General features: G+C 48.2%; 1 protein-coding gene across 1 annotated transcript; it reads left to right on the forward strand.

The window, feature by feature from the left end:
- The first annotated feature begins 25,486 nt into the window (after positions 1–25,486).
- On the forward strand, positions 25,487–87,565 carry TBC1D24 (TBC1 domain family member 24). Its single transcript, XM_065412024.1, has 8 exons — positions 25,487–25,538; positions 50,270–51,304; positions 56,172–56,213; positions 76,747–76,905; positions 81,339–81,402; positions 83,895–83,990; positions 84,493–84,727; positions 87,411–87,565. The coding sequence occupies exons 2-8, from the start codon at positions 50,346–50,348 to the stop codon at positions 87,563–87,565; spliced, it is 1,710 nt and encodes a 569-aa protein (XP_065268096.1). The 5' UTR covers positions 25,487–25,538; positions 50,270–50,345.
- Positions 87,566–144,179: the final 56,614 nt, after the last annotated feature.

Raw genomic sequence — 144,179 nt, forward strand, 5'->3', positions numbered from 1 at the left:
TATGTTCTTGTAGGATTGAATGTACGTTTGCCAGGAACATGACTAACGTACATGTTAGGAACTTCAGAGAACTGTTTTGGACAATACGTGTGAAGTGGGTTTCCTAGGAGGTATTAGGGAGGCCATTTGAAGTTACGCCTTGGGAAGAAAAATCCATTGTCTACTCATTCCGTGCTCCTGGAAACTCCAGATCAAAGATCCCTAAAGCATAGTCTAAACTTCTCATGAGTGCTTGAGTTCTGACTCTGAGCTGAGGCTGTTATGAACTTATCAAAGAGACCCCTTTGTAGGGTTTGAAGGACTAATCACCTGTCAGAGTCCATGTTGGAGTTGGGGTGATCTATGATACACTTATTAGCATCTATGTAGGTTCTTTTATTGGTTTTACTGTTTTCTCTGTAATGCTTTTACCCGAAGAATAAATAAGCTTGCACAGAAAGATCTGTGTGGTAGGTTAACTGTAGGCAGTTACACTGTTATTAGTCTCTGAAGAGAAAGCAAGCAGGCCACTTGTGCAGTCTGACTTTGCTGGTGAGTTAACAGTATAATGTGGGAGTTGTGCAGCCTGAAAATACCCTGGTCAGAAAGAAGAGATACGCATGTCTCCTCCACCCAAGAGAGGCAATGGTTAGGGAGCCGGAAGCCAAGTTTGGGTGCCCTGCTGAAGCACTAAGGAACCACTATGGGGAAATACAGGTGCTGCTGCCCTGAACTGTGACACCCTCCACAAGCAAATGTAACATTCTAGATCTCAGTGGAGGCCACTCAGCAAGCAGCCTTGCTCTGGCCCCTGGCAGCCGGACTAGGTGATCTAAGAGGTTATCATGAATAAAGCAGCAATCATGGCCAAGATACTTTACAGACAAGATTCCCTCTCTGAAGAGTTGACGATTGACGGACACCGTACAAAGAGGACAGGGAGTGGGATTTATGGACCTCTTGGAAGAAATGTGGGAAAAGGCTGAAGGCCAGCAGGCCTGGTCCAGAAGGGCTCTTCTCCCTTTCTGTGAGCATATCTCTGGCCTGGGCAATGCAGCCTCATTTATCCACAGATCTCTTCCTTGGAACAGTCAGCACTAATGTGTGTGTTCTTCCTTGCATGCATCGAATCTCTGTCCACTGAACCAGTCTGGAGTCAAGCCCATCTGCTGTGAGGCTACAAAGATTTGCTCACCCCTTCCCTCCCCAACGTACATGCCAGCCAAATCCAAAATAATGTACAAGAGGGTGTAGGTTACATTTCTGTAAGAAGTCTGAGAGATGTAGGGAGGCTAAGCTGGCGTAGTGCCTCAGTTCCCAAACTGGGGATCTGCAGAGAGAGAGCTGTTTATATGGTGCTGTCTCTCCTCCTTGTTTCCAGGATGATGCTTCTGCAGGTCTCCATGCTCTTCAAGGATGAGCCAGTCTAGAGACCTCCTTTAGGGGCCACTTCTACATAAGAGGAGGAGGGAGAAGACACAGGAGCCACAACCTCAGGGACCAGCGTCACCAATGAGGCTGGAGCTACCATGCACCAGCAGGAACAGAATGTCCAAGGATACAGCGGAGAGTAGAATCAGGCCAGCAGTATGTTCAGGGAGCAGGGGGAGAAAAGGACTGGTTGGCTGGGGAGATGAGACAACAGAGAAATTGGTGTCAGGGAGCAGTAGGAGAGAGGGGAACAGAACAGATGGGAGCAGGGAGATGACATTAAGAGCAAAAGTAGACAGTGGCTCTGAGTCTCTGTTGCTGTGCTCTTTGTGCTGTCAGTGACATAGGGTGACCAGATAGCAAGTGTAAAAAATCAGGACAGGGGGTGGGGGGTAATAGGTGCCTATATAAGAAAAAGCCCCCAAAATCGGGACAGTCCCTATAAAATCAGGACATCTGGTCACCCTACAGTGACACCAGTATAAACTGGGTGCTAAGTGCTATCAAATCCAATTAACAGTGTTTTCCCCTCCCTTTGCACTTGTGTAAATGACTGCATAAGGTGCAAGGCAATAACGAATTAGGCTCAAAGTGATTAACATTTAACACAGCAAAGACAGTTAGTTACAAAGACCTGTTGCCATGCAGGCAATTGCTGGAATTGTCAGCATGTGTGATGCAAATGGAAAGGGAGGTGGCCTGTGCAATCACCAGTGGGAGGGGAGGTGTCCAGGAGGCAATCTTTTTCCATCATGCAGACCACATTGTCAGAGAATTTTGGGAACCCACAGATGTATACACCAAGGGAGCCACCATCCTCGACCCATCCTTCAGTGCAGCCCACCCCTACCTACTGCCACCTCTAGGCCATACAGAGGTGCGATGAGAGGCTGCTGAGATTGCCATTCCAATGGGGTTTCAGAACTTTGCTGCATGAGCGGAGACAAAGCTCTCAGGGTCTGCAGCATTTTCTAAGGGTGGAACAACTGCTTTCCTCTCCTAAGCCCTTCTCCCTCCCCACCACCCTGCGGGACTGTAAGTGGGCCATAAATGTTTTCAACATGGCACTTTACCAAGCATACGCCATAAATTACAGTCCCGTGCCGATAATAAGCCAGGTAATAAGGCCACTTTTTTGTCCCGCCAACTGCACAAAGGTGGCAATGGGGCGGGGGAGGGATGCCTATTAGCACTGAGCTGGGTTTTACATGCCATGGAAACTGTTTGTTCAGCTGGAAACAAGAACTATCCTTAGCCCAAGAAAGCACGTTAATGAAAACAGAGTGTGTGGAGGAGGAGGTGGGTCTGGCACAGAGCAGCAATTCACTCCCAAGCACAGATGTGAGAGGCAGGGAGGGGACTGGAGCCCAGGTCAGGGCCCCCATGGAGCCTACATTTGACCGGTTGCTGTTTCACACCCTTTGGAAACAGTAATTGGTTTGTGCTAGGTGAGAACACAGCCAGTTCAGAGAGCAGCTCAGTGCCATGGAGGTTGATGCTGTGGGACTCCAGTGCTAGGTCCTGCCAATCAGTGTGGCCTGACCATTGTATTTGGAAAGCTGCAAGTACTGTTCATTTGGGACCCATCTGGGAACTTTACCCTGGATTGTTCTAGTTCTTTGATAAATTCAGAACATTTTAACTCTTCAGAAAGCAAGAGACTGAGACCACAGGGTGCAGACTGGCATTGCACTAGCTTACTCTTGCATCTCAGTTGTAATCTATGGTGACTCCTGGCTGGTCTGTTTCTGGTCCATCATGAATGCACCTCCAGCCTGACTTGCAATCCACCCTGCTGGTCATTACTGTGATGCCATACAGCCTTGCCAGTGAAACTGAGCTTTTAACACAGGAAAAACACTCACTGATATTTCCAAAGAGGTTGGCTTTGTCTGGCAACATCAGCTTATCCTTAAACACCTGGTCATGTTCACAGATCTGAAAGGTTTGGGTTGATGGCAAGGCATACAGGGTTTTAGAGGGGACTGGGATGCTTTTAAAGAGTATCAACAGCATAAATCAAGTGGTATTTATTTATTCTGATGTAGAGAATGTGACCATCATATGGTTTCTGGATGCATGTACAGTACTCCTGTCCCTTGGAATAAACCTAACTACCTCAAAATCACCCAGTCAGGCAAAAGCTTGAGAAAACAGACAGGATTTACAGGAGACCGTGAAGGTCAGAAAACTGCCATTCCACCGTGGGAGGCAAATTCCAAAGTGTGAGCTCCCACCCCTACCCAAGAACACTTTCCTTCCGCATCCCTGATATTCTAATCTAAGGGCTGTTAACAAGAGTGCCCAAAAGGCCTCAGCTGATCAGACAGAACCTAATGGAATAGTGGACTCTCAAGCTGACAGGACCCAATCACATGGGCCTCTCCAAATCAATATCAACACCTGGAATTGCACCCGGAAGCAAAGTGGATAGTTGGTGTAATATGCGAGCATCACCAAACTAATGGGCAGCTACATTCCATGCCAGCTGCACTTCTCAGTGGTCTGTAAGATTAGGCTCATTGTAGGGTGCTGTGACCCAGGAACCTCTTAATGCCAACTGGCAAAGGGCACAGATGTGGTACATAGGGGTTACAGGGATGCCCAGGGTCTGATGTATACATAACAGTTCACCAAAGAGTGACATGTAAAGTCTCTAATGAAAGGCTGTATCACCCTAATAATTATGAAATGTATAGACAGAAACTGTATAAGGAGATACGCATCTATACTGAAAATCACATTCATAAGATATGCAACTTGGGAGTTGATCTCCTGGAAAGGTGAAAAGCAGGATTTTCCATGCTATGTTTATCCACCTATCTGTTGACATGTACACTGATTGGCTGGGTTCACAATGGGCACCCATTTACAGTCTGAGCCAAATGCTGATGAAGGATTGTGAAATCTCTGAAGAGAGGAAATGTACAGGAAGAAGTGAATCAATGGGATGGGGGAGCCCCATTTACCACTGAAAACAATGAACCTTTGGGCTATAACTGTAGGCAGAGAGACTAGGCTGTATCATTCAGGGAGGAGGCAAGCTTCATGAGAGGAAGATCAAAGTCTAACCTGGCTGAAATATGCTGGAAGGACATTGGGTGAGGAAAACTTCTTTAGACTGAGGCCATGTCTACGCTACAAAATTATGTCAACGTAACTTATGTTGGCATACAGTCACCGCAGTTATTAAATTGCTTGTGTGTGTGTGTGCACACTTGCTCCTTGTGTCGGCGATGCATGTCCTCACCAAGAGCACTTGTACCGATTGTATTGTCAGTGTGGGGCATTGTGGGATGGCTCCTGAAAGCCACTAGCAGTCAATGTCTACACTGAAACTGTGTTGACCTCATCAACTTGTGACTCTACGCCGGTCAAGGAGGTGGTGTTACTAAATTGGCGGAGAGAGGGACGTACGTCGGCAGGAGCCAAGTTTAAGAGAAGACACTTCCCCAGCTAGGTCAACATAAGTGAATACTGTAGACCTAGAGGTTACCTCGTTAATTACATTAGTTTCTAGAGTGCATGTTATATTTTTTTAGTATGTAATCATTTGTTTCCACCTCTCTCACTGGCTTTTATTTGAATCTCTGTTCTTTCTTAAATACATTTCATTTTGTTTTATAATTGAACTCAAGTGCTGTGTTTGATACAGGAGCAGTGGTTTAAGGTGAAACTGATACACTGCACCTTGGGAAACAGAGGTTCTGGATGTGACACTGCACCCCGTATTCTTCATAGTGATGTTATTATGATATGATTATGCCATAATTAAAATGCATTTTGTACAAGATAGGTCATGTGACATGTTATTGGAAAAGTTATGATTTGCTGAATATGATTATCCTATTTGTATGCATGTATCATTTTTGTACTTGAAGTTATAAATATTGACTATGGATCTGTATTTCAAAAGGGCTTACTCTGTAAAACACCCACAGCCAGCCTTTCAGGTACAACAATGAAGAAGCCAGACGGTGCTAATGGCTCATCAACAAAGACAATGGGCTGTGGAATAGCTTAACCTTTCTGCCTTTTGTTGACAAAACAGTGAATGCATTCACACTGCGATACAACTTTGTCTGCAAAAATGCCCGGTTTTGGCAACAAAATACAATCACCCCGATGAGAGACATAAGTCATTTTCCTCTAAATTTTTGTCAACAAAGTGCCAGTGTAGACACCACACTTGATTTCATCGCTTTAATTGGCCTCCTGAGGTGTCCCACAATGCCCATTGTGACCGGTCTGGTCAGCGGTTTGAACTCCGCTGCCCTGCAGCCAGGTAAACAACTATCCGCCCCCCCTTAGAAGCCCCAGGAATTTGTGAAATTCCATTTCCTGCTGGCTCGGCATGGAGAGGTCTCATCGCATCTTCCCAGGTGACCATGGTGGGTTATCGCAGCCAACGCTCTCCCTCTTGCACCACTGCACAGCTCTTGGATCTGTGCAGTATGTGGGGAGAGGAGGCTGTACAGTCCCAGCTGTGCTTGAGTCATAAGAATTGGGATACTGTAGTGGGGCAGCTGCCCCACTCCTGGAGAACAGGGGAAAGGTAGCCAAGCTCAATGAGGGCCCAGCTGGCCCTGATAAGAGGGCTGGGGGCCAGAAGCTAGAGGAGTCTCACTCTAGCCCTGGAGTAGGAAGGGCTAGCTGCCTGGGAGTAAGGTACCTGAAGCGGAGCAGTGCTGGGGAAGGGTAAAGGGAGCTGGGGAGCTCCAGCCTGGTAAACCCCCAGGCTGCAAGCCTTGATGAAGGCCTACAGAGGTACTGGGGCTGCAGAGGTGCAGCCTGGGAATAGGCAGAGGCAGTTGGTCCTAACCCCTTGCTAGTGATGAGTGGCCATTACAGACTGCTGTCTGCCCCAGTGAGCGGGGGCTAGAGGACGACTGGCAGTAGCCACTGAGGCAAAATGGGTTTAGAGGGTAGGGGGTTCCCCTGGGAGGGGAGACCCAGAGCGTGGGGGTACTGCTGGGGCAGAACCCCGAGGTAAAGGGCACTGGGGTCCGGGAGGGATATGGGGGCCTAAGGCAGGCGAGACACCGGCCAGCAGAGGGTGCTCAAAAGCTGGTGAAGAGCTAATTCCCAAGATGACCAGCAGGAGGCGCCGCACTAGTGAGTCATCGCTTCGCTACAGATACCTATGGGCACATTTCTCGAGGCTTGTGCGAAAAGGGCTATGATTGGGACATGCTTCTGGGCAGAGCAAAGATAAAGGAGCTGAGGCAGGTGTACCATAAGGCGAGGGAGGCAAACCATCGCTCTGATGCTGCACCTAAGACCTGCCGGTTCTATAAGGAGCTGGATGCTTTCCTCAGTGGCGACCCCACCTCCACCACCAAGAGCCCTGTGGATACTTCGGTGGGCCTGGAGGCGATGGAAAGAGGACCTAACCCAAAGAACAAAGTCATTGATGGCGAGGTGGAGTTAGATGATGATGTGCAGCTCCCAGCGGGGTCGCCCGGCGGGGCAGGCAGCCAGGAACTGTTCTCCACTCCAGAGGTGTCTAGCCAGTCTCAGCAGTTGCTCTCCAGTGAGCAAGAAGCAGGAGAGGAGACTCCTGGTAAGTGGCTGTGCTTTGTATAGTGCGGAGGTGGGTTCAGGGTATAGAAATGTGGAAGGCTGGCTGTGTTTCTGTGAGCTGGACATTTCTCTGTGTAGCTAATCGGTATGGCGGAACAGGATGTTGATGCACACCGAGATCTCACAGGAATCATCCAGAGAGATCTCCAGGAAAGTTTCCTGGAGGTACTCGGTAATCTTCTGCCGAATGTTCCATGGCAGAGCAGCTTTGTTCCTTCCCCCATTGCAGGAAACTTTCCCGTGCCATTCGGCAATCACTTGAGCAGGGACCAAAGCGACACACAGGCGAGCAGCATAGGGAGCAAGGCGGAACCCAAAAGCATGGAGTAGATATACCCTCGTTTCCCTGCTTACCTTTACCAGTGAGATATCTGCTACAATGACCCCTGCCTGTGGAAAAATGTGGGAGAATTTTAGAATTTTTCCCCTAGTTGGCTGCACCACAACCCTTGCAGAGTGCGTACTCTTTTCCCCATGTGGAGTGCCCCTTCCCCCACCAACACTCACCATGCTTTGAGTGTTCACAGAGATGTGTGCTTGCCAAGGGTCAGTGAGAAAGTGATTGCTGTGTTGCAAAAGGTGTATTTAACTGAAATGTTTCAACATTGTGCGTGAATTTAACAATCCTGCTTCTGTGCATTGTCCCTTGTGCTTCGGCAGATGTGGCCTTCAGGAACACTCCACACACACCGGCCGAGCGACTCCACCAGATAAGAAAGCGCCCAAGATGCAGCAAAGACAACATGTTCTGAGAGGTACTGCATGGCTCCAATGCAGAGATAAGGGAACATAAGGAGTGCTGGGAAGCCAAAAGGCAGGACAGAAAAGGGAATCATAAGTTTTTTAAGGATGCTACTGAGTGGATGATTAAAGTAATAGAGGAGCAAATGCAAATGCTGAAGTCCTTGAAAATGCTGCATACTGAGCAGATCCATGTCTGCCCCTCTCCTGCAGCACAGTCAGAACTCTTTTCCATGCCCCCCGAAACTCTGCCTGCACAGTCCTTTCCACTTTCCGGGACTTCTTGGTTTCCCCTTCACTCCACCCCCTCGGACAACTTTCACGATAGCTGGACCTATACACAGCTCTGAAAGTCTGCCCTTCCCTGGTTCCTCCTTTCTCACCAAGCATGTGCATGTGGGCTGTTTCTTGTACAATAAAAGCAAAGTTTTTGAATGGTAACTCATCTTTATTTGTTTTCTACAAATTGAGATAGCAGACACTACCACTAAATACGCAGGCAGTTTATTCATGTGCTTGCTGGAATGTAAGGCCCCAATTGTCACCATTACTTCATAGAAAAATTATATGTAATGTAACATTGCACCACCAATCACAGATATATTCATTACTGGTTCTCTTTTTCAAAGTGTTGCCTCAAAGCCCCCGATTCGAATTGCCCTTTCACCCTTAACTTCACAGAGATTATGCAATGTACAACATGCGGCTATGACCATGGGAATATTATCCTCATTAAGGCTAACCTACCATAAAGGCATTGTCAGCGCGCCTTTAATCTGCCAAAGGCACATTCAACTGTCATCCAGCACCTACTCAGCCTGTTGTTGAACCGCTCCTTACTGCTGTCCAGGTTTCCCATATAAAGGTTTCATGAGCCATAGCTGTAAGGGGTATGCCGGGTCTCCCAGGATCACTATGGTCATTTCAACATCCCCCACTTTAATCTTCTGGTTTGGAAAGGAAGTCCCGGACCACCCCGTGTTGATGTCAGTGAAACGCCCACAGTGATCCACAAGCACCTGAAACACCATGGAGAAGTACCCCTTCCTATTGATGTACTCTGTCTCAAGGTGGTCTGCTGCCAAAATTGGAATATGTGTGCCATCTGTCGCCCCTCCATAGTTAGGGAAACCCATATCTGCAAAGCCATTCACTATTTCATGCACATTTCCCAGAGTTACAGTCCTTCGTAGCTGGATGCAATTAATTGCCCTACACACTTGCATTAATGCAGTCCCAACGGTCGACTTCCCAACTCCAAATTGATTCACGACCGACCGGTAGCAGTCTGGAGTCACCAGCTTCCACACTGTGATTGCAACATGCTTCTCTACCAATAGGGCAGCTCTCATTCTGGTGTCCTTGCACCTCAGTGCTGGGATGAGCTCCGCACACAATTCCAGGAAGGTGGCTTTCCACATCCAAAAATTCTGTAGCCACTGCTCATCATCCCACACCTGCATGACGAAACAATCCCACCATTCAATGCTTGTTTCCCAAGCCCAAAAGTGATGGTCCACCCTATGCAGCTGTTCTGCGAATGCCAAAAGCAATCTAAAGTTGCTCTTATCCATATCACGCAACATGTCAGGTGACTGGGAGTCCTCTTCAGTTAGGAACTTCATGATTAACTGTACTGCCATCTGCGATGTCAGGACAGTTAATAGGAGAGCAGTGTGGGATCCATCCTTTCTCACAAAGATGCCACGAAGCACAGCAAAAAAGGGACGTTGAAAAATACCACAAAAGAAAGCAGAAAGCCCATGGAGTGCTGGGACAGAAAGCAATGCATCATGGGACATTGAGCCCAGTCCCAACATGCGCTGCGATCCACTCTGCCTTCCCGCAACACTTAGTGACAGAAGGTGTTGAGCTGGACTGTTGGATAGGTACCCATAGTACGTTGCGCACACAGTTGACGATAGTACCCCAACTGTGGACACACTCTGCCAACAGAGGGAACGAGTGTGAACGTGACATTCCGATTTTCATTATGCCAATTTTTGAGTGCTGACATCACCTTTGTTGACAAAACTTTGTGGTTAAGATAAGGCCCAAGTAATGGCTGCTATGACTTTGCAAGGGCATGTGACCAGGCCACATGACTCTGGACTCCATTTTGGGGTGCTGGTGTTTTTCCGCAATCTGGTCTGGGAACTGAGGTTGGAACAAAGGGTTCCCTCCATATGCTAGAGCTATATAAGGCAGGGAGTGACATCATCATTGGTTATTCTTCACTCCCCCACAATGGAACACCTAAGAGAAGCTCCAAAAGAAAAGGACTTGGAAAGGGGGTGCAGATCCTAAGCTGCAATGCAAATGCAGCTTGTCCCTTAAGACTCTGCAAGCCTGCTTGTATCATCACCCACAGGGAGAATTTACTAATTCATAGTCTATCTTTCTAGTATCTTATGCTTAGTTTGCATTTTTGTTTATTACTAGGTAATCTGCTTTGATCTGTTTGCTATCACTTATAAACACTTAAAATCTATCTTTTTGTAATTAATAAACTTATTTTATGTTTTAATCTAAACCAGTTAGTTTTGAGTGAAGTACATGGCAATCTTGGCTCAAGGGGTAGGAGCTGTTGCATTTCCTCTCCACATTGAGGGGGAGGCAAACTGGATAATAAATTCATACTGGTTGGGGTTTGGACTAGAGCAGGACGGTATCGTTCTGAGGTCCTAGGCTGGGAAGCTAGTGGTTATTTTGGCTGTAGCCTCACTATTGTTGGTTCATGCAGCGACTGGTCAGAACCTGCATGTAACTGCAGCTGGGTGTGTCCCTACCTGTGTGAATGCTAGTGCAAGTGTAGGACCAGGAGCGGGTCTGCAGCTTCTCACAGCAGCACAGTGTGAGAGGGAACCCAGGCTGGTGGGTCGGAGGGCTCAGTGATACCCCAGTTCCAGGGGGGCACCCATCTCACTGGGATTTCTGTGGTTATCCAGTGATCAGGGGCTGGATACCACATGGGGACACTTTGAAGAGACTCAGGCGCTGGTGTGCATCTGTTCTCAACCTGCAAGGCAAAGATTGAGCTGGCGTAGCCCTGAGGAGAGGGAGTGGCCACAAGTAGCATCACACGTGCACGGTGGTCATCCAAGCTAGAGGTCACTAAACAGTAATGCTCATAGTGAGTACCCATGTGTATGCCAGGAGGAGCAGGTGACACAAAGGGTCTTGGCGTGCGGACTGAACTAGCACCGAATCCCCAGAGGAAAGGCAGATAGCATCACACCTAGGGAGGAAGAAGATAGCAAGAAGTAAATAAAGTGAATAGGATGGGAAACACAAGCAATACAATCCTAGCCTGAGTATACTGCAATATGGCCGACTGACCTAGAACAGCAGCTCCCAAACTGTGGTCCATGGAGCACTTGCTGGTTATCCATGAAGAGCTACCTGGCTGGCTGGCTGCATGACGATGACCCCTCCTTGTGTCTAGCTGCTAAACTGTATTAAAAGAAGTGAAAAATACACACCTGCTTTCTTAATTTTGCATGGAAGTCCTTGCTGAAATTGCCACATGGATGTTATCCAATCACCGAGGAGAAGAGAGGTGCTGTGCTATCATGGATTAGAGTGAAGGCAGCCCACAAGATAAGTTCTCTATTAAGATGTGGTGCACACTATGAAAAAGTATGTGTCCAGTTATCCACATGGTAGTTCTTGTTTTTACCCACAGGGGGTCACACTTCCTCAGATTTTTCTGCCTTCCAGTTAAAGGAGAGTTCTGTGCATGCAGCACTGCTTGTTTCAGAGCCTGCAGGCCCTATAGACAATGCTTTCTGTAACACTACAGCAGGGATCGGCAACCTTTGGCACACGGCTCACCAGGGTAAGCACCCTGGCGGGCCGGGCCAGTTTGTTTACCTGCTGCGTCCACAGGTTTGGCCAATCGCGGCTCCCACTGGCCGCGGTTCGCCGCTCCAGGCCAACGGGGGCGGTGGGAAGCGGCGCGGTCCGAGGGATGTGCTGGCCCACCGCCCCTATTGGCCTGGAGCGGCGAACCGCAGCCAGTGGGAGCCATGATCGGCCAAACCTGCGGACGCAGCAGGTAAACAAACCGGCCTGGCCCGCCAGGGGTCCTTACCCTGACGAGACGCGTGCCAAAGGTTGCCGATCCCTGAGCTACAGAGACTGGCTAATTGTCTTTAGCTTTGTACAAACTGCTGCTCTCCCAGGTGCTCAGTCGCAAACTGGGGCACACTCCAATCTGTACAGAGCACTGCAGCAAATACACCTCTACCTCGATATAACACTGTCCTCGGGAGCCAAAAAATCTTACTGCGTTATAGGTGAAACCACGTTATATTGAACTTGCTTTGATCCACCGGCATGCGCAGCCCCCCCCCCCCCCCGGAGCATTGCTTTACCGCGTTATATCAGAATTCGTGTTATATCGGGTCGCGTTATATCAGGGTAGAGGTGTATGTCCAAACCGCCCAGCCTGGAAGATCTTTGCTGGTGCTTCACCCACTCCTGTATCCATTCCAAACATCCCATGCTCAGCTTCAAAACCCATATACCACTGTGTTGCCAACTCTCTCTATATCCCAACTCACTCCATCTACTCTGCCATTTCTCATTTCCACTCACTCTTTCCACCCCCAACAACTCCCTATTCACCTCTGCCAGGGACTGATTTCATTGCAGCCACCATCTGGACCAAATTTTTACATGTGCCATGCGACCTTTCTAGTGCTCATGAGAGCTGCCTGACTTAAATCCTTTATTTATCCATAGAAAAGGCAGTGGCACTGCAAACATCCCCCATTGTGCCCTGGGGCCAACATATGTTACTCCTGACCTGGGCTTAGAGGACAGTTGAATCTCCATGGTCCACTCATCCCTTGGCTTCTACAAAGCTGCTAACAAGGGACCCAATTATGGTGGCAATTTTTTGTGATTCAGATACTTATCCACTAGGAACTAGTCTTAGGTCCTCAACTTCATTTCCCATTGGTCACCAAACCACTGTTAGATGTTATCTGCTTTTAGCCATTACTGCCAAACTATGTTCTGGCCTAGACCTGAGCTCTACCTGGTGAGCTAGTGGTGAAAGGTTCCATGGCTCCTGGAGCATCTAGTTCCCTCATCTTGAATAGTAACATATTCTCCAGATCTTTTAAAAGCACAGTCAAAACCCACCTCTTCTATGCTGCCTTCACTCAGCAACCTGTCAGCTATTTCCCTGCAACAGCATTTGCCAACCTCTCCTAGCCCTAGAATACTGTTCTGACCTACCATCTCACCCCACTGCTCCAATGTCTGTGCTGGTTCCCCACTGGTAATAATCCGTGTCCTGATTTGCTGAGACTTCCTTGAGATTGGCCTTAGCTGCCTAAAGAACTGTGTCCCTACCAGGGTGGATAAAAATCAATGATTTTTTAAAAAATCAGTTTTTTTTTTGATAAAATGCTTTTTGAGGAAAAAAACTATCTAAAGATAGTTTTAATTAAGATACATTATAGTTCAAAGATATCTCATCATGGAATAGGGATTATAAATTCTAATTCTATAGTATGAGACAATATAGTCATGTAATTTTTAAGAAAAGTTTTGTAAATGAGTTCCAATAGTTCATGGATTGGGGATCCTATTTTTTTTAGTGCCAGGGGCTTCTGTATAGATTATTTAGGTTAATCTTTCTATCTACCCAATGGGACTCTGCTAAGTCTAGAAGATACCATCAGAGATGCTTAGTTTTGCAGTTCTCAAACTGTGGATTTATGTGTCCAGAGATAACATGCTTGTTAACAGCAAAAATGTTTTTAAATAAATAAATAAATATAGAGAGGTGAGAAATAACAGACCTCAACTCTATTGTCCCTTTGCAAATTTGTGTACAGAGTCAGTCCCTTACCTTTCTCTAAAAGTGCAAAGTTTCAAAAGGTTCAATGAATAGAAGATTTTTGGGGGGCAGGATAGATCTGGACAAGGAGAAGTCTGGAGGTAAATGTGAGAAGGGAGGGACAAGCAGTAGCAACAAAAGTGAAACTGTTTGAGCAGCATATTCCAGAAGTCTTGAGGTCTTTCTGAGTGTAGCCTTCATTGATTTGAGATCTACCATACCATTCTCTCACTAGAAGGGAAAACCTATAATGGCAGCAGGCCATAAAAGAGACCCAGTTTGGGTCTCATCTATCTGTGAGTTGTGAAGAATATGTATTAAGGTTATAACAACCAACAAAATGCACTTTTATGTAGAAATCCATGATTAAATCAAGTCTTCCTGACTAGTGATTTAAATCCGTAGGGAGGGACTCAAGAGAGTTAGTGTTGTCATTCCTGTTCCTGAGAGGTATTCAGGTACCTCCATGTCAAGAATTCAGGGAGATACCTAAGGTTCTTCTCTGGCTCCCATCGCCATAGTATCCAAGCACCTCGCAGTCTTTAATGTATTTATCCACAAAACATCCTTGTGAGGAAGGGCAATGCTATTATCTCCACTGTATGGATGGTGAACAAAGAAGCTAAGTGACTTGTCCAAGGACACACAGGACTTCTGTGGCAGAGCAGGGTGTTGAACCCAGGTCCCAAGCTAGCCACTGACCACTGAACCATTCTTCCTCTCAGGTAGACAGAGAACATTTTTGTAGCACTTCCAATGCAACATTCTACAAGTTGTCTGTATACAGAACTCCCACTGAAGTCAATGGGAGCTCCATGTCCTGAGGGCTTCCAGGCAAGCAGGTGTACCAGTTGCATGCACCTTTAAAGAGCCAGATCATCTCCATTCCTAGGTGGCAAAAAAAAGCATAATGAGAAAATGACGACTCCCTGGCAAAATGTTAATTAGGGCTCTGACTCCACTAGAAATTGCACCACAGTTCATGCCTTATCTCAAAGTCTGGTCCCTCTTTCCTTGCCATGTTCAATGCTGTTGGTCCCCCGAGAAAAGAGCCACAGCAGGTTCAACACTTAGTGTCTCTGTGCCTCAGTTCCCCATGTGTACAATGGGGATAATAGCACTGCCCTTCCTCACCAAAATTCTTTTAGTTGGTGGTTTATAACATGCTGCAGACTCTAGCAATTTAGCAGGGAACTACCCAGTTGAGATTGTCAGTGATTTCACCAACCTCTCAATGCTCTATTGTGACATTGAGAAAGAACTTGAAGCCTATACTGCAAAAGCATCGTCCATTATGAGGTGCCTAATCAAGAATATCTTTCGCAGACGCAAAACCCGGTAAGTAGAGAGAGAAAGTTGAGAATATATATAGAATGCTTCAGCAGGCAGAATTCTGACCTAGGAGACTGAAACATGGCCTCTCACTGTCAAGCACTGTACATAACTTCACTCCGACCTCTGTCTTTGACCTCATATCTCCCTGTTTCCTCTCCCTTTCCTGCTACACTTTTCCTAATCCTCTTTGCTTGCTACTCCCTTCATTTTTCCTCATTCTGGGGCAGGGAATGCATCTCTTTCCATGTGTGTAAGTGCTCTGTATGACACTCAAGAAATAAATATATAATTATAGTAAATTATATTTCTTGTATCACCAGCGTTGGAAAAGGGTCAGCAAATGCTTTGATCACTTAATGATTTTTCATTATAGCTTCTGGAAATGCCTCTATCACACGCTTAAATGACAGTCATTTGTAACTTCCCACAGCAGTACTCAGTGAGTCTCAAGCAACCTCAGAAGCATCCACACATTAACAGGTTTATTTTTTAATTTCAGTCACAGAGAGGATCTCCAGCACTCTTTCCAAAAGGAAATGGAGTGGGATTATGACATCATCTTCCAACTGTCAGAGACAGGATAGCTGAGATGGACCATTGTGGCAGTGTTTGTAAACGTCCACGCATGGCTAAACCCATTCATTTCTGGGTGTTGAGGTTCCTGTAACTTCTATCTTGTTTCACTTTACTGTCCAGTTGCATTTGGGTGGATATCACAAATACTAGGAACTCCCAAAACCCCACCCATTCCATGTAGCATTCAACTGCAACAGCACCCCCCTGCTCTGTGTATTTTTTATTATGTTCTCTTCCACTGTTTCTTGTCTGCAGTTAGATTGCAACCCTTTTAGGGCAGGGCTCTGTTATCTGTTTGGCAGGGACTTACCGACATCACAAAATTGTACACATATATGGTGCTGTATAAAAGATTAATAATAGAGCTTTATTAGTCACTGATTCTTTAGTGTGCTCGTTACTTATCCAATTGTGAACAGAAAGCTTTGTTGTCAAATAAAATAAAACAAAATAAACATTATGAAAGTTCTTCCTGGCTTCCTTGGTTTCCGTCCTGGCCACTTCAAGCTTTGCTAAAAGACACTGACTTTGTTACTGAGTAGCAAGCTATCCAGATCTTAAAGTGTACCCACAGTGATAATTATATTCTGTACTTATATAGTGCTTTTCATCTGAGGATATCATAATTAAGGCTGCATGTCTGTCACGGAGGTCATGGATTCCATGACTTTCCATGACCTCTGAAGCGGCCGGTGTGGCAGGTTCCAGGGCTGACTGAGTAGACCAAGCAGCCCCTGGGCCAGCCACACCGGCTGGGGCAGTTCGGTTGTGGGAGGGGGCTCAGGGCTAGAGCAAGGATTTGGGGTGCAGGGTGGTGCTTACCTCAGGGGACATAGGCACTGACTTCCCCGCTTTCCCCTGGGTGCTCGACACCCCCTCTGCCCCCGGCCCTGCCCCCACTCCACCCCTTCCATGCAGCCCCGCCCCACCCTACCTCTTCCCACCCCTGCCCCGCCCCCATTCAAACCCCTTCCCCAAATCCCAGCCCCGGCCCTGCCTCTTCCCCGCCTCCTCCCCTGAGCGCGCCACATTCCTGCTCTTGTCCCTCCCTCCCAGCACGCTGCCAAACAGCTGTTTGGTGGTGGCCAGGGGGAAGCACTGGGAGGTAGGCGGAAGAGCAGGGACACGGCGCACTCGGGGGGGGAGAGGAGGAGGTGGGACGGGGGTGTGAGGGGAGCTTGGCTGCCAGTGGGTGCAGAGCACCCACTAATTTTTCCCCATGGGTGCTCCAGCCCTGGAGCATCCATGGAATCAGCACCTATGTCAGAGGGGGTTCCCCTGAAGAAGCCAGCATGTCCCTGCAGTTCCTAGGCAGAGAGGCCAGGGGCTCCGCGTGCCACCCCTGCAGCTCCCATTGGCTGCGGTTCCCAGTCAATGGGAGCTGCGGCGCTGGAGCTTGTGGCGGGGGGTAGCGCGCAGAGCCCCCCTGGCCTTCCCTCCCTCTAGGAGCTGCAGGGACACGTGGAGCTGGGTAGGGAGACTTCCAGCCCCGCCAACCTTTCCCCCTTCCGCAGCGCCAGTGGGGATCCCGGGCTGCACGCCGCCACCTGGTCCCCCGTCCCACCACCAGCAGGGGTCCTTGGTCACACACCACTGCTCACCCCACCCAGCACTACTGGGGGTCCCCGGCTGCACGCTGCTGCCCGCCTCCCCGCCAGAGCATCCGTGCCCCCCCCAACCCAAGTTTTAGTTAGGGGTATAAAATACAAGTCATGGAAAGGTCATGGGTTGTGAATTTTTGTTAACTGTCTGTGACCTGTCCATGACTTTTACTAAAAATACCCATGACTAAAACATAGCCTTAATCATAATGCCTAGCTGTAGTCTTATTGGAAACCCAGGAGGTGGGCAGGCTGCTAAATCTTCCGCCGCGCCCCCGGACGGAGCCCAGCAGGAGGCGTCAGCCATGGCAGCAGATGGAGGCAATCCTGCCCCCCTTGTCGAGGCCCCCTCTGAGGGGGCCTCTGTGGAAGTTCCCATGGCCTCTATGCCACCTGTGCCCGGCACCGATACTGGGGCAATTGTTGCCTCTGTGACTGGTAGGGAGGACTCTCGGGCCGCGGGGACTGAATTCACCTCAATATTTGACGAGATCGAGGCCCTGGGTCTGACCCCTGTCACCCAGGGGGAGGATGACCCCCCACCAGCGGGCCTCGATCTGGGTGGTGGCTTAGCCCCTCCTCCTCCCTGCCTCTCATCCCATGCTGTAGCCCCTGCTCTTGTCCTTGGGGCGCCCCTTGCCCTACCTATCAGCCCGGCCGTGGATACCACCCCATGTGAGGCTGCTGAGCCCCTCGGGGCGACGGCCAATGTGGCTGGGCCCTGAGCCTGTGAGCGCACCCTCTCCCACCTGGACGGAGCGGTTAGCCTCCCCTCCAGAGGGAGGCCCCCCTGACGACTCCATCATGCTGGATGCCGTGGCTGCGGGCGACACACTTGCAGTGACGCCTGTGCCCAGCATCGGCAAAGGTCCCCCTCCTGCCCTGAGTCCTGGTCGAGAGGAGCCGCACCCCAGCAGCTCAGCAGCTGGGGACCCTGGATCTTTCTCTGTCCCCGTTCCCATTCCAATCCCTGTCCCTGATCCTGTTCCTGTCCCCTCTCCTGCCCCTGCCGCAGTCCCAGTTCCCAAACCCGCTCCAGTCCCTGCCCCTGATCCCGTTCCCGCCCCTCCTCCTGACCCTGTTCCTGCCCCCAAAGCATTGCCTGTCCCTCTCCCCTCCACCTCCCATTCTATTGCAGCCTCCGAGGTTGTCTCGTTCCCGCTACCCACAGACAACCCTCAGGGGGCGGTTTTCGTGTCTCCCCTTCCCGACGTTATGGGGGCTGCACTATTCCCTCCGCCGCCCCCTTCCTTGCCGGGGATGGAGACGGGCTGCCCAGCGCAGCAGACCTGGGGCTCGGCCCCTTGTTTGTCCGTCTCCGCAAGGATCTCTCGGGGGCCCCACCGGAGGACAGCAGTGGATTGGCTGCTGCGTCCCCCTCTGCCCTGAGGGATGAGCTGCGCCGTTTCCTGAAGGACACCCGTGGCTCAAAGGGCAAGATGCAGCTCGCCCTCCAGCGCTGGGGGGACTTCCATCACGTCCTCCGGGCCATGAGGGCCCTTTTGGGGGAGGAGAAAGGGATCGGGAGGCAGGACATCGCGGCCTACCGGCGAGCCCGCAACTTCCACAACTCCTCATGACCTTTGGGATTGAACATGGTTTGTTGCAGGGCCCGCTAGAGGCTGTCGATCACCCTGCCCATGAGGATCCGCCCCAGCCCTCCTTATGAAAGCCGTCATCTTTGCCACGTTAAACACCCGGGGTAGGGTGGGTCTCTGCATGAGCCAGGTGCTCTCCTTCCTTCGGGAGGGGGGGTACTCTGTGATTTTCCTGCAGGAAACCCATACAGCTCCAGCTGTCGAGGCTAGCTGGCGGCTGGAGTGGGGGGACGGGGTATATTTTAGCCACCTCAGCCAGCGCCTGCTCGGTCGGGGTGGCCACCCTGTTCTCCCCCGAGCTACGGCCCACGGTGCTGGGGGTCGCTGAGGTCGTGCCGGGCCACCTGCTGCATGTCCAGGCCTGTGTGGAGGGGCTGACATTAAACCTGGTCAACGTCTACGCCCTGAACACGGGCCTGGAACGAGTGCATTTCTATCGGCAGGCGTCGGCCTTCCTCGGCACCTTGGATCCTCGCGAGTGCCTGGTCGTGGGCGGGGACATCAACACCACCCTCGAGGACCGGGACCGCTCAGGAGTCGAGAAATCCCAGGCGACCGTGGGCATCCTCAGGGAGATCGTGGACCATCACTCCCTGGTGGACGTCTGGCGCGACCACCACCCGGACGACGATACCACCTTCCCCTATGTCCGGGTGGAGGACCATCGGTCGCGCCGTTCCCGGTTGGACCGAATTTATTTGTCACGTTTCCATCTGGCGCGGGCCCACGCCTCCGGTATCCGGCCGGCCCCATTCACGGATCACCATTTGGTGACCGTGACGGCCTCTCTCAGTTCAGAGAGGCCGGGGCCGGCTTATTGGCATTTTAATAACAGCTTGCTGGAGGACGTGGGCTTCGTGGCGTCCTTCCGGGAATTCTGGCTGGCCTGGCGGGGGCAGCGGTGCGCCTTTCCCTCGGCACGGCAGTGGTGGGATGTGGGGAAGGTCCGCGCGCGGCTCTTCTGCCGAGATTACACCCGGGGTGCCAGCCGGCGGAGGGATGCGGTGATAGGGCAGTTGGAGCGGGAGGTCTTAGAGCTAGAGGCGCGTCTGGCCTCCGGCCCCGAGGATCCACCCCTCTGCGCAGCGTACCAGGAGACGTGGGAGGAGCTCCGGGCCCTGGAAGACCATCAGGCCCGGGCGCCTTCGTTCGATCCCACATCCGTCTCCTTCGGGAGATGGATCGTGGCTCCCGCTTCTTCTACGCCCTGGAGAAAAAGAGGGGGGCCAAAAAGCACGTCACCTGCCTCCTGGCGGAGGACGGCACCCCCCTCATGGATCCAGAGGAGATGCGTGGAAGGGCCAGGGCCTTCTACACTGGTCTTTTCTCCCCGGATCCGACCGACGCCGAAGCCCGCAAGGTGCTCTGGACCGACCTCCCGACGGTCAGCGCGGGCGACCGAGACAAGCTGGAGCTGCCTCTCTCTCTGGCCAAGTTCTCGGAAGCCCTCCATCTCATGCCCACCAACAAATCTTTGGTCATGGACGGGCTGACTGTGGAGTTTTACCGCGTGTTCTGGGACGTCCTCGGCCCAGACCTCGTCACCGTCTGGGCCGAGTCCTTGAAAAGCGAGGCCCTCCCTCTCTCGTGCAGGCGAGCTGTACTCGCCCTGTTGCCGAAGAAGGGGGACCTCCGCGACTTACGGAACTGGCGTCCCGTCTCGCTCCTCAGCACAGACTACAAGGTCATAGCAAAGGCCATCTTGCTGCGGCTGGGGTCCGTGCTGGCGGACGTGGTCCATCCCGACCAGACCTACACCGTCCCGGGCCGGACCATCTTTAATAATCTGTACTTGGTCTGGGACCTATTAGAGCTGGGGCGTAGGGATGGTCTGTCGTTCGCCCTCCTGTCCCTGGACCAGGAGAAGGCGTTCGACAGGGTGGACCATGGGTATCTCCTGGGCACTCTGCGGGCGTTCGGCTTCGGGCCCCAGTTTGTGGGTTTTCTCCAGGTGCTGTACGCTGAGGCGGAGTGTCTGGTCAGGCTCAACTGGACCCTGACCGAGCCGGTCAGCTTCGGGCGGGGAGTACGGCAGGGGTGCCCCCTCTCGGGCCAGCTGTACGCTCTGGCGATCGAGCCCTTCCTCTGCCTCCTCCGTCGGAGGATGGCGGGGTTGGTGCTTCGGGAGCCGGAACTGCAGCTGGTCCTGCTCCTCGTGGTCCAGGACCCGGGCGACCTGGTGCGGGTGGAGGCCTGCCAGGCCGTTTATTCGGCGGCCTCCTCCGCCCGGGTCAACTGGGTCAAGAGCTCTGGCCTGGTGGTTGGGGACGGGTGGCAGGCGAGCTCCCTCCTACCCACGCTCCAAGCCATCCAGTGGAGCACGGGTCCGCTGCTCTATCTTGGCATTTATCTTTCCGCCACGCATCCTTCTCCACCGGAGAACTGGCAGGATTTAGAGGTCAGGGTGGGTGAGCAGCTGCGGAGATGGACAGGACTGCTCCGGTATCTCTCCCTGCGAGGGAGGGCGCTGGTGCTGAACCAGCTCGTCCTGTCCATGCTCTGGCACTGGCTCAACACCCTCAGCCCGGCCCCGGGGATCCTGGCCAGGCTCCAGAGGACAGCCCTGAAGTTTTTCTGGCCAGGACTGCACTGGGTCTCTGCGGGGGTTCTGAGTCTTCCCCTGGAGGAGGGAGGACAGGGCCTGGTTTGCCTTCGTAGCCAGGTCCATGTCTTCCGCCTCCAGGCCCTGCAGAGACTCCTTTATGGTGCAGGTAGTCCGGCGTGCAGCACGTTGGTGCACGCCTTCCTCCGCCACCTCCAAGAGCTCCGATATGACCAGCAGCTCTTTTTTCTCCACCCGAGGGGTCTTCCGCGAGACCGCTCAGAGCTGCCGGTCTTCTACCAGGACCTCCTCCAGACCTGGAAGCTCTTTTCAGCGACCAGGTCCTTTGTGGCCACCGAGGGGGTGGACCTCCTCGCGGACCCCCTGGTACACAACCCTGATCTACGTGTGCAGGTGGTGGAGTTTCCCTCGGTGCGCCAGAGGTTGGTCCTGGCAGAAACCACTAGGGTCGGAGACCTCCTGGACTACGATGGGGGGACTGGGTGGATCCCCATGTGCTCGGTCGGCGCATGGGGCTCTCCAGCTTTCCGACCCCCCTGCGCGTACTGCAGGAGGTGGAGCCCACCTTGTCATCCGTCTCTCTCGTCTTCCTGCAGCGGGCCCTGCAAGAGGGCGCTCCCCGCCCACCCCTAACCCCGGGCCCTCCAGACATTTTTATTCAACCCCTGTTCCGCGAGCCCCCCTGGCCTCCCCGTTCCCACACCCCGAGCCGGTTGCACACCCTGCAGCCGGTCTGGTTCCAAACCGCACCTAGAGACCAACTGTACACGCTCGTGCTCCACACACTGCATTTCCTCATCCTCATGTCCTGCCCCGACACCAAATGGCGGGACTATCTTCCACCTAAAGAGGGTGAGGAGCCCCGGTGGGCCAGCCTTTATTCCACCTTGATCCCACGGCCCGCCAGGGACATCAGTTGGCGGCTCCTTCACGGAGCCATGAGCACGGGCGTGTACCTGGCGCGGTTCACACCCGTACCCGAGGCCTGCCCCTTTTGCAGCGTGAGGGAGAACCTGGCACATCCCTATCTTGAATGCACCAGGTTGCAGCCCCTATTCTGGCTCCTCCAGAACCTCTTGTTGAGGTTCTGGCTGCACTTTTCCCCGCATCTGTTCCTTTTTGCACACCCCATCCGTGGCCCCACGAAGTCGTGAGACCTCCTCATCAACCTCCTCCTGGCCCTGGCCAAACTCTCCATCTACACTACCAGGAGGAGGATGCTGGATGAGGGGGTGCTCTGCGACTGTGGGGCCTATTTCCGTTCCTCCCTAGTTTCACGCATCCGGGCAGAGTTCTACTGGCCAGCGTCCACTGGCTCCCTCAACACCTTTGAGGAGCGCAAGGAGCAGTGGGCGCTGTCCGGGGTTCTCTGCTCGGTGTCCCCATCCGGTACCCTCATTTTGAACTTATGACCTTCACCTCAGTCCCTGTTTTTCTCATTTGTTGTCCCCCGTACTCATTTGGTCCCTGGGTCCAGTGGTCCCTCACGCTAGTTTGGGGCGGGACAGGTAACAAATACTGAAGGGCTAGGGCAGGGCAGGCAAACCAACAGAAAGGGAAACCCCTAGAGGGTCAAAGGAGGAGGCGGGCAGGGCAGGCTGCAGGGGGGAGGGGCAAACACAGGGGGGCCAGGGGGCACAGCAAGGAGGGGGCCCCACCAGCCAAACGCAGCTGGGGGGGATAGGGTAAGTCCAAGGTGGGGAGGTACGTGCGCCCACGTGCGCTTGTGTAGCTCAGTCCTTGCTGCTCACTGCTGCAAACAGTCCCAGGTGGTGAAAGGTAGGGAACAAACAGCCCCGTTGAGGGGCAAAGAGCAGGTCCAGCTGGTACGTGGGGTGGTGGAGGGGGTGGCAGTGGGGGTGGTGGTAGGGGGGGAGCAGATGGGTTAGGGGGAGGGCTCCGCGCCTCTCCCCCGTGCTCCCCTCAACAGCAATAGGAGTCACCACCACCCCAGGAGCAGAGATGGTAAAAGTCACTCCGTTTGTAAACAAACCCCCTCCACAATGTCCCTTAGTAGGAATCCTCTCTTCTTTCTCCTCAACAGCAGCGAGCAGCAGTCAACCGGCCAGGCAGGAGGGACCCCTAGGTGGTGGTGGGGCCCGTGCTTCTCCCTCCAGAGGCAGGGGGGCAGGCCGGCAAGGCCCCCCCCCCACTCAGCAACAGCAATGGTAGTCCAGGGAGGGAGATTCCAGGAAGCAGAAGCAGCCCAGGAAGGGAGGGAGAGCTCCAGCTAGCAGGACAGCAGCAGCCCAGGAAAGGAGGGAGAGCTCCAGCCAGCAAGGCAGCCCAAGCTAGGCTGATTGGGGAAGCAGCCAGGTGTGGCCAGCTCAATTAGGGCCCAGCTGGCCCTGATAAGAGGGCTGTGAGCCAAGAGCTGAGGAGTCTCTCTCTCCAGCCTTGGACGGAGAAGGACTTGGCTGCCTGGGAACTCAGGAAACAGGGAATGGAGCATGGCTGGGGAAAGGCAAGAGGAGCTGGGGAGCAGGGCCGGCTTTAGCAGGTGCGGGGCCCCATGCCAGGACACGAATTGTCTCATGCCCCGCCCTGCCCCATTGGATCCCTCCCCAAATCCCCGCCCTGGCCCCGCCCTCAGCCCTGCCCCCTCACTGCCCCATTGGATCCCTCCCCAAATCCCCGCGTCTTCCCCAAGCACGCTGCATTCCTCCTCCTCACCCCTCCCTCCCAGGCTTGCACTGATGAGCTGTATGGCGGCGCAAGCGCTGGAGGGAAGGGGGAGAAGCAGGACGCAGCCTTTTTTTTTTTTTTTCACTCCGCCGGCAGCCCCGGACGTTGTGGGGCCCTCTTAGGCACGGGGCCCCATTCCGGGGAATCGGCTTAAATCCCCAGGCTGTGGGCCTTGCTAAAAGGCCAAAACAGGTGCTGGGGTTGCAGAGGCTGCAGCCTGGGATTAGGCAGAGGCAGTTGGTCCGACCCCCTTGACAATGATGAGTAGTCTTTTACAGAGTGCAGTTTACCCCAGTGAGAGGGGGCTAGATGATGACTGGCAGTAGCCACTGAGGCAAGGCAGGTTTAGAGGGTTGGGGGTTCCCTTGGGAGGGGAGACCCAGAGCAAGGGGGTACTGCTGGGGCAAAACCCTGAGGTAAAGGGCACCGGGAGGGACACGGGGCCAGTGGCAGGTGAGACACCAGCCTGCAGAGGGGGCTCCATATGCTGGAAAAGAGCTAATTCCCAGATGACCAACAGGAGGCGCTGCGCCAGTGGTTCTTTGACCAAATTTACTACACTAGCTCCCATATAGCTCTTTTCGTCAGCTCTCAAAGCACTTCACAACCTTTATTTTATTTATGCTCACGACATCCCTGTGAAGTAAGGCACTGCTATTATCTCTATTTATAAGATCAGGAAATGAGGCCCAGAAAGGCTAATTGACTTACCCATTGTCATGTAAGAAGTCTGTGGCAGAGCAAGTGCTAGGCTACTGCCCTAACCACTGGACCTTGGTAAATAGCACAATCTCCATTTTACAGATGGGGAAACTGGGGCACAGAGTTATCAGATGATTTACCAGAACTCACATAGCGAATCAGTGGCCCAGCCATGAACAAAACCAGAAATTTCTGATTTCCAGCCTGTGCCCTGGCCACTTTGCACAGTATCCAGTGAGCTCCTTACAGCCCCACTCCAAGATGCGGCCTCTTCTGTGTCCTTAACGGTAAGGAGCATGGATGGAGCCAGCAGCTGAGACAAGTGGCCCATCAAGCCAGAACTCTGCCTCTTGCCGCATGCAAAACCTAATGCCTCAGAGGAAGCCAAGCACCCCCACAACGCACTGGGTCTGTGCTGCCCCCTGGCGCCAACCTCTCGCTTCGCAGTGAAGCACGTTTTGTCCAGCTCCACGCGTGACATTTCTCCCGCCCCAGGGCCCTTGGAGCTGGGAGGGCAGCACTAGCCCAACCCCTGAGGCTGAGGGCCCTAGGTGAGCGTGGGTGGTCGGTGTGGGCGGGGTCAGGGGGCCCCTGTCTGTGTATAATACTAGGCTCACACTGGCTCCTCCCTGCCAAACGGCAGGGAGCGAAGCTCCCGCTGCTATTGCGCATAGACAAAATATTCCTAGCGGTGGCCTGTCCAAGGCGGAGGCAAAGCAGTCCATCTCCTTGCGCATGCGCCTACCCCATCGTCTCGCGGTTGGAAGGCGATCGTGTCTGGCTCCTGCGCCTTGGCTCTGAGTGGGAGTTTGCGTGTGCGCCTGCGCCGGCCTGTCAGGCTCGGGGAGCGGCTGATACCCGATCGGGCGGCGGAGACGGCGCCGGGCCGGGTAAGGGAGCGTGGCGGGGCTCAGCCTCCAGAAAGAGTTAGGGAGCGGGCCTGGGGGGCGGCTAGCCACGCCCGGCCCAGGCTGCGGGGGTGCCATGGAGGGCTGTGAATGTGATGGGGGTGGGGGAAGAGTGGGGTGTAGCATTGGGGGCTATGGGGCAGTATGGAGGACTATGATGGGGATGGGGGAACAGTGGGGTGCACCGTTGGCGACTATGGGGCAGTATGGAGGACTATGATGGGGATGGGGGAACAGTGGGGCACAGCACTGGGGGCTATGGGGTACCATGGGGGCTGTGATGGGGTGGGGGAGCAATGGGGTGCACTGTTGGGGACTATGGGGGTGGGGGAGCAGTGGAGCAGGTGATGGGGTGGAGTTGGAGCATAGGGGAGCAGTGGGGTGCACCTTGGGGTTGATGGTGTGGGGTGTAGTATTAAGGAGTAGGAGAGATGTGACATGGGTGTGATGGGGTTGGGGGTGCTGTATGGGGTAGGGGTGCACACTTGGGGGAGCAGTGAAGTTCATTATGGGAGTTGGAGTACAGCTTGGGGTGTGTGAGCAGACTGGGGGTACATCTAAGTGCACAGGGGTTGGAGTGTAGCAGTGGGGTTCAGTGGGTCTAGAGGTGCTGCTTGGGATGGCCGTGTGTCTAGTGACATAGTATACAGGGGTCACAGGAAGATGGGGAATGGTATTCTGAAAAGTGGGATGCACTCAGCTATTGCAGAGAGTGGAAGGGGACTGAAGAAAGGCCTTTAATCTCAGATAGTGGGAGGAGGGGCTGGAGGTTTTAGTTGGGCAAGGGGTGGGGAAACTTTGAGTAGCTGGGGAAGATGGGGAAGGTTGGGGAGCCTCTGTGGTATCTGGAAAATGTAGGCTCAGGCATTGCTGGCTGCTGCCTCTATCAATTGGCATGGATGTTGACACCATAAGCAATTTGAATTGTTAGTGGTTACTGAGTTGTTTTGGAAACACAAGTGACAAGCATGGATTTAAATTTGAAATACCGATCTGTTTGTTTTTTTTATTCACGTAATGTGGGGTTTAATGCAGCAGACTGTTTGCTGATAGATTAAAATTTCCATTATCCTGTAGATTATGGGAACTGCTTGTGTAAACAACATTGAAGTGTGCTTGTTATTTTTTAACATATTTGTTTTAAATCCAGTGAAAACTCCACATTGATTCTGCAACAGTGCACGCAAAGTGGGAATAAAAATAATCCCAGGCTCCAAAAATTAACCTGAAAACCTCTAACTTCAGATGGTAGGTTTGAAGTTTATGGGTTTGATTCCTACCTCCTCAGTTATAACAAAGTGTCTTCAAAACACCATGTGAGTTTATATTTAATAGAGGCTGATGCAAATCATGAGTTACCAATTAAGTATTGGCGGTGATATTTCAGGACTGTTTTACTGATAAACATTTTGCACAATATCTGGTTGTGTGTAAGGGTTAGTTGCTCCTTTTCTGCCACCAAAAGGCTAGCTGTGGTCGTCTCCCAGACGCACAGCATATTTCAATAACACACAGATAGCAAAACTTCATAACTTCAAATACAATGGTAACATATAATTCAATAGGATAGTAACGTTCAACAGATCATGACCTCTCAAATGGTACCTGCACAAAGCATATCATAATCATATCACAGTGGTGAATATGGCGTTGCAGGGTGCTATTTGAGGTACAGAGTGTCACACTGGTTCACAACCAAAGGCAGAAAACTAACAAACTAAAAAAAAATAAAAAATCACAAGCTTTAGGAAATGTTAAAGTTTCCCAAATACCGAACATTTGAAGTAAATAACTTGCAGAAATTAGTGCCCTGAAGGAAGACAAAGAGCAGTTTATTCTCCATATGCAACCCTGTGCTATGACTGCAAGGCAGGGATCCTTTCATTCCTTTCGGCAGGTGAAATCCTAAATTTCCAAAGTCAGGCCTAGCGGGATTTTCATTCACCGAGATCTTACTTTACTGGTAAGTTCCATTATAATGTCCTGATCCATTTGCCCAACAGTTTCCCACCTTCTTGGTGGTGGTACATTCACAGTTTGAATAAGGAATTGCTAGTCTACAGTCATGCAATATTTTTGGACTTGCCTGAACTGATCATATGACCACACTAATATAAAAATGGATGTGGCTGATTGTGTTATATTAATGATGGACTTGCTTGGATCATGTGTATTGATCAAAGCATGTGCTGGTGATGTCCAGCCGTGGAGTTAACTAATGTTTTGAATTACTTGCTCAGACACATGAGGGCTATCTGCAGGTTTCATGCTCTTGGACTTTGCAATTCCTTGTTTGTTGTTCTTCTGGCTCTCTGCTGCTTAAACCAATAGGCATAATTGCTGAGTTGTCCCAGGGTAGTTAGAAAGATAGCTGAGCTCTAGAAACATGCTGGAAAATGCTCATCACCATTCAGAACTACTATCCTAGGAAGAAGAGATTTCGTAGACTAAAACAATAGTGTGGTGGATCATCCTGTTACTGGGTTTCCTAGAAAACACACAAACTGAAGAAAGATTTAACTCATCGGCTGTAGATATCTGCTCTGATAGTCTCTTGCCTCATCAGTTCCCACTAAAGCAGGTCTTTGTGGTGTTTCTGAAGAAGGGTTTCTTTGTTTCTCAACCCATCAGACTTTAGATTGGACATAGCTGAATATGGGTACAGCAGGGTTGTCGTTAGTGCTAGCTTTCTATACACTGCACGGGGTGCCAGGAGTGGTACATCAAGCTACAGCAGATTTGCTGATCTGAAGCCACATAGCAGAGTCTAGTACACATTTCTTCTGGTTTCAGGAACTGGTAGCACAAAATCTAAAAAGAGAAATATTACAAACTTCAGAGCCAGTTTTCTAGAGTATCTGTCACCTATGAAAAAAATTCTTCTCTATGCAATCTCAAGTGTGGAAGAAAGATGTCCTCACATTGCCTGTAAGCTTTATATGTAATGTTATGGGTTCTACAAAGTTGCTGTCAATAGTAAGGCCAAAATTCTGAATAGGAAAGAAGAGTCCAGGGATGGTCTATAATAAGAGGACATCAGCTAAAGCTGCATTATTTAGATACCACAAATTGCACCATATAAGTATTGCACCGTGATACGTATGATGAACGTGCTCATATGAATAACAAGATGAGCTACTTATTTCAATGTAAGCGATAGGAAGAGCAAGTCCATAACTACAATACTGTATTTATGGGAATTTCACATTTTCTCATTCATGCTTTCATATACTTCAAGTGCAATTATTCTGGGTAGCAATTATTCTTTATAGGTGATTGAAGCCAGGAGGTGCAGGTATTTGGTATAAACCACACCTTTTAAAACTGTATATTTAGTGTTTAACAGTGCCAGTTACACAGTCTTTGAACCAGGTCCCCCATCCACTTATTTGGTACTTCAAACTAGAGACAACATTAGTGGTGAGTTCTCCATGCTACTCAGCAGGGACAAATTTTAGGGGTAAGAAGGTAAGTCAGTCCAATTTTGGTTCAACCCATAGTCTAATAATTTGTGCTGAAAACACTGTTTTCAATCACGAGAGCCATCTGAATATAAGATCACACTGGAGACAAGGCACAGACAGTTTACTTGTAGGTAAATAGTTGAAGTCAACCCCATACTGCCCGCATGGAGTTAACCTTGACTTAAGCAGGCAAGGTCAAAAACTATAGTTCCTCGTCTCCACTAGGTAGCAATCTTGATGTAAAAACTGCACTTTTTTTTTTTTTTTTTTTTTTTGTATTGAGACGTACCCCAGTTTTTCTGAGGGGGCTGCCAACAAAGGTATCATTTGTGGTGAAGGATTTCTGTGTTGAACATTTTGCACTTATGTTTTTCTAAAAGGATTTGCAGCCTTTTTGCTCACACTGTTTTTGAATGTTCCTACTCTCCAGCTTCACCAGTGGGGCAGAACTTTGGAAAGACTAGAGAAGAAAACACTAAAATATGGCAGTTTGTTGCCTGAAAGGTGTTTGTGTGCAATTGTTTGGCAAGCTACTTGAAATTACAATGAAAGGAGGAACAATATATGTGGCTCTTTGCCAGTGCCTGGCTGTCCTCCAAAGTGAAGAGATTATCCTTTGTCGCTTTTTTGGTGACACTTGCTATTGGTAATTAGCTTTTTCAGAAAAGGGATTATTCATTAATTATATGTTATAGATGTCCTCGATAAGGATGCCCTTGTGAGCAACCCAGCAAAGAATCTCATGTTAGGTTTTGTTACTTTGGGGGGTGGGAGGGTGTAACGAAGCGGCCTTTGGCGGGACACTACTGAGAGTATCAATTCAGAACAAATTGCTTAGAGCAGGGCAGTCGCAGCCCAAGGCTGGGGGTCCTTTACTTTAAGGCACACCAAACCAGCCAAACAGAGAGGACTTTGGTTTTACCCCACTGGCTAACCAGAAGTTATACAAGCAATTCCCTCAGATACTCCAGTTCCCTTGTATCACTACCAGCATCACTCTGAATGGGGATGAATGGTTATGAAAATCAATACCCCAGTAAAAGAAAAAAGGTTCTCCCGATCCCAAAGGACCAAGCCCTAGACCCAGGTCAATATTCAAGTCAGATCTTACCCACAAATCACGCTGCTTCCAACCCTTTAGAATCTAACATCTAAAGGTTTATTCATAAAAAGAAAGAAATATAGATGAGAGTTAAAATTGGTTAAATGGCATTAATTACATACAGTAATCGCAAAGTTCTTGGTTCAGGCTTGTAGCGGTGATGGAATAAACTGCTGGCTTAAGTCAAGTCTCTGGAGTACATCCATAGCTTGGATGGGTCATTCAGTCCATTGTTCAAAGCTTCAGTTTGTAGCAAAGTTCCTCCAGAGGTAAGAAGCAGGATTGAAGACAAAATGGAGAAGATGCAGCTGCCTTTTATAGTCTCTTGCCATGTGGCCTGTGCTTCCTTTGTTTCAAACACAAGCTGCCCAGCACATGGCATGAAAGCCTTAGAGTTCTGTCCATAGGCATGTCCCTTAGGGTGACCAGATTAGTAGTATAAAATATCGGGACGGGGGCGGAGCAAAAAAAAGGGGGGGGCGGAGCAAAAAAAGAAAAGAGTTTTAAAGGGGCCTGGGGCATTAGCAGGCCCCGGCCCCGCGCTGCCCTCCCAGCGGAGTCTCCCGCCCCCCGGCCCGCCACGGGCATATGCGGGGCGCGGTGGGTCCAGGCGGGGGCAGCGCGGAGCGGGCAGGAGCCGGGTGGGCGGCAGGGGCCAAATCCCCGCTGCTGCCAGGGAGCCCCGCGCCTCTCCCTCCCGCTCGCGACTGTGGCTCCTTCCCAGCGGGACGCGCCTCCCGCTGCCCCGGCCACATGGGGCGCGCGTCCCCTGCGCCTAGTCTCCCTCCCGCCGGGAAGGAGCAGCTGGACGCGCGCCGCATGTGCGCGGGGCAGGCCGGGGGGCGCGTCCCGCCGGGAAGGAGCCGCAGCCGCGAGCGGGAGGGAGAGGCGCGGGGCTCCCTGGCAGCAGCAGGGATTCGGCCCACGCCCCCGCGCCGCCCACCTGGCCCCTGCCAGCTCCGCGCTGCCCCTGACCGGACCCACCGCGCTGCCCCGCGGGCTGCAGGGCTGGAGCAGCCTCCAGGCTGCGCTCCCGGCCCCGGGTGCAGCAGCCCGGGCAGAAGACCTCTGGCGCGGCGAGGGGGGTTCACAGCTGAGCCCCCTGTCTCCCTCCCTTGCCAGCCCCCCTTTGCCCGCCCGGTGCCCGGGTGCCGGAGCTGACTCACCAGCTCCAGGATCCAGGCACCGCCGCCACCCCCTCCCTCCAGGCTTGCGCCGCCATGCTGCAAGCCTGGGAGGGAGGAGGAATGCTGCGTGGTTGGGGAAGAGGCGGGGCCAGGGCGGGGATTTGGGAAGGGAGCCAATGGGGGAAGGAGGGGGCGGAGCCGGGGCGGGGGGGGGGGCGCGAGCGCCAGAGCGGAGGGCTAAATTTCTTTTTTGTCCAGTGTCCCAACCAAACATTGGTCAGGACGCGGGACAAAGAAGCAAATATCGGGACAATCCTGATAAAATCGGGACGTCTGGTCACCCTAATGTCCCTGCATGCCTTGCTGAGTCATAAGGTGTATCTACTGTCTCTCAATGGGTCAGTTGTATAGCTGATGGTCCTTAATGGGCCATCAAGCAGGCTAGGCAGTGCTGATGCCAAACTATCTGGGGTGTCACCCAGAAGCATAGGACAAGTTTGAAATATGGATAGTATAGAGCCAATACTTTAAATACAAAAATGAAACATGCATCATAGCATTATCATAACCAGCAAATCATAACCTTTTCACAGACACCTTACTTGACCTCCTTTGTACGCGATTTGGTGCCACTACAGGACCTTGGTTGCAACAATGATCTATATGGTCACGGTTCGAGTCAATAACATCAGAGAGGGTGAGAGAGGCGGAAATAGACCTGGTTTTATAAAGAGTTTATATACTGTAATGACAACTTTAATTTTTTAAGTGTGTGCACTCATATATTGCTTTTCCCAAAGAAATCTTGTGGACATTTAGGGCCAAATAAAGAGAACAATTAGGTAGTCTAAATTGACATAGGTATACACTGGTACAACATTATTATTAATGTGGGCACAATGCTAATGCACACAGTGGTGTCTCTAGACATTGTCTACAGGCACACACAACTGAGTCACTTTATCATTTCTTTTCAGATGCCTCTGATTTACCTTAATTGTTTAGTGTTATGATCTCTCCTGGGTTTTAGTAGTGTATTCCCATTATCTATTAATCTTCCCCACTTCCTAAAAATTCTCTACAAGCTTCGACTGATGCTATCAGCTACTGTTGTCTCTATGGTGGTCATAATGAAACTGCTGTTGTCTCTATGCTGGTCATAATCTAAATTTGCAGATAATAGTAAAACATGGTGGCATGAACATCAGTGAGAACAGAAAATAATAGAAAGAGAGAGGAGTTAGATAAAGGACAGGACATGAGATGAGATTCAGCCTAGACAAATGCAAGCAATATATCTTAGGGGAGACTAATCCAAAGTGCAGACAATTTAATAGGAAAGCTTTTCCATTACTAATTTTAAACACAAGACCTAAGGATGATAGTGGAGAGGAAATTGAAGATGAGCTTGCTATACGATACAGCTGTAAAATGGTTCATTTTCATTTCAGGGTGAATATGCCATTGCATCATATAGCCTTGAGCAGACAGTTAAGCTCTACTGCATCTAGAATACAATATTGCTTTCTGGGCATTTGAATATCAGAAAGATGCAGACAAACTAGAGGTGTTTGGGAAAGAACTAAAATTATTTTAAAGATTGAAGATACTGACTGTGGTAAGGAAACATTAAAGCCTGAATAGGTATTGCTTAGCTAATGGAGACATATCTGTCTGGGAACTTGAATATTAACACCAAGGAGGGAAAAGGCAGTTGAGCACGACATAAGGGAGTAAATGTGCAAAATTAAGGAAGGGGAAATTTGGGCTATGGACTAGAAAAAACTTACTGACCTCTATTTTTGGCAGCCTACCAAGGAAAGTTGTGAAAGCCTCATTTCTCTGAGTAGCCTGGAGATTCTCCTTTGTCAAAGGGGGGATGGACTAGATGATTTGAGTATTTTCCACCTTTGATTTTATGCTTAAATATTATTAAATATCACTAAAGAAGTTTTAAAGCATTGACTGTAGGGAATGCTGGTATTCTCTAAATCTCAGTACTTTAACTTAATGGGAGAACTGAAAAGATTGTTGTAATTCACTGATCCCTCTTGGTTTAGTAGACAGTGATTCTATGAATGGAATATTTTCATCTGCTGCTTTTTTATTCATTTCTTGGAGCAGAAAGTTTAGCTTTCCTACTCCCAATGGCTTTCTGAAATTGGAAATAGTCACATAGAAGACAGTATTCTCTACATCTGCAGACAAAAATTGGAAATGCCACCGCAACAAAGTTGGCCTCTAGGTGACTGACCAGCAACTTCCACCAGTTCAGTGGTTCAACTTTGGCATCGAACATGCACATTTGGAATGGTTTAGCTACAGGTGTGAAGTTCATTAACTGTGCTAACCATCCTCAGCAATTAGTAGATGCTGATATTGTAGCAGCATCCATCTATCTCATTAGTAATAGGACTCCTGGCAAGAATAACTCTTGTTTACTGGCAAAATTACAGCTTGAGTCCTCTCCTCTCTGACTGCAGAAGTTATTTTTTGCTTTTTCCTTCCTTTAAAAAAAAAAAAGTTGTTGGTATAAAATGGCTGCCTCATTCTACCTCCGCGGTGGCCACATCTCAGTGTTTGGTGGGTGAACTTTGTGTATTGTTTAGAAAGTGCTTCGCAATCCTTTGTAATGAAGAACAATGCTTGAAAAGCTTGCCCAACACCTGTTAGACAAAGACTAAACCTGCTACCCAGGGTGCAAAATAACTGAGCTGCTCGAACAATCCTATACACATGCAGGTCTTCAGGAGAGTTGGAAACTGCAACCCTTGATATCACAGTACAGACCCCACCTGAGCTAAAGGAGTAACTCTATTGGCAGATAGCAATAGTAGGCTGTCATCCAGTGTGGCCTACTCATTAGAAAGAGATGCTCCAAGTGCTGCAAATGTGTTACAGCTCCATATCCCACAGCTGCTGTAACCTAAAAGAATAAAACAATTGTCTACTGTTTTGTGTTCACTGCATTAAATTATAACAGTATCAGTCAAATTCATATTATTTTTTAGCGTAACCTACACATAGAACGATTTTGCAGACATTTTTGACACTTAAAATCCCGCTTCTCTTCAACCTCAAGTCCTTGTATTATGGTCACTATCCTGACCAAGAAGCTCCTCAGTGGTGCTACTTGTTTGGCAACCTTTCCAATAGTTAGCAACAGAGAACATTTATTTGAGGCCACCTTTGTTGCACTGTCATTCCCAGGAAATGAGGCCAAACCTGGGACTGCAGTAGCAGTCCCCTGTGTAGCAGACCAGAGCACTTTCACTGAGTTATTGTGCCTGTGAATATAGGGGTGTTTTTCAGGTACAAAAATAAAACTCTGGATAGAACATACCTGCCAGACTGGATCAGACCCATGATCCATCTATCTCAGTGTCCCATCTCTACGAGTGGCTAGCACCAGATTCTTCAGAGAAATGTGTAGGAACCCTGCAGTAGGCACATATGGGGTATTTCCTCTCCCCCTCCCCCCCACGCACACACATTAGGTCTCTAACAGTTAGAGGTTGACTTAAGCTCTGAAGTCCTTCCACAAAATTTTTATCATTATTAATTATAACTCCAGTTATTCTTGATACTTATATAAACATCCAGTCCCTTTTTGAATCTTTTAAAATTCTTGGCCTCAACCATTTCATGTGGCAGAGTTCCACCATTTAATTACACACTGTCATTAGTTTTGAATTTCACTCCTTTTTCAATTTCATTTACTGTCCCTTGCTTTTGTGTTAAGACACAGAGCGAACAGAACAGAAAGGTCCCAATCCACCTTTTCTACACAATTCATTATTTGACATACTTCTTTCATGTCCCTTCTTATTTTTCTTCTTTCTAAAGTAACAACAATCCCAATCCCTGTGAAGAAAGACTGAAAAGGAGTTTTTCCAGGCTCTTGATCATTCTTATTGCCCTTCTCTGGACCCCTTATAGTTCTACTATATCCTATTTGAGATGGGGTGACCAGTACTGCACACAGTATTCGGATGAGGCCGCACCACTGATTTACATAATGGTATTATAATATTCTCAGTATTGTTTACTGTCTCATTCTTTATGTAACCTAACATTGTTTGCTTTTTTGATTGCAACTGCACCTTGAGTGGAGGTCTCTATTCAGCTATCTGCTGTGACTCCCAAGTCCATTTCTTGAGTTGATATAGTTAATTTAGAACCCTATAAGGTATATGAATAGCTTTAATTTTCTCTGCCAGTGTGCATTACTTTACATTTGTTGTAAATGTAATTGCTTGCATCAGAAATTATGTGCAGATTCTGGTTTTAAGAATCATGAACATTTGGAATCCTTTGTGTTTGGTTATTAGCAACGTGTTCTATATACAGTTTGACAGTATATTTAGCTTATCTGTGCTTCATCAATTTGAGAGATTCTGGAAATCACCCTACACTTTCCAAGAAAGAAATCTAGTTTCTTTTAAGAAATCTCTAGTGCCAGTTCTCTCTCTGGACCACTGGAGACTTAACTCCTGCTGTTCGTGAGCATTTGATGGTAATTAAATGCATTATAGATGGTTCACATTAAGATGCCATTAATGCGGCCTTAATAATTGAAGCATAGGGTCCTAATGCCTGTTTTCTGTCACTATCCTTCATGTGTAGCCATGCATGTTGTCCCAAGGTTAAGACTCATGAACCAGCTCATCCTACTGAGCACTCTTATCCAGCTGTAAAAGTGAGACATGGAGTGTAGCAATTTTAGTTCATGGTAGATCTCCAGATCTTATAGAACTTTGTCCCCAAGGTATAAGGGAAGCTAGAGCAGAAAGCAATCACCCAGCTCTCTGTGGCACTGAATAAATTAGTATTAGGGCATTACTCAGATCTACGCTCAGGAAGCTGGTTCAAAATCCCAATGTAAGCAATGAGAGAGCTGGTGCTGCTGTACACAAAGCCTGGGGCAGTTCGTAGGGAGATCAAATTGCATTTAACCTCATTAAGGCAATCCATTGAACTCCATGCACTGCTCTTGAAAGAAAGCATTCTAATAAATCTCTTAGATTAACTGGACTAACTGCATCCTAGTATGTAGAAACTGATTCCAGTGTTAGCATGGTATGTTCAGTTTTCCCTGTGGTACAAATATCTGCATACTCAGGGAAACTAGCTAAAGTTGTTTGCTAAAGAAAATCCTCTTCTGATTAGGATATGTTGATTTCTATTGTCCCTGTATTGTTTCCAAATTAATATAGTAGGAGTATTATTCATTAAGTCAGCTGCTACGAATGTAGGGGTATAACGGGTTCATGCCATGCCCTGTTGGATTCGGCCCCTTGGCCCCGCTCCTTAAAGACTCAGGGACGCTCCAAGCTGGTGCAACGCCCGTACTCTCTATTTTATGTCCGTTCCCACCACCAGTTTCCCACTATTTACAGGCTATTTACATGGCTTGGCCTCACACAGGCCTGACCAGCAAGACTAGTAGGCTCTTTCCTCCCCCTGAGCCTGCCCTTTCCCTCCTGGTCTTCATCCCCCTTCCACTTCCTCCCAGCCTTTTTGCTCCTGCTAATGAGGCTTGCAAGTGGAGGCAGTTTCCAGGCAAGCACTGGCTATTTACCCAGCCCCAATCCATTCCCTCTGATTATGTACCAGGGTGGCAGGAGCTGATTAGGGGCTTTCCTAGCAGTGCCCTGCCACACGGGGGTAGAGAAGAAGCTGGAGAAGAGATTGAACACATTGAGGGAGTAAGAGCACAAGTGTGTATTAGCTGACCTTCATTTCTTCTACAGTATTTTTGTACCAATAGGAAACTGCTGCATTCCCTTTTAAGTCACGGACCCCTTGGTGTATAAAACATCAGCATCTCAGTTATGGCTCAGTGCTCTTGGAGAATGTGAAGTTATGTCTCCTCAAAGTTGTGGGGAGGTTTTTTGTTTTGTTTTTAATTGGGAGGGGGGGAATTAATAGCCAATCACTTTTGAAGCAGTAGATGTGATAATCTGTACGTGTAAACTCTACTCAAATATGAGTGTACCAGGGACGCAAAGGAGACAGAGGTTAGTAATGCTGCAGCAAGCGATAAGGAAACAACTAAATGTGAAACCAGCGAGAGTGTGGGAATGGCTCTGCATTGCAGCATCAGGAGGTTAGCTAATGGTCTTTATGTGGAGGGGAAAATAGACAATCTGTTTTCTGTTAACATGTTGTATAACATATTGTTAAAAATATATGCTGCAATTTAGTTTGATGTCTGTTTTAGCAATAACTGAGGAGTACAAATCAGGGTAACTATATGCGAGATGTTTGGGGAAAGGAGGTAATTGTCAGTTAAGCCAGTGAAATTTCTGCTAATTTATATGAATAATTTTGATTTCAGAACCATGGTACATTGTTATGTCACAAGTGTGCAAAATGTAGGTGAGGTGTCAGCTTTGGCAAACTTCGTTACTTTAACACCAATCAGTTAATAGGGAATTGACAAGATCTTTAAACATAATAAGAACAAAGCTATCCAAGTGACTCTGAGCATATCAGGCTTATTAAGGAGGCAGTATCAGGTCAACATAGGATGATTTAATTTTTAAACAATAAAAACATTGGAGATCAATTTTTTAAATGATTTTTTTTAAAATTCACTGAAAGCAGGTGTGTTTTCTAGATTTTTAAACGCTCTCCTGCAGTGATGTAACTCAGATATTTCAATTGTTGCCAGTTCCAAAGTGTCAAAGTAAAACTGACATGAAATAACCTATAAGTAAAAATTACACTGACTAGACCAGGGGTCGGCAACCTTTCAGAAGTGGTGTGCCAAGTCTTCATTTATTCACTCTAATTTAAGGTTTCGCGTGCCAGTAATACATTTTAACGTTTTTAGAAGGTTTCTTTCTATAAGTCTATAATATATAACTAAACTGTTGTATGTAAAGTAAATAAGGTTTTTAAAATGTTTAAGAAGCTTCATTTAAAATGAAATTAAAATGCAGAGCCCCCTGGACCGGTGGCCAGGACCCGGGCAGTGTGAGTACCACTGAAAATCAGCTCGCGTGCCGCCTTTGGCACGCATGCCGCAGGTTGCCTACCCCTGTACTAGACTATGTTCAGTATCTGGACTGATGATGATGCAAACAATTAGTGCTTAAAATTTGTAGATTTAATAATCTAAAATATTAAAAGATGTTCTTACCTTTTATTTATTACCAACAAATATTTTTAATCTGGCAGATTCTCCTTAAAGAGACAGATTGATTTAACTCAAGATTACTCAAATCAATATTTTGCTACTTAACTTTTCTTAGGATGGGGAAAAAAATTGTATTAAAGTGAATGTTTAAAATTAAATATACACAAGTTAAGAGGGAAGGTACTGTACATCTGGGGTCAGGCTTGGGTTATGAGGGATTACAGATGTCAGTTGCAAGGGTGAAGAGATACATACATATCACATAACCGGCAATAATTATCACAGGTAGAAGTCAAATAATTCTTGAGTCCTATTCAAGTGGTGAGAGAGTTTGATTAATTACTGTACATTTTATTCAGATTCTTCATATGTTACAATTTGATGAAATAGGTTAATGTTATATTCATATAGATGGCAATTTGCTGAATTGGGGCCAAGACACAAAGCGTTTTACAGAGACTGTAAGCTACAGGAATCATATTGAAATGCAGCCATTTGCAGGGTAGAATGTGACAACCATTAAGCTGTAATAATATTACACAACACCTCTTCAAGGAAAAGAGAAGAATAACTTCTGTAGTTGAACATCTGAGGGGCGGTCTAAGAAGGCAGAATATGATCACCCACATTAGAATTTGGCCAGGATACCTGGGTTAAAATCTCCTCTTCTCTTTTAATAAATTCTGCTGAAAAGGGTAGTGCTGCTATGCCATAGGTATCTGCTAATCATTCATCAATCTCCTGGTGCATTTCAGTTGACATCTAACTGCCAAATGGGCATAGAAAGCTGAGCCTCTTCAGTTGCTGGCCCAACCGTTTTAATTTTTGATGCAGAGTTTCAGTGGAAAAATCTTATTTTTGTCTGCAGTAACCTCTTCTGCTGGTGTAGAGAGAACATTCTTTTCAATTCAGTTTTAAGAAAGATAGTGGAAGGAAAGTAGACCAAATGACAAACAAATAAGAGGAAGCAGATAAAGATAATTCTATTAATGGAATAGAAAATGTGGCAGAACTAATTAATTACAAAGTTCTGTCCAGTTCTCCCCTAGTCAGTTGACTGAAAACATGGCAATTTGAAGGCTATCCACATTCAGTGCATGGTTTTAGGATATACGATTTCTTCATTCGGTCTTATTTATACTGTTTAATAGTAGAAGCTAACCCTAGAAAAGCCTCTAGTCCATGCCATTGCAAGTGCAGATAATCCTGACAGAGTAGTTGACAGAGCTTCCATCACTTCCCTTGGACTATTTTATACTGTAATAGATCTCACTCAGGAACTTCTTCTGAGAGTCAGCAAAAAATGTCCTTTTCTTAATTTCATTCTGTTCTCCTACTTATACCCCTTTGATGCATGCTAAATAATTCTATCCCTTCTTGACATTCACAGTCTCTAAACACAATTGGGACAATTGTCTCCCCTTACACAAGCTGTGTGTGATGTTATTGACATAAACTGTGACCATATAGATCATTGTTGCAACCAGGCTCCTATGGTTGCGTCAGTTCTTATGCAGAGGAGGCCAAGTGGGGTGTCTATGGGAAGGTTGTAGTTTGCTGGTTATGATTATGCTGTCTGTATGTGTGTATCATTCTTGTATTCGAAGATATGAATATTGGCTATGTACTTGTTTGATTCTAAGTAGCCACAGTGAAGCATTTGGTCAGCTTCTTGAGGAAAGGACTATTCTCAGTAAGTGCCCAATCAAGAAACACTTAACTGACAATGGACTTTGGGAGATGCCAATCCACATCTGAGCTTTCCTGGGAACGTTCGAACTAACATGTAAACAATGGCATCAGCCTGCAAAAAGCTGAATCATTCATAGATATGTGACTTGCCCAGGTGACTGCAAACCCCATCTTGTTGAGGGGATTTTACACAGGAGAACAAAGGGGTTTCCACCCACAAGAGAGACTATATAAGGCCCTGGAAACTGCTCCATTTGGTCTTCAGCTGGCTCAAAAGATAGCCTCTCCACCCCAAAGAGATGCCTGAAAGAAACTGGAACAAAGGACAGTAACTACGGGGGTGTGAGTGATTGCTGGACCCAGACTAGGAAGGAGTCTAGTCTGTAAAAGAAGCTTATTGGAACATCTCTAAGGGTGAGATTTACCTGCATTTAGTTTCCTACTGTATTAGGCTTAGACTTGCGTGTTTTTGTTTTATTTTGCTTGATAATTTACCTTGTTCTGTCTGTTGTTACTTGGAACCACTTAAATCCTACTTTTTATATTTAATAAAATCACTTTTTACTTAATAATTAACCCAGAACAAGTAATTAATACCTGGGGGAGCAAACAGCTGTGCATATCTCTCTTTCAGTGTTATAGAGGGCAAACAATTTATGAGTTTACCCTGTATAAGCTTTATACAGAGTAAAACAGATTTATTTGGGGTTTGAATCCTATTGGGAACTGGATATCTGGGTGCTAGAGACAGGAGCACTTCTTAAGCTGTTTTCAGTTAAGTCTGCAGCTTTTGGGGGATGTGGTTCAGACCTGGGTCTGTGTTTGCAGCAGGCTAGCGTGTCTGGCTCAAGAAGACAGGTACTGAAGTCCCAAGCTGCCAGGGAAAACGGGCTCAGAGGTAGTCTCAGCACATCAGGTGGCAGTCCCAAGGGGGTCTCTGTGATCCAACCCATCACACTCTGCATAGTTTTTTAATCTTTTCTCCCTTCACCCCCTTTATCAGTTTTATTATTTTCTAAATCCCATCTCTTTCTGTTGCTGAGATACCCAGAACTTAATACAGTATTCTAGGTGCAATCTTGTCAAATCTTTGTGAATCAGGATTATTGGCTCCATGACATGTTTCTGCATATTCAGCCCAGAATCACAGCTTTTTTGGTGTCACGTGCCATAATAAGTTCCCTGCTAGTTTGCTGTCTGCTACCATCCATAGGTATCTCTTGGCATTACTGCTTTCCAGGTACTCCTCTTGCATTCAATACTCAGGTGGTTTGTGTTTCTTTCTGCATTTTGGGCTGTCACTCTTTTCTGGGTTGAATCTCATTATGGTATGGACAGGGGGGGAAATTATGACTCTTCGCATTTTCCTGTCCTCACTGGTATCAAGCATTCCAGTTCTTTGGTGGTTAGGACACTGTCTTATACTACAGTTCCAGCTAGTTTGCTAGGTTGGAGTGTCAGGTTCTCCAGGGTTGCTGTGGCAGAAGGGAAGATTTGTGGCTGCCAGGAAGTGTCTGGGACTCCAAAGCCAGTCCCCACTACATCTTGGTGAAATCCCCCCCCCCCCGCCTCCTCCTCCTCCACCAAGTCTACTTTGAATTGCCCCCAACTGCTGGATCCCATCCCCTTCCTTTCTCATGGAAGCAGTAGGAGGAGATGGGTAGTACAGAAAAGCAGCAGTTGTTGGGGGTTGGAGTTTCTGGCACAGTGGTGCCTCCTATGTGGTTATACGAAAGCTGTTCTGCCATGGTTCTGTGCTGATCCATACCCTGCTCGTGACCTCATCAGACTGGAGTTTGGAACAGCCCAAGTTCTGTGGCAGAATAAAATATGCCCTGTTGAATGTAGGACATGCAGTGGCAATGCACCATGGCTCATTAAGGAGCAGGGGGAAAACCTAGACTGTCACTTACAAAGGCTTCAAGTACCGGTTCCAGCACAGGTACTTGGCTGGGCACCACTGTATTGAAGAATTTTGTTTCAAATACACACAGATTTCATAGGCTTTGCAGACAGATTTGTGAGCAGGCACGCTTTGGACAGCCTTGACAATGTTACAACCCTTTGCTAATGTTAATCACCTACAGACTGATGGTTTTGTTCAAACGTGTTATCCTTCCTGGAAAAGCCTCCTTAGCAACGATCTGATTGGGGCTCTTTTGCCATCAGGGCTCTGCCCTAGAGTTTCCCAACCTAGGAATGTCACCACACTAGATTCGTAGGATGGGAGAAGAACCACCAGGAATCCACTAGGAGCCGGTAAAGATCTGTGACTCTAGATCGGGGAGGGCAAACTACGGCCCGCGGGCTGGATCTGGCCTGTCAGGGCTTTGAATCCAGCCCAAGGGATTGCCACCCCCCATGGCGCCACGGGCCCTGCGCCGCTCCTGGAAGCAGCCGGCACCATGTCCCTGCGGCGGGTGGGGGCCGGGAACAGGGAACTGCGGCCAATGGGAGCTTTGGGGGAAGTAACCGCAGGTGAGGGCAGCGCGTGGAACCCCCTGCCCCCCACCCCCTGCTCTCCTAGGGGCCGCAGGGATGTGGTGCCGGGAGCGGCACGGGGCCAGGGCAGGCAGGGAGCCTGCCTTAGCCCTGCTGCGCGCCGCTGCCACCCTGGAACCACTCAAGGTAAGCGGCGCTGGGCCGGAGCCCACACCCCAAACTCCTGCACCACACACCCCAACCCCCTGTCCTGAGCCCCCTGCTGCACCCCTCCTGCACCCCAACCCCCTGCCCTGAGCGCCCTGCCGCACCCCTCCTGCACCCCAAGCCCCTGCCCTGAGCCCCCTCCCACACTCTGCACCCCCTCCTGCACCCCAACCCCCTGCCCTGAGCCCCCTCGTACACCACGCACCACTCCTCTGCCCCAACCCCTTGCCCTGAGCCCCTTCCTGCACACCACACCCCCTCCCACACCCCGCACTCCCTCCCGCACCCCACCCCCCTGCCCCAACCCTACATTCATGGCCCTGCATGCAATTTCCCCACCCAGATGTGACCCGTTCCAAACCCCTATTCATTTTAGTTGCCCTTCTCTGAACCTTTTCTAATGCTAGTATATCTTTTTTGAGATGAGACCACATCTGTATGCAGTATTCAAGATGTGTGTACACCATGGATTTATATAAGAGCAATAAGATATTCTCTGTCCTATTCTCTATCCCTTTTTTAATTATTCCTAACATCCTGTTTGCTTTTTTGACTGCCGCTGCACACTGCGTGGATGTCTTCAGAGAACTATCCACGATGACTCCAAGATCTCTTTCCTGATTAGTCGTAGCTAAATTAGCCCCCATCATATTGTATGTATAGTTGGGGGCATTTTTTCCAATGTACATTACTTTTCATTTATCCACATTAAATTTCATTTGCCATTTTGTTGCCCAATCACTTAGTTTTGTGAGATCTTTTTGAAGTTCTTCACAGTCTGCTTTGGTCTTAACTATCTTGAGCAATTTAGTATCATTTGCAAACTTTGCTACCTCACTGTTTACCCCTTTCTCCAGATCATTTATGAATAAGTTGAATAGGATTGGTCCTAGGACTGACCCTGGGGGAACACCACTAGTTACCCCTTTCCATTCTGAAAATTTACCATTTATTCCTACCCTTTGTTCCCTGTCATTTAACCAGTTCTCAATCCATGAAAGGATCTTCCCTCTTATCACATGACAACTTAATTTACGTAAGAGCCTTTGGTGAGGGTCCTTATCAAAGGCTTTCTGGAAATCTATGTACACTATGTCCACTGGATCCCCCTTGTCCACATGTTTGTTGACCCTTTCAAAGAACTCGAATAGATTAGTAAGACATGATTTCCCTTTACAGAAACCATGTTGACTTCTGCCCAACAATTTATGTTCTTCAGTGCGAGAGGATACCCCAACATCATCTGGAAGAAGGGTCCCACCTATGGGAAGGTTTCCCTCTGCTCCTGTTGACTGCTCTCCTTCCCTGAGCCTTTCATCCTCCTTAGTAGTGCAAGGGCTGTCTGACTGGAGGTGGGACAAATCTACGGTGTCCCAGAAAGTCTCATCAATGTGCCTCTCTGCCTCCCTTAGCTCCTCCAATTCCGCCACCCTGGCGTCCAAAGCCCGTATGTGGTCTTTGAGGGCTAGGAGCTCCTTGCACTGAATGCACACATACGCCACCCGCCCACAGGGCAGGTAATCATACATGCTACACTGAGCGCAATAAACAGGATAGCCACCACTCTGCTGCTGGGCTTCTGCCTGCATTCTATCCCACAGCTACCTAGGTTAATGATAGGGTTTTTGTTTAAATCAAGAAGTTTTGATTATAGTCTAGTTTAAAGGTTTTAAAGAATGGCAAGTGTAACTCGTCCCCTTCCCACTCCCCTTCCAAACTCCCTCTCGAAACTCCTTGTTAGTGGCCCCTGGTCGCAAAGCTCCCTGGTCGCTTGCTCACTGCTTTACAAAGCATCTGCTTGTCTAGATCCATCTGCTTGTCTCCTCGCTCAAAACAGCAGTGTGTTCCCACATCTGCCAGTGAAGTGCCAGGTAGCGATTTTTGATAGTCTCTTTACTTTCCTCTCACTTTCTTCTTGCTCCCACACAGGCCCTTAGTGCATTCACCCATCAAAGCAGCTCATGTACAAAAACCCCAGCTCAGGCAATAGCCTGCTGGCTCCAGCTTCACTTCCCTTCTCTGCTCCTGCAGCATTTCATAGAATCATAGAATATCAGGGTTTGAAGGGACCTCAGGAGGTCATCTAGTCCAGCCCCCTGCTCAAAGCAGGACCAATTCCCAACTGGGCAGGGTGCAGGAGGGGTGCAGGGTGCAGGCTCTGGGATAGAGTTTGGGTGCTGGGTGCAGGCTCCGGGCTGGGGCAGGGGGTGGGTGTGCAGGAGGGGGTGAGGGGTGCAGGCTCTGGGATGGAGTTTGGGGGTGGGAGGCAGTGCAAAGGGAGGGGGTGCAGGCTTTGGGAGGGAGTTTGAGGGCAGGAGGCGGTGTGTGGGAAGGGGGGAGGGAGTTTGGGGATGCAGGGGTGAGGGCTGTGGGTCTGAGGATGAGGGGTTCATGATGCAGGAGGGGGCTCAGGGATGGAGCAGAGGATTAGGGTGTCGGGGGATGAGGGCTCTGGCTGGGGATGAGGGGTTCATGATGCAGGAGGAGGCTCAGGGCTGTGGCAGAGGATTAGGGTGCGGGGGGATGAGGGCTGGGGATGAGGGGTTTGGGGTGTTGGAGAGGCTCAGGGCTAGGGTGGAAGGGTAAGGGCAGCCTGCCTTGCCATTAGTGGATGGGGGACGCTAGGACCCAGGGGCAGCAGACAGCAGTTGCTGCTGGCTCTGGCAGTACAAGCAGACAAGGGAGAGGCAGGCGGGGGGGGGGACCCATCCAACACTCCCCCGCTCCCTGACTGCCCCCCCCCCGACTCCCCTTACCATTCTGGCTCCACGTGTTTGCAAAACATGCTGCCCAGTGGGTCGGTTTGTGTGTTACACAGGGCTGCAGACAGAGGGAGGGGGGAGCAGGGGAGGGCTCTGGCTGCTGGAGGCCAATGGGAGCGGCTCAATTGGCCCAGCTGCCCAATCAGCAGCCGCACTTTGCACGGAAGGGAGGGAGGGAGGCGAGGGAGAAAAAAACCCTGGACATTTTAATCTTGTTACCAATTCCTCCCGGACGGCTATTTAGAGACGCAAAAGCCGGACATGTCCGGGGAAATACGGACGGATGGTAACCCTAGTAGAAACCCTTCTTGTTACTCTTAACATCCCTTGCTAACTGCAACTCCAAGTGTGATTTGGCCTTCCTGATTTCACTCCTACATGCGTGAGCAGTATTTTTATACTCCTCCCTGGTCATTTGTCCAATCTTCCAAGCTTCTTTTTTGTGTTTAAGATCAGCAAGGATTTCACTGTTAAGCCAAGCTGGTCGCCTGCCATATTTAGAATCCTAGAATATCAGGGTTGGAAGGGACCTCAGAGGTCATCTAGTCCAACCCCTTGCTCAAAGGGGGACCAATCCCCAGACAGATTTTTGCCCCAAATCCCTAAACGGCCCCCTCAAGGATTGAACTCACAAGCCTAGGTTTAGCAGATCAATGCTCAAACCACTGAGCTAACCCTCCCCAGTATTCTTTCTACACATTGGGATGGTTTGTTCCTGCAACCTCAATAAGGATTCTTTAAAATACAGCCAGCTCTCTCTTGACGTTTTTACAAAAGCACATGGGACAGTGCTCACAAGCACCCCTATATACACCTAGCTACATACCGCCTTTGGGGGCCTAATCCAAAGCTGAAGTCTCTGGGCGTTTCCCACTTGCTTCAGTCAGTTTTGGTTCAGGCCTTCAGTGAGCAAGGCCCCGGGGGAGGAAAATAAGAGAGCAAATAATACACAAGAGAAGGCTGAATGAAAAGGAGGGGAGAGAGGCAATTGGCAGGAAATAGCCAGCTAAGACTAATTTCATGTGTTTGTGCCCTGGTTGTCCTCTAAGGCAAAGCACTGCCACAATATAAATGTGCCAGAGAATGAGACAGGAGAGTGAATCCATTGCAGCACTGGACTCCAGCAGTAAAGTGCACTGCACTGAAATGATCTCAAGCACCATGCGTCACCTTTCTTTGTCTAGGTCACAGTAAAATGGGATCATACTTCCCTTCCTCACAAAGATGTGGTGAGGGTTAATTAACAGGGTGGATAAAAATCAATGATTTTTAAAAAATGGATTTTTTTTATTTAAATCAGATTTTTTGGATAAAATGCTTTGAGGAAAAAACCTATCTAAAGATAATTTTAATTAAGATACATTATAACTCAAAGATATCTCATCATGGAATAGGGATTATAAATTCTAATTCTATAATATGAGACAATATATTTATGTAATGTTTAAGAAAAATTTTGTAAATGAGTTCCGATAGTTCATGGATTAGGGACCCAATCTTATGGGGTTCCAGGGGCTTCTGTATGTATTATATAGGTTAATATTTCTATCTACCCAGTGGGACACAGTGCTCAGTCTAGAAGATGCCATCAGAGATGCTTAGTTTTGCAGTTCTCAAACTGTGGATTTGTGTCTCCAGAGATAACATGCTTGTTAACAGCAAAAATGTTTTAAATAAATAAATAATATATAGAGGTGAGAAATAACAGACCTCAACTCTATTGTCCATTTGCAAATTTGTGTACACAGAGTTAAACCCTTACCTCTCTAAAAGTGCAAAGTTTCAAAAAGTTCAATGAATAGAAGATTGTTGGGGGCGGAATAGATCTGGACAAGGAGAAGAAGTCTGGAGATAAATGTGAGAAGCAAGGGACATGTGCTTGTTTTGTTAAAATATTATATGTTTGCTGTTGAAGAAAAAAATCCAGACTACTTAACGATGTTTTAGTTAAATAAAACAATTTAAATGTCTGTCTGGTGATGTTCTCCTAATACAGCATGGCAAGAAAATCCTCCAAATATTAATGATTAACCTGTTGAATTGGGATAGTTCACCTCCCAATGACTTCATAAATAGCTGCTTCAATTACCTTTGGTAAACGAAATAACCAAACAATCATTCATTTTCTGATACAGTATAGCTATAAAACTAATCTGAAAAGTTTTCAAAATAAATCACTGTTTAAAAATGTATAGTTGTACCTTCTAAAAATAAAACCTACATCTCTCTATCTCTGAGTTGTGAAGAATATGTATGAAGGTTATAATAACCAACAAGAATGCACTTTTATGTAGAAAACCATGATTAAATCGAGTCTTCCTGACTAGTGATTTAAATCATGATTTAAATCAATTTGTTTTAAATCAAATCCACCCTGTTAATTAATTTTCATAAATCTTTCTGGGGTCCTTGGTTGGAAGGTGATAGAGAAGTACAAAGTATTATTACTTTGTTCTGGAACTCCTAGTAACTGATGAACTTCACTCTGCAATGGACCAGTATCCTATAGTCGTCCCCCAAGAATAAGCTGGTGGAAACCCCAAAGCAGAAATTCACAGGAGAACTTAAACCTCTATTATTCATCCTTCCCGAATGTTGAAAGAAATTCTGCCTGTTTGAATGGGGGTGGGAACATGGCTCCACCCAATTCGACCACACACTGAAAATTGGTCTCAGAATTAGAAGAGAAGGATGGAACTGAGAACAGAGGGTGGCATAATCCACACTCTTAAGCAGTGTCTTTTTTTTCCTCCCAAAACTGATATTTTTAATACAAAAAGCAGAAGATTATTTCAAAATGAGAGCTTTTTTATTTTTTAAACTAAACCTTTACTAAGAATCTTTTAAAGAAGCTTTTATTTGTTTTTACCATACTGCTCTTTCAAACATAACTCCTTTCTTTTAAAAGTTGACATGGTTCCAAGATCTCCAGATGAATATTCAAGTAGGATCTAGAGCTATTTGTATCAGAGTTATTGTTGTTCTAGCTAGCACTGATTGTATATTTGTAAACATGTTTGCCTTGAGTAGGCAAAGGTTTTTGCTTCCCTTTAATGGGGGAAAGAATAGCTTTCATGGGCAAGGTATCTAGCTTAGGCATAAAATATTTTTAATGCAATTTATTGTTGAGAGTGAACTTGTCTGTAAATGTTAATTTCCTAAAACACTCTGATTTATGGAGAGGGGAGTCGTTTGTTTTCTGGAACACTGATAATCTTTACTCTTATTTATTTAGGGTTACCATATTTCAACACTCAAAAAAGAGGACACGGGGTGCCGCCTTATCCCTGCCCCAGCCCCGCCCCCTCCCACTTCCCGCCCCCCTCAGAATACCCCCACCCCCTACCTGTCCCCCCCCACCCTAACTGCCCCCAGGACCCCGACCCCTGTCTAAGTCTCCCTGCTCCCTGTCCCCTGCCTGCCCCAACCGCTCTCTACACCCCTTTTTCCTGACAGCCCCCCCCCAGAACCCCCGACCAATCTAACCCCCCCGTTCCCTGTGCCTTACCTGCCCCAACCGCTCTCTACACCCCCTTCTCCTGACAGCCCCCCCGAACCCCTGACCAATCTAACCCCCCCTGTTCCCTGTCCCTTACCTGCCCCAACCGCTCTCTACACCCCCTTCTCCTGACAGCCCCCCCAGAACCCCTGACCAATCTAACCCCCCGTTCCCTGTCCCTTGCCTGCTCCCCCCCTACCAGGCCGAGGGAGCGCTGCGGGCTCCACGTGCAGCCAAACAAATAAGGCGCTGCTCTGCGGGGGAGGAGGGAGCGGGGGAGGGGGAGGGACTCTGGCTGCTAGAGGCCCCAGTGGCTGCGAGCGGCTTTCAATCAGGCACAGCCGTCCAATCAGCCGCACCGCACTCTGCATGAGGGGAAAGGGGGAAATCCCGGACATTTCTACCTTATTAGAAATCCCCCCCGGACAGCCATTTAAAGCTAAAAAAGCCGGACGTGTCCGGGGAAACCCGGACGGATGGTAACCCTAATTTATTAACATTGCTGTACAGCTATGATGCTATACATCATGCTTTACTATGGAGAGGTAAAATGACTGTCCCTGGCGAATGTAACAAATCCAGTTGCTTTAGGCCACAATTGTAATTACTAGATAACTCATATATGTGTGCCCTCCCTGAGGAGTTGGGGCCTAGAACCCTGATCGCTCAGCTCTAGCTCATGTGGCAAAGATCTGTGTTTTTAAAGGAGCTCTTCTGATGCTAATAATAGGTGGTCTCTTTGTGGCACAGCCACTAGAGGGTGACTTGATCATACAAGTGTATGTATGAAAGCTCACGAACCCACAGGCCAGTGCATTACACTAGATGCTTACAGTCCAGGTAATCTTCACCTTCCACTAAAATCACAGGGGAGAGGCTGGTATTAGACAACACCTCACAATGGCTGCCTTTGAATCAGTAGGATGGTAGCATCTTCTTCATTACACAGTTAATGCAAACATAACTTGAGCTTGTGCAAATTGCAGAGACGTCTCTAGCCAGAACAGCTGTACTAGGGAAACTGCACATTGGAATGTGTTTAGAATCTACACTGGGCTGATTTTTGAATGTACTGGTTAAACGTGGATTAAGAACATGCTGTGGTTTGAAAATGGGATTAAAATATTTTAAACAAAAATCTGCATCTGGGAACTTGCTTGCAGTGGGAAGCATCTTCATAGCAACACAGAGCAACCTGAATTTCTTTGCCCTGAAGAGGATGGGAAATGATCTTTCACGAGAAACTGCTAAACATTCTTTTCTTTCTCTTCCAGGAAAAAGTACGAGTCCCCTAATGCCCAAATAAGGTCTTTACTCTTCTGTCTTTCTGCAAAAACATTCTCTGCAGCCATGGATGAATATAGCCGCTTTGTGGATTGGGACAAGATGGATGCCACAATCCAGACACAGGACTCAAAGGAGCTAATCTGCACAGATTTTCAGGAGTTCAAACAGCTTGCCCGACAGGGCTGTTGGGCCAAGAATCACTCTTTGAGAGCCAAAGTATACCTGAAGCTAATTGGCAACATCCCATGCCGCACAGTGACACCAGATGCAAACGTGTACCGGGATATTGTTGTGAAGATCATTGGCAAGCGTAACACTGGCACCCTCCCATTGCCAGAGTTTGTGGATAACAATCTGGTGCCCAATTACTGTTTGAATGCTGAGGGCATTGGAGCAGTCAGAAAGATAATCTGCTGCATTGCAAATCAGTTCCCTGACATATCATTCTGCCCAGCGCTGCCTTCTGTGGTGGCTCTGCTCCTCCACTACAGCAGGGATGAGGCAGAGTGCTTCGAGATGGTTTGTCGCATCCTTGCCTGCAATGACCCATCCAAGCGGCTCATTGATCAGACATTCCTGGCATTCGAGTCCTCCTGTATGACCTTTGGTGACCTGGTTAACAAGTACTGCCAGGCAGCACACAAGCTGATGGTGGCAGTGTCTGAGGATGTGCTGGAGGTGTACTCTGACTGGCAGCGGTGGCTCTTTGGAGAGCTGCCCTTGGTGTATGTTGCTCGGGTCTTCGATGTGTTCCTAGTGGAGGGCTACAAGGTGCTCTATCGGATTGCACTAGCCCTTCTCAAAGTCTTCCACAAAGTGAGAGCCGGGCAGCCCATGGAGTCGGACAATGTGCAGCAAGACATTCGAGCTTTTGTTAGGGACATTGCCAAGTCAGTGTCTCCTGAGAAGCTGCTGGAGAAAGCCTTTGCCATACGGCTTTTTTCCCGGAAGGAGATCCAGCTTCTGCATATGGCCAATGAGAAGGCCCTACAGCAGAAAGGCATCACAGTCAAACAGAAGAGGTAAGGCCTCCAGATGCTCTATTTACTTAGCCCTGCCCAACAAAACCAACAGGCTCTTTCTCTCTAGTGAGGGGGACAGCCAGCTCTGCAAGGTCGGTTAGGAGGCTGAATGCTCTGATAGCACATCATGTTATCTTTATCCCAGAGGAGTCATTCTTCTGGGGACATGACTACATTTGGGGCTGCAGCTATGTAAACCTGGCTTCCATCTTTGTACTAAATTGTCTGAATGTTGCTGAAATTATAACAGGACGTATAATCTATCTGTTATGCCAATATTGAAATGAAGCAATTTTGACAGTTTGTTATCACAGGAGCAAACTTCTAACTATTGACATAGGCTAGGTCTACACTGGGGGGGGTGGGGGGGGCGCGACCTAAGATACGCAACTTCAGCTACGCATCTTAGGTCGATTTACCTGGCCGTGAGGACGACTGCCGCTCCCCCGCCGACTCCGCTTCCGCCTCTCGCCGCGGTGGAGTTCCGGAGTCGACGGCAGAGTCGGGGATCGATTTTATCATGTCTACACTAGATGCGATAAATCGATCCCCGATAGATCGATCACTACCCACCGATCCGGCGGGTAGTGTAGACATACCCATAGTCAGATGTTCACTACAAATATTAAGACGTGCACGTTTTTCTGGCTTCTTTTAAGTTAAAACAAAGTGAACCAAAAAAAACAGTCCTGAGAACAAAGCTATTTTGGGAGGGACAGCATCTAAACAAATGTGAAAATTAAATTTTTTCTGTGATTTTTATATAAACAGTGGTTTCAGTGTGTGTTTTGAAATTGCAGCATTGAACACCAATGTAATGTAACAGAAGCAAACAGTATCTGAAAGTGGGAATGTTCTGCTTAATAGTGCAGTTGAGCCATATTTAGTTTCTTTTTTTCAGTAGAGTTGAGAGTATTTAAACCATAATGGATCTTTATTTACAAGTGATATTTGAAAAGGAGCTTTACAGTCAAAAAGCCTATTATAAAAAATCCCAGGACACTTTGTAAGGTTCACAGGTAGAGTCTTAGTCTGTTCAGATGTGCACCTGTCTATCACTAATTACAAATGAGTGATTTGGAATAAACCAGTCACAGACAGAATGGCTATAGGCTGGGACAAAAGATGAACCTATAGAACAGATACGGGAAAGAGTCAACCAGGAAACTTGGAAACTGATCAGATTATCTATCTAACCAGGCTAGACTATATGATACGCTGCTTCAGAATGGTGAAGAAATACAGAACAGTACCAGCTTCCTTATCTGAGAAAGCGCCTCATGCATATACAACAGGTGCAATAAAGAATTCCTGGGAGTACAGCTTCATGCCTCACTTTTCTAGGCAACTATCTCAATATTTGATATATTTATATTAAACTCAACAAGATAAGACTTGGGTAAGTGGTGTATGATATAAAAACATATTTAGATAAACTTTAAACAGATCCTGAAATTCTACAGTGACAGTAACATTTTTCTCCCAAGGCCAACTGTTTGGAGGAAATCTCTCCTAAATGCTGTTTTTTCCAAATCTAAAGGTTTGGAGAGTTCAGCAATAGCTTAACTAACCCTTCTGTCCTTCACAAGGAAAACTCTCCATAGAAACCTGTGAGCATAGTATCTGGAATGTGTAATCCGGAGAGATGCTCTTCCACACTCTTCTTCTAAATTGTGGGATCAGGAGGTACACATAACTAATGTGTCTTCTCACAGCCACTTATATAGAACAATGAGCTTGAGTCGGTACCCTTGAAGAACCTGTATTTGTGATTACTGAAACATATTCTTGGAAAATAGAAAGGAGGACAAACAAGAATTTGAAGAACAGCTCGCCAAAGACTCAAAGTAATAGCAAAAAAATTTTTAAGTACAACAGAAGCAGGAAGCCTGCTAAACAACCAGTGGGGCCACTGGACGATCAAGATGCTAAAGGAGCACTCAAGGACGATAAGGCCATTGCGGAGAAACTAAATTAATTCTTTGCATCGGTCTTCATGGCAGAGGATGTGAGGGAGATTCCCAAATCTGAGCCATTCTTTTTAGGTGACAAATCTGAGGAACTGTCCCAGATTGAGGTGTCATTAGAGGAGGTTTTGGAACAAATTGATAAATTAAACAGTAATAAGTCACCAGGACCAGATGGTATTCACCCAAGAGTTCTGAAGGAACTCAAATGTGAAATTGCAGAACTACTAACTGTAGTCTGTAACCTATCATTTAAATCAGCTTCTGTACCAAATGACAGGAATCCTGCTATTCAGGTAATGTGATGCCAATTTTTAAAAAGGGCTCCAAAGGTGATCCCGGCAATTACAGGTCAGTAAACCTGACTTCAGTACTGGGCAAACTGGTTGAAACTATAGTAAAGAACAATATTGTCAGACGTATAGGTGAACATAATTTGTTGGGGAAGGGTCAACATGGTTTTTGTAAAGGGAAATCATGCCTCACCAATCTACTAGAATTCTTTGATGGGGTCAACAAGCATGCGGACAAAGGGGATCCAGTGGATATAATGTACTTAGATTTTCAGAAAGCCTTTGACAAGGTCCCTCACCAAAGGCTCTAAAGCAAAGTAAGCGGTCATGGGATAAGAGGGAATCTCATGGATTGGTAACTGGTTAAAAGATAGGAAACAAAGGGTAGGAATAAATGGTCAGTTTTCAGAATGGAGAGAGGTAAATAGTGGTGTCCCCCAGAGGTCTGTATTGGGACCAGTCCTATTCAACATTTTCATAAATGATCTGAAAAGGGGGGTAAGAAGTGAGGTGGCAAAATTTGCAGATAATACAAAACTACTCAAGATAGTTACATCCCAAAAGCTACAAAAGGATCTCTCAAAACTGGGTTACTGGGCAACAAAATGGCAGATTAAATTTAATGTTGATAAATGCAAAGTAATGCACGTTGGAAAACATAATCCCAACTATATATATAAAATGATGGGGTCTAAATTAGTTGTTACCACTCAAGAAAGAGATCTTGAAGTCATTGTGGATAGTTCTCTGAAAACATCCACTCAATGTGCAGCATCAGTCAAAAACCGAACAGAATGTTGGGAATCATTAAGAAAGGGATAGATAATAAGACAGAAAATATCATATTGACTCTCTATAAATCCATGGTACGCCCACATATTGAATACTGCATGCAGATGTGGTCACCCCATCTCAAAAAAGATATATTGGAATTGGAAAGGGTTCAGAAAAGGGCAACAAAAATGATTGGGGGTATGGAACGGCTTCCATATGAGGAGAGATTAATAAGACTGGGACTCGTCTCTTTTCCAAACTGAAGACTCGGGGTGGGGGGGAGAGGGGGGAGGGTATGATTGAGGTCTATAAAATCATGACTGGTGTAGAGAAAGTAAATAAGGAAGTGCTATGTACGCCTTCTCGTAACACAAGAATTAGGGGTCACCCAATGACATTAATAGGCAGCAGGTTTAAAACAAAAGGAAGTATTTTTTTCACACAATGCACAGTCAATCTGTGGAACTCTTTGCCAGAGGATGTTGTGAAGGCCAAGACTATAACAGAGTTCAAAAAATAACTAGATAAGTTCATGGAGGATAGGTCCATCAATGGCTATTAGCCAGGATGGGCAGGGATGGTGTCCCTAGCCTCTGTTTGCCAGAAGCTGGGAATGGGCGACAGGGGACGGATCACTTGATGATTACCTGTTCTTTTCATTCCCTCTGGGGCACTTGGCACTGGCCACTGTCAGAAGACAGGATTTACTGGGCTATATGGACCTTTGGTTTCACCCAGTATGGCCGTTCTTATGTCATATGTTGGCCTATGAAATAACACCAACCTTGATGGTGCTCTTATATGCAGCTATTCATCTCTTCATAAGGCGGATGTTCCTCTCCAGCTGCTTGTTCCCAGAATCCTACATCCTGTTAACATCCTTTCTGTATTTCTCCTGCAGACCTTGATGTGTGTCCTTTTCGTGTTGGTCAGACCTAAAGAATCAGAACCTTCCCTTGTCAGGCAATCTAAGCATACCTTTCAAGGCTTCTGTCTACTGGAGTGTTGGTTAGAAACTTTGAACAGGGAGGCTTTAGTAGTTACCAGGGCCTCCAGACCACTGTTTTTTGAGGAAGCCCTAAGTATGTGACAGTCAGGTATATCACTGGTTTCCTCCCAGTTGGGGAAGGACAAAAGAGTTAAGACAGCCGGTGTGTATGTTCTTCATTGAGAGAGAGAGAGAGAGAGTGTGTGTGTTAGGGAGTGAAGAAACCAAGAGCTGCTACTCGGCTAAGAAATGACTTATCAGTAGCCAGCTAGAGCAACAAAGGTGCAGTCTTAGATTTCTTCCAAGCAAGGTTCAGTTCTGTCATCGCCAGGTGAGAGCAACAAGCAGAGTCACTGGCTAATGAAAAGTTTTCACCCTTTCTGTGCCATTTGCTGGAACGTACCATAATCTCTGATGATCTCCGGAAGAGAGACTGTGGAGTAGGTTTGACGCAGGACGTTAGGTAGGCAAAAGCAGGTGCAACAGAAGCTCTCTCTCTCAAGTCTTTGAGAGAACTCAGATTCCCTTATCCAAACTTGCTTGATAGTGAGTGAGCCACACAGCAGATATGAGTTGTTCCCCTAACATCCTGATAGATCTAACCACACAGCAGGAAGGAAACGGACTGAGGGTTGACGGGAGAACAGGAGAACTGATGCTAAATGAGGAATATTGTTAACCTGTCGTCCTCTTTTCTTTTTCGGGCGTTTGATTCAAACCTTATTCTGTGTTTCTCCCTAGGCTCCTTCCATGCATTTTGCTGGGGTTGTAGGAAATCACTGACCTCTTTTCCTGTCTTTTTTTATGTCTTCTCCTTGTGCGTTCTCCTTCTGTCAATTCCATAGCCGCTGCACTCCTCCTGTTTGCAGTGTTTCATCTTCTAAAAGGTAGGTTAAAAAACTTTGAATGTTTGTGCTTTGCTCGTTTCTTCTGTCTTTGCTTGGCTGCGTTTTTAAAGGCTGTGTGTCATCCCTGCTATGCTGGGGCGGTAGCAGCAGTGCTGATTGCAGCAACAAACAGCAAGGTAAATAGTTCCTGAAGATGCCCTTGCAAAACTAGTTCAAAGTAACCTATAAAGGTGTTCAAATGAGAGTTCATGAGACCGTCCCACTGACCTAGCATTATTGTTCTGCACAGCCACACAGGAGGCCTAGATTTCATTCATAAATGTGGGCCGTCATCTTGGGATGGAAATTCTCATGTTGGTGATTGGACTCCTTATACCTTGTCTGCACTTGAAAAAATGTACCATGTTAGGAAACGTATTAACTGAACGTGTTTGTACAGCACCTAGCCATGACCGGGACTACTGCAATACAATAAAACTAAACTAATCTGTCATAACTTACATGATAAACCTGGTTTTCCTCTTAGTATGGTCATAGACATTCATGTTTAAAAACATGCTATGTGGTCATTGTTAACCCTAGCAGGGAAAACATTTTAAAACATGACTTGTCCATGCCTACACTAGGTGCTAAGTCACTTAGTGCACTTTCATCCATGTCCAAGTTCTGGAAGATTTTGAAAAAGTCATGGATTTTAAAACTTCCACAGGTCCTCGGAGATTTCAGACCCCATACAAGATCTTGAGAAATAGAAAAGGTGATTCAGTGGCTACTTACACTTTATATATATTCCAAGGCAATTAATGAACATAATGATTCAAGGTATCTGCACTGGCTGTTGCTGATACATGAAATGCAAGCTAGCTTGATCTTGCTGAGCTTTGGTGGCCTGGAAGCACTTCAGTGTTAGTGATGAATCTGTATGAGAACCCACATTCCCACCAAAACAGTAAATAAGCTAACAAATTTGTAAATATTTGAATATGCTACACTTTCAGTATGGTAATTAAGAAGTAAGAGTCTTTCTTTCTGTAATTTAAACACATTAAATAGAAAATTGCAATGCAGATTCCAGTAAACAAACTAACATGAAGGATAAAAAGAACTCTAATGAAGGACAGAAATCTTTAATTGGTAAATGGCTGCAGCTTTGCAGTGTGAGCTCCAACTAATGGCTATTGCAATTGCTTGGCTAATTCATCTTCAATAGGCTTTCTCAATAAACTACTGGTTCTTCCTAGATGACAATGAGAAACTTCTTCTAGTGGTTCAGTACTCACTCAGAACGCATAATTCTTCTTCGAATGCTTGCTCATATCGATTCCAATTAGGTGTGTGCATGCCGCGTGCACGGCCTTCGGAGAACTTTTACGCTAGCAACACCCAGTGGTCGGCAGTGGAACCCCCTGGAGTGGCGCCTTTATGGTGCTGGATATATACCCCGGCCGACCCAGCACCCCCTCAGTTCCTTCTTACCGTCCGTGACGGTCGTTGGAACTGTGGAGCTCGGCTTTGCTGCTCTCCACTCTCCCTAGCATTTTTCCTCTCAACAGTGTTAATAGTTAGTACAGTTATAGAGTTTTTATATAGTTATAGTGTACATAGTTCTACTTAGCGGGTTGGCAGGGATCTTCCCTCCTCCCCACCAGTAGCTTGGGCTCATGCCCAAGGCTCCAGGCTTTAAACCCTGTGCGTCCTGCTCCAAGCCCATGCCAATGGGCGACCCCCATGACTCTTGCCTAAAGTGTCTGGAGGAATCTCATCAGACTGAGAAGTGCAGGATCTGCAAAGGTTTTCGGCCCCGGACTAAAAAGGAGCGGGACTTTCGTTTGCAACAGTTCCTCGTGGAGGCGGCTCTTAGCCCTCAACCTCCAGCACCGCACCAAGACCTGGCACTGAGCGCTTCGGTGCGCAGTGCCCCGGCGGCAACAGTAGGAGCTGCACCACGGTCGAACTCTGATAGAGACCCGCGGCACCGGCGTTCCCCGGCACCGCAGCTGACATCATCAGTCCGACACCGGTCCCACTTGCCTGGTCAGAAGCGGCACCATAGACCGGAAAAGGCTGGCCCATCTCAGCAGACGCCAGCCTCCCTGGACCCGCCCTTGGCGCTGCGTCCCGTAGAGGAGCAGCCAGGGGCACAAGTGCCGACTTCAGCACCGTTGACTCTGTCACAGAGAGCGGAGCCGTTGAGTCCGTTGTGTCTGGACTCCCCGACGCATAGCTTGGTTGAAGTCCAGTTGCCATCGACTCCAGACACATTTGCGGCTGCAAGGGACCTGATTGCTATGACAGCATCGGCATCCCCTCAGCAGACAAAGGCACCGGTCCCTGCTCGTGTGGTCCCATCCCAGGGCAAGCCGGCCCTTATCCACTCAGCACTGTCGGTTGAGTCACAGCACCGTTCCCGCTCCCAGCACTGTTCCCACTCCTGACGCCACTTGCAGTCCCTGCACCGCTCTCCTTCATGGCGCCGGTCATACTCACGGCACCGATCAGACTCACGGCACCGTTCTCGGCACTGCTCTGTACGCCGGTCACCATCCAGGAGCAGATCTCGGTCCAGACACCATTCCCGACGACGATCACCATCAAGGACTAGGTCTAGATCCCGGCACCGATCTAGGTCACGGCACCGCTCCCCCTCGCGGCATCGCTCTCCATCTTCGCAGACCCGCTCAGCACCACCGTGGCCATCGCGCTCCGCCTCTTGTTCGACAGTCGGATGCGGGGTCACGTCTATCCGACTGCCACCACTTGGATCACAGCACTCTGAACTCAGGGGTTGCTCATTGGCAGGCGCAGGGACAAGGTCCAATCCAAGGGTCTACCCAATGGCCCTTTTGGACGCCCTGGGCGTACCACCAGGCCCAGGATGCTCCGTCAGGGGCTTCTCGTTCAGCCCCCTCCGAGCCACGGGTGCCAGAGGTCACCATCAGCCATCCAGCGCCATCCATCCAGGCTCCAGACCCTCTTCCAACCCCACTTCCGGGTCCGGACACTGAGATCGTGGGCTCAGGACTCCAAGACGCAGCTGACCAAGAGGGCCCAGATGATCCTCTTCCTCTTGTGGCCGCCTCCTCATCCTCACCTGATAAGGCGGTGGCAGACACTGCTATTTCGGGTCCCCCCCCAATAGACCTCGGGTGCCCACCAGGACCTCTTACGTAGGGTGGCGCGGAATATGAACCTCCAAGCAGAGGAGGTTATAGAGGTGGAGGACCCTGTGGTTGACATTTTGTCCGCAGAGGCCCCATCTAGGGTGGCCCTACCGCTCATCCAGACCATTCAGACCACAGTCAGAACAATCTGGTAAACGCCTGTGTCTATTCCTCCAACTGCTAAAGGGGTGGAGCGGAAGTACTTCGTCCCCTCCAAGGGATATAACTATCTATACACACATCAACAGCCCTGTTCACTGGTGGTGGCTCAGTGAATGGGAAGGAGCGCAATGGTCAGCAAGCCCCGGCACCCATATCGAAAGAGGCCAAACGCCTCAATTTATTTGGGTGCAAAGTCTACTCCTTGGGCGGTCTTCAGCTCCGGATCGCAAACCAGCAGGCACTCGTGAGCTGATACAACTATAACTCTTGGAACTCCATGTTAAAGTTCAAGGACCTAGTTCCTTCGGAGTCCAGAGAGGAGTTTGGGGCCTTGGTGGAAGAGGGCAAGACGGTGGTGAGGACTTCATTGGACACCGCAGACTCTGCCGCTCAGATCCTCTCTTCGGGCATTGCGATGAGATGTATATCTTGGCTGCTGACTTCCGGCTTACCACCGGAGCTTCAGCAAACATTACGGGATTTCCCTTTGATGGAGAGGGCCTGTTTTCAGACAAAACTGACTCGAGGCTTCAGAGCCTCAAGGACTCAAGGGCCATAATGCGATAGCTGGGGATGCATACACCGGCTGCATAGCGGAAGCCATTTAAGCATCAGCCCCAATGCTCCTATCCCTCTCCTTGGTCGAGGCAGGACTTCTATAGGAGGTGGGGGCGTAATACCAGGAGGAAACCCTCCAACCACCAACCCGGCCAAAGCCAGGGCCAAGGCCTTTCCAAGCCCTCAGCGGGCCCTAAGCAGAACTTTTGAAGGGCTGCTCGAGGACAATGTACCAGACCTCGGTCAGGATCCTACCCCACCCTTCCTGAATCATTTATCCGATTTCCACCGTGCTTGGTCCCTTATAACCACGGACCATTGGGTTGTTTGCACGGTGGAAAGGGGATACTCTCTCCAATTTTCTTTCTCCCTACCCTCCCACCCCGTCCCTCTTCAGGGACCCTTCTCACGAGCAACTCCTCATTCAGGAGGTTCAAACGCTCCTGTCCATGGGGGCGATCAAGGAAGTTCCAAGGGAGCTAAGGGGCAAGGGGTTTTACTCCCGTTACTTCCTAATACCCAAGGCAAAGGGCGGGCTTCGGCCTATCCTGGACCTGTGCGGACTCAACAAATTCATGATAAAGTTGAAGTTCCGCATGGTCTCCTTGGGTACCATTATACCTTCCCTGGATCCTGGAGACTGGTACGCCGCCCTCGACATGAAGGATGCATATTTCCACATATCAATCCATCCGGCACACAGACGCTTCCTCCGCTTTATGGTCAACCGCAAACACTACCAGTTCACGGTCCTTCCGTTCGGCCTTTCCACGGCCCCCTGGGTGTTCACCAAATGTTTGGCAGTCGTGGCAGCCTCCCTTCGTTGGAGACGGATACAGGTATACCCGTATCTCGACGACTGGCTTATCAGAGGTTGCACCAAAGAACAGGTGCACTCCCACGTTCAAGTGGTCACGGACACGTTTTCTTGATTAGGTCTTCTCATCAATGCGGCGAAGTCCACTCTAGAACCAACCCAGAGAATAGAATTCATCGGGGCGGTCCTAGATTCCCTGCATGCCCGAGCCCTCCTGCCGGATGCTCGTTTCCACGCTCTGACGGGCCTTATCTGGAGCCTTCAAAGCTTCCCAATCTCGATGGCAAGAACATGCCTGAGTCTCCTGAGTCATATGGCTTCCTGCACATACGTGACCAGACATGCCAGACTTCGGCTCCAATCGCTTCAGGCCTGGCTGGCATCGGTCTACTGCCCAGGTCGAGTCAGCCTGAACCTGGTGGTCACTGTTCCGGAAGGGGTCCTGGCCTCCCTCCAATGGTGGCTGGACCCAAGGGTGGTATGCGAAGGAGTCCCCTTCCACACCCCTCAGCCCTCCCTGTCCCTCGTCACGGACACGTCAGCCCTGGGATGGGGCGCTCACCTCGGGGACATCCAGACGCAAGGCCTATGGGCCCCGTCCGATCTCTCTCCCCATATCAACGTACAGGAGCTGATGGCGGTGCGTCTTGCATGCCAAGCCTTTTAGGAGCGATTGCATGGTCGTTGTGTGGCGATCCTCACAGACAACACCGCGGCCATGTTCTACATCAACAAGCAAGGGGGGCTCGTTCCTCCCCCCTCTGTCAGGAGGCCATTCAACTCTGGGAGTTCTGCATAGCCCATTCCATTCACCTGGTGGCGTCGTTTCTCCCAGGGGTCCAGAACACGTTGGCAGACCACCTCAGCAGGTCCTTCCAATCCCACGAGTCGTCACTCCGCCCCGATGTCATCCACTCCATCTTCCTAAAGTGGGGGTTTCCCCAGGTCGATCTGTTTGCCTCGCGCAGCAACCGGAAGTGCCTGGCGTTTTGCTCTCTCACAAACTTCCTACTCCCATGGATGAGCAGGCTGTTGTACGCCTTCCTGCCGTTTCCCCTTGTACACAAGGTCCTGATCGAGGCGCACAGGGACAGATCATGACTGATTCTGGTTGCCCCAGCGTGGCCCAGGCAGCATTGGTACACCACGCTTTTAGAGATCTCGGTGGACGCCCCGATTCCGCTGCCTCTCTTTCCGGACCTGATCACACAAGATTGCGGCCGCCTCTGTCACCCCGACCTGCGGTCCCTCCACCTCACAGCGTGGATGTTGCATGGCTGAGCCACTCTGAACTGCTCTGTTCTCGTTTGGTGCAGCAGGTCCTGTTGGGCAGCAGGAAACCTTCCGCTCGGGCTGCATATATGGCTAAATGGAAGCGATTCTCATGCTGGTGCTCTCTCCACGACACACTTCCCTTTCAAGCGTCCGTGCCTCTCATTCTAGACTATCTCCTGGACCTGAAACAGCAGGGCTTGGTGATATCATCTATCAGAGTTCACCTGGCGGCCATCTCAGCTTTCCACCTGGGAGTGTATGGCCGATCTGTCTTCACCAACCCCATGGTTGGTAGGTTCCTCAAGGGCCTGGACCGTCTATATCTACAGGTACGACAGCCTGTACCCACATGGGATCTCAACTTGGTCCTCTCAAGACTTATGGCCACATGTTCCCTTTTGTACCTCTCTTGGAAACAGCTTTCCTCGTTGCTATCACTTCAGCGAGGCGTGTCTCTGAGCTCTAAGCTCTTACATCGGAACCACCTTACACGATCTTCCATAAGGATAAGGTGCAGCTACGACCTCACCCTGCCTTTCTTCCCAAGGTGGTGTCGACTTTTCATATCAACCAGGACATCTTCCTTCCGGTTTTCTTCCGAAAACCTCACGCCAATAGTCAGGAACAGCAGCTTCACTCCCTCGATGTTCGTAGGGCTCTTGCCTTTTACATTGAATGTACGAAACCGTTCTGGAAAACAACGCAGCTCTTCGTCGCGGTAGCAGCCCGAATGAAGGGTCTTCCGGTCTCCTCCCAGCAGATCTCTTCTTGGATTACGTCATGTATTCGTGCTTGCTATGATCTGGCCGGGGTCCCGACCCCCCCATCTCACCGCTCACTCCATGAGGGCTCAAGCCTCATCAGCAGCTTTCCTGACCCAGGTGCCAATCCAGGAGATCTGCAGAGCTGCTACTTGGTCTTCAGTGCATACGTTCACCTCACACTATGCCATTATTAGGCCAGAGATGATACGGCATTTGGTAGGACGATACTACAATCCACAGTACTTCAGTCCAACCTCACTGCCTAGGTAAGGCTTGGGAGTCACCTAATTGGAATCGATATGAGCAAGCACTCAAAGAAGAAAAGCTGATTACTCACCTTTGTAACTGTTGTTCTTCGAGATGTGTTGCTCATATCCATTCCAAACCCGCCCTCCTTCCCCTCTGTCGGAGTAGCCAGCAAAAAGGAACTGAGGGGGCGCTGGGTCGGCCGGGGTATATATCCAGCACCATAAAGGCGCCACTCCAGGGGGCTCCACGGCCGACCCACCGGGTGTTGCTAGGGTAAAAGTTCTCCGATGGCTGTGCACGCGGCACGCACACACCTAATTGGAATGGATATGAGCAACATATCTCGAAGAACAACAGTTACAAAGGTGAGTAACTGTCTTTTCTTTAAGTGGTGTGTGTGACACTGCACCCCATATTCTTCATAGTGATATGATTATGACATAATCATGATGCATTTTATGCATGACGGGTTATGAGAGATGTCATTGGAAAAGTTATGATTTGCTGAGTATGATTATCCTATTTGTATGCATGTGTCATTTTTGTATCTGAATTTATGAATATTGACTATGTATCTGTATTTCAAATGTAGTTACACCTGGATAACGCCCACTAGACAAGATGCTTTCAGTCTAGATAGCTGGTTGGGAAGGGCCCATTCAGGGCAATGGGCCATTAGGGAGAACAATAGGCCTCAGGAGAAGCTTATCTCCCACCTGGTGAGCCTTCCTGAGAACTCCACAGACAGCCTGTGAGTGATGGCTGCTCTGACTGTACAAGGACATGTGACCAGGCCACATGATGCTGGACTCCATTTTGGGATGTCAGTATTTTTCCACAGACTGGTCTGGGACCCAAGCTTTGGAACAAAGGGTTCCCGCCATATGCAAAAGCTATATAAGGCAGGGAGTGACATCATCAGGGGTTCTTCACTCCCCACCCAAGAAGGCTCCTGGAAACATCTGAGGAACAAAGACTGAACTGGGAGAAGTGCCTGACCCAGGCTCAAGGGATTTCTAGCCTGTGTATGAAACACCTGGGGATTCCAAGCTGTAAAGCAAGTGCAGCTTGTCCTTTAAGAATCTGCAGCCTGCTTGTATCATTTCTCAGGGTGAGAATCTGCTAATTCATATCCAATCTATTTCGTATATTAATTTAAGTTTGCGTGTTTTGTTTATTTGCTAGGTAATCTGCTTTTATCTGTTTGCTATCCCTTATAATCACTTAAAATCTGTCTTTTGTAGTTAATTCACTTGTTTTGTTTTAATCTACACCAGTGAGCTTTGACTAGAGTGCTTGAGGAAAATCTCTGCTTGGTTACCACAAGTGTGCATTGTTCTCTTCGCATTGACGGAGAGGCGGACCAGGTATTAAACCCATATACTGGCCAGATTTGACCAGGGCAGGACGGTACTGCTCTGGGGTCCCAGGCTGGGAAGCTGGTGGTTAGAGAGTCTGCGTGGAACTGCAGCTGGGTGTGTCCCTGCCTGTATGAATGCTGGTGAAAGTGCAGGCTGGAGAGCTTTGCAACTTGTCACAGCAGCACAGTATAAGAGGGAGCCCAGGCTGGTGGGTCAGAGGGCTCAGTGATATCCCAGTTCCAGGTGGCACGCCGAGGGGGAACCCGTCACAGTGGTGTAGTCGTACAGGATTAAATGCACAGCTTGTTGTCCTGAGTGAGATTTGCACTTCATACACGGGTGGTGATTTTAAGTGAGATTTAAGTGTGGTGGCTAGAGATCAGCCAAAGTGGTTACCAGTTTATTTTCTGTTTGCTTATTTCGGGAAAGGGAAGTAGGGTCAGAAAAGCAGGGAAATGAGTGAAAGTGAAACTAGTAAGAAGCTGGAGCTGTGCAGATTGCAGGCAGAAGAGGGGACAAAGAACACAAAAGACTTATGGAATTAAAACAGGTGGAAATTGATGCACAAGAAGCTGCATACCGAAGAGCCATAGAAGCAGAGAATGCCAGGCAAGAAGCTGCACACCAGAGAGCCTTGGAACTGAAAAAGATAGAGGCTGACAAAGAAATTGAAGCCCAGAAACTAGCCATGGAGGAGAAGGAACGCATCAACTGGACTTGCTAGAGAAGCAGAATCAGAACCCCTGCACACTAGGGAGTCCCACCTCTCCAAAAATCCACAAATGGGAACATACAGCGAGACATTGTTGAATATTTCATCACCTTCGAGAGGCTGTGTGTACTTCATGAGATTCCTGAGGACCAAAAGATGCCCATTTTGGTTGCAAAGTTGTCTGGGAGAGCTCTGGATATAGTCAATAAGATGCCATAAAAGAGACTCAGTTTGGGAATATTTTAATGAAGTTCCTCTATCTCTGGCTAAGACAGGCATGCATGCAAAATGCAAATAGTGCAACAAAGAAATGCAAGGCCTGGTTGTCCGAATGAAACAACATCATGAGAAGTGTTCCTTCTCAGGAGGAAGCTGCGTTGAAGATGAGGAAAGGAACATGTCTGAACTTGCAGGATCTTCAGGTTGGTAAACTTTTTTATTTCATACTTCTTTCTTAAGGACTGCCTGTCTTCCTTCTGGACTATTCTTGAATTCTCATGTTTGAGCAAAAAATACAGTTGTTACTCTATGGTACTATCATTTTAGATGCAGTTGTGATAAAAAAAATAAACTAGGCAGATCTTCCTTTTACAATTTCACTTTTAAAGTAGTTCTGAGTAGTACTGAGTGTCAGTGAATGCAATGAGTAATACTAAATGAGCAATATGGTAATAATAATTAAATAACTGCATTGACTTATTTTGTTTAGGAGAATCCATCCTCAACATACAGGATTCTGAAGACTATCCACCTTCAAGATCACCATCATTTTTTTATAGTTTCAGAGTTATCTGCCAGTGATATTGTTTCAGTAACATCATGTATGTCACATAGCCACAGTATATTACCTGTAGCAAAAAGAAAAAAAAATCTCCAAAATCCAGAAACAACCATAGATAAGTTTGTGATAAGAACCAGCAGATTACAAAAAGAGGTAATTGATGAAAAAATTGCCTGGTTTGTTTATGCAACAAGCTTTCCTTTCCGTATGATTGAGAACCCACACTTCATTAACATGGTTCAGTCATTAAGACCAGGATACAGTCCACCCAACAGAGCAGATGTCGCAGGCAAATTGCTGAATAACGTTTATGAAAGAGAAATTGAGCAGTGTGCAAAAGGTCTAGAGGGTAAAATTGTTAACCTGAGTCTTGATGGGTGGAGCAATGTCCACAGTGATCCTGTTGTATGTGCTTGTGTGACAACAGAAGAAGGGAATATCTTCCTTACAGAAACAATTGATACATCAGGAAATGCACACACAACAGAATACTTACCAGAAGTAGCAGTAAAAGCTATAACAAACTGTGAAAAAAAATTCAAATATCTAGTACGCAGCTTGGTCACAGACAATTCTGCAAATGTATCCAAGATGAGAAGAAATTATTTAGAAGAGAGTGAAGAGAGTCCAAAGCTAATAACACACAGTTGCAGTGCTCATTTGATTCACCTCCTAGCCAAAGACTTCAATGTTCCAGAAATAAAGGCTAATATTGTTGAAATTGCAAAATACTTCCATAACAACCACTTTGCAGCAGCTGCTCTGAAAAAAGTGGGAGGAACCAAGCTAACTCTCCCACAAGACGTGCAATGGAACTCAGTAGTGGACTGTTTTGAGCACTATATCAAAAACTGGCCTAATCTGATGACTGTTTGTGAACAAAATCGTGAAAAAATAGATGGCACTGTCACAGCCAAAGTTCTCAACATTGGGCTTAAGAGAAATGTTGAACACATGCTGTGTACCCTGAAGCCTATTTCTGTAGCCTTGAACAAAATGCAGGAAAATAGCTATTTTAATGCTGACGCTGTTGAAATTTGGAAGGAACTGAGTGAGATCTTAAAAAGAGAACTATGCAATGACAGAGTTAAATTACAAGCATTAAAAAAACGAATGGGACAAGCACTCTCTCCAGCTCATTTTCTTGCAGATATTCTCAATAGTCAGTACCAGGGTCAAACCTTAACTGCTGAAGAAGAGGAGTTGGCTATGACATGGACATCCAGCAATCCAGCAATCATCCCTCCATAATGCCAACTATAATAAACTTCAGAGTAAGGGTGAACCACTGAAGAAATATGTTTGCTGCTGATGTTTTAAAGAAAGTCACACCAGTGAACTGGTGGATGTCACTTAAACACTTGGATTCAGAGACTGTTGACGTGATAATCTCACTTTTAACAGCAGTAGCTTCTTCAGCCGGTGTAGAAAGAATATTTTCTTCTTTTGGACTAACTCATTCCAAATTGAGAAATCGTTTGGAACGTGAAAAAGCAGGAAAGCTTGTTTTTCTTTTCCAGATTATGAACAAACAGGAAAATGAAGGTGAAGACAACTGAGTTAGCTACAGAAGCCAATATTTTAAGTTTTTCATGTTGACCTGGTTGACATAGTTGATTTAATTTTGTTTTGTTTTTTAAATATTTAATTTAACTATTTTAGTTAAATAATTTTAACAAAAACAAACCTGATTTTAAAAAACTTGAATGTTTAACTATTTTGGAAATTCTTATGCTTGTTTTGTTAAAATATTACATGTTTGCTGTTGAAGAAAAAAATCCAGAATGCATAACGTTGTTGTTTCAGTTAAATAAAATAATTTAAATGTCTGTCTGGTTATGTTCTCCTCCTAATACAGTATGGCAAGAAAATCCTCCAAATATTAATGATTTACCTGTTGAATTGGAGATAGTTTACCTCCCAATGACTTCATAAATATCTGCTTCAATTACCTTTGATAAATGAAATAACCAAACAATCATTCATTTTCTCATATAGCTGTAAAACTTACTTGAAAAGTTTTCTAAATAGATCTCTTTAAAAATGTATAGTGTGTACCTTCTAAAAATGAAACCTACATCTATCTCTGAGTTGTGAAGAATATGTATTAAGGTTATAACAACCAACAAGAATGCACTTTTATGTAGAAATCCGTGATTAAATAGAGTCTTCCTGACTAGTGATTTAAATCAAATCCACCCTGATGGGGTCTATCTAAGTACCTTGATGGTTAGATGAGAATTCAGGGCTGTAGTGCAAGTGGGAAGCCTCATTCAACATTCCTATCGGAAGGTTAGTGAGCTTCATAAAATGACTTGTGCCTAAACCAATACATGTTCAGCCTCCCCATTAGGAATGCTGACAGCAAGGCAGCTTAGCGATGCCCCACTTGCTACAGTAAGTGACCCAGGATTGGTGACTTTGGGCAGCTCCCAATCTCTCTCTTTAGCAAGCCGTTAGTAAGGAATGCTGCACATGCATGACTGGCTACTCAGGACTCCCAAGTAGAAATTTTCATAAAGTGATGTAGCATTTGTCACACTGTAGGGAGCTCCTCGCTACACTAACATACTCAGTGCATTATTTATGAGGTCCTCTCTGCATTCTGTGAAGTTGTGGGGGAAAGAAAAGAAACCAACAATGGCTGAAATAAAAATACTGTAAAACCTAGCAAACACTTTCCCACACTCAGGCTACCCTCATGGAATGCAAAATTGATTCTCCAGAGCTTGGCCCAGCTGATTGCTATCTGATCCTTTAACACCTTGTTTGAGCCCTTGTGTCTCTTCCATCAGATGTACTTGGCTGTGGCACTTGTACTGATAACTGGCTTCACCATCAGATGCAGATGCAATAACACTTTTTAAATCTTCTGTTATCATGGGTTTGAGTAGATTGATTTCTTCTTTAACCCAGGGTAATAAAGGGTGGGTAAATGTATTGATCCTTGTATTGCGAATCCCAAGGGTTCACAAATCATGAGTGGATTTTAAAATCATGCGATTTTAAAAAATAATAAATTTGGGGATCTTTTACTTTGCCTTTTGGTTTCTGAGCCTATAGGGTGCACTTGGATCATGTTTTCAAGCTTTTCTCTGCAACCATGAGGATGCAAAACTTTTTTTTTAACAAAAGCAGAGATTCTTCTTCAAGAGATGTCCCTGTGGGTGCTCCACTCCAGGTGTTGGTGCGTCCCTGTGCCTTCGCTCTGAGATTTTGACCGCAGTACTCGTACCGGTCGCGCATGCGCAGAGCCTGCCCCACGTGCTGAGTATGTCTTAATGGTATGCGTGCGTGACTGGTCTCCTCAGTTCCTTCTCTACCGTCCCCGGCCTGAGACGGAGCTCAGCAGACTTGTTAGAGAATTTTTTCTCTCTCTGTTCAACTCTTTCCCCTCTTATTTTATCTCTTCTCTTTAAAGCAAAAAAAAAAACAAAAACTTTTTTTTTCCTGTCAGCGCAGCCGCTTCCGACATGCCTGGATCTCCAGGTTTTAAGCGCTGCTCTAACTGTAATGATAGAGTGGCCTCTTTCAGATGGCACTCTAAATGTATTAAATGTTTCGGGGAGTCCCACATCCCCCAAAAATGTGCCCATTGCAGCAAATTAAAATCCAGGGCACGCAAAGACAGGGAGCTGCGGTTAAAACTACTCCTGCTGCAAAAATCTCTCGGACCAGCCTCAGACCCGGGCTCCGACTCTGCTATACACCACAGCCCCCCTGCTTCAAAGAGACAAAAGAAAACTTCAAAAAAACATCAGTCTCTCTCACCCGCAAAGGGTATTCGCAAGGATAAGACTTCTCCAGGTACTCCTTCCCTCCCCGCGCTCCCCAGGCTGAGTACCTTTGATGCGCCGGGTGAAACCCGCCTGCAGCTGCAGCAGTCACACTAACCTCCAGTGCCGAGGCTTCAGGCTTTCAGTTGCCTGCCTCTCACACGGCACCGTTCAGTACCGCAATGGAAGCGGTGCTGACGCATACTAGCCTGCCTGACCCCCCGCAGGCTCCTCTCACTCTCCTGGCACCGTCAGCCTTTGAGCTAGCCAGCAGTGACAGAACACTCAGGACACCGGTGCAGAGGAATCCCGCCTCACAACAAATTCCTCTTGCTCAGCGCTCCCCTCACAGAGGCACTGCGGCACCGCAATTCACACACTCAAGGGACCTGTTGGTGTCACCTATCTTGCAGTCACCCCTACTTAACACCTACTTCTCTCCAGACACTCAGACAAGGTCTGCACAGCTTTCCTACAGTGATGAGGAATCTGGGCTGCAGGGAGAATTTTCACCTTATCAGATCTTCCATCCACAGCCATCAAGAGAGGTCATAGAAAAGCTGCCTGGTCCTACTCTGAGGGTCTTGCCCCATGGTGCGTGAATCCCTGGATGGCACCACCCATTCCCTCCCACCACAGTGGCAATATTGGGCTCCATGGACTCCTTATACTCAGGACCACACTCATTTTTACCACTGCAATGACAGAGTTAAATTACAAGCATTAAAAAAACGAATGGGACAAGCACTATCACTGCAGCCAGGCGTGAGACCTGCTTGGTACCACCAGCTGATGACCCTCCTACTGACTCCAGACACCAGGCAGCCATGTCACAACCGCAAGAGCAAGCACGGCCTGCCTATAACCCGGTAGAACCAGTTGTTCCACCTGATGAAGCATTGCTTCCTCCTCCTCCGACGTCTTTGGACGACTTCTCAAAAATTCAAGACCTGTTTAAAAGAGTTGCCAATGAGCTACAAATTAACCTGGAGGAAGTCCCTGAACAGCAGCATGAGCTAACCGACATCCTGCAGCCCTCTTCTTTTTCTAGAATTGCATTACCTATCAACACAACCCTTTTAGAACCTGCCAAGGCCATTTGGCAAACTCCGGCTGCAAGCCTGCCTACCTGTAAGCGAGCGGACTGGAAGTACTTTATTCCTTCCAAGGGCTTAGAATTCCTTTTTACTCACCTAGCGCCAAACTCGCTGATAGTAGTTAACCAAAAGAACAAACACCAGTTTCCCCGCTCCACCCCTTCCGCCAAGGACAGTAAACGATTAGATCTGCTCGGACGTAAGGTATACGCTTCTTCCATGTTGCAATTTCACATTGCTAATTATACAGCCGTTCTAGCAAAATACGACCACAAAAATTACAATAAATTCATGGACTTTATTGATCACATTCCAGAAGAAAAGAAACAACAATTTACAGCCATAGTTTCCTAGGGACAAATCTTCTCCCGCACTGCTCTTCAAGCTGCCCTTGATGTGGCCAATACTGTGGCACGGTCCACTGCCACAGCAGTCATGATGTGCCAAGGGTCATGGCTCTCGTCCTCTTCTTTTCCCTGGGAGGTCCAGAGTACCATTGAGGATCTCCCCTTCGACGGTGACAAACTATTCGCCTCCACCACGAATGACGTACTCCACTCCATGAAGGACTCCAGGGCAACTCTTCGTTCTCTAGGAATTCAAACCCCTACAACCAGAAGGTGACAATATAGATACCAGCCTTATCAGTGACCACGCTACCCCACATACACCCAGCAATTCCATAGATCTCACAAGCAACAACAACAACGCCAGAGACCCAAATACCAACGCCACTGTCCCAACTCCTCAGCAGTGTCTCAACCCCCTCCGACCAATAAGCAAATTTGAAGCCTTGGTCGAGGGTATAGAAAACAATATTCCCACTTCAGCGCTTACACCACCTGCCCCTATTTTTGGTCACCACCTATGCCCATTCTCCCATCAATGGCGAAATATTACCACCGACAAGTGGGCTTTAGAGGTCGTCACAGTTGGCTATTCCATCCCTTTCCTCTCCCCGCCTCCCTCCCACCCACCCTCCCCATCCCTCTTCAGGGACCCCTCTCATGAGTAACTGCTCCTCTAAGAAGTACAACATCTCCTTCAATTGGGGGAAGTGGAAATTGTGCCCAAACAACACAGAGGGAAAGGTTTCTATTCCCATTACTTCTTAACAGAAAAGAAAACCGGAGGATGGCGACCGATCCTCGACCTCAGGCGGCTAAACAAATTTATCAAACAGCAAAAGTTCAAAATGGTTACCCTCACCACCATAATCCCAGTGCTTGAGCAGGGCAATTCGTTTTCAGCCCTCGACCTACAGGACGCCTATTTTCATGTGACTGTTCACCCAGCCCACAGATGTTTTCTTTGTTTTACCCTCGGTTAGACACATTTTCAATACAGAGTGTTGCCCTTCGGCCTATCTACCGCCACCCGAGTTTTCTCCAAACTCCTAGCCAGAAAACAGGGGGTTATAATATTTCCTTACCTTGACAATTGTCTCCTCAAAGCCTCAACGCTCAGCGAAGCTCTTCAATCCACGCAGCTTACCGTCGCTTGCTTCCTTTCGCTTGGCATACAAATAAATAAAAACAAATCCACCTTATCTCCTACCCAACAATTGGAGTTCATTGGAGCGCACCTTGATGCCCGAACGGGAATAGCGTCTCTCCCGCTTGATCATTTCAACACCAGAAAACTCCTGGTTACAAAACTTCACAACAGTCCCCTGGTCTCTGGACGAGACTGCCTGCAACTATTAGGCCACATGGCCTCATGTACTTTTGTGGTCAAAAATGCATGTCTATACATGAGGTGCTTCCAAGCTTGGTTGGCCACAGTTTACAGACCGAACATACACGCTCTAAACAAGCTTCTATCCATACCCTTCAGAGTCAAAGACTCCCTCCAATGGTAGACAGTTCCCTCCAACCTCTGCTCAGGAGTCCCTTTTCTCCTGGACTCCCCATCACTCATAATGATTACCGATGCATCCCTCATGTGATGGGGAGCACACAAGTCCCACCACACAGCCCAGGGGCTATGGTCTTCCACCGAAGCCTCCCTACACATAAACGTCCTAGAACTGCGAGCCATACGCAATGCCTGCCATCACTTCCTCCCATTCCTTTGGAACCAACATGTTCGGATAATGACAGACGACATCGTATGCATGTTCTATGTCAACAGGCAGGAAGGGACTCGATCTCACTCGCTTTGCACAGAAGCCATGAAGCTCTGGAATTGGTGCTTCGCAAACAACATCTGGATATCAGCCGCCTATCTTCCCGGGGCCCTGAATACCAACTGCGGACGAACTAAGCAGACATTTTCCCTGGGATCACGAATGGGAGATAAACAACATGATCATACGCGATATATTCCGTGTTTGGGGCTATCCAACCCTGGACCTCTTCGCGACTGCGAAGAACAAGAAATGTCCCGAATTTTGCTTCAGAGCGGGATTGGGCAAACATTCCCTAGGAGATGCATTCCTGATCTTATGGGCTCAACACTTAATGTATGCTTTTCCCCCGATACCATTTCTCCACAGAGTTCCGACAAAGATACGAACAGATTGTGCCACGGTAATTCTGATTGCCCCGTCGTGGCCCAGACAACCATGGTATCCGTTCCTCACCAGAATGTCAATTTGTCCACCAATTTCGTTGCCTCTCACTCCGAACCTCCTATCGCAACAACACGGCCGCTTTCTCCACCCCAACCTATCCATGCTTCACCTCAAAGCTTGGTTCCTCCATGGTTCTCACAAAGCGAACTAGCATGCTCTGAACAGGTTCAAAGAGTACTCTTGTATAGCAGAACACAATCTACTCACACCACATGTCTCCAAAAGTGGAAACGATTCATACACTGGTGCTCGAACAACCAAATTCTTCACACTTCCACACATCTTCCGGCCATACTTGATTACCTACTACACCTGAAGCAGTCCGGCTTTTTTTCAGCTCCATCAAAGTCCACTTAGCTGCCATTGCAACCTTTCACGACAAAATCGACAGTACTTCTCATCTAATCACCAAGCGCTTTCTTAAAGGGCTCCAATCCCTATACCCGGACATTAAACCTCCTATTTCTCCGTGGGACCTTCACTTAGTACTAACCTGTTTAACGCAACAACCTTTCGAGCCCCTAGCCACTTGCTCCCTCTTACGCTTCTCTATGAAAACAGCATTCTTAGTGGCAGTCACCTCCACCAGACGTGCAAGAGAAATAGTAGCTCTCATGGCGGACCCACCCGACACAATATTTTTTAAGGACAAGACTCCGATTTCACCCCAAATTTCTTCCAAAGGTACATTAGTCATTCCACATCAACAAACCTATACACCTACCAACCTTGTTTCCTAAACTGCATGCAAACTCCTTTGAATCCACAATGCATACATTGGATGTATGCAGGCCTTTGTCCTTTTATTTGGATAGAACCAGACCCTTTAGGACAAGGGCGGGCAAACTTTTTGGCCTGAGGGCCGCATCGGGTTTCCGAAATAGTATGGAGGACCAGTTATGCCTCCCCAAACAGCCACGCGTGGCCCTGCCCCCCGCCCCCTATCCAGGCCCCCCCCCACTTCTCGCCCCCTGATGGCCCCCCTTGGGACTCCTGCCCCATCCAACCCCCCCTGTTCCCTGACAGCCCCCCGGGACCCCTGCCCCATCCATCCCCCCTGCTCTCTGTCCCCTGACTGTGCCTGGACCCCCCGCTTCTAACTGCCCCCTGCCATCCCATCCAACCCCCCCGCTCCTTTCTGACTGCCCCTCCAGGACCCCTGCCCCATCCAGCCACCCCTTCTCCCTGACCGCCCCCGGACCTCCTGCCCCTAACTGCTCCCCCGCCACCCCATCCAACCCCCCCTTCCTGACTTCCTCCCCACGGGACCCCTGCCCCATCCAACCACCCCTTCTCCCTGTCCCCTGACCGCCCCCAGAACCTCCACCCCTGACTGCCCCCTGCCGTTCCATTCAACCCCTCCTCACATTCCTAACAGCCCCCCAGGACCCCTGTCCCATCCACCCCCCCTCCTCCCTGTCCCTTGACTGCCCCCTGCCACCCCATCCAACCTCCCCTCTCCTTCCTGACTGCCCCCCCAGGACCCTTGCCCCCATTCAACCCCCCTGTTCCCCGCCCTCTGACCGCCCTGACCCCTATCCACCCCCCTGCCCCCGACCACCACCACCACAAACTCCCCTGCCCTCTATCCATTCCCCCCTCCACCCCCTTACCACGCTCCCTGGAGCACCGGTGGCTGGCGGCGTGGCTGCACCAGGACAGGCAGCCGCACCACCTGTCTGCAACCAGCCACGCAGCACAGAGCACTGGGTCAGGCCCCGGCTCTGCAGCTTCGCTGCCCCAGGAGATCTCAGCCCGCTGCCCAGAGCATTGCACCGGCGGCGCAGTGAGCTGAGGCTGCGGGGGAGGGGGAACAGTAAGGGAGGGGCTGGGGGCTCGCCTCCCGGGCCAGGAGCTATGGGGCTGGACAGGAGGGTCCTGCGGGTCGGATGTGGCCCATAGTTTGCCCACCTTTGCTTTAGGAACTCTTCCAGACTCTTTGTCTCCATTGCAGAACGATCCAAGGGGACACCTATTTCCACCCAGAGACTTTCCAACTGGATCTCTGCTTATATCCTGTGCTATCAATTGTGCTATATTGATAGCCTGTGCTATCAATTAAAGGAGACAATTCCGCCAGCCTGCATCAGGACTCTCTCCACTAGATCTGTAGCTACATCCGTGGCTTTTCTACGCAGAGTTGCTCTGCCTGACATCTGTAAAGCAGCCACTTGGACTTCCGAACACACATTTGTTAAGCATTATGCCCTTACTCAAGGCCCTCTCACTGATACACGATTGGGCAGAGCTGTATTATCTACCGCATTCCTACCAGATCCGCAGTCCCTACCTCCTTGAGTTGCACTGCTTTTCCGTCACCTGGAGTGGAGCATCCACAGGGACATCTCTCGAAGAGGAGGTTACTCACCTGTGCAGTAACTGACGTTCTTAGAGATGAGTGTCCCTGTGGGTGCTCCACTACCCACCCTCCTCCTCTCTACTTCAGAGTTGGGGTAGCCTCCGTTGTAGAGAAAGAATTGAGGAGACCGGTCGTGCACGCGTACTATTAAGGCACACTCAGCGCGTGGGGCAGGCTCTGCACTTGCGCGACCAGTATGAGTACTTCTGTCAAAATTTCCGAATGAAGGCGCAGTGATGCACCAACATCTGGAGTGGAGCACCCACAGGGACGCTCATCTCGAAGAACATCAGTTACTGCACAGGTGAGTAACCTCCTCTTCTCAATAATCCCATGACTTCAGAAGCCAGGGCTTTCAGAAAACACCAAATATCATGAGACTCATGATAAAATTATGGGAGATGGCAACTCTGTGATCTATGTCTCTCTTGTGTGACTGGGATATTTGCAGGAATTCTCTAATTCCACAAATACAAACAGGACTCAAGAGACAAACAAGTGTCAGAATATCTGGCTGGACCTGCTGTATTTTCTCCCCTGTGGGTTGTATCTCTCTAGTGCTGGTACTAGTGGGGCTATCCTTGAGTGGCAGATCTAACTGAATTTGTTTTTTAAGGTCCTGATATTTCCCCTGTTCAGTCAAACATTTAGCTCCTCTGCACCAGCCATTGATAGCATGGCTGAGTAAGAGCTGCAAAGTTCTCTCCAGTAAAGCTACTAATCATCATGGATTCCACCAAACAGCAACAGTGTTTCTTTCCTTCATCCAACCATACTGTCCTCACCTCGTGACCTGGAGCTTCAGAGAGCAGGGTACTTACCGAGGCACTTCCACCTAGGCATGTTCTCACGTTCAGCTGTCCCCTTTGTGTGTTGCTTGTCAGATTATCTTCTCTCTCTCAACGGTGTCCCCCATGTTTCACAGACAGAACGTGCACTTGGCAGTGCATGCTGAGAACTTCAAGTCCGAAATCGTCAGCGTGAAAGAGATGAGAGACATCTGGTCCTGGATCCCAGAGCGCTTTGCACTTTGCCAGCCCCTATTGCTTTTCACCACCTTGGAGCATGGCTGCAGCCTAAACAGGTAACCTTATCTTTCCCTGTTGTACACGTAGAAAAGAACAGCCAACCAATGCTAACTGGGTACAGAAATCCTCATCCAAAGCATGGCTCACCAAAATGTGCATCCAAAGACTATTATGGGAGTGACAGATTGCAAATGCCAGGGAAGTCTGAATCTCTCCTCCCCCATCTCAGTTACAGTTACCCCAAGGATAGCTTCCAAAATTAGAGGCTAAGGTCCTGCCTCCAATTAGGGCTGGACTCCACTACCAGGGAGATCAATGCTGCTGCAATCGATGCAGCTGGGATCGATTTAGCAGGTCTAGTGAAGACCCACTAAATCGATGGCAGACCACTCTTTGGTCATCCCCAGTACTCCAGCTGTCTGAGAAGAGTAAGGGAAGTTGACTGAAGAGCGTCTCCTGTCGCCTCAGCACCATGAAGACACTGTGGTAAGTCAGTCTAAGCTCCGTCGACTCCAGCTACATTATTCACTTAGCTAGAGTAGCATAACTTATGTCAACTTACCCCCGTAGTAAAGACAAGCCCTCAGTGTGAGTTCTAGTCATGAATTACCCCTGTTTGAGTGCTAACCTTAGGAATTGTAGTTAATTCATAGAATCATAGAAATGTCAGGCTGGAAGGGACCTCGAGATCTCATAGAGTCCAGCCCCCTGCACAGAGGCAGGACCAAGTAAACCTAGTCCAGCGCTGACAGGTGTTTGTCCAATCTGTTCTTAAAAACCTCCAATGACGGGGATTCCACACCCTGCCTTGGAGGCCTGTTCCAGAGCTTAACTATCCTTGTAGTTAGATATTTTTCCTAATATTTAATTTAAATCTCCCTTGCTTCAGATTAAGCCAATTTACTTCCTGTTCTAGCTTCAGTGGGCATGGAGAACAATTGATCACTGTCCTCTTTAGAACAGCCCTTCACATATGTGAAGACTATCATCAGTCCCCCTCAATCTTTTCTTCTTAAGACTAAACATGCCCAGGTTTTTAACCTTTCCTCATGGGTCAGGTTTTCTAAGCCTTTTATTAGTTTTGTTGCTCTCCTTTGGACTCTCTCCAATTTGTCCACATCTCTCCAAAAGTGTAGTGCCCAGAACTGGATACAGCACTCCAGCTGAGGCCTCATCCCTGCCAAGTAGAGTGTGACAATTACCTCCAATATCTTATATACAACACTCATGTTAATACAACCCAGAATAATATTAGCTGTTTTCCCAACTGTATCACATTGCTGGCTCGTATTCAGTTTGTGATCAACTATAACCCCCAGATTCTTTTTAGCAATACTATCTCCTAGCCAATCATTCCCCATTTTGTAGTTGTACATTTGATTTTTTTCCTTCCTAAGTGTAGTATTTCTCGTTATTGAATTTCATCTTGTTGATAATACTTAGTCCTGCCTTGAGTGCAGGGGACTGGACAAGATGACCTCTCGAGGTCCCTTCCAGTTCTATTATTTCAGACCAAATATCCAGTTTCTCAAGGTTGTTTTGAATTCCATCTCCAATGTGCTTCCCACCCACAGAAAGTACGCTTATTAAGTTTGCAGATGATACCAAACTGGGAGGGATTGCAGCTGCTTTGGAGGACAGGGTCATAATTCAAAATGATCTGAACAAATTGGAGAAATGGTCTGAGGTAAACAGGATGAAGTTTAACAAAGACAAATGCAAAGTGCTCCATTAGGAAGGAAAAATCAGTTTCACACATACAGAATGGGAAGAGACTGTCTAGGAAGGAGTATGGCAGAAAGGGATCTAGGGGTTATAGTGGACCACAAGCTAAATATGAGTCAACAGTGTAATGCTGTTGCAAAAAAAGCAAACATGATTCTGGGATGTATTAACAGGTGTGTTGTGAGCAAGACACGAGAAGTCATTCTTCCGCTCTACTCTGTGCTGGTTAGACCTCAACTGGAGTATTGTGTCCAGTTCTGGGCACTGCATTTCAAGAAAGATGTGGAGAAATTGGAGAGGGTCCAGAGAAGAGCAACAAGAATGATTAAAGGTCTTGAGAGCATGACCTATGAAGGAAGGCTGAAAGAATTGGGTTTGTTTAGTTTGGAAAAGAGAAGACTGAGAGGGGACATGATAGCAGTTTTCAGGTATCTAAAAGGGTGTCATAAGGAGGAGAGAGAAAACTTGTTCACCTTAGCCTCTGAGGATAGAACAAGAAGCAAAGGGAGGTTTAGGTTGGACATTAGGAAAAAGTTCCTAACTGTCAGGGTGGTTAAACACTGGAATAAATTGCCTAGGGAGGTTGTGGAATCTCCATCTCTGGAGATATTTAAGAGTAGGTTAGATAAATGTCTATCAGGGATGGTCTAGGCAGTATTTGGTCCTGCCATGAGGGCAGGGGACTGGACTCGATGACCCCTCGAGGTCCCTTCCAGTCCTAGAATCTATGAATCAGAGGTGGATTAAGATTTATTGGGGACCCTGGGGGGCAGGGACACAGGCCAGGTTTTGCTCTCGGGCACCCTGACACCCCACCCAGGGCAGGTAGAGGGTCTGGGGCTCCCCACAACAGCCCAGGCTCCCTGGGCAGCTCTTACCACAGCCCAGCTTCGTCTTCCAGCCTGGCCAGGGAACGCGGCCTCAAGGGGGAAGAGGAGGAGCAAGGGGCAGGACCATAGTTCTAGTGCTGGTGGGGGCCCCCACACACACACTTCTACACAGGTTACGGTGCTCCTGCAGGTGCCCCCAAATTGGCCGTGGCCCCTGGGCACAGGCTCCATGGGCATCATGAGTTAATCTGCCACTTTCCCACCTCTCTCAGTTTAGTGTCATCTGCAAATTGTATAAGCCCTACTCTCCACTCATTATCCATGTCCCTAATGAAAATATTTAAATCATTCTAAGCATGAAAATTTAACTGCTGTAACTGGCTGGATTGATGATAACCAGTCACTCACAAAGCTCTTACAGTGCTGAAGCTCCCCACCAGGCACAGCTGTGCTCCCGGTGGGCCAGCCCCATTCCCGGCAGGGAGTAGAGAGCCTCAGAGGGGCAGCTGGAGCAGGGAAATCCGCACCTGGAGTCTGGTAGGGAGCCAAGAGCCCAGGTAGCAACCCAGCTGAAAGTGGGGAGCCAGGAGCCTGAGCAGCAGCCCAGCTTGGAGCTGAGACCAGGAAGCAGCCCAGCTGGGGAGCCGGGAGCCAGCTTTCTTGTCAATTGCATGACAAGAATGACAGCCAATAGATGTAAGTAACGCACGTCACCCTAACTACACCAGCATAAGCCCTACTCCTCTCGTGGAAGTGGAGTTATGTCGGTGTAGTATGGCACATCGGCAGGAGCAAGGCTGTAGTGTGTACACTAACATAATTAGGTCGGGATAAGCGGCCTTATGTCGACCTAACACTGTCGTGTAGATCAGGCCTAAGACTTGTCTTAACCCAGGAGATGAGCCCCAACCTGCCAGTCCCTTCGGAGCAATGCACACTGGCGCTCTGAAAGCTTCGTGTTTCACATGATAACAATAAGCAGAGGTTGCTTACTCTACTCTTGGGAAGAAGAAGGGAAAGGATAAGCTGCAAAAGGAAAGAGGGACTTAAAAATATGCAGGATGGGACTGGCAGGAAGAGTGTAACAACAGGAGTTTAGTTTGGGGGAGAGCTGTCATGGATTTTAAAAATAGCCTAGCAAAACCCACTTTCCCCAGTTGTCTCCTGTGAAGTTGCTTTTATCCCTGAAATGTGTTAAAATGGTACAGCCTAAAAATTAACAGTCAAAATATGTCAGTCTTGCTCTGTTCCCAAGACAAGTGAATTTGTTATAGCAATAACTTGGCATCAGATGAAAGGCATTATCCTTGATCTGATCCTGTGGTCACAGAAATGACAAATAAATGGGATGGTAGGTGAAGCTACCAAGAGTGAATTACCAAGAGAAAGAAACAGATAAGTGGGTTCCTTCGTCTTCTGCCTCAGCACAGAGTGCCTGTGAGAGTGACACACATCAGTGAGAGGAATGAGCCTCAGCATTTGCCTGTAGTGGCAGAAAGCTCTTCATGCACCATGACACCAACACACACGGCCTGATTCTCTGCTGTCTGGTACCTTGCATAGTCATTTACCCCTGTGCAAAGTGATTGTAAAATGATGCTGTTCCAATTCGGTAGTGTCTTCCCCCTGTTGGAGAATAACAGAATTTATGGAAGAATTTCTGCTTCCACACCCCCCACTCTGCTCAGGTGTCTCTGCAAGGTGCAAGGCAATGGAGAATCAGGCCCCTAGTCTTTTTCAGAGCTTGCTGCTATCCTCTGCCTTATATTATTGGAGACGCTGGCAATGGTACAGTCAGCCCCGAGCAATCATTTTACCTCATGCCAGCAAACAAATCTTAGGCTGGAGAGGTAGTTCGGGCACTGCAGATCACATACAACAGTTAATGTAAGCAGTGCGATGTTTGTTTAAGGAGCCATCTCTTCACATACCAGGTTCTATTCTCACAGCGAAGGACATGAACCAACTCTTCTCGTGATCAAGACAACAGCCAAAGAGGTAAGTAGGGTAAAAGGTAACTGAGGAAATGGTGATGCCACATACCACCTGGTTGCCTAAAACCCATCCTATCCTACACAGTTTATTATACAAGGAAGAAGGAGATGGTGTAGAAATTCATTTCTTATGGCCACATGCTTTTGACTTAGGTACTCCCTGTGGTGTTCACTAGCCATGGGGGACCTCCAGTAAATTTTATACCAGATTAAATACTTTAACCTGGGTCCAGGTCTGGCATCCCCTTTGTTGTAGTCCATATGCGATGGTGGCAATGGTACCAGATTGCAGTAACTTCCACGAGACCCCTGACATCCATTTTATTATGTACGTGCCCTGTTAGGATGAGGACTGAAGTGAGAGCCTGTGGGATTGTGCTGAACTGGACTTTTGTGATCCAGAGAAGGCATTTTCCTTTTGCTCAAGGATAACCTGGTACAGTAGCAGTGCTCAAAAGGGAAAGCAGTACTGGGTTTCCTATTACACCAAAAAAAAAAAATTAAATTAGAGTGCTGATCTTATGGTTGTGATAAAACCAAATGCACAATAGCAGTGAAATTTCATGGAGCTCTGAGATGAGCCACTGCACATGAGTAGAGGTCCTCTGGTGACAGAGAGTGAGGGCCTGCTGCTAAATACTGTGTGGCTTTTAAAATTCCATTACAATATTCAGCTGCTGCTGCAGCCTGTGGATTTCTCTCTCTGGTTTTATCCTTGCTGGATGGCTACACCAAACTCCTGCAGCAGTGGAGGCCTCATTGTGCTTTGTTGCTCACATGTAGTGCCATTGCAGTCTGCAGGGGTCAGTTTCATTGGGTTTGCATGCAAGTAAATTAAAGCAGAATTTGTCCCATTGTTTCTAATCCTCAGGCCACAGTGAATAGGTAAGTGGCTGGTGTGGTGCCCATGTTATCCAGAGGAAGGGGAAAGAGTGCATCTGCCATCATAAATTTAATTTGCCTCTTGGCCTATAGAGTGCTATTAACTCTAGCTGTGCAGGTGCTGCTGGCCTCTGCATGAAGAGAGCAAATAGTGATCTGTTATGTGACCCCTTAGAAAATAAGGAAGAAGAGGAAGAAAGGGGAGAAATGTGAATAGTCTAAAAGGACACTGTCTATTTTCTGTTTTGTACTTTCCATGTTTATAATTGCATCTTAGAAGCTAGAAAAAATAATTTACTAATTTCCCCACTTCCCTTCAGATATTGTGTTGGTTTTTTTCTTGCTTCTAATGGAGCAAATTCCAGTATTGGGCCACCTTTTTGTTACCTTCTATGTAAGCTTCATTAGCCTTTTCTATGCTAGCAAAGCAACTCATTGCTAATGGGTGTCAGCAGTGGGAGAAGTTCTGCTGGTGCTGACATAGGCACAGGAACTAGGGGTGTGGGGGGTGCTGCAGGGTCCCGGTCGCTGGCCCTGTGCCTGGGACTCTGCGCCAGGACCCCGCGCCTGGGGCCCTGTGCCTGCGACTCCGCTCCCAGGCCCTGCTCCCAGGGTCCTGACTGCTGGCCCCAGCCTTTGCCCCCTTACCCCTGTCCGGGTCTCCCGCTCCTGGAAACACGGTACTGCTCCCGGCCCCAGCTCGGGGTGTGTGGACAGGGGTAAGGGGGCTGGCTTTCAGCACCCCCACTATTAAAAGGGTCCCAGCGCCACTGGGTGCTGAAGGAGATTTAACTGCATGCCTAACCTAGCACGAGTTGTGCTGAATGTGTGAAACCAGGCTGTCTGACAGAGTCTAGAGTGGTGTATGTCCTGGGCTATCCTAGCAGTTAAACTGGGCTCAGCACCAATTCATCTGCACTTGCTACTGTGGACGAGATTATTGAAGGCAGCAGACATGCTTGTAGTTCTCTGGAATTATTGCCTGTTCGCAGCTGCTGCACAGCCAAGTCTCGTGCTCTGATACGAGTGTTGATGCTTTTGGTACCAAAACAAGGAAGTGACTATTTGGCTTCCACAATTTTATTTCCGTGCGACTAGGTCTGTCTATTATGCTTCTTCCTGTGGTACTTACATGCCCCCCCTCCCCCGCCATCGCTATAATATCTGAGCACCTCACAACACCCCTTTGGTGCTAGGCAGGGCTATTATCTCCATTGTACAGATTGGGAACTGGGGCACAGAGAGGCTAAGTGACTCACCCATGGTCACACAGGAAGTCTGTGGTAGAGCAGGGAATTGACCCTTGTTCTCCAGAGTCCAAGGCTAGCAGCCTATCCACTGGATCATCCTTCCTCTCAGAACTGGTGGATGTAAAATAATTTTTAAAATTTAGAATCTGCAGGCCATTCCCCAGCTGATCAGAATCTAGATCTAGCTTTAGGTCTAAATTACTTGTGTCCTCTTAATCCACTGATCTTGAGACTTTCAACATTAAACTACATTAGACCTTTAGTTGTGGGCTCCAAAACCTTTTGGTATCAGTGAATTTAAAATACCCTGTTTCTTATTAGTAGTAACTGGTGAAAAGCCTCCTGACCTTGCCCTTTGCTCTAGGTCTGTGGCGCTTATTTGTCAACTGACTGGAGCGAGCGCAGGCGAGGAGGGAATAAACTGAGTTTCTTTGGGACAGGAGAATGCTTTGTATTCAGGGTAAGTAGTAATCGCAGCTCTGCCTCAATACTGAATGGAGATGACTGGATTTTAATAGCTAATCAGTAACACCCCTTTTCCACTTAGAGTGGAATATATGGGCTGACAAGCTTGTGATCCAGCCCATGCCCTTCTGGCCTTAAAGTCTATGGAATCCCTTATGAAAGGATGTGGTAGGAGATTTCCTATTCAACTTTATGGGGTGGGCCTTTTTCCTGAGTACAGAATGATTCTCACAAGACCTGGGTGTGGATGCATGCCATATGTAGTAAGGTAATTCAGAAACCACCACGTATTACCAAGTCTTATTCTCAATCCTCTACATGGCAGAGGTCTTTCTGGCACCATTCCTGTCCATTATGCCAAAGGGTTAGTCTGAATCACTCACCAGTGATACTGGCAGTGTCTGAGCAGCTCCAGGGCTGCTTTGTATTCAGAACCCTTAGTGGAATGGATGCTCACCAACTGATTCCTGGCTGTCTTCTCTTCTCTTCTCACCTAGCTGCAGCCAGAAGTGGAACGCTATGAGTGGGTGATAATCAAGCACCCCGAACTGGCCATGACTACTTCTGAGCCAGGGGCTAAGTCCACGCAGGCTTCCACTGTCCTGTCCTCCAGCAGTATCCCCTCGGACTCCTCGGATCGTCTTTCCCCCTTCCTAGCTGCTCGTCACTTCAACTTGCCTTCCAAAACTGCTTCCATGTTCATGGCTGGCAGCAATGAGTGCATCATCATAGGTAAGTCTGTGCAGGATCCATGCAATTATCCTGTCATCTCTTCCTGCCTATCACAGCAAAAAATCAGTCAAGCTGTTTGTAGCATTTATGCCATTCCTACTGTAGCTAGAGTGAGAAAAGTGACTATGAAAACATCCTGCTCTGTCAAATTTTGTATCAAAACTTGGATATCACACTTCTAAAGAGAAAACATTGTAAGAACTAGATGCTGCAGGCACAGCTCCACCTATGTTCTGCTGCACACGTGATTGCAAATAATTCTGGAATAAGGACTTAGCTGGCAATGAAGTGGTGTTGAAGCACAAGGTGAACTAGAATACAGCAGCTTGCTCTGCTGCAACTATAGTGGGTCTACAGTGCTGCTGACTGTGGCAAAAGCCTATTGGCTAATAAAGTAGTCAGTTATGATTGGAAATGCAGACAACAGTTATGTACTGAGAAGTTTTCCCCAAAACAGTTTTTCTGACAGCCGCAGTTTTAAAGCACATCTACTAAAGTCTGATAACAGGGTTGGAAGAGACCTGCTTTTGAGAGCATCTAGTCCGATGGTTACCACATCAAGACTTCAGCTGTAACATCTAGTGCCTACTGATTCCTATTTAGTAACGTGCACTGTAGTCCACAGTGGGTTGTCCTGCTCCAAACCCAACCAACTCACAACACGAGCTCAGTTGAAAGCTAGAGAGCACATGACAAATTGGAGACCAGTGATGGTGTATCGTGGCTCATCACAAAGCTCTGTTATTAAGGGAGGCAGTACTAGTCACATCCATCTTAGTGCATCAGAGCTGTATGTGGGAATTGCTGCCTAGTCCAGTCTCTGACACAGAACAGGATTTCCACTGCACTGACCCCTCCAGTATGTTGTGCCTTATCTAACTGCCTTTCTTGTGTAACTGCTCTTCAAACAATACCCTTCATTTTGTTTTAGCTGGGAGTCTTTGTCATCTCCCTCCCAACAAGTATGTCTTTCATTGATCTAAATTATTTTAAGTGAATTTCTTGTCCCTCTAAGATCTGTGCAATATTCTGTCAGTCTGGTCTCTCGCAGATCTGATCAACATGCAGTACACTTTGGAATATCTTTTACAATGATCTAGAAGATTGTACCAGTCCTTTTTAGTACCCTGCTTTGTCTCTCTCTCCAGTTTGATATTGCTCATTAAGTTGTCTGAGGGTTTCTATCTTGATTTGTCACTTATTCTATTTAGCGTATATACTCGTTCATTAGCCCGTTCGTTTATAAGCCGACCCCCCAAGATGGATAGGTAAAAATAGCAAAAACCGTATGACCCTTTCATAAGCCGACCCTATATTTCAGGGGTTGGCAAACTTTGGCTCCCGGCCTGTCAGGGTAAGCCACTAGCAGGCCTGGACGTTTTGTTTACCTGGAGCGTTCACAGGCACGGAGCCCCTCAGCTCCCAGTGGCCACAGTTTGCCGTTCCCAGCCAATGGGAGCTGCGGGAAGTGGCACCACTTTCGACATTTGCAGAGCACACAGACAAATTCCAGTTCTAGTGACAATGTACCCATTTTGTCGACATTCAACAACCCAATTATTGAGCTCTTTCTCCGGCTCAGGAAATGAAGCACACCTCGTTGGACATTTTTTCTTGCTTCTTGGCATGTCTTTTAGTGTTGTTTTATTTTTTCGCCATTCTCTTACTTCTCGTTGATACAGAATTCACAAGCAGCGCCACAATTATTGTTTGCCTCTGCATATTCAACAACTTTGTTTGAACGCTGTGTGATAAGCAGACCTTTTTCTTTTGATTTCACCGTTGTTCATTTTAAATACTAGTATGAAAATAGATTATTATTATTGTACTTATAGATTTTGTAGGACTTTATATAGGAATGTCACCTGCTTTATCACTGTCAAATTATTATTATTCTTTGTTTATTTCAAAGCAGCCCTGTAGATTGGCATGTCTGTGGGGATAAAAGGCTATTTCAATTTTATTAGAGATTCCATCGATTCTGCACATTATATTTTCATATTGGCTCGAGACTTATGAGGTCCATTGGTAGAAATGCATGAAGAGATCAAATTACACAGTAGCGGACTGACACCAGTGCTATAGTACTATCGTTCATTGTATTTTTCTGATTGGCTTGTAAGACATAACATTTTGTGAAATGTATGGGTCAGATGTCCTGCAGATCTGCAGCACTGCTCTTTTAGTATTCCTTTCAAGCCAATCTAGTCCACTAAACAAAGCCGTTGCAACTTTAAAGGCTGCAGTATTGACATCAATAAATGGGTCAGCAAACTTTGGCTCCCGGCCTATCAGGGTAAGCCACTGGCCGGTCGGGATGTTTTGTGTACCTGGAGCGTCTGCAGGCATGGAGCCCCTCAGCTCCCTGTGGCCGCGGTTCACTGTTCCCAGCCAATGGGAGCTGCGGGAAGGCAAGCAGGTGTGGAGCCAGTCTGCCTGGGTTATCTTCCATGAATTTGCCAAAATGGTCACTTGCAGTTCTGCTAGCTTCATTAGAATCCATGCATAGAAACGGGTGTCCTTTGTGCTAAAAGAGAGCAGCTGAACATTGTGGTGGGTCTTCCTATATTCCAGCTGTCCCTGGAGATAAAGGCCATCAAACCCCTTCTCTGTGTAGCTGTAAGTTTCACATCCCGAGAAATGCAAAAGCAACATAACATTTGTGTTCTTCCTCTCTCTGTAGGAGGTGGTGATGGGCAGGCCCTCTACCTTGATGCAGACCTGAACCATGGGAGAACCAGCCACTGCAATACTTTCAATAATCAGCCACTGTGCTCTGAAAACTTCCAGATCTCTGCCATGGAGGTGTGGGGCTTCAAGGACACTATGAATGTCTGAGGCTATAACCATCATCAAAACAATGAGCCTGTCAGACATCTCAAAATTCTCAAGACAAATACTAATGCAAAAGCCAAGCTAGCACAAAAATTCCACTAGGCTCCTTCTAGCTTAGCTATTAAGGAGCACACTTAATGCAGGGCTTAGTTGTTTACTGTTGCTCCTTATATGCAACATGTAAAGGATTAAGTGGTGCATCTGGTTAATTCCTTTTACCTTTGGCAAACTGGGTTCAAACCCTGATTTAGGTAACAAGTGGAAATGTGGATATCTCATTCTAGTCCTGAGTGGACGTGTATCCATATGCAATCAGTCTCTGAGGCCAGGACTGGAACAGCAGCGTTCTGCTCATCAGGATGCAGGTATAGTGGCAGAGCTGTGTGTGGCTTGTACAGTGCCTGGCTCGTGCCAATGACATCAGTTTGCCACTTGCAGGAGCAGAATATTGGTTTATAAAATATTTGACACAGAATATTGGTTTATGAAATCAAAGGCTTTCTATAAGTGGACTTTGCATATGGGTCCATCCATCAGGCAGATCCATGTATCCATTTTCAGCACCCTTTCCTGAGCAAGTCAGCAAAGCTTCTGAAAGGAACAAAGACTAATAGTTGTCTTTCCCCACATCTGAAAGCTTGTGTTCTTCATCTGCTTGCAGAGTCTGCCCCTCTGTAGGAAGCATCCAGTCTGGGAAAGCACTTCCTCAAAGGGCTGATTTTCTGTTTACATTTCTATTACATATCAGAATCGTGACTTCCAATTGTAATATTATGATTCACGGCTCAGGCAGCTAAAAGCCAACAGGCTATTTGCAGGGCACAAACTCTTCCCCTTCTTCATGGTTCCTGGAAGCTGACATGAGACTTTGCACCAGGAGTGATAACTGGCTAGGCAGGAAATTAGCAACTGGATGTAGAAACTCAATGCCTTCTCCAAAGAGAAGCGGATAAGGGTGGGTGAGTACCTACAGAGACAGAAAATGATCACATCTATCAATTCTGTCTTGTGTCTGGGAATGTACTAGTTCCCCAGACAGGCTCTAGGGGGTGCTGTTTCTATAGCATCTGAATCTGCCTATTGACTGGAGAGACTAGTGCTCTCTCGCAGCCATGCTTTGCCAGTAATGCCTTGTGGTGCAAGTTGGACAGGTGACACAGTCCTGTCTTCTTGCTTGAGAGTTCTGGCAGCACTTCTCCACAGACACGCTTGGTGACTGGAAGTGATTTCCCATTGCCTGACACCTGAAGTTAGCAGTCCAGCTTTGAGACTTGTCCTTTCCTGGCTTAGTCTGTGCATCTCAACAGAGGATCAATGTGAGCACATGTTAGAGAGATTCCTCTGAGTACTTCAGCAGAGTGATCACTAGTGAGGGGGAGTTCTACAGCCAGATGGAGGGAAAAGAGAGCACTGTTTCCTCACCAGGTATATAGTGACATCAGTTGCATTAAAATAGAGAATCTTGATTATTACCTTTTTAAAGGTGCATTTCTTTTATAAAGGAAGATCTAAATATGCAGTGAAAATCAGTGGCCCAACTCTTAACTAGGCTGGGCAAGATCTCCTCAGAATCCACTGTCTCAGATGAGGCCACATCTAAAGGGACTGTCAGACAGTTGTGTGACTTTGGCAGGGCACTGCCTCTCAAGAACCCACTGGCAAAGCTTAGCCTGAAAGATGAACAGCTACTTGTGATACCATTGTCGGAAGCCCTTCCATAAGAACCCAGGTCAGTAACAGATCATGGATGCACCCTTTTAAAATGATAGATGTACATCAAACTGTCTGTTTGTAATCAGAATCTTTAGCTTGTTGGTGAAGAGCAGCATCACTTACTCCTGCAAGAGCTGGTAACACCACAAGCACTCATGATGGAACAAGGAAGCATTGTCCTTGCCCTGTGCATCTTTGCAGTGCGTTGAATGTGTTTGGAGAGGGCAGCTGTCATGTGGCTAACCCAGCATCCTGGGCTCTGACCTTGCTGAGTAATGGCTGCAGAAGCAGACTCTTCTATTCTGTGTGGAAAATATACATTTGTCAGTGTTAAATCTGAACAAATATTCTGTTAGAATCTTAAGCAGCTTTGGTTCCAGCTTGTTTTGCTGCTCACCTTGAAAAGGCCTCCCTGTGCCTGTGAGTATAGCTGCAATTGACTGACAGCCCATACCGTCTGACATGCTGTGGACTTTGCAGTACTCTGTTCTGCGCATGGCAGAAGCACATGGGAGGTGAGTGAATGAAGTTTGCACCTGCTTAAAGAGTCAGTTTCCAGATTTGAATTGACTGAACTAAGCCCCTTTTATCTTCCAAGTGATAGCGTGCACTAGCCGTGGGGCACGTGTCCACCCCCACAGTTGCACCGTTGGAGTTCTTAAATGTCAGTATTAGCAACTGGCTCAGCTAGTAAAAAATAGTTCATTTCAGTGCCCCCTTAAGATCAGTCAGCAGGAGTTTCCATCCCCGATGGCTTATAACAAAACTGGTCTGAGGAGCTAATTGCCTGTTCCAGGCAGGGTTCTGGAAGGTTTCCTATGCCAGGATGGAATATTGACATTTTTACCAAAGTAACTAGGCTGCAAAGGGAGCCTAAGCAAGCTGAGAGGGTTACGTGTGGCAGCTCTGGTTCCACTGTAGCCTGGCTGTTCCTATTTGCATATTGCTGAGAGTGATAGTTAAGTTTGCTGATGCACCCATGGCAATGCTGCTGAGCACAGGCCCTGGAGAACAAGCTCAGGTCCATGATCTGTAGACAATTACTTCATTAACTGCTCTGGTGTGGATGGATCATCTCCCAGTAGCTGGCATTGTAAAATCTCTACAGTGCCTTTAACTTTCCATACAGAGCTCTCATGCCTGTTTCTCAAAGCAAGTCCTTTCCAGACTGAAAGAAACTAGTGGTAATTCCTATCCATATGTCTATTAATTGAGCTTGTAACAGATTATATCATCCACCCGCACCAATGGTTGTTGTCTGAAAAGAACCTTGCGTGATTGTACCTTGCTTTCTACAAGAACTGGCAGGTGTCCATCTATCTGTAGGATATTGAAAAGCAAATGTTATATCACTTTTTATGCTTAATGGCATCTTATCAACTTCCTTGGGTAAAGGATTCATTCAGAAAATGCATTTGGTACTTTGGTGGGGGTGGGGGTTCTCTTAAATATGTTCTCCCCTCTGCCTCATTCTTCCAGCTTGTGTACAGGATGTTCTTAGCAGTAGCTTTCATGTAATTAAGATATCACCTGTCCATTGAGCTCTGGGTTGGCAAGAGTGGGAGACTTTCACATTAAAGCAAATCCCTTCATTTAAGTCTGTCTGCAAAACACATCCAGAGACATTCTGGTTTTCTTGCCTTCCCCCACCTCTCCCACATGCTAGACTTGAGCCCTGCCCCACTCCTCAAATAGCATCTACAGAATCCTCCCTCCAGACTGCTAGGGTGGAAACGTAACCCCACAAAATTGCTTGAATAGAAGATGACAGCAATCTCGGCTTTAGAATACTAGGCTGGTTTTTCAAAGAACCCTCAGGGAGGTAGGCACCCAAGTCCTACTGAAAGTCACTGGCATTTGGGCATCTGCCTCTTAGCAGCAAAGAAAAGCCCAGTTTTGACCTTTGCCAGGATTGCATTGTGTAGAAGTAGCAGATGCCCCTAATCCTTCCAACATGGAGGGCCCACAAAGAAGCCCTGAGGGTATTTCTACACTGCAGCTGGGAGGTGATTTCCAGCACATGTAGACAGACTTGGGGTAGCTCAGCTCAATCTAGTGCACTGATGATAACAGTGTGGATGTTGTGACATAGGCAGCAGGTCAGGGTATCTACCCATGTTCAGACCTGCGGGCTCGGGTAGGCTTGGACTTGAGTGGCTAGCCTGAGCCACCACCTCTCCCACCGTGTTCACACTGCGATTTTTAGCACACGTGCTAGAGCTGAGCAAGCGCAAATGTCTGCCTGGGCTGGGGATCACACGTCACAGCTGCAGTGTAGACACACCCTAAGTAACCTATGCACATGGCCTGTTACCCTATTTCTGCAGGTGACCATAGCAGAGTCTTCACTTCCTTCTTAAAAGAGCTCACCACATGGGTAATGGGAGTCTGTGGTGAGTAGCTTCTCATGAGGCAGTCTGTGTTTAGGCATAGGCCTTGCAATTTGAGGGAAGGGGAGGATACTCTTATGACTTGGAACAAACACTACCTCACCAGGGTAATTTGGGGGTTCCACTGCATGAACCCCACTACTGGAAGCAATGGCTGAAGCTGTGCTAGAAGTAACTTCTCCCCTTGCCCAGATGGGTGGGGTAACTAGTGACCCCTCTACTGACTGCCATCTGTGTTCATATCACTCTTAGGAGGAATCTATTGCAGCAGCAGTTTGTTTTACCAGGATGTGGTGCTAAAAGATCTCATTAGGGTGAGTACTTGAGAAATAAAATCCCAGGAGACCAATTTAGTGTACGCTAGAGTTACCATATTTTAATTTAAAAAAAAGGAGGACACTCCATGGGGCCCTGGCCCCGCCCCTTCCCCAAAGTCCCCGCCCCAACTCTGCTCCCTCCCCTGAACGCTCTGCCCCCTGCTCCTCCCCCTCCCCTGCTTCCCACGAACATTTGAAACAGGGAGGCAGCAGGTAAACTGAGGCTGGGGCGGGGCCGCCCAGTCCGGCCCCCCCCGGCCGAGTGGCTCCCTCCGGCAGGTGGCCCAGGCCAAGAGGCTCTGGCCCCGGTGTCTCCGGCTCGGCTCGGGCCCTGGGGCGCCGGCCCCCGGCCGAGCACCGCTGGCCCCGGCCCCCAGCCAAGCACCGCCGGCCCCAGCCAAGCAGCCCCGGCCCCCGGCCGAGCACCGCCGGCCCCAGCCCGACCCCCGGCCCCGCAGCCCCCGGCCCCGCACCGCCAGCCCCGCACCGCTGGCCCCGGCCCCCGGCCGAGCAGCGCCGGCCCCAGCGGCCCCGGGCCCCGGCCCCCGGCCGAGCACCGCCGGCCCCTCCCTCCCTATTTTCCCGGACATGTCCGGCTTTTTGGGATTTCCTCCCGGACGGGGATTTGAAGCCCAAAAAGCCGGACATGTCCGGGAAAATCCGGACGTATGGTAACCCTAGTGTACGCAGGTCCGGCACGTGGATAACACAACCTGACCAAGAAGCCACAACAAACAAGCAAGAGGAATTGTATTATATAAAGTTGTCTTTTGTATTCTCCTTTTGTAGTTATTCCATAAAAACTAATGCTCCTTTTATATGCAAATATTCATGTATAATATTTCTCTTTGTGAGCCTAAGGCAGCTCAGAGCTGTGGCACTATGAGCTGAGGACCTGTCCCTTCCTCTCCAATGGCAAAGATGCATCTTCTATCTGTGATTAAAAATTGATGTTAAAGAGAAATCCATCCAGGTTCATGTAAATCAGTGAGCGGTGTTGTCTATGTTACATGCAGAGCTCTTGGGGCTGGGTACATAGACCAGTTTTTGAGAAGACTGCTAGAGTGGGTGACTTCTCAGAGATCAGGGCTCCAGCTGGGAAGTGTGTAATATGATGAGTTACTTTACTGTAACTCTGAATAGCCTTTGACGACATGTTCCTTTGGTGGTGGTATTGCATGTTATCAGTGCCCTTTGATTTATGCTGTTAGTGTGGAGCTAAGGTTCTGGCTGTTGAGATGCAGCTGCTGCTCTTTAAGAGCATCTCTGGCTTCCTGGGAACCCATTCCTGAGTTGTAACTTTCTATTAGACAGAAGGTTTCTGGGGATGGGGAAGGCCGGAGAAGACTAGAACCACCTTCCCATGGCATCTGAAAATGGGCTGAACTCACTGTAAATAGCCTCTGACCTACTTACTGCACAGAAGCCAACTGATATCCCACCCAGGGTGGCTGTGTCACTGGAAACCTCTGGAAAGCTAATTGCTCTCTGATAATCATGCACTTTTTGTGATAGTCACCTTCCATCTTCTGTCCCTCTCACCAGAGAGGTGACAGACAAGGAGCCTCCTTGTGTATTACATTGTCTTCTGTGGAGAAAATTGAATGTTACTGAAAGGGTTAAAATTATATTAGCAGAAGTATCTTTTAGACCCCTCAAAAATAATTTTATTGCATATCAAATCAGCTGCTAATCCCAGCATTGGTATGTTTGAAAACCTAGTACCTACTGATTCACCTCTTTCTGGTTTTGGTTTTAATCCTGGGGAATTAGAGTTTACACTGCCTTTTGTGTCCTCAAAGTTACACTCTGATATCACAAATGGGCAGGGACCAAGACCTCACCTGAAGCTGGGGCAGAGGGAAAAGTCAGCTGCTGCAGTACATAGCTGGAATCCCCCAGGGCACAAAATGCATAGAGGGCTCGGATACTGTCTCATCACTGTGTGATAACAGCTCTGTCTTTTGAGCCAATTCTTGTTTTGAGATGAATTTTGTACCAGTCTGTTTGTAGGTGATATGAATGCAAATTATATTCTGAGTGACATTTTTCTCCAGGTGATTGTAGTGCTGTCTAATTGTGACTTTCCAGGTCATGTAACTATGCCATCCATTCATGTCAGTGTTGAGTGTTTGTGACTGCACAGAATTTGGGTTGAATTATTAAAATACAATTTAAATATACAAGCTGTTGGCTTTTCCCTTTCAGCAAAGCTGTCTGGTACATATTTCTTGTTCTAAAGCCAGATTTTCTAGTAGGCACTTGCTCTGAGACATAACCACCTTCAAAAGCTACAAGGAAGAGTTGGTATCTCCATTTTACAGATGGGAAACTGCAGGCCAGAGATTAAGTGACTTGGCCAAGTCACATAGGGAGTCTGTGGCAGAGCAGGGAATTGAGCCCAGATCTCCCAAGTCCCAGTCCAGTGTGTTAATCAAAAGATCATCCTTCCTCTCCCTCTTTCCAGGTGTTTATCCTTGGCTGCACTTGCAGTTAAACAGTGTTCAGTGCCAGTTTGGGGGGAGGGATAGCTCAGTGGTTTGAGCATTGGCCTACTAAACCCAGGGTTGTGAGTTCAATCCTTGAGGGGGCCACTTGGGGATCTGGGGCAAAATCAGTACTTGGTCCTGCTAGTGAAGGCAGGGGGCTGGACTCGATGACCTTTCAAGGTCCCTTCCAGTTCTAGGAGATGGGATATCTCCATTAATTATTATTTTATTATTATTATTATAGTTGCCAGTTCAGTTACATTTCCTGGATGAGGTTTGAGTCCAGCTGCACTCTGAGTATCCTATGTGTCATCATCACTAAGTGATGTTCTACACAGCACGTTGTGCCTTCATTTACACCTGGGCAGTCCCGTTGTCTTCAGATTGTTCTCAATCAGTGCCATCTAGAGCCTTGTTGTCTTCAGTGGGTTTGCACAGGTGCAACTGGCATCATTGGACAGTGTTGTTGCACCGGTGTCACTTATGACATAATTTGGCTTGCCGAACCTCAGTCACTGGTGATGATGCATGAGACAGAAAGAGCTCACTTGAAACTCTGAACTAAGGGTGAGTCTCTAGAGCTGGTAGTTAGAAAAAACAGTGCATTTTATATGGAGATCAGAGACAGCATGGGGCCTTAGAGTGCCATTTTTACATAGTCATTTCTTAGGGTAAAGCTGCGCTTTAAATGTATTGTGAAGAGCAGGAGGGGGACTGACTGACTGTAAGGGATCACTGAAACAAGCATCTCTGTGGCGCTCTGCTCCTGCCAATCTCTGTGCAGCGATGAGTGAGAATGTTTAGTGTAAAGGTAAGGTCTGGCCACTAGAGGCTACTCTTCAGCTGATCTCAAATGAGATGAGTAAGTTACTTTTGACAGATGCCAGCTAAAAGAAGAACTACTTCTACTAGCCAAAAAGCCCAAGATTTAGTAAACAGTGATGCTAGTGTAAATGTATCAGTGACTAATGAAGTCTCAGTAGGAATAGGGGTTTCTCTGAGGTTAGCTAAGGAGGTAAAGTGTCATTCTGGTATCACAACAAGCTAGTGCTGGGCAGCAGGAAATGTCCCAAACTAAAGCTCCTTTAGTGCAGGGGCTTTTACAGATCAGTAACCTGGGGTCAGCTAGCCGAGAAAGTCTAATCTTGGGCTTTGGAGCAACTGTCAGTGCTACAGGGCTTTATGTGCAAGTAGCTGTAAGAGTTAAAGCTGTACTGTTTGGGAACTGGGAGGAGGTTGCATGCTTGACTGGCAGTGTCAGAAATTGGAGGCTCGTTCTCCTATGATGGATCTGTACTTGCTTGCCCCTGTAGGGGTTCCTAGAGATTTCATGCTAGTTGTGCCCGCCTTCTTCCACCCCACACCCACTCTCCTTGGAAGCTGCAAGCTCTGTCACACAGCAGTAGGACGTTGATTCTGGCACCATTTCATAATGTCAGCTAACAAACTAATCCTCTCACCAGCAAATCAAGGGTTACGGTAGACCAAAGGGCCACAGAAAAGCTGTTTGCCTTTGTACACATCCCAGCAGGAGTTTCAGTCCCATTCCGAGCTCTCACTCCCTTGCCAGCTAGCAGGCGGGCTGCCGCTTGACTGTTCTTTGCTTGTTTCTTCCCCCTGCCGCATTGAGCTGGCTCTTAGCAAGTTTTCAAACCATGCAGCGGGCTGAACTGGGTGCGTTAGTCTGCACTTCCACATGGCAGTGCCAACCAGGAATCTAGGACCTTGGCTTCATGTGCAGAATTATTGGTTGCTGACAACTGATGTCGGCAATGGGAGCAATTGAACCAGCTCTGAACACTAATTGCAAATGTAGCCCAGGACCAAACTCTGCTCAGTGCCTGTTGCTCGGGTTAGTTATGCTAATGAAGACAAGGCTCCAAGGCTGTCTGTGCACTAGTCCTTTTCCTGGATAAGTCCCATCATGGCTAACACAGTGTGGGAGCCCTAGCCTAGACAAGGCACCAGGTGTGCCATGTCACCTGAACTTGGCCAGAGCAGGTCTGTGATGCCGGCTAGCTCCTGATCTGTGCTAGCGCTCCCACCCTGGCTACTACTGATGGAACTGTACTATTATAGTCTAAACAAAGCTTAGCCACAGGTGCTTCCTTATTATTCCAGTACCTGGTCCTTGTAAGTGTAAACACTAGTGGTGTTAGGTGCAGTTTGTGGCACTGCTGCTCTGTTCTTCTTGGCTTTGCCTCCTGATTTTCTCTGTCTGAATCATCCTCTCAAGTTTAACAGCAGCAGCCACTCCTCCCTCCCCTCCCTGCTAGAGAACAGGAGGGTAATTCCAGCTGGCCCTGACTTGCTCTCCCACGTGAGTGGGGTTGGGGTAGCTGACTTCATGAAACCAGACAGCAGCCCAGCATGCTGGGGATCACAATGTTCTTCCTTCCTATGTATACTCGGACCCTCCACACCATAAACAAATCAAACTCCAAACCCTCAGAGCTGGGTCTGCTCTAGTCCAGCCAGTACCGGTGTCGTTTTGACCAGCTTGGCAGAAGGAGCTGGCTGATGGCAGTGCTTCCCTGCTGGCTGCTGCTCAGGTACGGTGCATTTCTCCTGTAGGTCAGCCTCTCACCACCTGCTGCACAATGGCCTCTGTAGCAAAGACCTGTCCTTGTCCTCTCACATGTTAACCCCTTCTCCCTGGAACTCATTGCTACAGCATACAAAATGCATCAAACGCATCTCGTTCCACCGCTGAGAGATGCAGGCTTGTAAATCTCTGCTTATACTCACCTGGGGTCTGGCTATGCAGTGTGGTAATGGACTGAACTTGCTGGACATCTGCATTGGAATCCTCTTTAGATCACAAGTGGAATGAGTTTGACCTCAGCATAGCCCACCCATACTGCAAAATGGACATGCTTGTCAGACTCTGATCAAGAGAGACCCCAGGACAAAAATCACCAACATGTCTCCGGTCAGGTTTTGAGATCTATTGGCAGGAGTGGGCGGAGCTATTTACCCAGAACGTGCCTTGGTGATCTTGTCCCTTGTCATGGTCACTGAAATTTACACAGTTGGGAAGTTATACATCCTCAGCAGACACACTGTAACTTCAGAGTGTTTGGCAGGAGCAATGCTACAGCACACCAAACACATAGTAAAGGATAGTGTGGTTTGTTCCTTCATTGAAAGATTGCCTCTGTCAATTTGAGTCATGGCAGTCGGCTGACTCTGAGGTGATTCAGACAACAGGGAGTCTATTAATCACTTATTCCCCATATCACAGAACCCACAAAAGCTCTTCCTTACACCAGCTTCATCCCCAGATGTGATTTAAAGAGAAACAGCCTCTCCCCACACTAAAAATGTATAGTAGGATGAGCCATTCAAAGACAATGGAACAGGGGACTCCATACTTCATCACTGCTGCGTGCATGCATTTTCGGGTGTTAACTCCATGTAGCAAACACTTCGCCTGAAGATAGAATATAGTGTGCTTTAAAGTCAGACTCTTTGATCACCTGCTTCTTTTAAGAGATCTTCACGCTTGTAATTCAGGTAATAATGATATCTGAACCAACTGACAAGATCTTTAAAAAGTAGGGTGACCGTATGTCCCATTTTGGCTGGGACAGTCCTCTTTTTAAGCCCTGTCCCGAGTGTCTCTTTTGTGTGTGTATGTGTGTGTGTGCGCACGCGCAAAACTGAGTATTTGTCTCATTTGCTCAACTGATCATCATTTGGCAAGAGCAAATGGGACAAATGCCCAGTTTTGCCAAAAAAGTGGGGTGTGCCCCCAGTGGGGTGTGGAGGAACGTTTGGGAAGGGGGGCTAGCAGCTACGACAGCCCTGCGGGGCTTGTGCAGTGACGCCAAGTGGCTTGGGCCAACCCCATGTGTGGGAGGAGGACGCCCCCTAAGGCCAGCCCCATCCGGGGAAGGGGGTTTGGGTGAGCCCTGAGCGGGAGTGGGGGAAGGGGCCTTGGGCCAGCAGCTCGGGGGGCCCTCAGGCAAGTCCCATGCAGTGTCCTGTTTTCCCTTTGGGAAATATGGTCACCCTATTAAAAAGACTATAGCAATGCAGGCAGCAGGTGGGAGAGCTACAGGAGGAGGTGGCTAGGTTGAGCATCCGAATCCACGAGCAATTCCTGGACAGTGTCCATGTGGAGACAGCTGAGGTAGCTGTCCCAGTACACAGGACTGCTGATACACCACTGGTGGAGGAGGAGATGGCTCAGGGTGGACACTGGCAGCTGGTTACTTCTGGCAGCAGGCAGTGCTCCACCCCTGCTTCGAACCCTCCCGCCATGGTAATAGGTAACCGTTATGCTCTTCTTGATACAGGAAAGAAGGAATCACCCCCTACAGTAAAGGAGGAGAAGCCTCGTACCCCTAAGGCTGGGAGGTCTGCTGCCACCACTGCAAATATGAAACGTAGGGTAGTGGTGGTCGGAGACTCTCTGCTAAGGGGGACGGAGGCGCCCATCTGTCGCCCTGACATTTCATCTCGGGAGGTATGCTGCCTGCCGGGAGCCCGTATCCGAAATGTTACAGAGGTATTGTCGAGGATTATCCAGCCCTCTGACTACTACCCCATGCTACTCATCCATGTGGGCACAAATGATACTGCGCGGTGTGACACTGAGCGGATCAAGAGTGACTACAGGGCTCTGGGAGTACGGGTGAAGGAGTTTGGAGCGCAGGTGGTATTCTCTTCGATTCTTCCTGTCAAAGGTAGGGGTCCGGGCAGAGACAGATGCATCATGGAGGTGAATGCCTGGCTGCGAAGATGGTGTCACCAGGAGGGCTTTGGCTTCCTAGACCACGGGATGCTATTCGAGGAAGGACTGCTAGGCAGAGATGGTGTTCACCTTTCGAGGAGGGGAAGGACCCTATTTGGACACAGACTGGCTAACCTAGTGAGGAGGGCTTTAAACTAGGTTCGACGGGGACAGGTGAGCAAAGCCCACAGGTAAGTGGGGAACATGGAGACCTGGGAGATGGGTCGGAAACGAGAGGGAGTGGGGGCTATATTGGCAGAGAGAAAGGAGGGTCAGGACAAATCTGGGAGGAAAGATCAAACCAGTATCTTAGATGCCTATATACAAATGCGAGAAGTATGGGTAATAAGCAGGAAGAACTGGAAGTGCTAATAAATAAATACAACTATGACATTGTTGGCATCACTGAAACTTGGTGGGATAATGCACATGATTGGGATGTTGGTGTGGATGGGTACAGCTTGCTCAGGAAGGATAGACAGGGGAAAAAGGGAGGAGGTGTTGCCTTATATATTAAAAATGTACACACTTGGACTGAGGTAGAGATGGACATAGGAGACGGAAGTGTTGAGAGTCTCTGGGTTAGGCTAAAAGGGGTAAAAAAACAAGGGTGATGTCATGCTAGGAGTCTACTACAGGCCACCTAACCAGTTGGAAGAGGTGGATGAGGCTTTTTTTAAACAACTAAAAAAAATCATCCAAAGCCCAAGATTTGGTGGTGATGGGGGACTTCAACTATCCGGATATATGTTGGGAAAATAACATAGCGGGGCACAGACTATCCAACAAATTCTTGGACTGCATTGCAGACAACTTTTTATTTCAGAAGGTTGAAAAAGCTACTAGGGGGGAAGCTGTTCTAGACTTGATTTTAACAAATAGGGAGGAACTCGTTGAGAATTTGAAAGTAGAAGGCAGCTTGGGTGAAAGTGATCATGAAATCATAGAGTTTGCAATTCTAAGGAAGGGTAGAAGGGAGAACAGCAAAATAGAGACAATGGATTTCAGGAAGGCAGATTTTGGTAAGCTCAGAGAGCTGATAGGTAAGGTCCCATGGGAATCAAGACTGAGGGGAAAAACAACTGAGGAGAGTTGGCAGTTTTTCAAAGGGACACTATTAAGGGCCCAAAAGCAAGCTATTCCACTGGTTAGGAAAGATAGAAAATGTGGCAAAAGACCACCTTGGCTTAACCACGAGATCTTGCATGATCTAAAAAATAAAAAGGAGTCATATAAAAAATGGAAACTAGGACAGATTACAAAGGATGAATATAGGCAAACAACACAGGAATGCAGGGGCAAGATTAGAAAGGCAAAGGCACAAAATGAGCTCAAACTAGCTACAGGAATAAAGGGAAACAAGAAGACTTTTTATCAATACATTAGAAGCAAGAGGAAGACCAAAGACAGGGGGTAGGCCCACTGCTTAGTGAAGAGGGAGAAACAGTAACAGGAAACTTGGAAATGGCAGAGATGCTTAATGACTTCTTGGTTTCGGTCTTCACCGAGAAGTCTGAAGGAATGCCTAACATAGTGAATGCTAATGGGAAAGGGGTAGGTTTAGCAGATAAAATAAAAAAAGAACAAGTTAAAAATCACTTAGAAAAATTAGATGCCTGCAAGTCACCAGGGCCTGATGAAATGCATCCTAGAATACTCAAGGAGCTAATAGAGGAGGTATCTGAGCCTCTAACTATTATCTTTGGAAAATCATGGGAGACGGGAGAGATTCCAGAAGACTGGAAAAGGGCAAATATAGTGCCCATCTATAAAAAGGGAAATAAAAACAACCCAGGAAACTACAGACCAGTTAGTTTAACTTCTGTGCCAGGGAAGATAATGGAGCAAGTAATTAAGGAAATCATCTGCAAACACTTGGAAGGTGGTAAGGTGATAGGGAACAGCCAGCATGGATTTGTAAAGAACAAATCATGTCAAACCAATCTGATAGCTTTCTTTGATAGGATAACGAGTCTTGTGGATAAGGGAGAAGCTGTGGATGTGGTATACCTAGACTTTAGTAAGGCATTTGATACGGTCTCGCATGATATTCTTATCGATAAACTAGGCAAATACAATTTAGATGGGGCTACTATAAGGTGGGTGCATAACTGGCTGGATAACCATACTCAGAGAGTTGTTATTAATGGTTCCCAATCCTGCTGGAAAGGCATAACGAGTGGGGTTCCGCAGGGGTCTGTTTTGGGACCGGCTCTGTTCAATATCTTCATTAACGACTTAGATATTGGCATAGAAAGTACGCTTATTAAGTTTGCGGATGATACCAAACTGGGAGGGATTGCAACTGCTTTGGAGGACAGGGTCATAATTCAAAATGATCTGGACAAATTGGAGAAATGGTCTGAGTTAAACAGGATGAAGTTTAACAAAGACAAATGCAAAGTGCTCCACTTAGGAAGAAAAAATCAGTTTCACACATACAGAATGGGAAGAGACTGTCTAGGAAGGAGTACGGCAGAAAGGGATCTAGGGGTTATAGTGGACCACAAGCTAAATATGAGTCAACAGTGTGATGCTGTTGCAAAAAAAGCAAACATGATTCTGGGATGTATTAACAGGTGTTTTGTGAGCAAGACACGAGAAGTCATTCTTCCGCTCTACTCTGCTCTGGTTAGGCCTCAGCTGGAGTATTGTGTCCAGTTCTGGGCACCGCATTTCAAGAAAGATGTGGAGAAATTGGAAAGGGTCCAGAGAAGAGCAACAAGAATGATTAAAGGTCTTGAGAACATGACCTATGAAGGAAGGCTGAAAGAATTGGATTTGTTTAGTTTGGAAAAGAGAAGACTGAGAGGGGACATGATAGCAGTTTTCAGGTATCTAAAAGGGTGTCATAAGGAGGAGGGAGAAAACTTGTTCACCTTAGCCTCTAAGGATAGAACAAGAAGCAATGGGCTTAAACTGCAGCAAGGGAGGTCTAGGTTGGACATTAGGAAAAAGTTCCTAACTGTCAGGGTGGTTAAACACTGGAATAAATTGCCTAGGGAGGTTGTGGAATCTCCATCTCTGGAGATATTTAAGAGTAGGTTAGATAAATATCTATCAGGGATGGTCTAGACAGTATTTGTTCCTGCCATGCGGGCAGGGGACTGGACTCGATGACCTCTCGAGGTCCCTTCCAGTCCTAGAATCTATGAATCTATATGAATCTATGAATGCTGCTGTTAAGGGTGCACTTTATCAATACACTTTAACCCTTCATCAACATAGGAGTATGTGTGAATTGCTCCAGACCCAGCTGTCCTACCCCATTCCCAAGAATGACTCCTAGGGGGGAGTCTGGAATAATTGTGGACTGTAGCACAATTAGTGCTACTTACCAACCTTCCCAGTGCCTCCTGCTGGATAAGAACTGGAGCTGATGTGTGCTCCCTTTCAGCCTGTGCTCCTATGCTGTTCCTTAGCAGAGCCACTGTAACTGCAGAGTTTGACAGGAGCAATGCTACAGCACACCAAACACATAGTAAAGGATAGTGTGGTTCATTCCTTCGCCAGAAATACTGCCTCTGTCTTGAATCATGGCAGTCGGCTGGCTCTGAGATGATTCAGACAACAGGGTGTCTATTACTCATTTTTGCCCCATATCACAGAACCCACAAAAGCTTCCCAGGCTGCAGCTACCCTGACAATTATAGATACTAACAGTGGCAGGAGTGGATACTGGCCCACTGAGAGAGGCAATGGGGGAGCTGTGAGTTCCCACTACCACCCAAGCTCCAATGCCATTCCCAACATTAGCCTTGTATCTCATCCTTGAATCCTAGGCCTTGTCTACACGACAGAGTTTTGTCGACAAAAGTTTTGTCAACAATCAAAAAGCACTATAAGAAAATTGGTATTGCATGTTCACACTTCGCTTCTGTCGGCAGAGCGCGTCCGCACTTGGGGCACTAGCATAGACGGTGAGAGCAGTGCACTGTAGGAAGCTATCCCACACTTCAGTTCACCACCTTCTGCGGCTGGGTCTTGTGGGAAGGCGGAGTGGCTCGCAGCACATCCTGGGTCCAGGCTCAGTGTCCCATGATGCATTGCTTTCCGTCCCAGCATTCCATGTGCTTCCATCTTCAATTTGCTGCATTTTTCAATGGTCCTTGTTTGCTGTTTGCCCCGTCTTCTCTGTGTGAAAGGATGGATCCCGCACTGCTCTGCTAACTGTCATTAACACATCACAGATGACAGTGCAGTTAATCGTGACATTCCTAACTCAACAGAATTCACAGTTGCCTGATGTGCTGTCTGACATGAATAGGAGCAACATTAGATTATTTTTTGCATTCACAGAGCAGCTGCACACAGTGGACTGTTGCTTTTGGGCTTGGGAAACTAGCATTGCGTGGTGGGATCGTATCGTCATGCAGGTGTGGGATGACGAGCAGTGGCTACAGAACTTTCGAATGAGGAAAGCCACCTTTCCTATAGCGCTCGCCTGAGCACTGCAGCACAAGGACACCAAAATGAGAGCTGGCCTCTCAGTCGAGAAGCACATGGCAATCACTGTGTGGAAGCTGGCGACTCCAGATGGCTACTGGTCAGTCATGAATCAATTTAGAGTTGGGAAGGCAACCATTGGGGCCGCATTAATGCAAGTGTTCAGGGCCATTAATCACATCCTGCTATGAAGGACCGTGACTCTGGGAAATGTGCATGAAATAGTGGATGGCTTTTCAGAAATGGGCTTCCCTAACTGTGGCGGGGTGGTAGATAGCGCACACACTCCAATTTTGGCACCGGACCACCTTGCGACTGAGTACAGCAATAGGAAGGGGTACTTCTCCATGGTGTTGCAGGCGCTTGTGGATCACTGCGGGCGTTTCACTGATGTCAACGCGGGGTGGTCCGGGAAGGTGCATGACGCACGCATCTTCAGGAACACTGGCCTGTTCAGAAAGCTGCAAGCAGGGACTTTCTTTCCAAACCAGAAGATTAAAGTGGGGGATGTTGAAATGCCCATAGTGATCCTGGGAGACCCGACATACCCCTTAATGCCATGGCTCATGAAGCCTAACACAGGAAACCTAGATAGTATTAGGGAGCGCTTCAACAATAGGCTGAGTAGGTGCAGGATGATCGTGGAATTGTGTGTTTGGCAGATTAAAGGCATGCTGGCAATGCTTTTATGGCAGGTTAGACCTCAGTGAGGCTAATATTTCTATGGTCATAGCTGCATGTTGTACATTGCACAATATTTATGAAGGTAAGGGTGAAAAGTTTGCTCGGGTGGATTGCTGAGACAGACCACATGGCTGCTGATTTTGAGCAGCCAGATACCTGCGCTATTAGAGGGGCACGACAGGGGGTAATTCAAATCAAGGAGGTTTTGAGGCAACACTTTGAAAATGAAAACCAGTATTGTATCTTACTATGCTCGGGACTGCAGTGCTTAATGAAATCAAATTTTGCTAGGAAGCACTTGTGATTTTTGTGGTCTAGGATTCCAGTAAGCAAATGATTAAACTGCTTGTGTATGTCTTGCTGCCACCTGCTATCACAATTTGTAGGAAACAAATAAAGCTTAATTATCATTCAAAAACTGCTTTTATTGCACCACCACACACACACACACATGCTTGGTGGGAAAGGAAGTACCAGGAAAGGGCTCACTTTCAGAGCTGTGAGTAAGTCCAGCTATCATTTGAAAAGGTGTCCATGGGGGTGGAGTGAACAGGAAAGCGAGAAGTCCCGGAAAGCAGAAAGGACTGTGTGGAGTTTGGGGGGGAGGGGGGAACATGGGAAAGAGTTCTGAATGTTCTGAAGGGGAGAGCGGGCACGGATCTGCTCAGTCTGGAATGTTATGAGGGACTTCAGCATCTGAGTTTTCTCCTCCATAACTTTAATCATCCTCTCAGTAGCGTCCTTAACAAAAGCCTCATTTTCTTTTCTGTCCTGCCTTTTGATTTCCCTCCATGGCATGTGTTCCCTCTTTTCTGCATCTGAGTATTGCAGCAGCTCCCAGAACATGTCCTCCTTGCGCCATCTCAGGCATTTTCTTATCTGGCAGAGGTGCTCCCCCAGTGTGTAGGGGGTGCCTCTGAAGGCCACATCTGCAGAAGCACAAGGAACAATACACAGAAGTATGATTGTTAAGTGCATACACAGCATTGAAACAGTACAGTAAAATACACCTCTAATAACATACCATTCACTTTCTCACTGACCCTTGACAAGCACATGTTGGCGAACACCCCAAGCACGGTGAGTTTAGCCCGAGGCGGGAGGCATTCTACATGGGGAGAAAAACAATATGAAAGGATTGCGGGGCAGTGGGACAATATTCTAAATTTTCCTACCCTTTTCCACAGGCAGGGGTCATTGTAGCAGATATCTCACTCCTGAGAGGAAGCAAGGGTGCATTGTCGCTTCCAACCCAGTCCCTATGCTGCTCGCCTGTGTGCTGCTTTGGCCCCTGCACAAGTGATTGCAGAATGGCGCAGTAAAGTTTCTTTCAGTGGGGGAAGGAACAAAGAGCTCTCTGCCAAGGACCCTTCAGTAGAGGATTGCCAAGTATCTCCAGGAAAGTTTCCTAGAGATCTCTCTGTAGGATTCCTGTGAAATCTCATACTGCTTAGCCGCACAGGGAAATGTCCAACACATAAGAACATAAGAACATAAGAAAGGCCGTACTGGGTCAGACCAAAGGTCCATCTAGCCCAGTATCTGTCTACCGACAGTGGCCAATGCCAGGTGCCCCAGAGGGAGTGAACCTAACAGGCAATGATCAAGTGATCTCTCTCCTGCCATCCATCTCCATCCTCTGACGAACAGAGGCTAGGGACACCATTCTTACCCATCCTGGCTAATAGCCATTTATGGACTTAGCCACCATGAATTTATCCAGTCCCCTTTTAAACATTGTTATAGTCCTAGCCTTCACAACCTCCTCAGGTAAGGAGTTCCACAAGTTGACTGTGCGCTGCGTGAAGAAGAACTTCCTTTTATTTGTTTTAAACCTGCTGCCTATTAATTTCTTTTGGTGACCCCTAGTTCTTGTATTATGGGAATAAGTAAATAACTTTTCCTTATCCACTTTCTCAACATCACTCATGATTTTATATACCTCTATCATGTCCCCCCTTAGTCTTCTCTTTTCCAAACTGAAGAGTCCTAGCCTCTTTAATCTTTCCTCATATGGGACCCTCTCTAAACCCTTAATCATTTTAGTTGCTCTTTTCTGAACCTTTTCTAGTGCTAGAATATCTTTTTTGAGGTGAGGAGACCACATCTGTACACAGTATTCGAGATGTGGGCGAACCATGGATTTATATAAGGGCAATAATATATTCTCAGTCTTATTCTCTATCCCCTTTTTAATGATTCCTAACATCCTGTTTGCTTTTTTGACCGCCTCTGCACACTGCGTGGACATCTTTAGAGAACTATCCACGATGACGCCAAGATCTTTTTCCTGACTCGTTGTAGCTAAATTAGCCCCCATCATGTTGTATGTATAGTTGGGGTTATTTTTTCCAATGTGCATTACTTTACATTTATCCACATTAAATTTCATTTGCCATTTTGTTGCCCAATCACTTAGTTGTGTGAGATCTTTTTGAAGTTCTTCACAATCTGCTTTGGTCTTAACTATCTTGAGTAGTTTAGTATCATCTGCAAACTTTGCCACCTCACTGTTTACCCCTTTCTCCAGATCATTTATGAATAAATTGAATAGGATAGGTCCTAGGACTGACCCTTGGGGAACACCACTAGTTACCCCTCTCCATTCTGAGAATTTACCATTTATTTCTACCCTTTGTTCCCTGTCCTTTAACCAGTTCTCAATCCATGAAAGGACCTTCCCTTTTATCCCATGACAGCTTAATTTACGTAAGAGCCTTTGGTGAGGGACCTTGTCAAAGGCTTTCTGGAAATCTAAGTACACTATGTCCACCGGATCCCCCTTGTCCACATGTTTGTTGACCCCTTCAAAGAACTCTAATAGATTAGTAAGACACGATTTCCCTTTACAGAAACCATGTTGACTATTGCTCAAGAGTTTATGTTTTTCTATGTGTCTGACAATTTTGTTCTTTACTATTGTTTCAACTAATTTGCCCGGTACCGACGTTAGACTTACCGGTCTGTAATTGCCGGGATCACCCCTAGAGCCCTTTTTAAATATTGGCGTTACATTAGCTAACTTCCAGTCATTGGGTACCGAAGCCGATTTAAAGGACAGGTTACAAACCTTAGTTAATAGTTCCGCAACTTCACATTTGAGTTCTTTCAGAACTCTTGGGTGAATGCCATCTGGTCCCGGTGACTTGTTAATGTTGAGTTTATCAATTAATTCCAAAACCTCCTCTAGTGATACTTCAATCTGTGATAGTTCCTCAGATTTGTCACCTACAAAACACACAGAAACACAGCCAGCCTTGTACATTTCTACGCCTTCAACCCACCTCCTCACTTCACAAAGCAAAACCATGTACCAGGGGTATCCTCTCCTGCTTCTTGCTTGCCGGAGTGCGACTGCCAAGACTGGCTAGACACCTCCAGGTGGAGAAAACCTCTTGACTGGACACACCATCAGGTGACCCCGCCGTGGCCTCCACATCGTCATCTAACTCCACCTCTTCATCAAGGACTTCAGCCTCTGAGTTAGGTCCACTTTCCACTGGCTCCAGCCCCGCCAAAATATCCACTGGGCTTTTGGCGGTGGAAGTAGGGTCGCTGCCGAGGATAGCATCCAACTCCTTATAGAAACAGCAGGTCTTCAGTGCAGCACTGGAGCGATGGTTTGCCTTCTGGTAGATCTTCCTCTGCTCCTTTGCTCTGCACTGCACCGTGTGCTGATCATAGCCCTTTTCACATAAGCCTTGAGAAATCTGCCTGTAGGTATTGAATTTCCTATGACAGGAGTGCAGCTGGGACTGCACAGCTTCCTCTCCCCAAATACTGAGCAGATCCAACAGCTCTGCAGTGGTTCAAGCGGGAGAGCATCTGCTGCATGGAGCCGCCTTTGTCAGCTGGGAAGATGCAAAGTGAATTCTTCACACCGAGCAAACAGGAAGTGGGATTTCAAAAAATCCCGGGGCTTTAAGGGGGGAGAGGCGGAAGGTTGTTTACCTGGCTGCAGGGCAGTGGAGTTAGAACTTCTGACCAGAGCAGTCAGGATGGGCATTGTGGGACACCTTCTGGATGCCAATTAAAGCGATAAAATCAAGCGCGGTGGCTTCATTGGCACTTTGTGGACAAAACTTTTGCACAAAAAGTCTTATGTCTCTCATTGAGGTGGTTTTATTTTGTTGCCAAAACTGAGAAGTTTTGTCACCAAAAGTGGCATTGCAGTGCATACACCTCTACTGTTTTGCTGAAAAAGCTGCCTTTTGCCGACAAAGCTGTGTAGTGTAGACAAGGCCCTAGTTCAATACCCATGATGCTAAATTAAATTATTTTTTTTAAAATTAAATTAAATTTTAAAAAAATAATAATAATTCTAGTTCAATACCCATGATGCTCTACTGACTGTGTAATGCTTACAGTACTTCTCTGCAATAGGAACGATCGCTGAGCATATTGTTTTCAAACTCCGTTCTCTCCAGAGATCAGTTCATTCCACAGATTCATGACATCTCTGCTATTTTATTAATATTGTTTAAGGGGCGAAGAGTTAGGAGGATTCTCCCTCTCCCCCAAACATCAAGATGCCCTTTTTAGTCCTCTGCAACATGCCTCCCTCTCCATCCCCTTTACCTGTGTGCGCAGGTGCAAGAGGTGGTACCTGACCTTGGACTCCCGGTCTAATGCTATGTTGTATTGTGCCTAGACTGCTAGGGCAGCTAATTGGTTGTTAGTAAGAAAAACACCATTGCCAGTAACCATAGTCCCTTCCCAGGGATTCATTCACAAAGGCAGCTTTTTGCCTGTATATTTGTTTTATCTTGGTCTGTGGGGAAGCCAGCAAAGGGTGTGTGGCTGACACAGCTGATGCACACTATTCCAATGCAGCTGTCTGTTGAGTGTCTTTGCCATGCTTCACTAGTTAGTGAAACTTCACGTATACCTTATTTAATGGCCCCTTTAACTCAATGGCATTTTAAATTCACTGGGGGAAAGGTGGGCAGCATTGAGTAGGAAATGTACTGGCCTCCATCTAGACCGTAGCCTCACTTGCAGTCAAACCCACCCCCTAACATACTGTACAAACAGAAGTGGAGGCTTGTTATTGTTCCCCCACACTGTAAAGGGCCTCTGGGGAGAGGAGGAGCAGTTTTAGGACCACAAGGCAAAGATTATTCCAAGCAACACTCAGCCCTTTAGAATATCATCCCCTCCCTAGGAGACACACTAACTATATACCAAGTTTTGGAATTGCAGACGTGGAAGCCATGGGGGATAACTGACTGGCAGGGGAAGTTGGGTTAGCATGTGTTTAATGGGGCCCATAGGGTCAGGTGTGCAAGTTTCCCAAGCAAGAGTCTGGTTATTTTTTCAGGCAGGGCTAGTAGCTGTATTTTGGGCTGTCTTTTAAATCCTCTGGGTCCTTTGGTGCTGCTTTGTACTCAGGTAGAACCCCCTCCAACCAGAAGCATTCTTGCAGCTGTGAGGGGAGTTGCACTGCTCTGATAGCCAAATAGAGTGGACATTATATCTGAGCCCTCTCACTGGCCACTAGTCAGGGCAGCCTCCAGTCAATGTCCACTATTCCTGAGCTGTGGTGTCGAGCTATTTGGGGTGAGTTCCTTCTCAGCAACTCTGCAAGGAGGGAGAGGCAAGATCATGGGCAGATAACAATCAGACTACACAAGTTTCAAGAAAGAGTTTTTGTCCTGAATGATGGAGCATGACCTGTCCTCGTCAATCCAGCCAGAACCTACTGGCAGGGTCTGGATCTCTGCTTGCCTTGTAAACAAAGCAGAAGGAATCAAAAACACAGAACACCCAATGCCAACTAGTTCCCCCCTCCTGCCTTTAAAATGGTATTAGAGGCAGAGGATGTATGTGGAGCTTGATATTTAATCAGTTTCCTGCTAACTGATGATCCTGCACTGCTGAAGTGTGAGTGGGAGATTGACAGCAGTGGCGACTCCCAGAAATGCTTTTTGATGTCAGTGCTCATGCAATTCAGAAATAATGATGACCCGCTCAATTGCCTCTGAGCTTTTAAAAAGCAAAGGGACATGAAATCTCAGTAAAAGTAAATGCACTCTGAGCCCAGCAAAAGATACATACCACACTGAAGAGCAATAACATTCAGGGCAAGGATGAGAAGCACTGATTTGTGCAATGGGCATGAGGAAGAAACAGAAGAACTAGAAAACTAGATCTTCATTTCTTAGCTTATCTGCAGTAAAACACCTCTCTTTTGGCAAACTGTCCCCTCTCCAAGCCACATTGGGACAGACTTCCTTCAACAGGAAACCAGGAAAGGATCAAAGCTTAACAGAGGTTCTCAGACTGCTTCATAGCATGGATCACATATTAAAAGAGGGATTGTCTTATAAAGGCATCCCTTCCCACATGTGATTGTGACACACAGGCCCATTGGTGGTTCACTACTCTGACAGCAACTCTTGTGAGGCCTGACATACTCACTACACCTAACACACTGTTGTTATAATCTGCTCTCTAAAAGGTGTCATGTAGGTATAATACAAAAAGGTAACATGCTGGTCCCAAAAATCATTGTGTCTGTACAGGGTGTGTCCAGAATTATAAATATGCTAGAATTATGTTCTTAAACTGTTTGGCAAGCAATGCATAAACCCTGTCTGCCTTAGACAAAGGAATATGAATTTGCTTGTCTGATCAGCCTGGTCATCTCGCAGAGATGTTTACATCTCTTACATGTTTACATGTAAGGTAAACAAAGCTAACGAGGAGGGGAGAAGATAGCATGGCGTCTACACTACAGCAGAAGAGAGAAACTTTGGGCTTACTTTTCAAATACATTTCAGCAGTTTACTGGATTATAAAAAGAAGCGAGAGAGATCCCCTGAGTTATCCTTCACCCAGGGAAACAAGGAAACCAAGCACTTTGACCTCTGTTTTGGATCCTGGCTAAGGACTAGCCAGTTGTGCAGGAAGAATGACTATGGTGAGACACCTTCTATGAACAAAACACTCCAGTTTGTTAAATTGAGTTTCAGTCTTAGTATAGACGCTCCCCAACTTACACAAGCATTCCGTTCCGGAACGCCTTGCATAACTCGAATTTTGCGTAAGTCGGAAATGTATACCTGACCATTATGCCAAAAAACCCAACACCCTATTTCTAGCTTATGGAACTTTTTCCGTAAGCGGATTTGCATAAATCGGGTTTGCATAATCCAGGGGGCATCTGTAGTGTATTTTCACTTGTTTGTTCGTAACCATTTCTATCCTTATTCTCCCACTTGGTATCACTTACACTTGTGTCCGTTTGTTACTAAACTTGTTTTACTTTTACTGTAAGCAAGCGATGGTTGACGGGAAGGGTGTGTTAACCCCAGATAACCTAACAGGCTGCTGTGTGCTATCTCTTTAGGAGTAGTTAACTCAACACCCCAGGGAAGACAGTTTGGGGAAAACTCAGGGCTGGAAAGGCTGTTGTCACCCCACAAGAAGTAAACTGGCTGATGAAAGTCTGGATGAAGTCAGGGTGCTGTAAGGAGGCGCTTGATATTGTGGAAGCAGAGAAAGAACTGACAGGAAGGAACTGCAATGCATGACAGTTCGTTAGCAAGAGTCAGGCTAACTGTAACCCTAATAACGCGAGATTTGTAGAAGCGAGGATTGTGTGAGGCGAGTGGGAAAGAACTGTGTGAGAAGTTGTTGCGCCCTTGTGTAGATAATGTGTAGAAAATATTGTATGTAGGCTAGAGTCAAAACAAGTGAGAAAAATAAGATATCAAGATGGCCTATGTATAAACAAAATGCAGCTGTTGCTTGTTATTGTCTGTAATGAAAGGTATAAAGGTTTGCTGTAATTGTTTACCTGTAGAGAGACCTGCTTAGCTTTCTCCCTCTGCGCAATTGTGAGAGTTAATAAAGCATCTGACTTGCTGTACCCAAACAAAAAGTGAGAACTCTGTTATTCTCCGACAATATCCAGGCTATGAACCAAAGCTGCACAGGAAAGAGGCAGACAGGATTACAAGGCAGGCAGTGACACAGCCCCTTACCTGTCTGTATTGAACCCCAAAGTATCCCAATATCATGTAGACTGTCATGGTTATAGGGCTGGGTGTATCTCTGTCCCATTCTGGTCTCTCTGAGTGCTCACTCAGTTCTCATGCCTTTACCTCTCCTGGGGTGGAATTCCAGTTTTCCCTCTCTTAGCCCTTGTCTACACTCATGGCAGCATATAGAGTACAGGCACTGCATGTGTAACTACACACCATAGTGAAAGCAGGCTGTATCCACATTTGTCACTCCAGTACGTAGCTACAAGCGGCAGTGGAAGGCGCTGGCAGGGGGAAGGCAGGAGGGAAAGAATCTAAATGCTTCTCTCACCCCACCCTGCCAGAGCCTGTCCCTGCTGCTAGAGCTTTCCATTGCTGTGGGGAAGGGCTCTGGCATTGGGCAGGCAGTGGGACCCTACACTGCTAAACATACTAGTGTGGGCATGGGAGACACTGCTTGGGTGTGTAGGGGGTTCAGGCATGTAGGGCTCTCTGCTCTACTCACCTAAGCTGTGCCTCACCATCTACACTGCTATTTATACCCATGCTAGCTGGGCATGCAGTGTCTATACTACACACCCAGCCACTACTGTACAAGACCAGGCCCTGGGGCTACAGTATCCTGCATACCCACTGGGCTTACTGGTTCGTCACCTGCAGTTGCTGCCTTTGGGAGTCTGTGACCAGTAGTGAATATAATGACCAAACAGCCTTCTTAAAACAGAGTGGTAGTTGTTCTCATAGTAGAAACAAGGCATAAGAGAAAAAAAGGCTTTAAAACAACAAACAGTCACACCTGTGTTTCTCTTAACTAACTCTCTGCTAGCTCCTGGTGGGACACCAGACTGGCCCAACATCTTCAGACACGCCAAGGTTCCTGTGTCAGTCTGGTTGTCCTGACCAGCTCCCCTTTAAACCAGCCAGAGTTCCTTTGTTCCTGGACTTTGGCCTCTTTGTTAAAACCATTTTGGATGGCTCAGCTGGAGGACAAGCCAGCTCCTCAGGCCTATGGCTCAGCCATTGTCCCGTAACAACCCTCAAATGTTTGCTGAGGAGTGCCGTATCTTGAGCTATGCTTCCCTTCCGGCTTGTTTTTTCACACTGAACCTCAATACAGTCATATGCTAAACATCCCAATAACCAGGTCAAATTCCAGTGTCCAGCTGTTATTGCAGATCAGCTCCCCATCCATCACAGTGACCACCTCTCTTTGCAAGTGTGTGAGGGTAGATTTGGGGCAGCTCGGTGAAGCCCCAGAGCCGAGCTCATCGCACAATCACAGCGTATGGGCTTCAGTGGGACAGAGGTGTAGCACTTTGTGCTGGCTTTCTGCGCCAGGGTGAATGTCATGGGGTGTGTGTCTCTGGGGCACAGTTAGGATGGGAGCTACGATCAGCTCCCACATGTCTCCATGTATTCAGCAAACAGCTGTCGAACAAGCATGGTTGAAGCAGATGTGATCCAATGCCTGATTCCAAACTCCATTGCTCTCCACTGCCCGTATAATGCCCCTGTATGTCATTGTCCCAGAGACAGATGCTAAGCCCTCCACCCTTCCATTGGTTTACTACATGCCTTTCTTCCAGCTGGCATTTTCCTCCATTCCCTCCTAGAATCCTTCACTGCACCCCCTGCTGAACTTCTACAGTAACAGCCCTGCTGATTGAAATGGTCTCTTTACTGTGTTAATTTTCCTAATACACCTGGTCCCTTTTCCCATTCTCTTTAATTATCTCTCCCCTCTTTCCCCATCCCCTCTGTGCCAGAGAGAGTATTGAACTTCTGTCATACTCTCTCCGCAGAGACACCTGCCCCCCATTAATTAAATAATGCACAGGATCCTGCCCCAATTCCTCGCTGGGGAGGCCAGGATGGGTCTCTATCCGTAGCCCATCTCCACTAGCAGAGGATTCTGGATGCATTAGCTCTCTGCCTGCCGGGGGCAAATACAAGATTGAGATAGACTGTAAACTGCCCAGAGCAGACCCACCCTTCCTGAGTGACTGGAAAGCACTAGCATGGAGTGGGTGCTATTGTTGTTAATAATAGTACCATCATTTCAACCTGGGCTCATTACACTGTGGCACAGAATATTACGACCAGAGTCTGCTTTCTACAGTGGGCCAGCCTGTCTTCCCAGTTACACCATCAGCTCCAGTAGAATAGCACCAGCATAACTGGGAGGAGAACTTGTTCCTGATCAAGCAGGAAATTCCTCTACAACTTTAGGGAGTTATCAGGATGTCTTCAGGAAAGGCTGTGAACTGGGAGTCTGTGGTCAGTCACATGGGAATGGGTGGAACACCATTGCCTTTATTTATATATAGAGCTGAGGCATTATTAAATAATGATGAGCTATTTGCTGACAATCAGGCTACTCCCATGTGATCCTGACTGGGTCAACTGATTGGAAAAAACTGTCCTTCAGGAAGAAGCTCTTAATATAGACCATGGGACATGTGCATCTTTTCCCCCAAGCTGCTCTCTGTTCATTCTGCTTACAGTCAGCTGTGCTATAGGGGGTGAGGCTCTAGGAATGCATCTCTGAGCAAAGGGGACCAAACTATTTAGATCTACACAGCAAGTTACTGCACTGCAAGCCAGGGTGCGAATCTTCCACACACCAGCTTGCTCAGCAATAGCGTCCCATGCAGATACTGGGTACAGTGCAGAGTGCAGCCTACCTGATGCACTACAGATTCACAACCTGGCTTGCAGTGCAGTAACTTGCCATGTAGACAAGCCCCTAGACACACAAACTGTGTGAAGTGAGGAAAACCAAAGTTGAATTGACCTGAGATGCCTAAAACCCAGCTAGTAGATGGTCTATAGTACTGATCTTTACTAATGGTTTTTTTAAGCAGTCAACCATCCCATATCAGTCCTACACTACAGTCTCTGGGAGCTCCTTTCAGAGGCCATACACTCGGGACGTTCACACACAAATTTCCACCAGTGAGAGCTCTAGTGGAGACATTTCTAGTGGCTTCTGGTCTTTGTACCATTGTGGCTGATAAACTTGAAACAGACTCACTGCTCTCAAGTCTGTAAGTCACTTCAGTTTCTATCCATGGAAGGTGAGTTTATGGCAGGAAGCTTGGTCCAGGCCCTAGAGGTGAGAGTACAGAACTAGAAGTCAGGAGATCTTGATTATATTCCTGGTTCTGGACAAGCCCCTTTCCCCTCTCTGTGCCTTTGTTTTCCCACCTGTGAAGCAGGGATAAGGATCCTTCCCTTCCTCTTTGGGGTGGTTGTGAGGCTGAATTTATTAATGTGTGTGAAGCACTTAGAGATTTTGAAGTGGAGGCTGCCATGCACAGCCGCATTATACCTTGAAAGCATTTCATTTCCCCATGTCATTGTCTGAGCTGCCACAGCTCCAGCTGTTAAAAATGGCCATAACTTCATCCAGGCCTTTTTGAAATCAGGGAGTCTTTGGGGGTCATGGCTGGGCTGATACCCCCTGTTGAGGGGATGCAGAAAAGGAAGGAGAGGGAACAGGATTCCATTCTCAGGGTGCAGCGTGCAGCAGCCCTCCCCCACCCTGCCCAACAGCTGTTGAGGGGTGCAGCAGCAGGGAGGCAATGCCAGACTCAGCTGGCAGGGGCAATCAGAGGCAAGAGAAAAGAGCCCCGCTTCCATCCTGCCAAGGTTTGTGGGATGCGCACAGTCCCAGGAGAGTGTTTGATGGGTTGCAACCCACAATGAGGTTGTCTTATCTGGCCCAATCACCATGGTATCCAAACATCTCACAATCTTTAGTGTATTTATCCTCACACCAAGCAGAGGAGGGCTATTATACCTATTGTACAAGTGGGAAACTGAGGCACAGAGAGGCTAAGTGATTTGCCTGAGGCTGCCCAAGAAGTCGGTGGCAGAACAGGAACTTGAACCCAGGTCCTGGGTTAGTGCCTTAACCACTGGACCATCCTTCCTCTTTATTGTGAGCCACTGTTCAAAAGGACTCCAGATCCAGCAGTTTGCTGAAGCCTGGATCATGGGCTGCAAGACCTGGCATATTATCATCTATACAGCAGCTGTGCTAAACCCTTAGTGAAACTGTGCTCTTTAATATGATAATAATGTAGGAAACTTTGGGTGCATTGCATTTGCACAAGACCCTGCTTGCAATAAGTGGATCAAACTGCCTTTAACTGAAGACAGAGTTTGAGAAAAGAGAAGGAACAGAATGCTGATAACGGGGGGGCGGGGGGGGGGAACCGATGGAGGCTGTGACAGTATTGCTCTTGTAACTTGCTCCCTAAATCAGAGACAGGCTCCCTCCCAGAGACACCCAGCCTATACTAGAAGCAGACAGTGGATACATGTGGTTGTGGGCAGCACTGGAGTCATTTCTGGCCTACCAAGCCTGCACCTGCTGAGTCTAAAAATAGAGGCTTGTCTGCCATTGCTGCATCGTTCACCAGTATGAAATTCATCTGGCTTTTTGTTAGGGCACAGGAATGGGAGTTGCCAGTTCAAATCCTGGCTCTGGCACACATATTCCCCCTGTGACTGTAGACAGGTGGTGGGATCTCCCTGTGCCTTGGGACCCCATCTGTAAAATGGGGATAATAATCTCTCCTTTCTCCTATGCTGTCTCACTTTGCTATTTAGATTGTAAGCTCTTCAGGGCAGGCACTGTCTCCTCCTATTAGTTTGTACAGCACCTAGCACAATGGGGCCTTTACCTCGGCTGAGGCCAGTAGGGGCTGCTGGAATGCAAATAATGAAGAATAACTTTTAAGAAAATGAAAAACAAAATATTACCAAGCAAGCAGCCATTCCCCTCCCTGACCTGCAGACATGTGTTTCATGCTTGGCTTGGCTTCAACCATCCCACCATATTCACAGAAACATCCTTTTCATGTCTGTCATGTGAATAGGTAAGATTCCCTTGTGTGGTGAGATCTGAGAAGGAAAATCTTTGAAATGGCTGTAATGGCCACTTTCGGCAAAGCCACACTGGTTATACGATTAGTTGTGCTCGGCAGGGGTAAGGATGGGGGTGGGGAAGAGGAAACTCTCGCACAGGCAGTTCTCTTCTATATTTTTTCCTTGATCATTTGAAGAAAAAAACCCAATCTTGCAAATGTTTCCACCCTTCTGCCCCGAATTGCATTGCAGAGATAGGGAGTGTCTAATACCAACACCAAGAGCTGACGCCACCCCTGTTACTGGGCCCTTGTTGTATCCTAAGATAGACAGGGCCTCTTTCCAGACCCAAATCAGATATGGCCCAAGGATTTGATTAGACCAGCTAATCCCATAAAATCTCCACCACTCACAATGGCAGCAGTCTCGCTCTATCAGCTGCTAGGTCAATTTGTGAGAGTTTAGAAGACCCCAAACCTAATCTGGATCTGACTCATCTCTATTTCCCCTCACCCGCAACCTAGCATAGACAAGGCGTTCTTCACCAGTTCCTCTGTCTGCAAGTGAAGGGAGAGGCAGCCACTGACAGCAGAGATCCCAACTGCTCTCCTCGACTGGTGCTCTCGGGGAGGGAGGGGCACAAATCCCACTGCAGTGAGGGCCCTGTGGGGGAATCCCACCTTCAGGTACAGTGCCCTTCTCTGGTGTATGGAGGAACCTAGAAGCAGCAGGGGGTGGATCTGACCTACAAAACCGTGTTCTTCTGTTTTTTTCTAGGCAGGTTTAATGATAGGATCTTCAGAGGCTGGGCCCAGTCATGGCTGAAAGGATCAATGCTTCTCTTTGGAAGTAGAGAGATGAGATCTAATGAGCCCAGGGCATGTGAAAGAATAAATGGGAGACAGTGAAAGGTCAGCACATGAAACACCATCTCAGGAAGTAAACTTTGCACAATATTTCTTTTCATGATCATATCTTTTTCTGCTGCGCAAGGGGAACAGAAAGTCCCAGCCCCGCCTGGGGGTAAGGGGGAGGTGGGGAGCAGCCACTTGCTGAGTTTTCCTTGAGATTTTATGTTTAACATGCTGTGTGTGTTTGTGAATTGGAATACTGGGGCTCTGAGTTTGATGGGATCATATACATATAATGTGACGGCTGGCCCCATGCCAACGTCAAGCTGAAAATTCCTTTCAATGAGAAACATTGTAGGCAAAAATCCTCCTCTCAGTTCCGCACAGCGGCTATGAATGCTGATTTCCTGCTCTCCCTGCATGTGCAGAACTCCCAGTGACATCAATGAGAGATCTGCATGGGCAGGAGGGAATAGCCCAGGCAAAAGCTGGCACGTGGCTGAGGAAATTGTTTAGCAAAGGCAGCCTAGATAAGCAGATGTGAGTTTCTCCTGAGAGCCCATTCCCTTTGATTAACGAATAGGGCCCTAAAATGTTGGTATGAAGCTTGTTGTCTGGCGTTGTACTTGGGAAATCACTTGAAGTGCAGGCAAACCTGGCTATTTACATGGAAAATGTGATCGTTTTTTCCATCCTCAAAACCCCACTCCTTGCCATCCTGTGTGTGGTCACCAGACCCCTAGCTCTTGCCAACAGACACCACGGTGGATCATAAAGGCTGCAATAATGTAGATCTTGTTGAAGGAGAAAATGGACAATGTTGAGCCAAGATTCTCTAGCAATGGTCCATGAACCAACCATCACAGACCCCCAGAACCCTCCCTGCAATCCTCCGAATTAAGTGTTTTTGAGAACCTAGCAGTGTGAGCATGTGTGGGGAGCTGCCAGGATAGGAAGGGCAGTTAGTCCATAAGCTCCATGTATTACAAAGAACACCACAGAATTAAGTTTTTGTTGTGAGTTTTTTTGTTTGTTTTTGTTTTGGAGAGCTAATCAGTGTGACCTAGTGACTAAGGCAGTGGACTGGGGTGCAGGATATTGCTAGCCTTGGCTCTACCACAGATTGGCTGTTTGACCCTGGGGAAGTCATTCATCTCCTCGTTTTCCCCTATCTACAAAACAGAAATAGTGATACTGACCTACCTTTATAAAGTGCTGTGAGACGTATGGGTGAAAAACACTTCATCAAGACCTATGAGGGAAGTCTGAAAAAATTTGGTTTGTTTAGTCCAGAGAAGAGAAGACTGAGAGGGAACATGATAACAGTTTTCAAGTACATAAAAGTTTGTTACAAGGAGGAGGGAGAAAAAATGTTTTTGTTAACCTCTGAGGATAGGACAAGAAGCAATGGGCTTAAACTGCAGCAAGGGAGGTTTAGGTTAGATATTAGGAAAAACTTCCTAAGAGCACGTCTACACTGGCAAAGTTACAGCACCGGCAGTTACAGCGCCGCTTAGAGAGCGCTGAAGGGAAACTGCTGTTGTGTGTTCACACTGTCAGCTGCCTGTGCAATAGCGTGTTCACCTGCAGCGGTATTCAGAGCAGTGCACTCTGGGTAGCTATCCCACAGAGCACCTCTTTCTCTTCTGCTGCTAAGAGCTGTGGGAAGGCAGAGGGGGTCGCGGGGCATCCTGTCCCAATGACCTGTGATGCATTGCTTTGCATCCCAGAAATCCCTGTGCTTCCATCCGCATTTGGCGCCATCTTTCAACTGTTTGTGTACTGCATGCTCTGCCTCTTCGGGCTGCAGAAATGGATCCTGAACTGTTGACCAGTATGCTGCTCGCTCTGACTAACACATCATGAGTGGCAGTGGAGTTATTCCTTAAACTACAAAGGCAAGAGGAGTGTGACATTGATCTCGCCACATGTAGTAGTGAGATTGCTTCTGGGCTCGGGAAACAAGCACTGAGTGGTGGGATCACATCGTGATGCATGTCTGGGATGACAAGCAGTGGCTACAGAACTTTCGGATGAAGAAAGCCACATTCATGGGACTGTGTGATAAGTTCGCCCCAGGCCTGCGGCACAAGGACATGAGAATGAAAGTTGCTCTGCTGTTGGATAAGCATGTGGTGATCGCACTGTGGAAACTGGCTACTCCAGACTGCTACCGATCGGTCATTAATCAGTTCAGAGTGAGAAAGTCTACCATTGGACTCGTGTTGACAGAAGTGTGCAGGGCCATTAATCGCATCCTGATCCAAAAGACCGTGACTCTGGGTAGCGTGCGTGACATTGTGGATGGCTTTGCACAAATGGGCTTCCCTAACTGCGGAGGGGCGATAGATGGGATGCATATTCCAATTCTGGCACCAGACCACCTAGCCACCGAGTATATTAATCGCAAGGGGTATTTCTCAATGTTTCTCTTTTGGATCACTGTGGGCGTTTCACAGACATTAACACAGGCTGGTGTGGAAAGGTGCATGGCGCACGCATCTTTTGGAACACTGGCCTATTCAGGGAGCTGCAAGCAGGGACTTTCTTCCTGGACCAGAAGATCACCGTAGGGGAAGTCGAAATGCCCATTGTGATCCTGGGAGACCCTGCCTACCCCTTAATGCCGTGGCTTATAAAGCCATACACAGGGCAACTTGACAGCAGCAAGGAGCAGTTCAACAACAGGCTGAGCAAGTGCAGAATGACTGTTGAATGTGCTTTTGGCCATTTAAAAGCCTGCTGGTGCTGCCTCTATGGGAAGCTGAACCTGGCCAATGACAATATTCCTATGCTTATAGCCACGTGCTGTATGCTTCATAATATTTGTGAAGGGAAGGGTGAAAGCTTCACTCAGGGCTGGACTGCAGAGGCTCAGTGCCTGGAGGCTGAGTTTGAACAGCCAGAGACCATGTCTATTAGGGGGCACAGCACAGGGCCATAAGGATCAGGGATGCCTTGAGGCAGCAATTTGAAACTAAAATCCACTAATATTTGTTGCTATGCTCAGGATTGCAGTGCTTGTAATGCTAGGAGGTGATTGGTGCACAGGATGCAATAAGGGGGTTTAACATAATTGTATGTTGCTTTGCAGTGCTCTTTTTGCTTTCAATTAATAGAATAAAGATTGCTTTCAAACCAACACAATTATTTTATTAAAAGACAACAACCGGAGGAGAGAGTCAAACAAAAACAAAAATCAGCAGGGAGGGGGAGGGGGGAACGGAAGGACTCAGGAGGAGGAGGGGTCATGGGATGGCTAAAGATTTGTGTATGTCCAGGAATCATATCCAACCTTCTCCTTTGGAGTACGACGCAGCGGGTGCTGTACTTCAGCAGGGCCAAACTGCAGAGGGATGGGTGTTGAGTGCAGTGGGTACTGGGAGTCCACAGGGCTGGACTGTGAGGGGGGAGGAGTGGAATGCTGCAGGTATAGACTGGAGCCAGGAGGTTGATAAGAGTGTGATCGGGGTGGTAAGTTATATGGGCTCCAGCAATATTCAGGGCCCGGAGGCCCAGCTCCACCAATGTTTGGTGCCGGGTCTCTCCCCCGGCTCCCCCTGCCGCCCCCACACCTCCCCCGAGTGTCCCCCGGCCCCCACTTGCTGCCCCCGCGCACCTCCCTGGGCCCCCAAGCATCCCTGCCTCTCCCCTGCAGCTCCACAGGGACTCTGCTCTCCTGGCTCCTGGCATCAACTTCCGCTGCAGGGTCCTAGTGCCCTCCATCTACTAATGCCAGGGCAGGCTGTCCTGCCCCTGTCCTTCCACCTCAGACCCTTCCTTTTTCTGGCGGGACCTTCCACCAGCACAGGGGCCCCCCACACGCACAGTCATGGCTTCTGCCCCACGCTGGGCAAGGGGCAGCCCCATCCCCCACACCCAGTGAGGCTACAGTGAGGGGCAGCAGCAGGGGAGGAGGTACATATGCGATGGCAGCTCCCCCCCCCCCGCACCCACCACAGAGGAGACAAGGGGGCTTCCTGGACCTGAGAGGGGCCCTAGGAGCACGTGCAGTGACAGTGGTGCGGGGTGAGTGTGCTGCCGGGGGGTGGGGGGCCCCTCCCCCAGAGCTCACTGCTGCAGACGGGGAGAGGGCTGAGAGGAATCCTCCTTTCCGGCCCCAGCCCCAGGGCAGCCTGCCTGCACCCCAAACTCATCCCCAGCCCTGCCCCACCCCAGAGCCCACACCCCCAGCCAGAGCCATCACCCCCTGCACCCCAACCCTCTGCCCCAGCCCTGAGCGCCCTCCTGCATCATGAACCCCTCATCCCCAGCCCCACCCCACAGCCCTCACCCCTGCACCCCCTCCCTCTACCGAGGGTTAGGGTTAGGGTTAGGGTTAACCCCGCCGCTTGCCCCACCGGGGACCCACGGCCCACCTCCAAACTCCCTCCCAGAGCCTGCACCCCCACTCCCTTCCCACACACCCTCTCCTGCCCCCAAACTCAGTCCCAGAGCCTGCACCCCTCACCCCCTCCTGCACCCCCAGACCCCCTCCCCCACCCAACCTCCCTCCCAGAGCCCAACCTCTCACCCCTTCTGCATCCAAACTCCCTCCCAGAGCCTGCACCCTGCACCCCTCCTGCACCCCAATCCCCTGCCCCAGCCCAGGGCCTGTACCCCAGACCTCCTCCCTGCACCCAAACTCCCTCCCAGAGCCTCAGGTAGGTGGGGGGCAGAGTTTGGGTGTGGGTTCTGGGCACCACCAAAATTTCTACAAACCTGCCACCCCTGAGTGTGTTGGCAGTGTCGGGGGGGGCTCATGGGAAAGAGTTTTGCGACAGCGGGTGCAAGGGAGGGCGGACACGGAGCTGCTCGGTTTGAAGAGCTAGTATCGCCTGGAGCGTGTCTGCTTGGTGCTCCATAACCTTTAAGAGCCGCTCCGTGGATTCATTCTGGCGTGCCGTGTTCTCCTTTCGGTTCCTCTTCTCGCTGTCCCGCCACTCCTTCAATTCCTGTTTCTCGGTGGCGGAGTGTTTCATAACGTCACGCAGAAAGTCCTCCTTAGTTCTTCATGGTCGCTTTCTAAGTCTACGCAGCCGTTCAGCCGCCGATAATAAAGAGGGAGGCTGGGCTCCCAAGTTCATATCTGTGAAATTTAACCGCAGCATTTTACAGAAGCAGTATTGTTTGCAACACAGACAACACTGATTCAGTGATTTAAAACACAGCCAGTACTCACACACCTGTCACTAACTGGCTGACCCCAGGCAAGCACACATGAGCCACAAGACCCCCAAAATGGTGAGTAGCCACAAGGGCAGGGTAAATCACTCTTCCCAGACCCTGCTGTACATTGGACATGTGGCTCTTGGGGACAGCCGGCACTGTAGGGGGGGCCTGATAATCATTCCTGTCCCCACCCTTTCCATAGGATCTGATCATTATGGAAGATATCTCGCTGCTGAGGGTGAACAGGGAATCAAAGGAGGGTCTTCTCCAAGCCTGTGGCTTCCGTTCTGGCCCCTACGCGGCTTGCCTGTGTGCATCAATGGTTCCCCCTCCCCCCCACCGTGACAGCACAGTGGCACAGGAAAGTTACCGTTAATGGGGCAAGAAACAAAGCAGCTCTGACAAAGAACCTGCAGTAGTGGATTGCCCAGTATCTCCACGAGAGTTTCCTGGAGATCTCTGAGGAAGATTCCCGTGAAGTGAGGGAGTCAATCAACAGCCTGTTCCGCTGCTCAGACTAGGCATACAGTGGGAGACAAGCCTGCTTTCTGCAACCCTCCTGCCCCCAATAACTCGCTTCAGCGATTCCCAAAATCAGATCCACTTACCAGGGGCCTCCTCTCCTGTTTGTGCTTTGCCAATCTCTGACAGCTGTGATTGACTAGCCTCCTCCGTGGTAGAAAAGAGCTCCTGGCTGCATGCATCTCTGGCCTCCAAGTCATCCTCTGCCTCTGGGTCCCCCTTCCCCGCCACATCCTTGTCCAAGCTTTCTTCCTCCTGGCTCGGCCCATTCTCAACTGGCACCGATGTAGCCACATCGGTCTTTGCAGTGGACATGGGGTCGCCACCGAGTATCGCGTCCAGCTCTTTGTAGAACTGGCAGCTCGTGGGCACAGCACTGGAGCAGCGGTTTGCCTCCCACGCTTTGTGGTAGGCATTCCACAGCTCCTTCACTTTGACCCTGCGCTGCAATGTGTCCCAGTCATGGCCCCTTTCTGTCATGCATCGTGAAATCTGTCCGTAGGTATCATAATTCCTATGGCTGGAGTGCAGCTGGGACTGGACAGCCTCCTCTCCCCAAATTCCGATGAGGTCCAGCAGCTCGGCATTGCTCCAAGTGGGGGATCGCCTGGTGCACGGAGCAGGCATGGCCACCTGGAAAGATGCGCTGAGACCACTGCTCACATCACCAAGCAAACAGGAAGGAGTCTTTCAAATTTCCAAAGGAATTTACGGGGTGGGGATGACGGTTGGTCACCTGAGAGCAGGGCAGTAGAGTTCAAACCAATGACGAGAGATGAGAACAGGCATTGTGGGACACCTCCCGGAGGCCAATCGCAGCGCTGTAATCACCACGGTGTCTACACTGGCACCACAGTGCTGTAGCCCTGGCACAGAAAGCTCTACGCCTCTCGTCGGGGTGTTTTTTTTAAAGCACTGCAATGCGCAGTTTCTGCACACTAAGTGGTTGGCAGTGTGTACACCTTGGGAGTTACAGCGCAGAAAACTGCTTTACTGCACAGAAACTTCCTAACTGTCAGAGTGGTTAAGCACTGGAATTAATTGCCCACGGAGGTTGTAGAATCCCCATCATTGGAGATTTTTAAGAGCAGGTTAGACAAACACCTGTCAGGGATGGTCTAGATCAGTGGTTCCCAAACTGGGGTTTGTGAACCCCTGGGGATTCGCGAAATGTTACAGGGGGTTCTCGGGAAAAAATTCCCTAATGGTGGACAGAGCTGTCCCTAGGAACCCTGGGCAGCAAGGGCCAGCAGCCCGGAGCCCCTGGTCTTCCAAGACCTACGCAGATCAAAGCAAGCATATCTATCACACTGAGGAGATTTAAACTTCAAGACTCCTTATAAGAAATGAAAAGGGAAGTGGATATTTTTTGCTGTTTTTAAAATTAAATAGGCAGCTAGTATTGTTTTTTAAATTATTGTGAAGAACAAGTTTAAGCTTTATTGTAAGGTGCAGTGTTTGCCTGGACTGCTCAAGACCTGAATGCTTGTGTAGGAGGAACTCTTTGAGTTGGCCTTTTAAATACCTTCATGCTGTTTCACATCTGATACTCCTTGATGAAACATAGGAGCCTTGATACAAGCTATGAAGGTGAGATCTTGGAAGAGTGTTGCCATTTTCATAATGTAATAAAAATACTGTAATGATAAATAATAAATAGTGTGTAATAAGCATGTCATAAAAACAAATTTTATATTTCCACGATCACTGCTTTTATAATTTATACTCAGGTAAAGGAGAAAATCTCTGGAAATATTCATTTTTAGGAGGGGGTTCGTGAGACTTGACATTTTAGTGAAAGGGGTTCACAGGTTGTTAAAGTTTGGGAACCACTGGTCTAGATAATACTTAGTCCTGCCGTGAGTGCAGAGGACTGGACTAGATGACCTCTCAAGGTCCCTTCCAGTCCTATGATTCTATGATTCATAAGAGTTAAGAATTCATACTGTTATCATCAGTGTCCATATAGCCTGGAGCAACAAAGTAGAAGAATCTGAGCTGAGCTTCAACACCCACGAAGAGACTGAGAGAACAAATTGCTAATCCGTAGGATGGTAACAAAATTCTCCAGCAATGGTCCAAAAGCTGGAGAGATTGGAAATCATAATGGCAGAAAAGAAATATCTACATCTCATGGCTGTGGGTGGGAGGGGAAGGGAAGGGCTGGCTCTGTTGGATTTAATTTACAAATTGATATCCTGGCAATTTGATCTGGAGAGCTGAGACAGAGCAGGCAGGAGAAAGGTGTTACAGAACAGTCTATCAGTCTGGTACAATCTGAAGCAGACTGACAGCTGCTTTCTCTGGCATGATCAATGGACAGCAAGGACTGCACACAGCTCTGCAGAAACAGGACATGTCCTACAAGGAAGCCAAAATTTTAGTTCTCCTGATCTGATGCACTAGCACATGGCTGCAATTGGATTGCAAATGTTGTGGAGGATGATTAAAAATACCATCTGCTTTCCCTGCGTTTTTTAGCATGAAGATATTTCAGTTCCTGCCAACGGCTGTAAAATCCACCTCATACAAAACCTACATTTTGGGCTAAAACTACTTCCCAGTGTTCTGTTAAGGGAGTGTGGTCTAATAGTTAGAGCTTAAAAACAGCATGGCACCGCCACCCTCTGGATTTGCAATGAGCTCTCCTCTGCCAGCCAGGAGAGTGGACGCCAAGATCTATAAAAAACATTAAAATACTAACAATACTTAGCCCTGATTATATCTAGTGCTTTACAGATCTAAACGTTAGTTAGAATTCATTAAAAAGCCACATCCGCCCACTTCCAACACAGGGTACGTGAGAAGTTTAGATTCCCTTGTTTCTAAGATTAGCCTTTTCAAAGGTGTCTCTCTCTGGGTCGTGGCAGCCCAGCTATTCTTCACTGGAGCAAAAATCCAGCGCCCCACTCACTTCTGTCCTGGGAGGGTTACTAGGTCCCTCTCCAGTCCCACAACTAATTATCTTTTTTTGTGCTGAACAGCGTCGGGAAGGTCCCACTAGAGGGGCCACATGGATGCTTGATTAAGGGGACACTGCCAATTTAACATCAGGGGCCACATCCCTGCATTAAGGCAGCCTTACACTGCTTCCCACAGGTCAGCACAACAGCACACTCCAAGGCCAAGCCCGTCTCTGATGGAACATGATGGTCTGAGGACACTGAGGCCAGGGGACTTAACTCCAAAGCTAAGTCATCACTTGCACAGTGGTCTCATTTCTGCTTTCACATATGTTTGAGGCCACCTCTGCTTTTGCAATTCCTCTTCCTTATGAACATACTAGAGAGGCTCCTCAGTGCGTAGACTATGGGGAAATGGGCCATTCTGGGATCTGAATGTGGAGGAGGCTTGGAATCAACTTTAAGTCAAAGTTGCAGAAGCTCTCTGAAGTCTGCATCCCAAGCAAGGGTGAAAAATTCATAGGGAAGGGTTGCAGACCAAACTGGATGAACAAGCATCTGAAAGCGGTGATTAAGAGAAAGCAGAAAGCCTACAAGGAATGGAAGTTGGGAAGGATCAGCAAGCAAAGCTACCTTTTGGGGGTCAGGAAGTGTAGGGATAAAGTGAGAACTGCCAAAAGCCAAGCAGAGTTGGACCTGCAAAGGGAATTAAAACTAATAGTAAAAGGTTCTACAGCCATATAAATAAGAAGAAAACAAGGAAAGAAGAAGTGGGACCACTAAGCACTAAGGATGGGGTGGAGATTAAAGATAATTAGGTATGGCCCAACACCTAAACAAATACTTTGCCTCAGTTTGAAATGAAACTAATGAAGAGCTTAGGGATAGTGGCAGGGTAACTAATGGCAACGAGGATATGGGAGTAGAAATTACCACATATGAAGTGCAAGTCAAACTCAAACAGTTTAATGGGACTAAATCGGGGGCCCGGATAATCTCCAACCTAGAATATTAAAGGAACTGGCACATGAAATTGCAAGCCCAATAGCAAGGATTTTTCATGTATCTGTAAACTGGGGGGTTGTACCTTATGACTGGAGAATTGCTAATATAGTTCCTATTTTTAAGAAAGGGGGAAAAAGTGATCCAGGAAACTACAAGCCTGTTAGTTTGACCTCAATTGTATGCAAGGTCTTGGAACAAATTTTGAAACAGAAAGTAGTTAAGGATATAGAGATGAATGGTCATTGGAATAAACTACAACAGGGTTTTACAAAAGGTAGATTGTGCGAGACCAATCTGATCTGCTTCTCTAAGAAGATAACTGATTTCTTAGACAAAGGAAATGCAGTAGTTCTAATCTACCTGGACTTCAGTAAGGCATTTGATACAGTTCTACATGGGAAATTATTAGTTAAATTGGAGAAGATGGGGATTAATATGGGAACTGAAAGGTGGATAAGGAATTGGTTAAAGGGACAACTACAGTGGGTCATACTAAAAGTTGAATTGTCAGGCTGGAGGGAGGTTACTAGTGGAGTTCCTCAGGGATCAGTTTTGGGACCAATCTTGTTTAACATTTTTATTACAGACGTTGACACAAAAAGTGAGTATGTACTAATAAAATTTGCGTATGACACAAATTTGGGATGTATTGCCAATATTGAGGAGGACCGGAATATCATACAAGAAGATCTGGATGACCTTGTAAACTGGAGTAATAGAAATGGGATTAAATGTAATAGTGCAAAAGCTAGGACTTATCAGTTGGAAGTGACAGAAAAGGAGAAAGACCTAGTTGTATTCGTTGATGACAGGATGACCATAAGCCATCAATGTGATGTGGCTGTGAAAAAGGCTAATGCAGTCCTAGGATGTATCAGGAGAGGTATTTCCAGTAGAGACAGGGAAGGGTTTATACTGTTATACAATGAACTGGTGCGACCTCATCTGGAATACTGCGTGCAACTCTTGTCTCACATGTTTAAGAAAGATGAATTCAAACTAGAACAGGTGCAGAGAAGGGCTACTAGGATGATCTGAGGAATGGAAAATCTACCTTATGAAAGGAAACTCAAAGAGCTTGGCTTGTTTAGCCTAATCAAAAGAAAGTTGATGGGAGATATAATTGTGCTCAATAAAGACATCAGAGGGGTAAGTACAAGGGAGTGAGAGGAATTATTTAAGTAAAGCACCAATGTGGACTATGATACAGCAGGGCCAGGGAGCAGTGGGAGAGTGGTCCTATTGGATGCTGGGAAGTGAAGGCCCCTCCTCCAGCCTGGGGAGGAGCTACTGAGCCCAGAACTCAACTAGAGTCGTGGAGGAGCCGCTAACTAATGTCCCCGGCGGGCCGTGAAATACAGGCTGGCCCACCCTCACCCTCTGCAGCTGGTAAAAGGTCCCGCCACTTGGTATCAGGGCGGGGCACAAAGGTGGGGAAATGAAGAGTGGGGAAGAAGTCGCAGGGCCCCCCCTCTGCCAACCTCCGCTCCCTGGTGTTATGGATGGCCACCTTGGCCATGGCCAGGAGGAAGTTGACGAGGTGGTCCCGCGACTTCGTGGGGCCTCGGATTGGGTGTGCATAAATAAACAAGTGCGGGGAAAAGTGCAGCCAGAACCTCTGAAGGTACGTGTGCGCCAGGGTCTCCCTCACGCCACAAAAGGGACAGGCTTCAGGGACAGAGGTGAACCGCGCCAAGTACACACCCATGCTCATGGCTCCATGCAGGAGCCACCAGCTGATATACCCAGCAGGCTGCGGGACTAAGATGGAATATAAACTGGCCCACCGGGGTTCCCCGCCCTCTACTACTGGTAAAAGGTCCCGCCATTTAGTATCATAGTGGGACACGAGGGTGGAGTAATGAAGCATGTGCAGCACGAACGCGTAAAGATGGTCCCTTGGCGCAGTTTGGAAACGAACCAGCTGCATAACACACAGCCGGCTCGAGGTACGAGGAAGGGGAGGCCGGGAAGGCTCACGGGGCAGGGGGCCGATGGAAAGATCCAGAGGGCCTGGAGTGAGGGGCAGGTGGGGCAAAAACCAACCAGCGGGAGGCAGGGCTGCCTCCATCTCCTGGAGTACGCACTGGGGGGATCATAAGGGTGGAGAGTCCCATGCGCCAACTGAACGCTTGGGGATCCACCCAACTCCCCAGATCGTAGTCCAGGAGGTCTCTGATCTTAGTGATTCCCACCAGGACCAACCTCCAGCACACCAAGGGAGACTCCACCATCTACACACGAAGATGGGGATTGTGTAGCGGGGCTCCGTGAGGAGATCTACCCCCTCGGTGGTCACAAAGGACCTGGTTGCTGAAAACAGCCTCCAGGCCCAGAGGAGGTCCTGTTAGAAGACCGGCAGCTTGGAGAGGTCTTGTGGAAGACCTCTCGGATGGAGAAAAAAGAGCTGCCGGTCATATCGGAGGCCTCACAGGCGACGGGGGAAGGCATGCGCCAATATGCTCCACACTGAGCCACCTGCACTATAAAGGAGTCTCTGCAGGGCCTGGGGCGGAAGACATGGACCTGCCTGCGCATACATGTCAGGCCCTGTCCTCCCTCCTCCAGGGGGAGATGGAGAACCCCTGAAGAGACCCAGTGCAGTCCCAGCCAAAAAAACTCCAGAACCAGCCTCTGGAGATTGGCCAGGAACACCGGGGGTGGGCACAGGGTGTTGAGTCGGTGCCAGAGCATAGACAGGACCAGTTGGTTAAGAACCAGCTCTCTCCCCCGGAGGGAGAGGCACCGGAGCAGTCCCATCCAGCCCCGCAACCGCCCAGTCACCCTGCCCTCTAAACCATGCCAGTTCTCCGGCAGAGACGGATGCATGGCAGAAAGGTAGACGCCGAGATAGAGCAGCAGACCTGCACTCCACCGGATGGCCTGAAGCGCGGGTGGGAGGGAGCTCGCCTGCCCCCCAGCCCTGACCACGAGGCCAGAGCTCTTGACCCGGTTGACCTGGGCGGAGGAAACCACTGAATAAACAGCTTGACAAGCCTCCACCCGCACCAGGTCATCCGGGTCCTGGACCATGAGGAGCACCAAGTGAGTTTAGGCACCTACAGGTTAGGTGGCAGCTAAGCAGGGGTTGGTGGATTGCTGTGGTGCCTAAAACTGGGACCGAGGCACCTAAATGTGGGCTTTAGGCAACTACATCCCTGTGTGGGTCTGGCCCTGTGTCTTTACCGTATGCACAGGCTTGCAGTGATCATCACTGAGCAGCACCCTCCACAGGGACCAACAAAGGAAAGAGGGTGCCTGGGAATGATGACAGCCCCATGTGATAACAGAGGGAAACTCCCCACCGATATAACCCTGGTCTTGTTCTTGCTTGAGGCCCCAGGATGTTAGAGCGAGGTTGTTTGGGATTTTAGTGGGATGTCGTTTGGGAAATGCAAACTTGAGGCCAACTCGGGCACCAAAAGCCCGAAGCCATAGATTTAATCTCTCATTTCCCAAACCACCAGGGAATGGGAGAGCTCCAGTTAGGGAAGGGAAGAGCTTGTGTTGCTCACCATCGCCTTGTTAACTTGGGATCAGTAGCATTAACTGAGCTCCCAGTCTGAGGGGAGTTATGGGAAATAAGGCCTTGGAATTGGACATTCTGAGCAGGGAAGAGGGGTGAGGGGATACATGGCAAGTCTTTACAAATACTCCTCAAGGCCTTGCATTTATTGTCTGCAGGACCTTCTGGCTTGCGGCCAAAGAGATTTACAGGAATGTGGAATGAAATCACTCAATTCCCCATTAACATGCAGTCCTTTCTGGGATGGAGCATGTTTAACTGCACTACATAACAGGTTAGGACAGGAAGTGAAGAATACTATCTCAGAGAGAGTTGCTGAAAGCAATTAGTCCAGCTGGAATGCAGTCAAGACACCGGAGCTGATGTTAGTGCCCCAAGACCTAAATTAAATTAATGGAGATATCCTATCTCCTAGAACTGGGAGGGACCTTGAAAGGTCATCAAGTCCAGCCCCCTGCCTTCACTAGCAGGACCAAGTACTGATTTTGCCCCAGATCCCTAAGTGACCCCCCACAAGGATTGAACTCATAACCCTGGGTTTAGCAGGCCAATGCTCAAACCACTGAGCTATCCCTCCTCCCAGACATAATTAGATGGCAACAGTTCAGACACCAACCACAGGTGGTTTCCATCTAGCAACCCACTGAAAGGCTCTATAGCTTACAGCCAGTGCTCTGAGCCATCAGGTCTCCAGAAGTTCGTCCTTTTAAGAATGTTTAATTGGATAACCTCTTGAAGCCACTGCCCTCTGTATCCTCCCCACCACTCACAAACGGGAACTTCCAGGGACCTGAGTCTCCTGCTAGGGGATATGAGTAACTTCCACTGAAATCAGTGGTTCTTACTAGCAACCTATGCAGCAGGAATCGAGTCACTGGGTCTGCAGCTTCCTACAGACAATGCACCCAGTGCTGTTTACCAGGACTTTCCGTGTCTCCTGTGATGCAGGGCGATCAGGCCTTTTGTGGCTGCCTCTTCCTCCAGAATCCCTTTGCTGCACTTTACTAAAGCATTCAAGTAAACTAAGAGAAAGAGACGAGAGGTTGCCTGGCCAAGGAGTAAATAAATGCATGTATGTGTATGGCCAGAAGCTAGATGGGGGTAGCCTACAGAGTCACTACAGAGCTTCCTGCAACTGACTGGGGCACCAGAACTAAATCTAGGCTGAGCTTTACACCTCACTGAGTTTCAGTGGTGCAGAGAGAGCCTCAGGGAGGCTGGCATCTGGAAGAAGAACGGTCAATAAAAGACACATTTGAGTGAACCTGAAATGTGCCTGAGACCATCTAGCATTTGCCTCTCCCCACTGTCCTACCACCTTCAGCCATCCCAGAGCCTCTCACTGTCAGCTCCTCTCCCCTATCCCCACTTCCTGGATGCTTGGAGGGACAGGAAGGGCTGCTCCGGTGCAGTTGGACTCCCATCATGGTGCTAATCTGTTGACGTATTTATGACGTGATGCTCCATATTATTTATAGAAATATGCTTATGATATGGATATGGCATAACTGAGATGTACTTTATGCAAGATGGGTCATGTGAGGTATCATTGGAAAGGTTATCATTTACTGAATGTGTTTATCCAATTTGTATGCATGTCTCATTTCTGTATCTGGAGTCAGGAATACTGACTATGTAACTATTACAACTGTGGTTATACTTGGAGATGCCCACCAGACAATAAGCAATCAGCCTTACTGGGCCATTAGGAAAAAGACAATGAGTCTTAGAAGATGTGGATCCCCCATCTTCCGGGAGTACCTTCCTGTGGACATTGCAAATAAACCTGGTTTCATGGTTGCTTTGACACTGCAAGGTCAGGTGATAAGGTCACTTGGTAAAAAGTTCTGTACCACCTTGGACACTGCTGGTACTTTTCCACTGGAAACAAAGGCTTCCCGCCTTATGTAAATTATATTTAAGTCTGGGGAGTAAAGTAAACAGGACTCTTCTCCATTGCCTTCCTGCCCGAGAAGAAAGACAGCTGAAAGTACCTGAAGAGACAAGGGAACTGAGCTGAGGGAAAGGCAAGTCACTGAGTCCAGACTAAGACAGGAGTCTAGACTGTAAAGAGAAATAACTGGAACTCTAAGCTACAGAAACTCTGCAACTTGCCTAAAACAACATTGAGGGTGAGAAATTACATTTTGTAACTTGTTTCTTGAGTGTATTAAGCCTGATTTGTGTGTTTTGTTTTATTTGCTCAGTAATCTGCTTTGTTCTGTTTGCTATCCCTTATAATCACTTAAAATTTACCTTTTGTAGTTGTTAAACTTATTTCTTGTTTATAACATAACCCAGTTTGTGCAATTCATATGAGAGGCGGGGGGGAAGCGGTGCATATCTCTCTCCACATTGAGGGAGAGGGTGAATTTTTATGACCTTGCGCTGTGCAGATCTTTCTATACAGTAGGAGACAATATTATTTTGGGTTTACTCCCCAAAGGGGGTGGGTACGTGAGTGCTGGGTGAATCCTCTCACACAGAGCTGACTTCAGTCTGTGTCTGCAGCTGGGTATGGCCTTGTGAGTGTGTGCAACTAGCACAGCAAAAACAGGGTGAGAAACCCCAGGCTGATGGAAAGGGCAGGCTCAGTAAGGCCCCAGCACCTCAAATGGCATCCTGGATGGGGGGTTCAACCCATCACAGTATTTGTGTCCCACATCACAGTAGCATCTGATCAAGGCTGTAGCCTCCACAAGAGCTTCACGCGCAGCCATGAAGAGCTGGTTCTAAGGCCAGAAGCTGGGCGTCATGTTTCAGGAGTGTTTCTGGCAAGCCACATGCAATTAGTGCAGCACGTGTCACATTTCTGGGCTTTACAAGAGGAGGGATCCGATTGCCAGGAGGAGACTCCCACTGTGCAGGTGTCCAAGATGTCTGTGTAGGCCAGGCCAACTTTAACCTGTCCCCAGAAAAGCCCACAGAGTTATCAGTGTGCGCAATGTTCTCCTGCTGCCTCCAGTTACAGCAGGGATCCAATAGGGGACTCCACACAAAGAGCTGGATGCTTGGGTCACTTACCGAAAATCTCAGTTGGGGCAGAAGTGATGGAAATCCCAGCCCAGAGTAAAGGTAAAGCGGCAGCAGCTGCAAGCGGAGAAGAAATAACACAATGGCGGAAAGCAGAAAGGGGAAGAATGCTGCAAATCCAAGTGCGTGGGCCGTAAGGGCCTGGGACTGGCTCGGCGGGTGAGAATCTCAAAGCTGACTAACATACAAAATGCTGAGATTATTATTCAGAGTGGAATCTTTGCTTATTAGAAGAAAAAAATGATGTGGGTCCTTTGTCTTTTAACCATTTAATTTATTTAAAGCCCTAAACCCAAAACTCCTAGTTATCTCCTGGTTAGATATAGTGTGCACCTGAGAGAGAGGAAGGTCCAGTGGTTAGGGCACTAGCCTGGGGTTCAGGAAACATGGGTTTTATTCCCTGCTCTGCCACAGACTTCCTGTGTGATCTTTAGCAAGTCGCTTAGCCGCTCTCTGCCTCAGTTCCCCATCTCTACAATGGGGACAATAGCGCTGTCCTGCCTCACAGAGTTGTTATGAAGATGAATACATTATAGATTGCAAGGTGCTCAGAAACAATGGTGATGGGGCCAAGATAGCTAGGTGATCCCTGGGATGTTACCAGTTCTATTTAGGGTGCTTGCTAGTCTGTATAGCTGGCATCGTCTCCCCCTGCTCCCCGGGCTGGGGAACCTGCAATGTGGCTCTCTGACCAGCTCTTTTCTGAATCTTTGTTTACCTGAAGGTTCCGTCTCTCTGAGAGCTTTGGATAAATGAGGATGTATCACAGTTATATGCAGTAGTTGAAATGCCAACCCCTCATCTGATTAACTCCAAGACAGTTATGTTGCCTAGGGTAGTTTTATGCCATTGCCCTCACTTAGCTGGACAATAGGTCGGGTGTGTTAACAATTGGCTGAGATGGGGTCACATGACCTTGTTGGAAGCAAGTGATGCAGCTAGTCAGCAGTAAACGGGATGTGGAAATAAAAGAAAATGAAAAACATTGCATCATCCCCTGGAGCTGTGAACGGCTGCTGCTGTTCGAAGAAGAAGCTGAGAAAGCGCAATACAATTTTCCATTTACATTCATCCAAGATGGCAGTCTGGAGCAGCCCATTCCTCAAAGGATATAGTGGAACATATACAAAGCGGGAATTTTAGTATGTTGTGGGAAACCATTGCTTTCGGGAGCTGTGGAAGTTAAGATCCACCACTGTTAGAGACAGAACAGACAGAAAAATTGATTAGATTAGATTAGACTAGACACCAAAGCCTCTCCATCAGGAAGCCTAGGAACCAGCTCAGCACAGAGAGACACTGATAAGGGCCTGAGTGACGTAGCAAAACCACCAGTGATCTGAGATTCTGAAGTCTCCATCCTCAGAGGAATATGTAGCTCCCCTAGAGGAAAAATTCCCTTCCTAACCTCAACCCATGACTCTAGTCATGTGCTTTCCGAGAGGCTGTGCCTGGGGCACAGGAAGGAGGAAGTGACTTTGCTGGATGTACAGTATTTACGGGATGTGCTTGCTGAAAAGGGCGGGGAGTTGAATCCAAGATTTCCAACTGTGCCTTCCTCTCACCACAGTCAGGATATGGGCCCTATCCTCCCCTGGTGTAAACTGGCTTCACTGCATTGATGTCAATGGAGCTTCTGTAGTTTATGTATTCTTCTGGCTCTGTTGTTTTAGTTAGGGCTACCATATTTTAGGTTCCCAAAAAGAGGACACTGCTGGAGGGGGGGAGCTGGAGTGGGGTACAGTTGGGGATGCTGCAGGGAGTACCTGCAGGCTGCTGGAGGAGTGTGTGTACTGGGAGGAATATATGAGGGGCGCTGGAGGGGATACCTTCAGCGGGGGTACTCACTGAAGGTGAGGTGGGCAGTCTTGCTCCCTGTCACTGTGGCAGGGTGACTGGTGCAAACCCAGTACACAACAACAGCCATCAGTCAGTGCCTCTGTGCGAGAACCCCCTCCCCAGGGCTGGGAGCCGGGGCCTGGGTGGGCAGCATCCAGCAGCTGTGGCTGCAGGGGACTGGACCAATCAGATGCAGATGCGGAAATGGACCAATTGGAGCTCTTTCTGAGCTGCAACACCTGCTCTGCAAAAATCCCTGACATTGCCTGGTATTTGAAAAATATATCTGGACCGAGGGCGGAGGATCAAAAAAGAGACTGTGTCCGGGAAAACCCGGACGTATGGTAACCCTATTTTTAGTTAACTCATGCACCCTTCTCTGAGTCCCAAGGGACAGGCTCTTCTTCTAACTCTGACACAAACTTGCCTGTTATTTAACATATACTGTGTAATGGTATCAAAGAATTCCCTCCCAGCCCACCCCATCTCATTTCAGCAATGGGCTTTTCTAAGCCAGAGCCTCTTCCCTGCCAAGCACAAGGATCAGCATAAGTATCCTTTGTCCTCTATGTCAGGAAATTGAACAGGATGAATATTTGGGCAAGCCCATGGGGTAGCCCTGGGCTTCTCTCTGCCACCTGCATATGCCTGGGCAGGCCTTCTGGCGCTGACTATAGAAACACTACCATGGACTCTTTCTTCTTCCCCACCCACCATTCTACAGTCCCTCAAAGCTCTCTGGGACCTAAGATCATTCTATCCAATAAGACCAGAGGGATATGGAGCAGGGGAAAATCTTTCAAAAATTCTTCAGTGTAATAAAGGTTTGCTACAAATATAAATACCCAACCAGGCAGGTAATACACCCCACTATCTAAGAAAAGTCATAGCTCTTTTGGCTATGATCATAGGTAGGGCCCTACCAAATTCACGGTCCATTTTGGTCAATTTCACGGTCATAGGATTTTTTAAAAAATTAATTCCATGATTTCAGCTATTTAAATCCGAAAATTCACGGTGTTGTAATTGTAGGGGATCCTGACCCAAAAAGGAATTGGGGGGGGGAGGGAGGGTCGTAAGGTTATTGTGTGGGGGGAGGGGGTTGCAGTACTGTTACCCTTACTTCTGTGCTGCTGCTGGCAGTGGCACTGCCTTCAGAGCTGGGCGGCTGGAGCGTTGTGCCTGCTGGCCAGGAGCCCAGCATTGAAGGCAGAGCTGCCACCAGCAGCAGTGCAGAAGTAAGAATAGCATGGTATGATATTGCCACCCTTACTTCATAGGACTGGTTTAATAGCTGATGCATCCACTTTACCCAGCTGGGTGGGCAAGTATCATTAACCCCATTTTACAGATGGAGAAACTGAGGCATAGAGAGATAAAGTGACTTGCCTAAGGACACACAGCAAGTCAGTGGCAGAAATACACCCTAGGTCTCCTGACTCTCAGCCCCCTGCCAAGTCCACTAGCCCACAGTCTGCCTCACTCTATGATCCTATTTACTAGAAGAAAAAAGCAAGTGTTATATTGTGTTGCACCTGCCCATTTCATGGAAAGAGCCAATAGACATGAGCTCCCAATTATGTGAAATATGCCCATTTCTTTGTCTGCTGGAGGGCCATTTAAAAATAAAACTCCACAAAGGGCCTGGGTGCACCTGGAGCCTGTATCTGCCGGAAATCCCATCTCTACCCAGCCTGTCCCATTGCCCTCTCCTATCCCTGCAGTTGATTCCTTGCATTTGTGAAACAACTGTGTGACAAAGTTCCTCCTCTATCTTGGGGGGTCCTGCGCTTATTGGTGGATTTTCTTGCCTCAGAGATTCACCATGTGGGTTGGGGAACAGCCCAGAGACCTTCCCCTCTGGAAGAATCCACAGTCCAGGTCAACTGGGAGGTTTGGGGGGAACCCGGGCCCGCCCTCTACTCCAGGTTCCAGCCCAGGGTCGTGTGGACTGGAGCTGTCTATAGTGCCTCCTGTAACAGCTGCATGACAGCTACAACTCCCTGGGCTACTTCCCCATGGCCTCCTCCAAACACCTTCCTTATTCTCACCATAGGACCTTCCTCCTGGTGTCTGATAACGCTTGTGCTCCTCAGTCCTCCAGCAGCATACCCTCTCACTCTCAGCTCCTTGCGCCTCTTGCTCCCAGCTCCTCACACTCGCACCACAAACTGAAGTGAGCTCCTTTTAAAACCCAGGTGCCCTGATTAGCCTGCCTTAATTGATTCTAGCAGCTTCTTCTTAATTGGCTCCAGGTGTCCTAATTAGCCTGCCTGCCTTCCTTAACTGGTTCTAGCAGGTTCCTGATTACTCTAGTGCAGCCCCTTCTCTGGTCACTCAGGGAACAGAAAACTACTCATCCAGTGACCAGTATATTTGCCCTCTACCAGACTCCTGTACCCCACTGGTCTGGGTCTGTCACATATCCCTCCCCCCTGCTCAACGCCAAGGGGTTGGGCAGCTTGGGACGCCAGACAATACACACGTGACAAGCCATCTGCGTTGCCATGACGGCTCCCTGCTCTGTGTTGCACATGGAACTGGAAAGGTTGGAGGGATAAGAACCATCTGGTCACCCTTGTGTTCTTCTCCTTGTTCCGCTGCATCCATTGAAGAGGGGCATGGTCAGTCACGAGGACAAATCTGCGCCCAAGCAGGTAGTAGTGCAATGTTTCCATGGCCCATTTTACAGCGAGCCATTCTGTCTCCACCACTGCATATTTTTGTTCCCTTGAAAGGAGTTTCCGACTGAGGTATAGAATTGGGTGTTCCTCCTCCCCGACCACCTGTGATAGAATGGCCCCCAACCCTACTTCCGATGCATCCGTCTGCAGGATAAACTCCTTGGTGAAATCAGGGGCTATCAGTACGGGGTTACTGCAGAGGGCAGTCCGTAGGTCTGTGAATGCTTCCTCTGCTGCATCAGACCATCTCACCAGATCAGGTCCACGGGCTTTCACTAGGTCTGTCAGGGGGCTTGCCCTTGTGGCAAAGTGGGGGATAAATTGTCAGTAATACTCCACCACACCTAGGAACGCCCAGACTTGTTTCTTGCGACTTGGTCGGGGCCAATTTTGGATGGCCTCTAACTTGTTCCCTTGGGGTTTTACCAGACCTTTTCCCACAACGTAGCCAAGATATTTGGCCTCTGTAAACCCTACAGCGCACTTGGCAGGGTTTGCTGTAAGGCCAGCTCGCCTGAAGGTATCGAGGACTGCCTCCACCTTCTCCAGGTGGGTTTCCCAGTCTGGGGTATGAATGACCACATCGTCCAAGTAGACAGCAGCATAACTGTTATGCGGGCATAATAGCTTGTCCATGAGGCGCTGGAAGGTAGCTGGGGCCCCATGTAGTCCAAAAGGGAGGACAGTATATTGAAAAAGACCCTCTGGTGTAGAGAACGCAGTCTTTTCCTTTGCGTCTTCCGCAAGGGGAATCTGCCAGTACCCCTTTGTCAAGTATAGGGTTGTCAAGTACCGGGCATTACCCAGACGGTCCACTAGCTCATCTATGCGAGGTATGGGATACGCGTCGAACTGGGATACTTCGTTTAGTTGCCGGAAGTCATTGCAAAATCTTGTGGTGCCATCAGATTTGGGCACCAGCCCAATTGGGCTGGACCACTGACTGTGGGATTCTTCGATGATCCCCAACGCCAGCATTTTTTTTACTTCTGCTTTTATTTCCTCCCTTTTTGCCGTTGGCACCCGATAGGGCCTCATTGTTACTCTGGCCCCAGGGTTCGTGACGATGTGGTGATATGTCTCGGTTGTTCGACCCAGTTTTGTCGAGAACACATCTTGGTTCTGGAAGATCATCTCAGACACCTCATTCTTCTGGTCTGGTGTTAAATCGGGAGACACTGTCACCTCTTTGGAAGGCTTGTTTTCCTGGGTTAGGTCTTTTTGGACCGTTGTGCATGCCTCTTGTGCATGCCAGGGTTTCAGAAGGTTAACGTGATAAATCTGTTCTTGTTTTCTGCGTCCTGGCTGCCGCACCTTGTAGGTTACTTCCCCCACGGGTTCAACCACCTCATAGGGCCCCTGCCATTGGGCCAGAAGCTTGCTTTCTGCCGTGGGTACCAACACCATAACCCGATCCCCTGGTTGGAACTGTCGCACTTTTGCCTGGCGATTGTAATGGGTTCGCTGGGCCTCCTGTGCCTTCTCCAAATGTTCCCGTACAATAGGGGTAACCCGGGCTATCCGGTCTCGCATCTGCATTACATGCTCTATTATCTTTCTCCCCTCATTGGGTTCCTCTTCCCAGATCTCTTTGGCGATATTCTAGTATGCCACGGGGGTGACGCCCGTATAATAACTCGAAGGGGGAAAACCCAGTTGAGGCCTGTGGTACCTCCCGGATAGCAAACATAAGGTAGGGTAGTAGGGTGTCCCAATCCTTCCCGTCCCAACTTACCACCTTCCTTATCATAGCCTTGAGGGTTCGGTTAAACCTTTCTACCAACCCATCAGTCTGCGGATGGTAGTCCAAAGTTCTCAGGGTATGTATATGGAGCAGCGTACAGAGGTCCTTCATTAGCTTCGACATAAATGGGGTTCCTTGGTCGGTTAATATCTCTTTCGGTAGCCCCATTCGGGCAAAGATCCCCACCAGCTCTTTGGCTATAGTTTTAGAGGCCGTGTTCCGCAGGGGGACGGCTTCTGGGTAGCGAGTAGCATAGTCCAAAACAACAAGTATATATTGGTGGCCCCGAGCCGTCTTCTCCAGGGGTCCCACTAGGTCCATGGCTATTCGCTCGAAGGGGACCTCTATGATGGGAAGGGGTACTAAAGGTGCCCTCAAGTGGGGACGGGGACTGTGCACCTGACACTCCGGGCAGGAGGCACAGTACCTCCACACTTCTTCATGTACTCTGGGCCAGAAGAACCATCGTAGGACTCGTGCCAGGGTCTTCTCTACCCCCAAATGCCCCCCAAAAAGATGACTATGAGCAAGACTTAATACAGCGTTCTGGTGTTTTTGAGGTACTAGGATCTGCTGTACCTTCTGCCCCTGTACTGGTGCAACCCGGTATAAGAGATCCTTCTTCATTATGAAGTAGGGTCCTGGTCCCCGGGTTTTCCCTTCCACGGGGACCCCATCTATTTCAGTCACCTCCTTCCTAATGTTGTCATACCTTGGGTCTTCTGTCTGGTCCCATCCAAAATTTCCTCTCCCGGGGCTAATCTGCCCAAGATCTAGGGGCCCAGTCTCTGTTGCCTCTATTGGTTCAGAAGCATTAGGGTGGGGGTCAGACTCAGGTGCTTCTCCCTCCTGCATGACCTCCTTTTCAGCTGCGTGGGTCCGCCTACCTACAAGAGCGACCCTCTGGCTTTTGGTCAGTATTCGGGTTCCCAAGGCCTTAGCTGCCCTTCTTTCCCTTTTTGTCTTTCTACCCTGTCTGGGAGTGGAGAACAAATCTGGGGATATTTCAGAGAAGATTGGGGGTTGACAATCTGCTGTGGATGCCTCACCAATTTTTGGGTCCCCATCTTTCTCCAATCCCCCTACTGGGAGTAAGTTTCCAAACCCTGGGAAGTCCCTCCCTATGAGCACCGGGTATGGGAGTTTAGGGACTACACCTGCTGCTACCTCAGTAGTGTTCCCTTGGATCTTGATTTTTACTGGGATGGTGGGGTAGTAGCTAACTGTCCCATGGACACATGTTATCCCCATACGTTTAGCCTGTAGCAGCTGACTACGCTTCACGAGCTTCCCTGAGATAAGCGTGATAGCACTCCCCCCAATCAACCAGTGCCGTGGTCCCTACCCCATTTAGTTTCACTGGTCTGGTATACATATGTGGGGTTAGTGAGACCCCCACAAGGTGGATTAGGGAGCATGGATCTGCCCAGTTCCCCAGGTTACACTGCATAGGCTCCTCAGCATTGGGACACTGTGCAGCTATGTGTCCCCACTCCCCGCAGGCATAACATCTGTATGGAGCCCTAGGCGTTCCCCGGTCTCTTGGTTAGAACAGTCTAACATCACGATCCTCTTCTCCCTCAGTGCTCCTACTCTTTGTGGCCTCTGATGGGCCTTCAGCCTCTCTCTTTTTCCACCTGGGCCCTCCTGGTGGCCCAATCACCTGAACTTTAGGGCTTGGTGCTGCTAGTTTAACCCGGGGTGCCTCTTCCTTAACTGGTCGGGTCAGCTCCCTCGCTGTCCTTCGCCTCTCTACCAGGGCGACAACCTCATCATAGGTGGAGGGTTCGTTCTGGCTTACCCAGGCACGAAGGTCTGGTGGTAGTCCCCTCAGGTATCGGTCGATGACCAGAACCGCTAGTATCTCTTCCGGACTCCGGGACTATGTTTGCAACCACTTTCGTGCGAGATGATTGAAGTCATACAATTGGGACCGCGGGGTTTTGTCTTCCTGGTACCTCCAACCATGATACTGCTGGGCCCGCACTGCTGTCGTTACCCCAGATCTGGCCAGGATCTCTGCTTTCAGCTGGGGGTAGTCTGCCGCAGCCTCTTCAGGCAGATCATGGTAGGCCTTCTGGGCCTCCCCACACAGGAATGGGGCAAGGATGCCAGACCACTGATCTCGAGGCCAGGCCTCCCATAGGGCTGTCCTCTCAAAGGCCAGAAGGTATGCCTCTACATCATCCTCCCGTGTCATTTTCTGCAGCCAATGGCTGGCCCGTATGAGCCGCGTCCCATCATGGCCGCGATTCAGCTCTGTAAGGGACTTTACCTGGTTTACCAGTTCCCGCAACATAGCTCGGTCTTGAGCAGCCTGGTCCATCAGCAGGCGATTAGTCACTTGCTGCGGCCGCACTGCCTCCTGTTGGGCGGCTGCCTGGACACGGGTAGCCTCCTGCTGGGCCGTCGTAGCTTGTATCAGTGCCCGCACTACGTCATCCATTGTGGTGAAAAGAAATAAACCCTCTCCCTTTTTTTTTTGTTATTTGTTGTTGTTTTTTTAAATCACCCTCCTTCTTCCGCCAAGCTGTGCACCCCAAGATCCCACTTCTGACACCAGTGTGACAAAGTTCCTCCTCTATCTTGGTGGGTCCTGCGCTTATTTGCGGATTTTCTTGCCTCAGAGATTCACCATGTGGGTTGGGGAACAGCCCAGAGACCTTCCCCTCTAGAGGAATCCACAGTCCAGGTCAATTGGGAGGTTTGGGGGGAACCCGGGCTCGCCCTCTACTCCAGGTTCCAGCCCAGGGCCCTGTGGACTGCAGCTGTCTATAGTGCCTCCTGTAACAGCTGCATGACAGCTACAACTCCCTGGGCTACTTCCCCATGGCCTCCTCCAAACACCTTCCTTATTCTCACCACAGGACCTTCCTCCTGGTGTCTGATAACACTTGTGCTCCTCAGTCCTCCAGCAGCACACCCTCTCACTCTCAGCTCCTTGCGCCTCTTGCTCCCAGCTCCTCACACTCTCACACTACAAACTGAAGTGAGCTCCTTTTAAAACCCAGGTGCCCTGATTAGCCTGCCTTAATTGATTCTAGCAGCTTCTTCTTAATTGGCTCCAGGTGTCCTAATTAGCCTGCCTGCCTTAACTGGTTCTAGCAGGTTCCTGATTACTCTAATGCAGCCCCTGCTCTGGTCACTCAGGGAACGGAAAACTGTTCAGCCAGTGGCTGGTGCGTTTGCCTTCGACCAGACTCCTGTACCTCACTGGCCTGGAGGGAGGGAGGGAGAGAGGGGGCTGCTCCTCCTGCTACTAGGCCCTGGGTTCTCCGTGCAACTGCTGTCTGTTGCTGCTGTTCCAGCTACTCCCCTGGCTGGGCTAACCCCCCCCCCCCCCCCATCTCTGCTATCTGCTTGCTGGCTGGCTGCTAGACCACCACCCCCCTTGGTTGTTGCTGCTCCAGCTACAGCCCCCTGGGGGGGGGCCTGCTGGCCCACTCCCCAGAGGAGGGGAGGGAGGGACCCAGCCATTGCTCCTGCTGCTGAGGACACCACCACCATCGACACCTGAGAGGGGTCCTTCCTGCTGGCCACCAGACTGCCGCCTAAAGCTGCTGTGTTTGCTGCTGGGAGCTGCTGAAGCCCCGAGGAGGAGGAGAAGGAGAGGACCATCTGCCAGTAGGGGAGTTCGTAGGAATTCTACAGACCACCGTGGAGGGGGTTCTCACGGACTGAGTAACTTTTGAACTGTG

The sequence above is a fragment of the Emys orbicularis genome, chromosome 10 (assembly GCF_028017835.1).
Source record: "Emys orbicularis isolate rEmyOrb1 chromosome 10, rEmyOrb1.hap1, whole genome shotgun sequence".
NCBI lineage: Eukaryota > Metazoa > Chordata > Testudines > Emydidae > Emys > Emys orbicularis.

What these genes read in the sequence shown, in the direction of transcription:
- TBC1D24 (XM_065412024.1), top strand. Translation starts at nt 50,346, where the DNA reads ATGGATGAATATAGCCGCTTTGTGGATTGGGACAAGATGGATGCCACA. An exon ending in AGTGTTTCATCTTCTAAAAG is followed by an intron (nt 56,214 to 76,746) that starts GTAGGTTAAAAA and finishes CATGTTTCACAG; the next exon opens with ACAGAACGTGCACTTGGCAG. An exon ending in CATGGCTGCAGCCTAAACAG is followed by an intron (nt 76,906 to 81,338) that starts GTAACCTTATCT and finishes TTCACATACCAG; the next exon opens with GTTCTATTCTCACAGCGAAG.